The following is a 144179-nucleotide window of genomic DNA, read 5'->3' as shown; positions in this document are numbered from 1 at the left end:
GTGCCTACATCATCCACAGAGCAACCCGTCCGCTGACACTTCAGGTAGAGATTCAGGTGTGTTATGCTCGTAGATATGAGGAGCAGGCTACAGAGGTCTGGTAAGAACACTTCTTTCTAACTCAATATCATTTTTTTATTTTCAAATAGGAGTCTTCAGCCACAACTTCAGTCAAGTGACATCACTTGAGGCAATTTATCAGCATTCTCACAGTTCCTCTGGAGACACAAAAAGGCTGCATACAACTTAAACACATATGCAGTAGTGCTCCACAAGAGTTCCCCTTTAAAACACAGAGAAATAAAAGACACAAGTTCTAATCAACCAGCATCATGTAACTGACCTCTAAAAACTTGTGTTAGTTCTTGAGGAAGTCGAGAGAGACATAGAGAGAGGTACATGGACTAGATCAGAGGTTGGTGTCAGGTCTGCACAAAGTGCACCTGGTTGTTAGGACTTTGACAGCTTTACAGGGCTACAGATTCCAGTCTAATTACAGGTGGAACCGCTGTGAGATGGGAACATTGGGAGGAGGAAGATGACGACTGTGAGAATACAGAGCCGGGGAGAGCAGGGAGACGGGTGGGGCATCAGAAGACCTGGGAAGAATTTAATGTGTGTGAAAGAGTGGAGAAATAAAACCCAACATGTGATGGGTTGATATATCTGCCCTGCCTGCCACCAAAGTGCTTCAATAAAACATCCGAGATAGCCAACCAAAGTGTGTTGCAAGCACGGGACACGTCCACACGCACACATGATGACAGACGGACACATGTGCAGGTCATCATCAGAATGTGAGAATGTGATTTAAGATGACACCTGAAAGTAGGGGGAAAAAAGTAAAGAGATAATGGCAAACACAGAAGGAAACGCGGAGGACAAGTCCCAAGGGAGAGTGGGATGTTCATCCTGAGCTCACTGTGACGACTCATCGACAGAGAGACGGATGAGAGGGAGGAAAGGAAGTAACGGAGACTGGGCTGTTGCCTTAGGAGCAAAATAGCCTGTACATCCCGTGATTTGTTTGTGAGCGTGCCCCCCCCCCCCAAGTGTCAAGTCTCCCCTATTTCCTGTATGTGCGTTTATGTACTTGATTTGGCACAATTATTCATTATCCATTGTTCCTCCAGAGCGGAGGCTGTTTTTGCAACATATCAAAATCAAGAAACGTTCAACAATTACACATGACAAACAGAATTTTCAGGGTCCTGATTGAAAGTATTGTTTAACATTCAAACCAGTCTAGACATAGCTAGAGAAGCCTGGAAACAAGCATACTGGCTTGATATAATTAGCCTCATTGCCATGTATATGAATGGCGGTATGTAACAGGTACATACCACGAGACAACAGGGAGCATGATAGGCCTAATTTACCAGCATTGGGTCAGTGCATCTTCAGCTCACATCCAGAAGGTGACAGAATGTGATTAGCCTCTGAACCAAGGTCTTCCTGTACTTATCCAACTGTGGGGTAATTTCCATAAAATATCAGTCTCTCAGAGACTCTCAGACAAATGTTGATTTGTTAAAGGCCAAAATAGATCAAATTGAAAGAAGTTCATTCTGAAGAGAATGCTGCGAGTAAATGCGGAAACACCCAACTAGAGAAAGCTAAGTTGAAGTATGTGTTGTTGTTCAATTATCGGCTTTCTATTAAAAGCAGAAGGTTTATAAACTGTTCACCAACCACCCAAGTGAAAGTTATAGTTTTTCAAACTATTTTCAGAGGGAGAAGTTTCTTTAAAGGAGTCCCTTATGTATCCAATAACAATAACAAAAAGAATTTACAGGGCACAAAAGAAAATCATTTTCTTCTCCAGTTTTCTCTTGATCTGAGCAACTCCGGACTGACAGCTGATCTGACCTAAATACAAATCACATTAGGGCTTCTGCCATCTCCCTGGTGTCCCACCAAAAACCCTTTTCTCTAAACCTGATGTTTTTGGCATGTTGACAGTAAGTAGCCGCACTTGCCACGGCAGCTGCCCTGCTTTAGAGATGCGGTCTTAGAGCAAGAATTTTGTCACAAATCCAGTTCCCCAGAGGGAGCCCAGAACTCATGCAGACTGCTGCTCTGAGCTCTTTATGTCTGGGATAGAAGAGGCAGGTTTCCGGGTCACTGTACATCAAGTCCCTGGGCAGAGCCTCCCAGGTCAGTTCCACTTTCCTGTTCCTAAAATAAAGAAGAGCTTTGGTCTTTGACACCAGCTAACTTTACTTTGTCTTGTCAATTTTGGGTTTCAAAACAACACTGCTTGTCACAGACTGTCAGCTTTACCATCAAATTACTTACAAAATGACTTTATCATGATGAAATGTTGTATGAATTTTGATTCAGAGACCTTCTTCTGACCACAGCAGGAAAAACCTTGTGCCAGTTTGAAATACTTCTGCTAAAGGCTATTTTCTGAACTTTCACAAAAAAGGGAACAAGATATTTTCAATGTAAGCTACGGAGAACAGCAGGTTTCCTATACAATATACAGGTATTTTACAAATCAAGAGAATATATGAAATAATTTCTTATGGCATTGAGCAAGTATAAATATATAAATGACAACAATACATTTAGATTCTGTCTTATCAAAAGAGAGACAGTATATTTGGACAGGCTAGATGTTATAAAGTATGTCTGTATGTACACTGTGGGCATGTTAACATCTCGCTGAAGTGACAGGCATGTCACTACATGTAGGTATCTTTGCGTAATATCAATACCATCTATGATTCTTATCAGCATGAGAGTGATACACTCCTGGTTCGCGCTGGGATACAAGCCAAGGTGAACAGACTGCGGTTAAGTGGTCCGTTCCTCCTATGCTCTCGTCCATCTTTCATGGCTTTCTCATTTCGGAGTCCTTTATCACTATGCCAAACAGGCTCCCGCATTTTTAATTAAAATCTAAAATGTGCAATAACTCTGGAGACTCTGGGTTAGCTGGGAAACAGGTCCATTGGTCTCGTTTCTCCCTTCAAGCCTTTGTTGCTTATTTCATCAAAGCCTTCTATCAAGCCTTTCTATTTGTCCAATTCTGTTCACTTCACTGCATAAATGCTTTAACATAAGCCACACAGGGGACGCAGATTTACCAAGGGCACACCTTTGTGGAAAAGCTCTACACCAAGCAAATGAACTCTCACTCTTAGACTATAGCCTAATCCATTCAAGGACCCTGAGAAAAATCCAATCCTTAAAGTCAGTCTTCTTGACTTCTCCTTCCTGAAGACAAAAGGCTGCTTGTGTAGACATGGACTGGATAAAGACCCCTTAGTTCAGTCACCTGTCTGTGTAGTGTTCTGACACACGTTCCAGAGCCACAATAAAATAAACTCCATCTCCCATAGTCGGAATTACCCAAAAGCCTTATGTTTGGGACCTGGGAAAGTCACATAAGTAGTACGTTGTCATGTCTCACTGTGCAGTACTTTGAATCTGTCTCTAGAATGTCTTGGTAAGATTAAAACATGAGCAGGTGGTAGTGGTGCCTGATATTTAAATTATAGGGCAACAAACTCGCTGCAAGATTTCCCAGTGTTTTATAGCGGAAATGCCTCCACTAAACTCAGTGGAAATCATTACACTTATGAAATAGACCTTCTGGGAAAACAAGCAGAGACACCACATCAGATACATCAGAATATATAGACATATGTTTAATTAGAGAGACTACTGTTAAGACCATTATATAGTAGCATAAGACACATTGGATCTCAGCTCAGATGGCCACCTGCTTCAGAAGAATCCTGGGAATAAACCTGGGCTGGTGTATCAACATACTTTCAACATTGCATGAGTGTCTTCGAGGGCATTGAGTCACTGATTAACTACATCTGTGAAGTGACCCCTGCATTTTTCCGTAAGACTATAATTGTTCTTGAAACACGGGAGTCAACTGCCCTGTGGATGATTGGCATCGACGTTATGAAAAAGTAGATAGCAGGGCTGGAAATCGCAGCGTTCACTCCTCTCCATGTTGCCCTTATCATTCTATCATTATCTTCTCCCATATCAAGAAGGTGAGGAGGGAGGAGACAGCCAGGTAGGAGCTTGTGCAGGTTAGGAATTCCTGCAGATTCCGGGCCTCCTCCTTGCACAAACAATCGGGAAAAAAGCTAGAAGTTTTCCGTGAGGCCGAGGCTCATTCACTGAAGGAGCGCTGGAGAAGGGGAGGGCGGGGGCTTGAACAGTCATCCCACATCCCACCCACCCCGAAGAGCATTCCACAGGACTGTCTGCTCGCCCATCATTAAGCAAGACCACCTGCTGGCAAATCAGGACCCCCATCATGTTCTCAGCAAGCCTGGCTAACCCCATTACCAGTGAGCCTCTGGACTGCTGTACACATAGATCATAAAGAGTCAGTGGTATGTTGAGCAGTAAAACGCTGCTCATTAACATCCCACAAGGACTTTTGATTGTCCAACCAGACGAGCACACGGGCTGCACTCAGTATTACGTATTTAAATAGATGCAGCACAAAGAAACAAAGAAAAGATCTTTGATGCAGCTGTTGCATGACTATGCACCGACTTCTGACTGGCTCAACTCTGCTCTTCTAAAAAAGAGACGGATAAAAAAAGGGAAGGAGAGGAATAGATGAAGACAGAAGGAAGAAACAGCCCTTTGTTGCTGTTCTTCGTCTGGGCCTTGAGGGGAAAACTCTGGCATCAAGTCATCAGGGGCTGAAACAAAAGCAGCGGGTAAACAGACCAAGACAGATAAGATCTCCCTGTACACTCAACACTTCTCCATCAAGAGGGCTTCCTCTCTTTCCAACCCACAACACCTCCGCCTTCTCTCTTTGTTGCTATTAACACAGCACTGGGGAAAATGGAAATTATAATAAACACAGTACATACTTTTCAAGCACTTATTACCTCTTTGGAAAATTTGGAGGACAAGCCGATTGGTTGAGCCTTCGAATGCCCCTGCACTTTTACAAAACCATGACTTCATTCGTGTTTCCAAAGACATAGCATATGCCTGCATTTGATTATGACACACTATCTGTCAACTTTCTGCACATCACAATTGACTTTGATAACAATTCACTGAATGGAAGCTGGAGGACCAAACAAAGGAAGATATTCTGTGTCACATGCCATCTGCTTATCGGCCATGACAAGGTTCAACAATGCAGATGTGACACTTTATTGCTATTTCAGTTTTGTATTCCAACCAAGTAACAAAAGTGACCAAGTAAGGGCGTCAGTAAGTCACCAGAAAAGAAAAACAGGGCATTCTTATGGTGCACAACATTTTTAAGAGCTGGTTGGCACTGCAAGTGTTTACTGAGATCTTGTAAACACTCCTGTGGGGAGGGCCGCTCTGTGGCAGATGAAAGCCTGCAGCCAAGTGATCGCACACGTGAACTGAGTGGCCCTGAAGTGCCACCGCCCAGTGCGGAAAGCACAGCAGTCAAAAGAGTGTGAAACATAATGCCTGAAGGCATCTATCTTCACGCGGCGCTGATCCAAACTCTAACAAACATGCCACAGCAAACAAAACATCCCTCACATTCCGCGTCCTCTTACGTACAAAATAATCCCCCGTTTTTCCTTCGTTCTACATCACTCATCTCATTTTCTTTCGTGTCTGTGTCCTTCTCAAAACTCTTGGTGGCAAGGAGCTCACACAAAGCCTTTTTTCTTCCACCTCAGACAATGTGCCTCCCCACCTAGCTCTCTGCCAGGCATTCCTGAGTCTATCCTAGCTATCGAAAATGTCAAGAATGAGGAGAAAGCAGAGGTACAATGAGTGCTGCGGCAGGTAGAGTCTTGTCCCGCTGCACTGACATCCCTTTTCTCCCGGGGTAGTGGTTGCACAGAACGTATGGGATCTTACTTGACTCTCTTAATTAAAACTCTTGCCTGGAACAAGCCTCGAAGGTCATTGTCTACTGGATGAAGGCATGCAAGTTAATTATTGGGGCAAATTTCCCTCACCAAAAAACAAATACAGATTCCATGGTAGGGCTGAACCTGATGCTGGTCCCAGGATATTACTTATTGGAAGGTTTGTGCATAATAAACACATATGAAAATGTTCAGTTCTTTCAGATTTCTTAAAACATGATTTCTGTCTACCCTTTGCCCGATGACTTCTTGAAGTATTTGCTTACCGCTATTCCTTCGACTGTAAGGTGATATGAGAAAATCAATTTATGTTAAGTAAACCCTCTTCAAGTACAAAGCCCCGAAACGAAAAGGGCACATTCTAGACAGTTTGTCAGAGCCAAGAAACTCCCCTTTCCACAACATGAGTCCAAAAAGAAGAAAAGGGGGGTGAATAAAAAGGTTAGCAGTGCAGTGTTTCGTGCTTGGACAGACAAACAGAAGAAGTTTTATGTGTGTGCCAAATGCAACTTAACACTGCAAACAACCTCCATCCATTGGAACATCCTGCCACCCAGAAATGTTCAGAGAAAAGTACCAAGAATATAGACCCTGCTACTCTGAAACAGTGATTGCCCCAGAAAGTCTTCAGCAAGGTGATTCGTGCTCTGATTCTTTTCCCCCTGGTGCTCCCGGCCGCTCTAAGTGTTGGATTCAAACTTTGAACAGCTGCCAACATTGTCAAGCACCAGTAAAAGTTAAACAGCAGCAAGCTCACTGCTCGCTGGCAATGGGGGCAGAGGCTGTTACAGTCTTACAGTCACGGTAGATGCTGACATTTATTAGTCATGGCTGTATGGCTCGTCTCATAAGAGCCTGACAAATTACCTCTCAACCAAAAAAGGACTCAAAGGAATAAACGTTTTAAATGAATTATTTTCATGTTGAAATTCTGGAACGCAAATCAATGGAATAAACAACATTTAAAACACGTCACTCATCTCCATTTTCAAAGGCACCTTAAAACTTTTTTAAAAGCATTTTTCGTGTGTGGGCAAGTTTGATCCGTCCATTCATCGACTGTTTCTGCTGTCTTTGTCTCTGTGTAGTTAAAGAGTCATTTTGAGTTCATTTTATAGTGAAGTTAAAATGGTGGGAACCTGTGAGTCCATTGGAAAAGAAGAAAAAAAAAGTGTGTGGGAACCCGTGTGGCTCCGTAAAGCTCCCATGTCATGTGTTATGTGTATGTTAGTGTTTCAGTTTCACCTCTGACTTAATAAAATGGCTCAGCTACAGGGTGCAAAGGTCGGGAATCATCCCTTAACCACTCAACCCGTGTCATTAAGGTGTTAATCAGACACAGCCACCTCAAGGCTACGCTGGGAAAGGCTGGAGCTTCACCATGGCAACAAAGCTCCTAGAAATGACTCAGGTGTCCTTGTTTCAGGGAGTTCTGGGAAACTTTGACAGCTTTGAACCTGAGGCTATGTAATTTCAGTAGTCACCGGCGTATGAAATCCTTGCTGCTTTAAGTCATTTACAATTACTGTGAGAAGCTACAGCATGGATCCTACACTGAATTTCTCACAGGAATCAAAAAATATCCATATACCACAACAATTTATCAAGTAGCAATGATAAGACCTGATGAACTCATTAACTCCTATAAATGTTTTACATTCTTAGAATTGCTTTATTAGTCTCCTAACAAACATGCCAGCTCTATAATCCATCCCATAAAAGATATGTCTTATTCCACAGCTGCTTACCTTCCACACAGTGCTCCACATCCTCCAGGTTGCGCAGGGTAATCCTCATCAGACTTGAGTTGAGCATGAGTTCGTTCTTGTGTTCAGGCCCCATGGCCTCCAGGGCAGGGTTGAGAAAGAATATGCGAGTGTCGCCTGTGGCTACTTGGTTGTCGCAGATCCCGGGGTTGCCAAAGCCGCCGATCATCAACTTGTTGCCGCCATCCAGGAGAATTTCGCGGTTGACGCTGGTTTTCCCTTTCAAGTAACGCCACACCCTGACCTTTGGTGACGACAGATAGACAGAACACTTTTTAGCATTTTGTCAAAGAAATACATCATATTTTCATTTAGAAAATAGCGGTGCTGTTTGACACTTGGGGCCCCTGTCTAGCTCTGGGATATCTTAATCAGGATTCCTGCCCTGAGCATGCATTTTTGTGGGATGACACATCTTTTACAGAGAATTATATTTTCACTTATGCAACAAAAACATTTTATGCAACAACAGTGATTATTTCTACTGGAATAAATCTCATACAAAAGACACTTGAAAACGTATCTAAAACACTGCATGCATGATGCATCCATAGCTCCATAGTGCATCACAGGAAGTGCAGAAAAAAGTCTGCTTTATGCACAGTCATGAGAAAGCTCGGCCCTTCCACTACATGTTAGAGGCCTTGTCTCATGTCAGCGCATGGTGGTGATTTCTGTTTCCAGAGGGAGAGCCGTGTGCCTCTAATCTACTCCGCTGATTCACCGGGAGACGGGAAGCGCGTGGGTGCAGAGGAAAAGAGCAGCGAGAGAGCTGACCAAGCACCACTTGTTCATTTTCACAGATTATAGAGTGGTCTACCACAAGTCCATGATGATGCAAAAGTTAGTTTTAAGAATGGCTGTGGAATGAGGACGGAGGAAGACTGAAAATGTCCTTATTTGTGGAACAGAATTGTGGATGGGGTTTTTTTCCAGCATGCGCTACTATGTGGTCTATTAGTCAGAGACATAATGCTCCTGTGACATTAAGAGAATGGGGGGATGTGCAGTTCTATCACACACAGGTTTCACATGAGTTACTAATGACACTCTAAGGCACGACTATACATCTGTATTGCTTTGGGCACACCTTGCAGCACTTGTCAGCGCTCTCTCCACTGAGAAAAGAAAACATGTTATTGTCTCTTATAATCTCAAATCACTGTACTGCGTGCTTTAAATGTTTCTGTGGTACTTCACAGTCATCTTATTACATGTTATGGACTTTTCTTTATCCCAAGGGACATAACTGTTATAGCCACAAGTCACACATCTCTAGTTAGGGATTGTACTTGTCAGCAACACCACAGGATAAATCATGATTCAGAATATCACATTTGCAGCTGCTGGCAAATGAATGCATGTTTTCAACATGTATGACTAGAAATCAAGTGAGAGCTGCTATAGTGAGGGGCCAGTTTCCTACTGCAGCATGTTTTGGATGATTACAAGGTCAGTTAGTCCTCCCATGTAGCTATGTAATTGATAAGTGGAAATAAAAAAAAACACCATCAATCTATTTCTGCAGGCAAAGTGGGTTCGCTGTGAGTGTTCATGTAACCGCTGCCAAACGCTTCTGGATGAATGAGTTTGTAAAATGTTTTTCAGGCAAGCTGTTGATGCCTTTCAGAGAGTTGGACTAGAAACTTGCTGGTAATGGCTTCCACCGGCTACACGTGAGTTAAAGGTATTAAGTGATAATGCAACTTCTAATAGTCCACTTAAAACCCTATTAGTAGTAGTTCTCGTGCAAGAAGCAGGTGTCTCTCCCCTGGAGCAATGCACTGCTGCGGTTACTTCACTTGATCGTTACAGAAACCACATAAAAGCACGTACCTTGCAAGAATATGTATTATGCACCGGGTCCATGTTTATTATTTCGTCCACGGTTCCGGTCAAAACTATGTTGGCCTCCTCTTCCCTGTCCTCCAAGTCTCTCTCCGGGCAACTTGCGGCGCAGCGGTGCCACAGAGCCACGAGCAGCCCCGCCAGAAGCAGCGCTGTCCGGCCGCCACCGAGTGTCCGCTGGGAACCCATAACCACCGCACGGATGTAACCGAAAAAAAGTAAACTTTCTTCAAATTTAATTTCACCGCCCGGAGCGCCCGAGAACAAACTCCAAACTCTTTCGAATGCGTTTTAAAATTCGCTCCTTTCCACAACTTCCCTACGGACTACCAGCGTCTCTTTCACTCTGCAGCCCTGTTCCCCGCATCTGCAGCCCGGGTTGAAAATCCCTCTCTGCCGCCGCCGGCTGGGAGACCAGGATGGAAGAGAGTAAGGAGGAGGAAGGAGGAGGAAGGGGCAGGGATCTCTCTCGCTCTCTCTTCAGGAATGCAACTGCACTTCTCTCTCCCCCTCTCTTTTCCTCTCTCTCACACATACACTCACACACACACACACACACACATTCACCGTGACGCTCCTGGATTTGCATGCGATCTGAATTGCTGATCCCGCAAGTGAGGGTGAGGTGGATGGTGGATGGTGGCGGTGGTTGTGGTAGGGGGGATGCCTGCAGAGAGTGGCTGTCCAACGCCGCCCCCAGTCGGACAGACGGTGTCTTTACCTCCGGTTCCCATCAGCGGCAACCCCCAGATCTTGCAGATACACTACGCAGGAGCAGGCACCGATCCACTGTGATAGATGGGTCATCAGTGTGCAGGTAATATTATGCAGTAGGGTACATCTAGCCTCCAAATAATCTATTTTATAACAGAGAAATGATGAAGCACTGTTAGAGATTTATGACATCAATTTAAGAAACACAACAAGCATTTGAGCTCAAAGTTCATTCAGAATGGTATGCTGTAATTTGTCACATTAAATAAATTGCAATTTATTAGTCGGCTAGTGATCACTCATTGCCCCACTTTTTCGAATTTTCGTAGTTTTATTTCAAAGTCATATTAGATGCCACTGACACCCCTCGGCCCAGCAAAGCAGGAGGAAGCAGCAGAGCTCAGAATCTTAAAGGCTTACGGTGCAACTTTATCACCACATGAGTGAAACATTTATATAAGGAAAGTGGGTATGCCTTCCACGTTCTTCCAAGCTCTGCGTTTCAGAATATGTTAAAGTCCTGTAAGAGGTTTTTCAATGTTCATTGTTATCCATCACACATTATATTGTTAGAGAATAGATTATGTCTTGTAAATTTGCCTGCACTGCATCAGTGTAATCACTTATGAGATGCCGCTCTCCAGGCTGTCAGTTTTAAAAGAGCATTGGACCTGAATACTCTCCTAAAGAAGACTGTCAAGTTGAAACATTGGTAAATTATTATAATTCTTTTTGGCTACGACAAGTGTGCGACTATTTCCCATCACACACACTATAGGATTTTACATGAAAATAAGAAAGAAAAGGCATCACTCATTTAGTTACTACCATAACGCATAAGCTGCACTGATCAATATTTGCTGCTGTTGCTAAAGATGCTAGATGCTTAAACACTCCATACAGCTGAGGGGGCTGTATGGAGTGTTTTAGTGTCTTTCAGCTGATTGTTTTGGTTGTACAGGCCACCTCTTTACAGTTTTGGTTGACTCTCACGGCTATCGTCAACCTTGTTTCCAGCAGAAGCTGAAAGCTGTTTTAAGAGCTGTGATAAGGACAAAGCAGGGGACAGTTTGCAGATAGATGTTGAACATAGTAGAACTCTTCAGAGCTAAAGACGCAGCTGTTTTCTAAGGAGTTGGATACCAAAATAGAGATAAAACAATGCAGTGTGAATATTGGACTAGAAACATGACTCCAAATTAACATTACTGCGTCTCTGATGGATGTGTAAAAGGGCAACTGTTTGCTGCCATGACAATAAGGCAATATTTATAAGGCAATAATATGTTAATGTTAAATTTACAGCTTGTTTCAATCGCAGCTTTCAATCTGTATTGCATACTGTAACATTTGATCTTGGACCGTACTGACATCTGAAGTTTTCCAAGGGCCTAAATTTGAATTATCCAATGTGCTGCCATTTGAAAACTTGGGCTTTAGCTCCCAAACTTAGATTGAGGAACTCAATTGGATCCTTGAAAGTGTTATTAAATGTGACAAGACTGTTAATAACCCTATATTATCACCACACTATGATTTATTGGAGGATGGCACTGATATAGAACAACCAGGTATACTCTGATCCACAGTTTGACTCTCTTCAAACTTTGATCAAATGTGGATCTCTCATTCTAAGTATTATAATAACTGTAAAACTGAACTCTACAACCGAATAGGCAGATGCTAAACTCACGCAATGTCATATGTCATTAAAGATTCCCCTTATATCGTAAAACTTCCCATGTTTAAATCTGTAAATGCTACCATATGGCTATTTTGTTAGAGCTCCTATTTAAGAACAGACAGTGCATAAATTTCCACTCCTCAAAAGCTGTAATTTTAACTACCCTTCTATTCCTGGGAAAATGACAGGCTTGGTTATGCACAGTTGCTAGAGAGGATATTTGAAGAAATTTGTAGTAAGCCCTCGGCTCTGACAGCTGAGTTAACACAAATAAACAACGAAAAATTATATTTGTGTTTTTCATGTGCTTTATGCAGATAAGGCGAGAATCAAATGTGTTGCTTTTATTACAGGAGAACACCATCGTTACACACTATTCCTGTGGGCAGGTACAGTGAAATCAATATGATTCAAACACAGAAAATCCCTTAAAATAACAATTGACATAATCTGAAATATCATCTGGCTGTACGACTCAAAGTAAACGGCAAACCGACTTTGTGGTTTTAAATAACATTTCCATTGGCTTCCACATCTGAATGAGCTTCATTTTATAGAAGTAATGACTAGTTTGAACAAGAGCACACCCAAACAGCAAAACATTTCCACTGCATGTTATTATGTTTATAAAGTATTCTTAATGTAGCTATCTGTTGGTGTCAGACATGAATTGCTGTTGTCATTTTTGGAGAAAACCAGCTTTGTTTGCTTGTGGTTTTAGTAAACAGTAATGTTTTGGGGTACAAAAAAAATCAGTAATAGCTCATTTCCTTCGTCTTACATCTTTACATTTCCAATATACAAAGATAAAATGGATGTTCTTGTTAAGTGAAAGTATTGAACCGAAGACCTATTATTTACACCTAAAATCTCTACAGCTCCACTAATCAATAGTTTTATATTGGCCTATTTTCGGTAGCGTAAAATGTGTTCCTTGTAGTGGCACACCTACTGGCTATGCTACTTTAGCGTTTTAGCATCTTTTCAGCTCATTGTTTCATTTTTCCGTCATGGACATTTGCTTTAGTTTATCTCATCAGCCATGTTCCTTGTTGCTGCAGGCAGCTGTTTTTAGCCAAAAAGCTATTTTAACAGCCGTCGTTAACCAGCTGCCCAGCTCGCCAAATGGCAGACAGACAAAGCTAGGGGCTAGCTGGTGAACTTTAGCAGTTAGCAGCTAGCAGCTAAAGAACCAGACATTTCCCTCACGAGTTGTTGGGAACAAAAAACAGAGCAAAAAGTGGATAATGGACTGTTACTATTGAATACTAATGTTGTTACATGAGTTGCTACATGTGTAAGTTTAGCTTGTTCCAGTGTCCCCCAGTGGCAAAAAAAAAAGAAAAGCACGTTCCAGCAGTTACATGATGAAGAAGCTGAATATGAAGTCTGTTGTTGGTCCCATTAAACTATTTCATATCACCTCTAAATTAAGAATATGTTTTTACGGCTTGGCATTTTGAGAAGCACTTTCTATGCACTTTTCCATGTCTATATTGCATTATAAACATACTTATAATGCATTATAATCTGCTTATGGCGCTGTATTCTTATAGTAATAAGTACTCAGAAATACTTAGAATGCTTTAAAACTGTAATCATAACACTTTATAAAGCATTTTATATTGACTTATAAGGTCAAGGATCATAATACTTCATAATTGCTGGTCATATACTGACTTTTATTTAGCAAAGATCATAGTGTATTTTAATTCTCATAGTTGTAATACATTACAATAATTTTATAATGCATAATAATCACTGTTATAATGCATTATAATGTGATTAAAAGTCATAATTTGCTTTCAGTGAATTTATGAAATTCCTGAGAAATAGAAAATATATAATACATTACAAGCTGGTTAAAAAGGCACTGTAAGTATTATTAAAACGTTGCAAGAGCAACACACAAGTCATTAAATCATTAGTTTAACGGGTCATAACTGAAATTGCTTTGATGATTTGAATGTTTTTGAGTGCTTATAACTATAATTATACATATATGTTTATAATGCATTATGGGCATGGTCTTGCAAAAAATGTCAGTGAGTCACCAGCAATTATGAATTATAATGAGACTCCATCATTTTCTGTATCAGGAAAACATCCTTGAAACAAAAATAAAGCCGCAGAATTTTGTAACATGTCATGATGTTAAACTTGCCAGAGCACATGAATGAGAGCGTCCCCCTCACTTCCAGTTATCTCCCAACAGCCCTCCTCCTCCTGCCACAACTATTTCAACACAAAAGCTGCAAAGAGTAAACAAGCTTTAACAAGTGTTTGAGTGAAAGAAGACTTCATAGGCTCTTTTGTGAATCAAAGTGTAGGCAGATGCAATTACAACAGGAGATAAAGAGGAGCTGAGGAGGAAAGACATCAACCTTCAGTCCCTCAGAGGGGATTTACTGCCTGGCAAGGAGAAAATGTATTAACAAGATTGTGTATTATTTTTCTTGGACTATTTTCTCTTTTCACATCAATTTTACACTCTACAGTTGTGTTCACACCAAACTCGGAACAGATTTGTCTAGCGGTGACTTTACATTTAAAATCAATGTAAAGACACGAATATTCGCAAATTTGAGATGGCCGACCCAATTAGACGCAAACGTCAAGACTGTACCGAGACAGAACATAAAGGGATAGGGCTCTGATAAAAGTGAGCAATGCCACAGGGGTCGGGAACCTTTTTGGCTGGGAGAGCCATAAAAGCAAAATATTTGTTTATGTATTTCCTTGAGAGCCATATATTTAATAAATTTGAACGCAACTTTATGCGTGCATTTTTTAAGAATAACACGTCTCTGAGTACTACTAGCGGTATCAGTGTTGCATTGAACAGGTGCTCTTTTATTAAATAAACTAAACGCTTACGTTATTTATCTCATCGTTCAGTGTTTACTGCACGGGTGTCAAACTCAAGGCAATTATGACCTATTTAACCTCTTATGTCTGTTGTTGTTGGTGTTGTTTTTGTTGTTGTCCTGCATTTTAGCGCCTTGAGATTATTATTATATTATATATATTATAATATATTATTATTATTATCATTATCATTATTATTATTATTATTATTATTATTATTATTATTATTATTATTATTATTATTATTATTATTATTATTATTATATCCGGCCCGCGAGAAAATATCATATATCTGTCATAACTGGCCCGCCGGTTTTGGTAATTAAATCAATGCATGGCACAACCACGGGGAAAGACATTTGAGGAAGTATCTAAATATGTGAATGAAATGAAAGTTTTTGGAAAGCAAAGGGAAACACAGCACAGATCTCTGGGACGATGTGAGCTGGACTGTTTGTGCGACATAACGAAGCATCTCACTGTTAAACCAGCAGCTTCAGGGCCGTGTGATCACAGACATGTATGATGCCAAGCTGCCTGTGGGAGACTCTGATGCAGAAGGAAACTTTGCTCACTACGTGTTTCCAAACACTGACAAACATCTCCACCGCTGTGTTCCCGACAGCATTCTGCTGATCAACTGAGACCATTTGCCGACTTTGCAGCTCAGAAATGAAAATTGAACTGCTCAGCAATCCGTCTGCAGTTGACTTAAATATGTTCCATATCTTTTTACACTTTATCCAATATGTGTATCCTGTTCAATAAATGTGGACCGTGTTTGGCCCTCGACGTAGTCCCAGTTTTTAATGTTGGCCCTCTCTGTGATTGAGTTTGACCCCCCCGGTCTACTGCTTGCTTTGCGCAGTTTCTCCTCAGCTGTTTCGCAAAGGGCAGGGCTCCGCCCCCTACACACACACACAAACACACACACACACACACACACACACACACACACACACACACACACACACACACACACACAAAGCGAGTTGGTCTATTTTAAATAATATTTGACAATAGAAAAGTCAAATTAAAAAATTTCAAATGAATGAAATACTGGCTCTCAGCAGTGTCATACAAATCTTTGCCTCAAAAAACCCACAGCGGCCAATCTGTACTTTTCACAGTTATGACAGTGATGGATACGGATGGAGCCTTTTATTATAATCTATTTTGATAAGTTATACTTATGTTGATGGCTTACACGGAGGGACCCATCCTAGCTGGAAAGAGTTGACTGTGTATTCAGACGTGTGTCATTGAAAAAGAAAGATGTGTAACCCGAGATGGGACGATTAGCAGCCAAATTGTATGCAAAGCCCGGGGGCTGCGTTTCACCTAGAAGCAGCTGCATTGCTGCACCCCTGTGTATCACTGCATCACGATCAGTCAGAGAATCACAGTGCGCCACGGTATCGAAAACCAATCCAACCTTTGGGCTTGTGTTCGAGTCGTGTAAGTGATACCATACACTGCGTGCCACATAAATAATGCACCACTCCTGCTAAAGTTATTCAGAGTCTTGGCATTCAACTTTGTGCTCTGTTTCAACATCCTTTATCCCCATAGTGTCAATATGTTATGTTTTACATTGCTAACATAGATAATGTGCTGGCACACTCCCACTTTGCGTTGCCCAATATGCAACACACACATACTCTAAGACATTCCAGCATTACAAGGCTGCTGTGGCTCTTTTATTTTTCCAGAGGACAGGACCAGTCCCCTTTTATCAGGTATCAGCATGAGAACAGAGGAGCGAGCCTTGCCTGCCTGCCATCTCTCTGCCTCAGACCACGGTGTCCAGTTTCCTATGTTACAGTACAGCCTGCCCTCTCTCTATGCAGACCTGGGTGTTGGGGATGCAAGTAACTGTGGCTGTGTTTGTTTTCTGCATGCATCAATCCATACGCAGATCTCTGTGGGAGTAATATCAGAATGATGCAAGAGATTAAACAAAACAGGGAACTTCTCCTCGCAGCCTAGACCAGGTTGTTTCCAAAGGTGCCTTGTTTTTGTGAAGTTTGACATGTCCCCTTGTCTTTTGCTTAATTGTATTAAGGGTGGAGCATCTAATTTCATGTCTGGATTTAGTATCTGAACATCCTCCATACTCATACTATTATATCTAAGTCAATAAACTAACAAACTATAACAAATAATCATTCATGCAAAATCACATGCATTTACATTGTCATAAGCATAAATAGTAGAGACACACTTATTAAGGGAAAGTTACTTTTACTTCACTGAAAAGAAACATGGCTTTATTATCGTATGTCAAAAATACATTAGTTAAATACATTGTGATCACATTAACCCTCTTAAGGACCCCATGCAGGCTCCAGGACCCCTCCAGTGAGCTGATAAAATAACCTAAAGTCAATACTCGACCTGGTTTACTTCAATCTATCACCCAAGGACCAGGGACAACATGCTTTCTACTGGTTTGAATGTGTCAACACAGGATACCTGGCATGGCTTCACAACCAGTGCTTCTCACGTTGGTCTCAACTCTAATGCCTATGATTATACCATACCCAGGTTTTAACCCCGTATTTTATAGAACTAAGCAGTCTGAAAAGGGAAGTCAATGTGGAAGTGCCATAAACTTGCATTCTTTTTAATGGCCAGCAGGGGGCGGTTCCACCATTGTATAGAAGTCTATGAGAAAATGAGCCTACTTCTCTCTAGTACCTCAGTAAGCATTTTCCTAATGACTTTCTGGTTTCTATTTTCTATTTTCAAGTCTTATTTACTACAGCATAATGTTCATTTAGTAAATTATAATCCCATTAAGAGTAAAATACGCGATGAAGGGTATGTTTTGTGTCGTGGGTACCTTGTGCTGTCTGTATTTTCATCTTACAACTTTAACCCTTTTCAGTTCATAAAAGTTAATTGTAACATTTTGGTCCCCTAAAAATGTTTTGTTCAGCATTGGCTTGTAATTGGTTCCATCCTCTCATGTCACTTCTGGTTGCAAAAAAAACAAGATGGCAACGGCCGAAAATCAAGATGGTGACAGCCAAAATACTTAACTCGAAGATTCAAAACGGTAGTCCACAAACCAATGGGTGGCGTTACGGTGACTACATCCACTACATTCATATATAGAGTCTATGAAACCCATCGTTCTCATATGCAAAGATACTAAGTTTAGGTTGAATCAGAACAGACACCAGAAGTAAACAATAATGGAGAATCATGGAGTTATTTGCTATTGATAATACAGATCGATTTACAGGTGTAGAGCCCTTTTAATACCAATCGAAGATCCCCTTAGGGAGTCACAGACAGGCCTTGCAGACAAGGATTTTTCCTAATACTGACAAGTCGGACATGAACAATCAAACACTGTCTGAACACATGTTCACTGACAGGCATCATACACACAGTTTGTGTGCGAAAGAGGAGCAGGAAGGTCTGTGCATGCCAAGCAAAACGTAAATATACAGGACTTGAAGCCTTCCTCTGTTTTTATGAAACAGAGCAGCCAGAGTACCTTGTGAGTAGCATTAGAGACTGTATATATTGTTTATACGTATCGTCTTGCAGCCAGTAACTATTGTCAGATGGTTTTACTTCTGCCTTTATTATTCTTGCCATAAGTGCAGACTTTTACATTTGCTTATGTGTCTGTGGGAATTTCATCAGGTCCTTGTTGAACTGCCATAAAAGAAATACCGAAAGCAACTCTCACTGCATTTGCATAAGAAAATTGCTTTTTCACTTTTGTTTCTGCACATTTCAAATCTATTTGGGAGCTATTATACTGCCTGGTAGAAGGTTAATTCAATGTTGATTGGTTTTAAAAACAAGGTACGGTGTGTCATTCACAACATTCGATTGTTTTAGGCGTTGCACTTTGTTTGCTGGACTTATTCATTGCAGACATGTTAAATTCTGCTGTTCAGGATGTATTGATGCAACTAGTGCTAAGCTAGTTTTGTAGAGACTTTAAGTTTTAAGATAGACGTCTTTATCTTGTGGAAAACAAAGGTCTAAAGTACAGAAAATATAGAACATTTTATTTCCAGATGACATCTACTGTCATTCTCCATGCCGTATGCTTACAGACTAACTGGCTAGAAAGCTTAGGGGTGAATTATTTTCTCATGCCACATTATATTCCTCCAATTACAGCGCCACTTTCCCAAGACAAACAGTAGAGGTAGAAGAGCTGCAGCAAACAGACTGTGTTGAGCGGTCTGACAGCTTTCCAGATGGCCCTCTGCTTTGTGGCGTCAAGTCCAAACAGGAGATCTGCTTTCACACCTGGTTTCATCCCTGTGCATTTAACTGGAATGTCAGATAGTTCAAATCCCTGTGGAGCCTCTCCCACTTACTTTTTTCTCTCTCCAGCTTTCTCTGCAGAGAAGGTCTGCAGTATGAGCAAAGCTGAAATGTGTCTTGATGTCAACAGTATGACAAACTAGTAAACATCTGGATGAATTGCGGTGGACTCGTGTAGATCACCTTGTTCAATGCTTTTCTGTGTTCATTTCCAATAAAACGGCCAGCCTTATGGTCCTTGAGGGGTTTCCACCGTCCTCAGTATCTGTCTTATCTGAAAGGATTGCCATAGATAAGGTTGAGTGGAGACAAGATAAGGGAGTGTCGGTGAGGAACACCATGTAGACTGCTTCGTTATAGATAGGGACCCAGATCATGTCCCCTCACTTCCTCGTGCCACACACGGTGACTGTATTGCCTCCCGGAGTGGATTTAGAGTGTAGAGCACATAATGAGATAAAAGTAGAATCCAGGTCATATCAGATTTTCCCAAACCCCAAAACATCTCAAGAATTGGGGTTACAAAATGTTAATGTCATATGCAATATGTCAGGATGAGTTTCTTGTAAATCACTATGTTTAAAACCAGCTGTGAGCTGTTTACTGGCCATATTGACGGCAGGGCGGCGGAGAATGATGGCGGGCCAGCTTCCATTACTATTAGTTGGTTACAAAAACCTCTCCATCCATCTGCTCCCGCTCCCGCCCAGCTACTGCTCATTTATGCAGAGTGGCTGCAATTTACAGACGGCCATTTTTTCTAATGGATACCATTCATCCGTTCCCAGCTTGCTCTCTGGCAGGCGCTCGCCAGAATCCATTAGGAAATGAGTCCACTGCGAACGCCCACAGCCACGCCTCCACAGATGGATGGCAAGATCAAAACCTGTCTGACTCCAAGTGATTTAGTCGCCACTGTTTGGCTGATTTTGTATTCCATACCTGTTGGCTACTTCTGTTTTTAGATGTGTACTAAGTTACATTTTCATGTGAAATTTGCTATATCAATTCACCATTAAAGCACTATGTCATCTCCTCTCTGTTTGACATGTTGAATCTCACCATGATGACATGATTACCTATAGGAAGGCATCGGCCTGTGTAGAACGATGAGGTGAAAATAGAAGTAGAAATAATGACTAATGTCTCCATGGAAACACCAACACCATTGTAGACCAGTTGCACCAGTGTTTACTGTTATGCTCCCTGATTAAGGACTTTTGGATGTACAGAAACTCAGTGTCAGAGAGAATCCTCATTACCATAAGCTGGCCTTAGGTTTCCCTGCGCTGGGATTTATTGATTAGTGTTTGATCTATATGTCTCAGCAAGGGACGGGAACGCGATCAATTGGCTGAATCTGTGTGTGTGTGTGTGTGTGTGTGTGTGTGTGTGTGTGTGTGTGTGTGTGTAACTGCCCTTCCTAAGTCAGGGAACTGAGCACTGTGCCAGAAGACAAACCACGCAGTGTGACAAGAAAGTGCAGCATCATCATGGCTTCCTATTCTGCAGACTTAGTTCGACACAAAATGGCTGTCAAGTTGCATTAGCTAATTGCACACTCGGTTGTCTCTGTGCCACTTTGCGCATTTTCATCTGACCAGCTGTGCTGATTCAATTCCTGATGATATATTCATTTAAGGCCTCCACACGTACACAGGTCATTTTTAAAACAGGGTTTAAATTGCACAGATTCACAGATCAATGATACTTTGTGCACAGACTGCTGTTGGTACCATTCTTGACTACCATGGTACTACCGTAACTCTCCCTGTGCATCATGTTCTGGTTGGGCTTTATGGTGCATTTGTGCAATGTGCAGAGTGGGAGGAATGAGAAACCTCATTCATGTATTATTCCAAGATGGTTACCCACATTGTAATCTGTAGTCACACCAGACGGTAACAGACTAAATGAGTTATTTTAGGGATGTTACATAGGCTATACTTGCAAAACAAACAAATAGTAGATGGCTCCTTAACTATTAAACTGTATTTGTGTTAATATTGGATTTTATTTGGATGCAAGTGCCAGCCATGGTGGCTGAAACTACTTTGCCATAGGTTTATTAACACTTATGTAGTTTGGTGGAAAATATCCTAGCTACGAGGAATTCTTAAAGGTTTTCCCCACCACTCGACTGCTCATAATAACAGTCTCAACTAGGTCCATATGACATGAATGCAGATCAAGCATGGATGTAAAATATTATATTTGCCATAGCTGATTGAGGATGAGATCTGTTGGCATAATCCTTGAAAAATAATCTACTTGACTACATTTTTCCGTTTTTGTTGTGGACCTAGCTCGTAATTACATTAAGCTTGCTGCACTAGTAGAACTAAGATATCACATTATCTACAGTATGACCACCACTAGTGGAAAGCAATATTATGTTTAGTTATGACTATAACTATTGTTGTAAGTGAATATCCTTCAAACTAAATTCAGCGTTCCCTTCAAACTAAAATAAACAATCAGAACAAGATATATGACAGTTAAAGCTATAGTACACATAAATAGTATCCAACACAAAGTGGTTACCAACTTTTACTTACAAAGTAATTTTTTACAGCAATATGTTTATCGAGTTTTCAACACTTTATATGAAGAAAAAAAAAATACGCATGCAAACAGATATCCAGTATTATAATAATATAAACATATGTATGATATATACATACATATTAATGACCAAATAATATCAAAATGATACAAAATAAAACTCCCATTACATAAATGTTAAAATAATAATTACATTAATTGTAAAAAGCAAACAATACAATACAATAGGCACATCTACAATATCTAAATATTGAACACTTATAACAACAACAGTTTGTCCTAAATAACCTCCATTGTTGCAGATACTATAATTATCCTTCCTCAGACTCCTTCAACATATGGGATAAATCCCTTCCCTAAAATCATTTATAAATGGGGCCCCAGATACTTTGAAGCTTTTCTTCATTGTCTTTGAGATTTATTTTTACAAAGGTAAACACGGAGACATTTCCTGAAGCCACATGCCAATACTTGGTCTGCCGGTACTTCTCCATGTTAATGCTGTAGATTGTTTTGCTTGTAAAAGCGACGTTCGTTTTCTGCATTTTATATTATGTCCCTCCGGATAGATGCCAAGATCAAAAAACTTCCACGGCTATTTGGATTGATAAAATCCAGTGCACTATTCCAATTTCTTCCTAAAAATCCTTAATTCTAGGACATTTCCTTAAACAATAGAAATGCAAAGTAGATTTATTGTAAGTGCCATACGGAGCCCATCCACAGGCCCCTGCAGGTGGGTAGATACATTCAGGCCAGGCAGGATACAGTGCTGGGCTGTGGCCAGGTAGGGGATGAGAGCCACCCCGGCATCTGGAAGCAGATGTTACCTTATGAATCCTTGCTGAGGAATCTGTGACTCATACTAAATCCCTCCAGCTCAAGAAAAAACCCTGAGAACCTGTGGAGGAATGAAATGGGGAAAGAGAAAAAATAATTGGGTGTTGGAGGGTAAATCATGGTGTGCGTGACAGAGGGAGGGGAGGAAGAAGGTGGGAAGGATTAACGGATGGATGGGCGATAGATGAATAAACTGGGTGGAGGAAGTAAGTGCAGGAGTAAGCTCACTTTTTAAGAACTCCCCTCTCTCTCCTCCCTCAATCTCACTAGAATGACTGCCTCTATCATATGGGAAATATTTCAAAAGCAGGGCTGAGTGAAGAGGCATAGCAGAAAATAAACAGGAGCGATGGCAGAGGAATCAAAGCCTTGGACTGATGAAAGCGCTCACAACATCCTGTCTGTCACTTAGCAAAGGAGGCCGGCTGCCTGTTAGGACAAGAGCCCTTTGTGGCTGTGAGTGTGCATGCATTTGTGGTACTCAAGTGGTTTTATGTGTGTTGAAGTCAAGGCATGTGTGCTTCATCTCACTAAAGCACCCTCCTCCCGTACTCTTTCTTTCCCTCTCACACACACAAACTCTCCAGTGAAAGCACATGTCTTAAAAAAGGGTGAGTTGTGGATTGAGTGAATCGATGTCTCATCAGTGAAATATGTCTGAGGAGAGGGAGAGGGAGAGGGGCCCGTGGGTGCAAAGGTAGGGATCTGCACACCTTCCTTGTGTTGTTACACTTTGTTTCCCACCCTCTCACTTCCCCACCCTCTAATTTTCTCCATGTAAAGCTGCCGGGCTCTCTTTTAGCTTCTCCTCCCTCTGCAAAACCACATCACACACACACGCACACGCACACGCACACGCACGCGCACACGCACACACACACGCACATGCACACACACACACACACACACACACACACACACACACACACACACATTTGATTTGCACATGTGTGATGCTCACACACGTTCGCACACTGCTGCACTGCTGTTAAAGTATCAACCTGATTTGGGTTTAATTAACTTTATGTAAATATGCAAGGTAATTGACAAATCACACGGCAATTAAATCTTCAATAACAAAAAAAAAGTGGAATCACGACATTTGCCATAATGTTCCCAATTTCTTGGGATCATAATGAGCTTATACTTGGAGAAAAAAAAAACAGCTTTATACAATATACAAGCCTACACAAAATAGTGATAAAATATAAAACATTATATTTATTCAGCTGCAATTTTATCCAAAGCGACTTACAATGAGTTCATTCAACTGTGTGGATACAACCCCAATCGTTAATTATTCAGACATTGTATTCAAAAGCACAAAAAGAATCCTATGGGAAATATTTTGATTATACTGTCTTTTAAGTCTATGAATGCATTATTTCACGAGAGTACAGGGGTCACCAGAATAAAAGCCTAAAGGTTTTATCATTTCATTAACACGTTCATTGCCAAAAGTCAGTTTTACTGTGTTAAGGTGATTTAAGTTTGCCATTCACTAAGAGCAGCAACTACTACTAACACTATTCAAACGTCAAATCCAGGTTATTTCAAGACTACTTTAAACCAGATGCCCGTGCGTGGTATTATCCTTCATATTAAGTGGTGGTCCTTTCTATGGAAGCTTGTAAATAGCAAGTTTAGTTCAGCTGCAGTTTTAGTTCTCTAAATTAAAGGCTCATCAGACTTAAATGCTACTGCTGCTTATTATAGTAAATGTGAACAAATCTGAGTTAAATTCAGCATTAAAAAAAAAGAGTGTTTTTGACAGGGTCACAGTAAGAATGTCGCCCACTCGACTCAAATTCGGATGATTCTTTCAGGGAGGAAGCTAATGCGTTCAGTGATGCGTTCATAATACAGTGCAATACATCCATTATAGCTTACATTTGATCTATCCTGAAATATGGGGATTGCATGGGACCTCCTGGAGCTTCCTCAAGGTCGGACCACTCATGTTCACCAGACCCCAGGCTGGGAACCACTGGTGTACCTGAGTCGTTAAATCCGTGAGTAAAATGTTTGCTTTCCAGAGGAAACACCTCTTATATCACGACCTCAACCCTAATCATGGCAGGAATGTAGATGATGATGGTAATTATGGTTATTTTGATGATGAAAATGCATTTGACATTTAGGGTCCAATTTCCTACAACTGAAAATTAAAAGGGTGTGGGTCTAATTGGTGTGTTGCACTGAAGTAAATGTCACCGACATGGAGCTACATGCAGTCAGATATGTTTCTCTCAGTAATAAAAGCGGGTGGTTTACCTGTACAATGTCTCCCCCCTGAGGCTAAATTATATACAGAATATTTACACAGTGAAGAAAGTTTAATGACTTGTGCAGAAGCTCAATGCCATTTAATTCATTTCAACACGTTGGACACGTTGCTTTTGATATGGTCATATTGTCATTACATATAATGGTCGACAGGTGTGCATATAATCGTTTCGATTAATTTTTATCCTGGTTAACATATTCATTTTTGTTAACCAGGTAAGCTGCCTTTGAACATTACAGTTTTGCTATTTTTTATATTCATTCTTTTTTATGATAGTCTAATTATTATTTTCTCTGCATGTTGTATTAGTTTTGTTTTACTTTCAAGCATTTTTTATAAATAACAATCACAGAAGACAAATAAAAAAATGCATCGCTCCAAGTCAATCATTTCCCATACAAATTAATGTAAATCTTTTGACTTGGACTATATTGTGATATATATGTGATCTTCTCATCTATCATCTTATTTTTCCAAGTTTTGGTTTTCCTCCAGATGCAACATAGCCTCTTGGTAAAGACGTATTAGCAGGGCCAAATAACCAGCTGTGGGTCCTTGGGCTCTATTCATCCTACTCTCTCAAGAGTAGAAGTTTAAAAGACAAAGATTGAGAAAGCCTTAAATAGTTCATATTTTAAGAAGAAGAAGTTGTATTCATCCCTCTTTGGGAAATTTAAATAGTTTTAGTCTGTATGTTTATTTTATTTTGTTGTTATAGGATACGCACGCACGCACACACACACACACGCAAACATACAAACCTACAATATTTATCTTTGAAAAGGTTTTCCCTCACTGGAAAGCAGAGGAATAGAACAGTGTCTCAAAACTGTACTCAATGACACCTGAGCTACATGCGTTCCGCTCTGCGCAGGTTACACAACGCAGTACGACGCGTGTGAAGTTTACTGTACGTAGCCTGCTGGAGAAGGTCCAATTCAACATAGCGACACCATAGCTAGCTAACATTCCCCTGTGCTAGCAAGATAGTTGGACAATGAGAGATATTCTGCAAGAGCCGAATAGCAATTAAGTGGCCGACATAATAATTGAAACACGTAAGTGGTACAAAGCGACTTTAATATGTTGCTAATGCTTTGTTACAGTGGATAGCTTAACGTTAGCAATAGATACCATAAGCTACACAACCAGCATGATATACTTGCGAGGTTCTGAATTAGTCTGTACCTGAGATGGACGTTTTTTAACTCGGGATGTAGAGGATATTATTCTTCTGTTTTAGTGTAAAGTCTATGTTTGATATGTTGCTAATTAGCAAGGTTAACAATATGTTACACAAGCTAACCAGACACTCAAGCTAACTTTAACGTCAGCTAACAACAACATTGAACCGTGTAAACAACTCAGACAAATGTACTTTCTTTCCAAGTATGGTCTTTATACTTGTTAATATTTTTCTTTGTTGTATTTCTTTAGATAAAACAGAACGTTTTTCCTCAAGGCATATCCATTTTATTTGTCTCTTTGCAGAATAAGGCCATCGAAATGGTGATCATGTCAGGCACAGCCACTGTGCTGCAGCAGTTTGTCAGTGGGCTGAAGAGTCGAAGTGAAGACACCAGAGCAAAATCTGCCAAAGATCTGCAGCACTATGTGACTACAGAGCTCAGAGAGGTAATGGCAAAAGTAAACATGGATGTAACAGAAACCTGTCATGAGGATATCATTCCAATCTAATGCAAACTATATGCGTGTGGTGTTGCCCATAAAAGCTGTAAGTGATCAGGTGGTTGCACTGCTTCAGGAGTGGATATAAAGGCTTTTTATACTTGGTCATCGTTGGTACCGTACAGGTCGCATTCACCAATTTTGCTTTTCCTATACATTTTTTGTGATACTGGTTTTGTGTCTTTTACAGTTAAGCCAAGATGAAGCCACTACATTCTACGATGAGTTAAACCACCACATATTTGAGCTGGTATCCAGCTCTGATGTGAATGAGAAGAAAGGAGGGATCCTCGCCATTGGTAAACCGTAAACATAGACATGCCAGATTTACTTAATTAAGTTAACTTTCAACCTTTGGTTTACTTAAAGTTTGGTGTAATTAGCTTGAGATAAGTCTCTGCCCTGGATGTATGTCACATGAAAATACATGTATGTGTGATACAGTATATCACTTTGACTCAATCATTTGTTCCAGTGAGTCTGATTGGAGTCGAGGGAGGAAATGCCACGAGGATCAGCCGCTTTGCCAACTATCTGCGCAACCTGCTCCCCTCCAGCGACCCTGTGGTGATGGAGATGGCCTCTAAAGCCATGGGCCACCTCTCTATGGCAGGGGACACCTTTACTGCTGAGTATGTGGAGTTTGAGGTGAAGAGGGCCCTGGAGTGGCTGGGAGCAGACAGAAATGAAGGCAGACGCCATGCTGCAGTAAGTGACTAGAAGACAGTAGGGGCTGTGTTGTTTGCTGTTGAAACACTAACACTCGCTGGTGGTGGAGATGAGGGTGAAGGACAGTTTGACTCATTATTGTCTCATTGCAACTTTTTTGTTTTTACTTTGTAAAGCAGCACAGACTCATTCGTGGCAGGTCTAGCTTTCCTTGGATGGAGAGCTCAGCCAGCTGTTCAGGAGACAATGTTGAATGTAGCTAGTAAAGGAGAAATACCCCCTTACTTACCTTCCAAACATATTTTTGAATACACGTTTTTTGCAGAAAGGTTTTTCTTCTTCAGTAAAAGTAACTCTTTCAAACCTAGCTTAAAATAAACTTTTTTCTCGGCTAACACAATTTGAATAAGTAGATATAGATGGGTTTGAGATGTCAGTTGTTGAACAGTAGATGTGAGTGATTTAGTAAAGGTTTCTGTGACACACTTACACTCTGGCCTTGTTCATCTTATCTGTAATTACTCTGTGATGCAGTGGAATCTGTTATAAAAACCCAAGACGCAGGGAAGTAATGCTGAAAAAGAAACACTGATCAAATGTAGGCTTTGTTTTGTGATGGGTTTTCTAGCTTGGGCAATTTTTTTCAAATATGTGGACTCAGTTTTCAGATGACTGTCAGAACCTGCACCCTTTTAAAGGAAAATGATTGCAGATGTTTTTGTGGAGAGCTATTCAAGCTGACTCTGATGTCTGCAGGAAGAATAAAAACGTCTGAGGCCACCTCAATAATTGCCTTGAATGCTGCTCTTAACCAAGTTTTGATGTGTTTTTTGCAACAACAATAAACCAGGGCAAACCTATAGTTTCTCTTCTCGGTTAATTGAGTTTAGATGTTGTTCTGTTTGGCAGCCAGATTGTGTGGCTTAAGTTGATAAAACATGTATTTTCTATACAGTTAAATACTAATTACTAACAACTAATTAGAAGTCATAATGTGATACAAATGTGATTTAGGTGGAGCCCATGTAAAAAGCATAAACTTCTGTTTTGTTAATACATTTATGCTCATCATAGGAGTAATCATAATCACAGAAAGATTTCTTCATTTAAGGGGCACAATTGTATCCGCACACATTAATCTCTCACAATCCTTTCACCCCATTTTCCTCGACTTGATTGTTTGAATAGAAACGGAATTTTAGCAACTCAGTATAACGTTGTTTTGGTAAACAAATTCAAGATGTTTGATCAGCATGTAGAGAAAGAGATAACGGTTGCCAAGCGTACTTTAAATAAGTTGTGAGCTGTTGAAGTTGAAGGTCACACAAACACAGTTGCACAGTTTTTTTTATTCTAAGGGTGGAACTTTAGATCTCTGGAATAATATAATAACTGCCGAGTGATGTCTGAAAGCACAATGTTGACATGTATTTACACTGGAAAGAAATAAACCCAAGAAGAGCAAATAATGAGCTGATTCTCTGTCTTCTCCAGGTGTTGGTGTTGAGGGAGCTCGCTGTGAGCGCGCCCACCTTCTTCTTCCAGCAGGTGCAGCCCTTCTTTGACAACATCTTTTACGCAGTGTGGGACCCCAAGCAGGCCATCCGTGAAGGGGCTGTATCTGCACTGCGAGCCTGTCTCATCCTCACCACACAAAGGGAGACCAAGGAAATGCAGAAACCACAGTGGTACAAAGTACGACGTTCCACTGTATCGTGGCAAATCCCATTTTAAGAAGTATCTTTCCTATCTTACCCAAACGTATGTCCTCGTTATAGGCCTCATGAGTGTTTGTCTCTTTTGTAACAGCAAACCTTTGAGGAGGCAGAGAAAGGCTTCGATGAGACTTTGGCCAAAGAGAAAGGGATGAATCGCGAGGACAGGGTCCACGGTGCTCTCCTGATCCTGAACGAGCTGGTTCGCATCAGCAGCATGGAGGGAGAGGTGAGTGCAGGATTCACTCTGAAGTCAACACTCTCACAGCCACGATCGAAACGTTCCCCTCACTGTCTTGTCTCTGTGACAGCGCATGCGCGAGGAGATGGAGGAGATCACGCAGCAGCAGCTGGTCCATGATAAGTACTGCAAGGAGATGATGGGATTTGGAACCAAGCCCCGACACATCACACCCTTCACCAGCTTCCAGTCGGTGCAGCCCCAGCAGTCAAACGCCCTCCTGGGCCTGCTGGGCTACAGCACGCCTCAGGGCTTCCTCAGCTTCGGAGCCACGCCGGCTCCTGCCAAGAGCTCGTTGGTGGAGAGTCGATACTGCCGGGAGCTGATGGAGGAGCATTTCGACCAGGTAGGGCTAGTAAGCTGTAAATTATCTTACAATCGAAAGTCACATTTTGGGAAGAAATACCATTTTTCAAGAAGTTAAAACTTGGCTCCCACAACACTGCAGCAGGCTCGTGGAGAGAATTTGAAAGTATGTGTATAAGGTCAACAACAAAAGGCCCGTGCTGTTTTGAGCAGCAGATAAATCAGTGTTGACCCAAGCTTTTATTATGTGCTTTGTCCAGGTGTGTCGGTGGGTGCTGAAATACAAGCCCAGTAAAAACCCTCTGATCCAGATGACCATCCTCAACCTGCTTCCCCGCCTGGCTGCCTTCCAGCCCAACACCTTTACAGGTGGGACTAGTTCATGTTTAAATCCAGTGGAATCCACCTCTTAATACAGTAACATACAGCCATGTATTCTCGCCCAGTATTATATCCACATTGCTTTTTTTGGTGGATATGGACAAGAAATGAAAAGAGACCCTGACCCTGTGTCCTGTAATAACTGGGGTTTGCCGTAATAAATTACCTCTAGTTTCTCCCAGTCAGTTGATTTATGCGTCGCAGCCTATACAAATCCCTACATCTGTGTTTAACCGTTTCCCTTTGTGGTTGTTCCCTCCACTGTGCAGACCAGTACCTGTCAGACACTATGGGCTACCTGCTGGGCTGTCTGAAGAAGGAGAAGGAGAGGACGGCAGCTTTCCAGGCTCTGGGGCTGCTGGTGGTGGCTGTCAGGACAGAAATCCAGCCGTACCTCACAAAGATCCTTGAGATCATCAAGGCTGCTCTGCCACCCAAGGACTTTGCACACAAGTCAGTAATTAAATACATGACATTGGCTCTTTGTAGTTTCTGTATACCATAAATGAAATGTCTTCATATTCAGATATTATTATCTTTGATCAGTCATTTAATATGTCGTTGTATTTGAATGGTTATTGTTTTACTACACTATTTGTATTCACTTTTCTTTTCTCACTATGCTCTTATTTCTTTTCCTGTTTCAAGGGTCATTATAGTTTTGTAGCTTTTGTTTGTGCTATATTTAGAGCTGCACCGATCGCAATCTTCTTTCTTTCTAAGAACTCTAATTGACAGCGTACACAAACATCTTTTCTTTCATGGAGAAATTTCAATTATTTGTATGTTCATTCTAAAACATTGACTATTAAATAAGTTTTTCTCCAAAACGGCACAAAGTTACAGGACCTTCTTGTATTTTTAAGGTTGTTCCTCCACGGCTTATTTAGCACTTGCAGCTGCTTCAAATTGTGAACTTTGTTTTCTTCACTCACACTGAAGAACTTTCTCACCAACGATGTGACATGTGTGTGGCTGTACGATGTGTCACAACGTAAAGCCACCATGCGGCATATATGTGTAAAATAAAATGAGACTGACCGGTCACTGGTCATGGCTGACGACCGGCCGGTATAGACCGGTGACTATTGCTGCATCTCTTGCTACATTGGATGAGACCATCCTCAATCTCCAAGTGCTTGTTTAATTTCCTCAGTGGTAGACCTGTTTTTAAAAATCCATCATGAGCGCATGTTTTCTTTCCTCATTCCCGGTCTTCCATGTGTGCAGGAGACAGAAGACCATGCAGGTGGACGCCACAGTGTTTACCTGTATCAGCATGCTTTCCAGAGCCATGGGGCCCAGCATCCAGCCAGACATCAAGGAGCTGCTGGAGCCCATGCTGGCTGTGGGCCTCAGGTAGGACAATACTTCAACCAACAAGGTTTTACCATAGCCTGGTTTGGATTTTTAGATTTCTGCGTCAACAATGGGTTGTCTGTCCTTTCTGTCCTGGTCATGTAGTCCTGCGCTGACAGCAGTGCTGTACGACCTGAGCCGTCAAATCCCCCAGTTGAAGAAGGACATCCAGGACGGCCTGCTGAAGATGCTTTCCCTGGTGTTGATGCACAAGCCTCTGCGTCACCCCGGCATGCCCAAAGGCCTGGCACACCAGCTGGCCTCGCCAAGCCTCACAAACATCCCCGAGGCCAGTGACGTAGGCAGCATCACGCTGGCCCTACGCACACTGGGCAGCTTTGAGTTTGAAGGCAAGAACCTGGCAAAGGGCAAAGCTTTAAAGCAGGATCATCATATTTCGTTTTTATGTTTACTTCTTAAGAAACACAGAGGGGGGGAAATCAACATATTGAAAAACATGTGCAGACCCCGAGTTCATTGATCTTCAGTTTGGTTGCATCAGTAGAGAAATTCTGATTTTTTAAAGGGGGGAATTGCAGCCCTATAAAAACCCCATGAAGCGTGAAAAGAAATAACTGATGGAGTTAATGCCTCGGTTGCTGCGCACTGCACATTCAGTGAAGTTGGGAAAAGTTTGTGGATTAAATTGAAGGCATAAACCATCAGGTATAAGATTGGAGTCACAAGGGTGGGGGGGGGGGAGCACATGGTGTGTATGGAATGAGTAAGTGAAGTGCAGAAATAGCTGGAGTGGTTGTATTGATGGGTATGGCCAGCTGATTTCTGGACTGGACCCATGAGGCTTGAACAACAGAAGCATACAGCGGGCCGCGGTGAAACAATTGCTTCTCAAAGTCTTATGTTATCCTGCAGTGGACGGTGGGGGTGGGTGTGTTGCAAAATCAAACTGTGGTCACATTGCACAACTGGACTTCTTCAAAGTTTATTCTTGAAATCCTAAACCAATTGATACTTTATACACGCAAAGAATACACGTAACATGCTTTATGATTATCTGTATTCCTGCCCTAATGTACAGCTATCTAAAAGGTCGTGGTCATGGTTTGTTTTACTCACCAGGACACTCCCTCACCCAGTTTGTGCGCCACTGTGCGGATCACTTCCTGAACAGTGAACACAAGGAAATCCGGATGGAAGCAGCTCGGACCTGCTCGCGCCTCCTCACACCCTCCATCCACCTGATCAGTGGCCATGTGGTCAGCCAGACCACTGTGCAGGTTGTTGCTGATGTGCTCAGCAAGCTGCTAGTTGTTGGCATCACCGACCCAGGTAACTCTAAAATTTAGCAAGTACTAGTAATTTATTACAAGAAATGTTGCATTTGCGACACCTGCCGATAAAGGTAATAAGGGTGGTAAGAGTCAAAATGTTTGTTTTTCTTAATCTCGTCCCTGTTCTCCTGCAGATCCAGACATTCGGTACTGTGTGCTGGCATCTCTCGATGAACGTTTCGACGCTCACCTCGCCCAGGCCGAGAACTTACAGGCGCTGTTTGTTGCACTGAACGATGAGGTGTTTGAGATCAGAGAGCTTGCCATCTGCACAATCGGACGGCTCAGCAGCATGAACCCTGCCTTTGTCATGCCCTTCCTACGCAAGATGCTAATCCAGGTAGGAGAGGCACAACAGATGGCACACTATGAGTTTAATGGTTTATTGTTTTGGAGGATCTATATAGATTATTTTTGTTTTACCTCTTAAGGAGAAGTTTGGTGTTAAACTGTTCAAATGAAAACATTGAAACATTGTCTCTCACCTCCTTATTGGCACTTTATGGCATTGCTTTTGGCGATTTGGTGCACTGACATGCCCACTGAGTTCAGCGCCGGATCTTTAATAGCTATAGTACAAATGACATATTTTCCTTATTAAAGCTCAGGTCGGGGTTACAGTCTGTCCAGTCAGCTTTTATGCAGGCAACATGGGAATGGAGGAAAAAAGCTTTCTTTCCTAAAAAGAAAAGAAATGTTCCATACTCGCGTTTCATATTTTTATATATAATTAACTTTTTACTTTTTAGAGATAATGAGAAAACTTCTGTCCAAGATATTTGTGAAATTCGAATTTTTTTAAATCCATAAATAAACAGTGGTTCCGTGTTTATCGCTGTAAATAAAGAGGATGTTATCTCAAGATACAATATTGCGATTTTTACCATCATACACATTTATCAATACATATTACATATACATATTTGTTCTGTTGTTTCAATTGGACACCTTTAGATGGCAGCAAAGGCTGTGATATTATGCACAGCTTAAAGATCCAAAGTATTCCTCTATAAGACCTCATGAAGACCGTGCCCCTGTAACACCGTCATTAACCCTTTAAGATTTCCCAGATAGAGAAGAGTGGCTGCGTTATACTTAACTCTGTTGTGAATTTTGTTGCAGATCTTAACAGAGTTGGAGCACAGTGGTGTCGGCAGAAACAAAGAGCAGAGTGCTCGTATGCTCGGTCATCTAGTCTCCAACGCCCCCCGCCTCATACGGCCATATATGGAGCCCATCCTCAAGGTACAAGTCCAGTGTGAAGGTGTATAAGTGCATGATGGTAAACCAGGCTGCTACTTGAGAGGAGCATGTTTACTCCATAGACTTTCTCTGAATACGTTAAAAGAGAAGTCGGATTTGTTTACAGGTGTTGGAGTTGTATAAACTCCTTTTGTTCCTTCAGAGGGAGATGTGTGAAGTTGGATAAATTGCCTCAAGTAATGTCACTTGTGTTGTGGACTTAGAAAGAAGTGAGTTTACCGGACCTCTGCAGCCCGGCCCTCATCTTTGTTTGAGCTTACATTAGCTGCTACTAGCATAATGCACCTAAAATCTTCCCAAACTGTTGGTGGATGAGTTGCATTGTGGGTCATGTAGGCGCCAAGATTTAACAAGGAAGAAGCAATGTGTGAAATGCAAACTTTCTTTTAAGTGCATTCCAATTTAAATTTCCTGAAGCTCTTTAAATATTCTTTTCCCCCTGATTATTCAAATATTGTGGCGCACTGGGGTTCAATGGGTTAAGTGACCCTGTTACCTTTTCCTTTTGCAGGCTCTCATCCTCAAGCTGAAAGACCCAGACCCCAACCCCGGAGTGGTCATCAGTGTACTTGCGACCATCGGCGAGTTGGCCCAGGTAAGGCTGAGGACAGTATTGGCCTGTGTGTCATAAGGATTCTCTATCTGCTGATGATGGAAACTTTAATAAATCTGAGCAGAGTTGTTTGCACTGTGCACATAATGGCTCCACCCCGTCCAGGTGGTTCGATGTTCCCCACAGAGGAGTCAGGAAAGCACAGTTAAAGGCAGGCGGACTCTGCAGTTCAGACAGAGTGCAGGCGATGCTCAGGTAGACCGAGTGTTCACAGTTGACTCAGTGCAGGAAGGGACAGAAGGCCAGCTGCTCAGGAACCAGATCAGGAACCAGCGCAGGAAGAAACAAGAACACGTAGGGAACACAGACGAGAAACATTACATGCCATGTCAACTTGCTTGCTTTTAAACATAAATAAACAAATAGAAATAAAGATGTATACAAGTTTGAAGCCACTATGTGTAGAATTTGTACGATTTTGTAACCCGTAGCGGTAAAATAAAAAAAGACACTGTAGTCAATGTTGCAGCAAAGCACCCTAATGGATCGGACCCAAATGTCAAGGTAAACGCAGCACATGGACAAAACAAAACAAAAGTTTTTCATCAGAATAAATAAAATAATGCTCTCTATAACATCAGAGTTCTACACATAAGGACTACGGTTTGGTCAGATTGAAAGTAATTATTCAATCCCTTTTTAGATTTTAGAAGATCTTTTGGAGATGCTACAATTGGAGTGTGAGATTTTCCTTGTTTTTCATTGCTGCATCTACCCTGTCAGGTGAGCGGCCTGGAGATGAGAAAGTGGATGGACGAGCTTTTTCCAATCATCATGGACATGCTGCAGGACTCCTCCTCATTGGCCAAACGACAGGTACGCCAAGAAAATGAACCACATGTCTGCGTCATGTGGTTCTAATGTTCTATTCCCATTTCTCCCCAGCAATACTCCCAAGTTCTGAAACAACATTTAGTTTTTGGGTATATATATATATATATATATATATATATATATATATATATATATATATATATATATATATATATATATATATATACATGATTTTTGAGAGCATTGTGCTTCTGGTATTTTCTGTTTGAACAGTGTTGTGTGCCAGGAGCTAACACGGAGAGAAGACTGAATTGATGGCTGTCATTTGTTAAGATTAAGAGTATAACGAAATCTAAATAAAATAACATGTTTGTGAAGTAGGTACATTTACAATGCAAAGAAAAGTGCATCCCAAACATTATGCTTCATGCTTCTCCATCAGTGGAATCTGCCTCTGACTTTCCACCAGGTGGCGCTGTGGACTCTGGGCCAGCAGGTGGCGAGTACAGGTTATGTGGTGGAGCCCTACCGCAAGTACCCCTCCCTCCTGGAGGTGCTGCTCAACTTCCTCAAGACGGAACAAAACCAGGGCATCAGGAGAGAGGTATGCACCCTTCTTCTCAAAGTGAACCCAGCTCTGTCGTTGAGCGGCTCATTATGATGCCAGAAACCCTGCCGGTCAACATGCACTACACAGATGAAGGTCTGTTTAGCTGTATTGACTTTGACTGGTGAATTACAATCACACAAATACATACAGTATGAGGCTATGCACATTTTCCATAGTTATGTTAACCTTTTTCCAAAGTCTTGAGCCGTGATGCAAGTGATAATTGTCAAAGTTTCTTCCCTCACCTATTACATTCTGCGAGTCTCAGAGAGTGCATTGTCACCGTGTGTGCTTTGTGGTATGCGGACATTGATTCTGGCATCTCTCGCCCTTGGATCCCAGCGGGGACAATTATCCTTGAAGAAACAAACTACAAAAAGTTTTACAGCAGATAAATGGACTGCATTTATATATCCCTTTTCTAGTCTACCGACCTCTCAAAACGCTTTAAAACATAACATAATATACACACACACACACACACACACACACACACACTCATACACTGATGGCCATGCAAGGGGGCAACTGATGCTTAGGTTAGGCGTTCAGGGTCTTGCTCAATGACACTTTGTCAGTCTTTCTGGAGGAGCCGGGGCTCAAACCGGACCTGATTGTCACTTCAAACTCATTTTAGTAGCTTACTTTTTTGTGTGTTTTAAAGAAATACCCCTCTGAAAATGTCTTTTTAAATATCAAATACTCTCAGACCTGTAAGCCCGAGAGACGGCTCTGCTTCCTGCTTTACAGAGGACGTGTGTGTGTGTGTGTGTGTGTGTGTGTGTGTGTGTGTGTGTGTGTGTGTGTGTGTGTGTGTGTGTGTGTGTGTGTGTGTGTGTGTGTGTGTGTGTGTGTGTGTGTGTGTGTGTGTGTGTCCAACAGGCTATCCGTGTACTGGGCCTACTCGGAGCTCTGGACCCCTACAAGCACAAGGTGAACATCGGCATGATCGACCAATCACGAGACGCCTCTGCTGTCAGTCTCTCTGAGTCCAAGTCCAGTCAGGACTCAGGTAGGACACTGTTACTAATCACAGCTCAGATCCAATTCTGGTTGCACATTTTCACCTAGAGAATAGAATACGGATGAGTTGAAGCTTTTATTTGTGTTGCAGCAGTTTTACATTCTCAACTCTTGCAATTGTGCAACAGCTGGAAAATCTGTAAATCAACATGAACCTTTTTAAAGTCTCATTGTGTGGGTGTGTCTCCATCGGGGACTTCCAGGTTGTTGTTGCTGTGATTACAGTGTGTCTGTGTCTAAAGTTTGTATTTAGAGGACTTGGTGTCCATGTGATGATTCTTCAGTCAGACAGATTGTAAACCACAAGGCAGAGGTTTTTTATTCACGTTTTATAGCCATTAAAGTTTTAAATGTAATTAGTTGCAGCACTTTAGAGGATTCATGTCATTTAGAAAAGCCATCTGAGCTGTAAAACAAGGCATTTGGAGTTTGTCATCATTGCCTTTGTCAGTTCTTGTGCACCACTTGTATTTATAAAATACCAGCGAAAGATTGAATTGCCTCCATTTTTGTTCCTCACGTCTGATGTAGTGATGCAACACAGATGATGTGAAAAGGAAGGAGGGTCACAGATGACACATTTGATAAAGCAGCTGTTCGTAGTGATGGAGATGTTTTGTGCTTCACCGAATTGAGCAAAATTGAATAGTGGAAAAATAAAAGTTTAAAATCCATGATTTTTTTTCACACACATTTGCATGTTTGAACATGAACGCACACACAGAATCCCCTCCGTTAGTTACGAGTAAAAACACATCTTTGCAATCTTGCGGCACAATTTCTCTTTGGTCAGAATATGATCACTCTGGAGAAGAACTGATTTAATCTGCACTTACTTTAGTTGCTGAATCTGACTCGCAAAACCAACGTCTGGCCGAAAACACTTACGATTATCTACAGCTCATTAGAAATGGAGCGCAGTGAAGTGATACGTCTACGAACTCGAGACAAAACACCATTTTCGGAGGTCTTGCCCCTGCATCTGAAAAGCCAACAGCAACTATGGCTTTAGGTTTGAGATTCGTTGGAGCCTCCGTTCTTTGGGATTTAATTTATGGCTTTTGTCTGATCTACACCCAACTAAACGTCCTCGAAAGAGAGGGTCTGCCAATTCAGAGGGAAATGTAACCACGACAACGGGAGTGGGATTTTTCAGAGTGGAGATATTTGATTTAAAGTGACCCACTTTAGACAGACATCTCCTCAAGCATCTGTTTAATAGACTAATAATTATCTCTGCCAAGCGTGTGTGTGTGTGTGTGTGTGTCTGTGTGTCTGTGTGTGTGTGTGTGTGTGTGTGTGTGTGTGTGTGTGTGTGTGTGTGTGTGTGTGTGTGTGTGTGTGATCTCACACACTACTGGACACATCAGCCTGATATGTTTTGTGCTTATTTATGACTATGCTTAAGGATCTCTCGTGGTTGCAGTGATTGACCGTCATTGTCTGCTGACTCCTCAACACTCTTAACTGAGCGCAGGGGGCCGCGAGTGATAAACAACTGTTCTGGTAGCAAAAGACATTTCTCGAAATCGGCCAGACTAAAAACAAGCCTTAGCGAGTCTGTTGGCGGCCACATTTTGGTCTTTGTCGGAGCTCAAAAAACTGCCATTCGTAGAAAAGTTTGGTCTCATTCTGAACCGAAGCATCTGTGGATTAATTCCATACCCGATATGTTAGGATCCACTAAAATTAGCCACGATACGAGAAAAGTAAATCCCTGTTTTTGTTATCTTTGCCGCCATCTTGACTGTAGAAAGCGGGGAGGAACAGTTGAGTTTGAACTCTTCTTTGTTTGGGAAAGGAGAGGGAGACGCACCTGGTGGAGATCTACTTTCCTAAACGTAAATGATTTACATCACTTTTTTTATGTGTGAGATTTTATACTGATGCGGTCCACTTATAATAAAATGTATAACGACATGGGCTGAATCATTCATCGTCGTCGTCGTCGTCACGCATGGATGGAGAATATCTTGTGCTTTCTAACTGTGTTTTGTCAAAATGTTTGTCACAAACCAAGAGAGGCCGGAAGTATCTCTATGAAAAGATACATTCATGATTACTTGGTTACACCAGGTTACAGATCGGGGTCATATTCTCTTCCACCCTCGGCTTGTTGTAGTGTGTAGTGTAAGCGAGGCTATCCATAAGTGTATCCATTGTAGCTAATAGCTGAATTCATATTCTATTGTGTCTGTATGTTGCACTTTTGTTTGGCTTATTTGAAGCTAGTGTTGCACTTGTAAGATCCTTGCTGTTCGGAGTTGTATCCTCATGATTGTTTGCACTTATTGTAAGTCGCTTTGGACAAAAGTGTCAGCTAGATGAACTGTAATGTGATGTAATGCAATAAGAAGTGCTAACAGTCTTAAGCCAGGAGCCCAATAGGCTGCGTTGTTCTTTACTTTCCACAACATGAAAGAAATAACACACTGATGGTTTGAGTATTTTTAGAGCCTTACCAGTAACGGGGTAAAAACTGTTGCGTTTATCCTGCGAATGACTTATGGAAAGGACATTTTGTCACCAAAAACATTATGATTCATCCATTTTTGAATTCACGAGGTGTTGACGTGTCTTGTTATGAATGGAAAATGATGACATTTAAGATGGTGCAAAAATGAAAGGTCATGCTGTCACTTAAAGGCCGTCATCCTCTGGAGATGTTGACAATTCAGAACAATGACACTAAAATAAAATAAAAACCGGTCTCCGCAGTTCTCCACTCGTCTGACCCAGTCATGTGTCTCAGAGTGTGATCTTGGACAACAATATGCTAATAGTTTTACCAGTTTGTTCTCTGAGTAAATAGAGTGTGACTGCAGTTGGAGGCTGCACATCTGTTGGCAGACTTGTCAGGGTCAGTGTCTGGAGCACTTGCACTATTTGACAGCATGTATTTGTTACGTGGGAGGTCATTGGCTCGGCCCATCTCCTCACCTGACTTCACACATCGCGTCACCGTAGAACGTCAGGGTCATGAAACTGATGCGCTTCAGGCGTATTCCCTCTCAGTGAGTTGCTGTATTAAATCTGTTATTATGGCAAGGAAAGTTTTTCTCTCGACAAAGCTGAAGGCTGAGTTACTACAGTACTGCTGCCTCACTTAGCTACACTGATGCCTGTTTGTTGGTCGTAAAGATACAGATGCGTAGCGATCTATCACCGTCATTAATCTAGACTTGGTGAAGGCCGGAATAATAAAATATCAAGAGCTAGCCTGCAAGCTCTTTAGCCATCAAGCTCCGTGCCAATGTGTTTTGTCTTCAGTCCAGAGTCTTGAGGGGGACAACTGGAGCAGCTGAAACTGTACTCCTGCAGAAGGCCAGTGAAACGCTGAATACCAGACGTCTGTATTCTCAGATCCCTTGTAAAACTTAATAGCTCCGCATAGATAAATGGACAGACTGACCCCATTTGCATTGCCCGTCACAAAACACATTAATAAAACTACTTTAAAAAAAGCAAAGCAAATGCGTTCTACACGTTAAAACAGACCACCGCTGTTGCTCGGTTTTATTTTAAGAAATGCATAAAATTGTGCTCTCTAATTCTGGGCACGACTGTGGCTATTAAGATTCTCCTGTACTTAAAGGTGATTCTGAAGTGGCTTATTGCAGATGGTAGCAATCACACCAATATGCTCAATTTTAGGCTAAAAAGTGAGAATTAGTGGGTGTTCAGACCAAAAATGGCGCCGTTTAATGTGGGTGAAAAAGGATCCAGGAAGGCCGGTTTGAGTGGTGCACATACCCATGAGTTTACCAGTCACCAAGAACGCTCCACAGCCTTTTCAAATTCTATGGGACAGGATCTTTACAACTCATATCATCTTATCTTCCACTTTGACGATTGCAAGGCGAACAGAAGTTTTACTCTTCATGTTCCAACAATCAGGAATGTGAGATTTTAACGATGTTGCGACAAAAGTTGACCCAACTTCGATGTTTCAGTTGGATGACCCGCTTTTTTGTTTTTGCTGCGTCAGGTTAATCTTTTCCTCGCAGTGCTGATTGATCATGTAGTTCTCTTTACCTTATTAGTAATGCTCATGCATATCGTGTGCTTAGTGTAACGAAATGTGTGCTCGGCCACGTATCCGACCGTAACTTATATAACGTGCATTACCTCATAATGCCCAAACGAGAGTGAAAGTACCACAAAAGAGAAACAGTACGACAATATTATGTTTGCCGACCCAAGTTATTTAGTTGTTTTTCTTGTGGTTTTAATGAGACTAAACAAACCTGCGCACGGTCGACTGCTGCGCTTCAGCAGTCCTGCTTCTCCGCATTAAGAAAACATAATACAATCCTTCATTTGATTTGTTGTCCACTGCTATAATACAGGTCGCTGCCAGCAGCAACAAGCCAACAATACAATTTCTCTTTTCCCATCAGACTATTATTGTTGTCAAAGTTTACAGCCAGCACTTTCAGCTGTATTTAGTGCGAAGGAGGAGGTGGTGATTTGGATGGTTAGGAGGGTGTTTGGGATGCCATAAATCACAGTTAATATACTCAAACTAACACACTGGATAATTATTGCCTGACTAATGTTCTCTGAGTGTCATGACGGCATAGCCTTCTGTCCTACATAGTCACAAGGTTTGGGCTGATTAAGTTAGAGTTGGAATTGGATTTGTAGATGGTATAATCACATTTGGAAACTTCACATAGTAAGTTAAAAACAAAATCTGTGATCCAAAACAGTTTTACCCCACCACCAAACTCTTAAGTCATTTATGTTAATATTTCTCAAATGTGTATATAGTGGGAAACATACGGATTGGGCTTCTAATCAAGGAAGCCTTTGTTTGATATTATTAGATGTTGTCGGAGCTCCGTGAGGGGGAGTGCAAAGTGGCCCTCTGGCAGTGGGAGAGGACACACTTTTTGTGGCCCTCCCTATCCTCAAAGTTGCCCATCCCTGATTTAGATTATGCAGTGGCTCGAGATGAGCTCTGTTGCCTCATCCAGGGAAGATCTTGGTCAACTTGTATCGCAGTCAAAAAGCTTCCCCCAGTTGACCGACAAAGTAGGAAATACCCTGTTGAGAGTGACCAAAGGCTTCCATTGTGTTCAGCTTGTGTCCGTACATTTCATCTTTTTACCTTTTTCAACAAAACTTGGTCATATTCACATCTTATACCAGTTTACAAGGAAAGCCTGAATGCATCTTTTCTGAATCTGTCCGGAGTATGATTGCTTGTGGAATACTGAGAGTTTCAAAGGTCAGTTGTGCCCTTTAAAATCTGAGCAAAAGAAACTCTCAGCTGAATTTGGAGCAAACGCTTGGAACAAGAGTTCTTAAACTGTTACTATGTATGTTTTTGTGAAGAAAGCAGCTCCTGAATTGGGACACATCATACATGTTGTTCTACTGCTGTAATAAACTGGCGATCTGTTAAGGTGTACCGTGCTCCCATCCAATCTGGGATCGGCTTTGAGGATTGACACATTTTTTAATCTGGTCTGGACTAGCACGTGGCAAGGTTATAAAATGTATTCAAATTATGTAAATAAAAACGTGACTGATGATTGAATGTGCTAAGGGGTGCGACTTGTTTCAGTTTGAGACCCATAACAATGATTTTCTCAGGGTAAAGTGATTCTGTTTTCAGCAGTTCCTCTCTATTTTCTCTTCCTTACAGCGGACTACAGCACCAGTGAAATGCTAGTGAACATGGGCAACCTGCCCCTGGATGAGTTTTACCCCGCCGTGGCAATCGTCACTCTGATGCGCATCCTGAGAGACCCTTCCCTCTCCAACCACCACACCATGGTGGTCCAGGCCGTCACCTTCATCTTTAAGTCTCTCGGCCTCAAGTGCGTCCAGTTCCTGCCGCAGGTCATGCCAACTTTCCTCAATGTCATCCGGGTCTGCGATGCCAGTATCCGAGAGGTACGCAGCACCACAGAATAAGAGGAAAGAGGCTGTCGGGATGATTTGTTATCTGTTTACCTCCCGGTTACAAATGTCAGTTATTCCCAAAGCAAGTCTCTTACTCTTTTGTTCCCTTTCTGTGCTCTCTTTGTTCTCCAGTTCCTCTTCCAGCAGATGGGAATGGTCGTGTGCTTTGTGAAGATCCACATCCGCCCCTACATGGACGACATCTTCACCCTCATCAGAGTGAGTAACTGTGTCAACACCCGACCCCAATCCCTACACACTGATCATCCCGCCCTCCTTTTTCCCCTCTGTGAGTCAGACAAACAGCTGCAAACTCTTAATTGCACTCAGTTGTGCGCTCTCACTTCCCTCATTAGGAGTACGGTGTCCTGGACGCCCTGGATGAAGTCTGGCTAGTTTGGCTCATTTTTCCGAATAACACTTTCTAACAGCAGATCAGCTCAAGTTCTCTCCGATTTGAGAGAAAACTGGTGAGGACTCATCGTCATCGCATGATGTGGAACAACTGCTAAAGCCATAGCCCTTGCACTTGCACAAACAAACTTGTCTAGCTCATAATCATATAGCAAGGCACAACATATCATATGACTGTCCTCTTGTCGGAATCGTGGTAACACCGTTGGCGTCACTTTTGCAACGGCGGCAACTCCTCCTGAAGAAAAGTAATTGAGAGAACTGAACCACTGCGCCTCAAGTCCCTCTGAGTTAATAAATGGCGAGTGAAACAAAGAATCTATTCATTTCTTTTTGCTCCAGCTCGGCTCCTGCATCCAGATGAGGGGGCTGGAATAGCCATTCAGGATGTACACTCACTTGCTCTCTAGTCAGCTGCCACAGGGAGGGAAAGCAGGAAGTTGGGGGCTGCTGGAGACCTCTGGCCACTGACAAAACACCTCGGCCAGATCTCACAGCTGAAGCCCATTGACGTATTGCGTGACTTCAAGTCTTCCACCTCATCTCCAATTGCTATTATCTGCAATGTACACAGTTGCCTAGCCTAGATTTTCCAAAACGGTGTCACAAGCCACACAGACGTGATGTCAGTCTCAGTTGACAGGAAATTGTCTCCATTCCTCGGAGTAGTGTCGTGACACTCTCTCTCTGCCTCTGGCACGTGACGGCTTAGTCCGTCCAAACGTCTCTCGTTGATGGAAAGATGTTTTGACCAAGGTCTTCAGACTCACACAAACGCTACACGAGAGCAAGATGGATGAGGTAGTGCTTGGTACTAAGTGCTTTGGAAGCACCCTGTCAATATAAAAAGTTTATATTCAGAAATTGGACTTATTTAGGACGAACTCATAACTTACTGCAACAGTCACATATGTCTGGTATAATTTATTAGTATTGTGCATTTCTTAGCTCACACTGTACATCTGAGGGGGATTTTGGCAGTGGGATTCTTTCCATAGTCCAACCTACAAATATCATTTAATTGTTATTGTTCAATAAGGTGGAAGACTGATCAGTTTTCGGGAGAGTGAATAATCTTAATCTGAAATTTGTTTTGCGTGATATTATTGAAATACATTTTTAGAGCCGTTTAGTAGCAGAATGTGTTCCTTAGTTTATTGTTTTTTGAAGTAATCCTCCACATGATGGTGTTCTAATTCATGTCCACATCTTGTGTTCTGTCCCGTAGGAGTACTGGACGCCAAACAACCCCATGCAGAACACCATCATCCTTCTGATTGAGCAGATTGTGGTGGCTCTGGGTGGAGAGTTCAAGCTCTACCTGCCTCAGCTCATCCCACACATGTTGCGTGTCTTCATGCACGACAACAGCACCGGGCGCAGCGTTACCATCAAGGTGAGTGCGACGTGGTGCAGTTTTCAGATGACGGCATCACCAAACCTGCTGTGCGATTTATAGCCCTGCAGCTGGCTGGAGTATTGGTATCTCATTACTTTCCATGGATTTAAAAGTACAACTTGTCATCTGATGTGTATCCCAACCACCAGAATTCAAAGAAAAGCTGCTGAAGTAAAGCTGCGGTCACTCCTAAATGGATTCACAGGACTTTTACTGCACTAAATAATACAAGATAACAAGTCATTCTAGGCTAGTATTATTGATTTATTTTTAGTAGTTAAACATGTTTATGATGAAATGAGAAGAAAAACAAAATCTATTTTTCTTAGCAAATCTACAAGTTGAGCCTTTAACTGTGACACATGGATGTTTTACATGTCAGAGTTACAGATCAGATAAGAAATGAATGGAGTTCATACAGGAAAACATACAGTAATTCTTCAGGCAAGAAGAAACATAAATAAAGAAAATCCAACTGAAAGATTTGACAAATTGAGTGGAAATGAATCCAGTAAGGCTGTGGTCGCAGAGCTGGAAGTGCTTTTACAAACCTCAACAGAGGCTCAACAAATAAGACAATTGCTCAGAAACGGGTTAGTGCTACTGTGAATGCTTATTCCACAGAGTACCGAGCATTAGCTGAAATAAAGAAGAAGTAGATTCATTTGAAAAAGACCCGTAATAACAGAGCAAACTGCCTGCTGCGCCCAATGCACAGGCAGTGTCATCATCATCAAAGAGACCTCAGTGTGTGTACTTTCTAATGATGCACTCCCTGCAAATTGCATTCTGTTCCAAATCCTCGAGCAATGCCACATTTTCCATTTGGAACAGTCACTGTCAATTTCTTAGTTTTGCCTTTTAATATAATTGAACTGTTGGCCTTATTTCTAACTCTCGCTTTCCAGTTGACATGGATTGCAATTATTTAGTCCTGCCTACATACCTAGAGTAGCCTAAGCGTCTGTATCATAAATAATAACGCACACTGACAGCATATTGTCACGCTTACTTCTTTAGATGGAGGCAAATCTGGTGGATTATGTCAGTTCTGTCTCTATTTGGTGGATCATATTTTATACATTATTCTTTCCTTGTTTTCCACAAAGTGCTATGTGCAGTACAGACCTGATAAATTCCCCATAATGCATCATGTGTACCTCAGAGGGCAGCAGAAGTTTGAGTCCTGAGAAGGAGGTTTGAGAAGTGTTGATGTAGAACAGGTAAATATAAAGGTTGATGGAATGATCTTAATTCTTAGTAGCAAGTAGCTTAATTGCATTTGACAATCTGATCAATCTTCCTGTCACTCCATCAACAGAACGGAAAACGTTTGATTGCTGATTTGAGATACAAACGTACCCTGTGGACTTTTTAACCACGGGCAGCACTTTGGAGCAATATTTTTTTTACGAGTGTGTCCCCGTACGAGCATGAGCACGCAAGCTACATGATTCACATTCCTGATGACCGTGTCACGCTCTGCCTCTCATCAGCTTGTGGCAGTAAAGCAACAAGAAAATGTAGCAATGCAGCAGTAAAGGAAAGGAAGAAGAAGACAAAACCAGCTAGCCAGCAAACATTTGATGTGAACAAAGCAGGGTTTAAAAGTATTTAGAAAATCATTAAAATAAAAGGAAACAGTTTGTGAGGAAGGAAATGCATTCAGCACGCATGCTATGCATCAAGGCTATACAATGTGCTTTGATGAGTAAGCTTAAATAATCATAAACATAATCTTTTTGTTCGTATACAACAAAACTCCATAGGGTGCCTTTTTTTAAATACCAATAACAAAGAGAATTTCCCCAAAATGGATTAATAAAGTTCCTCTTTTTGATAAAACACAACGTAACACGTGTATACTGCTGTTGTTAGCATGCTAGCTCCAGCAGTTTTATTTTTACAATTAGAGCAACGATTCTTTCCTGTTTTTGGCCGCCCACACCTCGTGAATACATGTTGCCGGGCGGATTTCGTTCTAACTGGGCCTTTAAGAATTTTCCAGGCAGGACAAACCCTGCGCAAGACAAAGATGTCTCGGAAAGAGTAAAGATTACTGACGCATTCAGATATGCTTTTAGTCCACTTCACACTGAAGTATAAGCTGTAAAGAGAAGAGTTAAAGTTTAGTGCCCTTGATAATGGCAGTGAAACAATAATATGTATGTCCCAGCACAGCACGATCCTGGGAAATGTGTTAAGACTCACTATGACTCTGGACTGATTAATGGAAATAAGTGACACACATGTCATAAATCTGGTGGAGAACTAAAAGATCAAATGTCAGATTTGAGTCGATAACTTAATTTTGCTAGCAAGAGGTGTGCGTTGGTGTGCGTGTGTATGTTTTTAAAAGTCCCATCACTCCACACTCTTTCGGAGCTCAGCCCACAGTTGACTTATTGGGGTGCTGCTTTCTGTTCGCGGTTTCCGTCCCTATCCATCAAAACCTTTCAGGTTTAAGCCATTCACTTGTAATACAGCAGAGACCTGTAGCTAACACACTCTCCTGTTTCAGCAGCTGCTGCCAGTAGTCGTCTGGGTTTTCCCTCTAACTCTAAATCATGGTTTGGGCACAGACCACAAAGAGAGAATCATAAGAAGCACGGTCATCTAGTGCTCTCTCCTCTCGTGCTGCTTTGTCTCAGAGTCTTCAGTATTAGATAACCCCGCAGCCCGCACGGTCTGGATAGTCTATAACTCAGGCCTGGGTCTGGAGCTTAATCTTTAGCAGAGGATGGGGTCACAAAATGGGGGAGCTGGGAATTGGGTAACCCTCTAGTCCAAAGGAGAAGAAAAGAAAAACATACATCCATCAGGAGCTGTTCAGTCCGACCACACACGCACACACACTTGTACACCACCAGCTCAGCTTCCTGCTGTCTCGCCGTGCACAATTTAGACGAGGGGGTGGAGGTGTGGGGAAAGAGAGGAAGTGGTAATGCTGCGGGGGGTTTGTCCACTGCAACTAACGTCATCCTTTTAAGACACCACCTAGACAGGCTCCCCACACATGCTCCCCACAACACGACGTCACCATCAGACACCTCTATGGATCTTGAGCTAATGCGCTGCATGGATGTAGAACTTTATATTCAGACATGAAGTGTTTGGGATTAGAGCCATTAGAAACTGACACAGGGTCCACATATGAATACCCGTTGATTGACATGTGCTCTCCAACAATGAAACCATTTAGAATCCCAATTATCTTTTTGCACTTCGTAACAATATAAGCTCCCAGTTGATTTCCATCTCAGCCACTCTGCTAATGTCAATCATGGTGCTGACATGAATGCATTATGCCTAATTATAACTGGCAAGCACCACCACCAGATTCTTATGAAAACGATAATGAGTTAGGTTCCACACGATGTCCATTAACAGCAATCTACTTGGGTATATTGTAATCTTGGCTGCAAATTGTATCGAGCTGTGTAATATCCAGATTCTGCGATGAACGGTGAATCTTGATGCTATGCTGTGTATAGGAACAATAACTGCACGCAGAGGCTCCTCGTCAACTTGCATTACCAGTCTGATCTCAGGTTCTTGCAGGTAAGCTAAATGTATTGCAGCGGTTTGAAGATGTAGGTCGTAGCAGCAGTCGCGCTGTAAGAATGTAGTTCTAAAGTTTTGACGCTTGTGACTTTCATGAGACCCCCGTTTTGGGTAGATGACCACACTGTGCTTCTCTCACAATTGGCTTGGTTTAAGTGGCCTTAATGTAAAACTGTATTTTCAATTTGTCTAAAGTGGCTCTCAAACATTTTCTATTTGTTTTATTGTGACCATATGTTTTTCCTTTCTTCTCCCACCCCCCCCCCCCCATTACAATTTGTTTGCATTTTTGCTAAAGAAAAGCTCAAATGTACTCTAAATATCTCCAGTGGGAATCAAAGCAGGAACATCAAAGTTACATAGTAAAACATCTTGTCGTATAATACACGACACGCCCCACATTGTGTGTTTCTGTTTGGAGTTTTGGACTTGAAATATGCCATATGTGTAGCTCTGCATTATGTTTTATGTCCAAGTGCTGTAAACTGATACATGCATAAATATGATATTCGCTCATACTTTCACTTATAGCAATGCAGAATTTTCCTGGAAGGCTAGCATGTGTGCCAGCACCTTCCTGAAATAAAAACGCCATCCAGCGTTTCTTGAAAAAAAAATGCAATTTTTTCCATAACAAGCTCATTAAAATGAACTGCTCATGTTAAGTGGCGCAGTATGTGAGACTGAGCCGCGTGTGCTCTCCTTTTGCAGATGCTCAACGCCATCCAGCTGTTCGGTGCCAACCTCGACGACTACCTTCACTTGCTGCTGCCTCCCATTGTCAAGCTGTTCGACGCCTCCGATGTGCCCCTGCAGGCCCGCAAGTCAGTACTCCACACGGCTGACCCTGTGCGCACGTAGTCGTACTTTTGAATTTAGCGACGGGTTAAAAAGCATTCTCATCGGATCCCTCACAACAGTGGATTTCATTGATTTAACATTATTGTATTATCTCCTGAATCTGATTAGCTTGTTTATACCCTGGCACCACAGAAGTATAAAAGTACTTATGATACCGGAAAGAGGAACAGGGTTCCACCGGTAGGGTTTTTTACAGCATGACATTTTTATGTGCACTTTTACGTGCTTTGGAGCAGGTTGTGTCCCGCTGTCCGACTACTGTTTAAGTGAAGCCGAGCGTTTAGTGTTTGTCTGTGTGGCTCAGGGTTGCCTTGGAGACACTGGACCGGCTGACGGAGTCCCTGGACTTCACCGACTACGCTTCACGCATTATCCACCCGATTGTTCGGACGCTTGACAGCACGCCTGAGCTGCGCTCCACCTCTATGGACACCCTGTCCTCGCTGGTGTTCCAGTTGGGGAAAAAGGTAGCTATAAGTGTCCCCGGGGCTCCCTTTAGATGTAGCTATTACTCAAAGGACGACTTCCAGCCTCCCTACAGCTGGCTTCACATGAACAGCATTTCAGTAACCCTCCACCCCCCAGTGTTTATTACTTCCTGCCAGACTGCTGATGTCATTGACCATTTTGCGGCGTGGGGGGGGTGATGTTTATGAGAGTGGATGAGGTCACATTTACCCCGAGCCGACCCCTCCCTTTTACCCCCTAAAAGCATCCTATCGTTTTCAGGCCGAACCTCAGAACCACCAGCCCACGTGCAGCCTCGTCTGGCAACAAGCGTGCAGCGTTTGATCTGAGGCTCGTAGTGTTTAGAGACAAGTGCAGGATAGTTATTTGGCCTCTGGCGTGTGGAAAGAGGTAGCCAGACTACACCACATAAAACACGTGCGCACCCTTTTATTTACTTTCTTTCCCTTCCTCCTTTATTCTCAGTACCAGATCTTCATCCCCATGGTGAACAAAGTGATGCTGAAGCACAGGATCAACCACCAGCGCTACGACATACTCATATGTCGCATTGTTAAGGTGAGTCCCCCCCCCCCCCCCCCCCCCAATAATACTTTCCAACACGTCTCCTGAATTCATAAGCCTATGTTGATTGTGTCTCATTCACCTTCCGTTACGCACCTACGCACATTTAGTGCTGACATGTTAAATGTTGTGCAAAATACTTAGTTATCATGCTTTCTTTTATTTCTACAGTTAATAATAATAATATATGATTGAAATAGGATTGATTTTTGTTAACTATAATATTTTTACAAAGCATTATGGTCTTTTAAAACAAATAGACACTACACCAACTCTTCAACACTGAACGAGTCATAGCATCACTGGCGCTGACACTAAATATGAAGTTATTTTTAATGTTCTGGAGTCTTGTGATCCACGCCCTTTAGACTTTTTAGAATTCTTGAATTAATTCTCTCAATTTTCTTTTACATTTCTGTGGGCACACGGCTGTGCAGTCTCGTAAAACTATCAATTTACGAGGACAATGAGATTCATCGTTATAAGAATTCAGCTACTGAGAATTTTGTGATCATGAATGTGACTTTTCTTACAACCTCTCACACATTTCAGAAAGAACTTAAAGATGTTGGTGAATTGCCTCAGTCAGACCCAAATATTATAACCATTCATGACACAGAGCAACTGCACATGCTCAAGCAATGCATTACATAATAACACATAAACACCACTTTTTTATGTTCAGTGCATCATAACCAAGTCATTTCCATGCTGTGTTTATCAACTGGTTTCCCTCGGGAAGGAAATGCCCTTCGACATTCTAAAAACATGTTTTGAGGCCGAACTCAACAGTTTGTCTGTGGGTGGGCTGTGTGTGTGTGGCCCGTGTGTGTGTGTGTGTGTGTGTGTGGCCCGTGTGTGTGTGTGTGTGTGTGTGGCCGTGTGTGTGTGTGTGTGTGTGGCCATTTTAGGGCTATACTCTGGCCGAGGAGGAAGAGGACCCTCTAATCTTCCAACATCGCCATCTTCGTGGTAACCAAGGTGATGCTCTGGTCAGCGGGCCGGTGGAGGCGGGGCCTATGAAGAAGCTTCACGTCAGCACTACTGCACTTCAGAAGGTCAGAGGGGATGATTGACGTTCTACTTTTGAAACTGGTTTCTCACGTGTACTTCCACAGTGAAAGGAAACACACACACAGGTCCAGTGTTTCAGCGACTGCTTCGTGCTTGTGCACAGTAAACAGCTCTGTGTACAACCCCATAGTTTACATGTAGTGATGACATGCGGACCAACAGAGTGCTGATGAATTAACGGAAAAAACCTGAACAAATGAGCGGAGAAACACAACGACTGCAGATGCTTCCTTTCATCATAAGCTATGGCCAGTTGAATACATACCGGAGATTGATGTGTTCTTCACCACCATCGTCAAAAAAATAGCACATGAGGCAATCTTTTGGAAGAAAGCTGAACATTTGTGCATCTCAGCAAAATCATCCCACTCTCATTACCTGGGGAAACTGTGTTGCTCCCACGCAGTTCCCAGTGACTTCTAAGAAGGATGATTTATTTTCTGCTCATAGGCTTGGGGTGCCGCCAGGAAGGTGTCCAAAGACGACTGGCTGGAGTGGCTGAGGCGCTTGAGTGTCGTCCTGCTGAAGGAGTCGTCCTCCCCAGCCCTGCGATCATGCTGGTCTCTGGCCCAAACCTACATCCCTCTGGCCAGGTACACCACTTATTTTGGGTCTACCACTCTTTCTCACTTCCTCCTTCCTCCATTCCACCTTTTTATTATTGTTCTTGTCTCCGTTCTTTAATCTGCCACAGCCATGATAAACCACAACAGTTCAAAAGATATTCACGTAATCGCCATGTTAATGCAGACACATAAAAGAGGATCTGTCTTTCTGCTTTGCACCTCTATTGTTAGTGTTGGTGGACAGCCACTGTTGAGCAGAGCAGAGAGATATCAGCTGTTGTTGTGGAGCTGCTCAGTTACCAGCAGCACATGACCGGTTGCATTAGCTGCCATACATGACTTTGTAAATGTGCAGTAGATTGTTACTGAAAAATACTATAAGCTCTGATCAAAGCTATAAAACAACATGACGCCTGCATTATAGAATGCTCTGTTTTACAACCTACAGAATAATCTTAATTATTTTAAAGCTTGTTTCTGCAAAACATCAAACATGTAATGTTGTGTCTCACATTATGTATCTTTTGTGTGGTTTGTGTGTTCCTCAGGGACTTGTTCAACGCGGCCTTCCTGTCTTGTTGGTCTGAGCTGAGCGAGGATCAGCAGGATGAGCTCATCCGCAGCATTGAGTTGGCTCTCACCTCACAGGACATCGCTGAGGTCACACAGACTCTGCTCAACCTGGCGGAGTTCATGGAGCACAGTGACAAGGTGAGCATTGAACTGCAGCAGCCACGTTAAAGCACAGAATCACTCGGATACAATTACGACTGAAGGACTACGCAAGCTTTATCAAGGCGCCTGCAGGTCCAAGCAGAATATTCTAAATTCAAGGTTTGATATCAGTTAGTGCATTTTAAAGGGGTGATAAATAAAGCTCTTCCTGCCTTGTATAATGTAATGCCCATCATAAATCTACAAGTGTTAGATGTGATTCATTACTGCCAATGACTCAACTATAATGTGAGGTTGAGTAATGTTAACAAACTGTCCGGCCACTTTGTGGGACGAAAGGTACATGCCAACTTGATGTGCATGACATTACATTCACCGCATGATGTTGAAATAACAAGTGAAAATAGGCTGCACTGTCATTGGCGTACAGCTGGCAGCGCAGCAGCATTCAAACCTCCTCTGTTTTAACGTTGTCTTTGTGGAAACAACGATGACTTGGCTCGGTTCATTTTAAGGTTTTTCTTTGTCATCGACGTATCTTCACACTTAGTTGTGCGTGAAAGCATTCAGTGTTATGACAATTCTGCATCTGCTGTAAATTCAAACGGTGAACCAGATGCTAAACAGAGTTTATGACCACTAGTGACAGCTAAACCTACATAGAGGCACTCCAAAACAAGAGAAATCACCCAAGTCTCCTCATTTGCCCCCTTATTTTCTGGGATACATCTGTGATGATGGCACAGTCCATGTGGTGAGTAAAGTGTAAATGTAAATTAAAGGTGTCGTTTGAATTGATTTTGTGTTGTGGGTTTGACGTTTGCCCAAACTGCAGTACATTATAGTCTTCAACAGCTAAGTCATAGAGATGATCAGAACACATTGTGGTTGCTATCATGTCAACAAGAACAGGAATGCAGCAGATAACACTTAAAGGGGACATATCAAGAACAACTTGTTTAATGCCTGTGGACACACACAGTCAGTTGTTTGTGCGGCGCTTTGGTCAGAAAACATGGGATTCAACAAGACTTTCAGATTTGGCTCCCCTTCCTACGTCACATGCAGGCTCATTAGAATATACGGCCCCCCATCTGAGTGTCTACACCAAAGGGTTTAGAACTATTTATCTCGCAAGCCAATCATAGCAGACTTGTTTTTTTTTAGGTAGAGAAGCTTAAAGAGACCGGCACTAAAGCAGAGTGCTTCAGACAGAGGGTGAATTCAGATATATTCAGACTTGGCTACAACTAAATATTATTTTCATTCATCGCATCGAACGTCAGAAAATAGTGAAAAATGTCCATCGCAATTACTCAAAGTGCAAGGGGATGTCTTTAAAAGTCTTGCTTTGTCAGTCCAAAACCCAAAGATATTCACTTTAATATGATATAAAACAGAAAAGCAGGACATGTCCACATTCAAGAGACTGAAAATGTTTTTCCCCAACATTTTTTTTGCATGACAAATTACAATAATCGATTATCAAAATAGCTGACGATTATTTTTCCCCTGATTGAATTAGAGCTGCAATAATTAGCCAAACAGTATGGAAAATGTGTTTTTTTGTACATTATAGTATGTAAACATGTTCTAGATACAAGTATGAACCCCAAATGATAATTAAGGCTCTTTTAAAACCACAGCAATGCTTGTTGCAAGACTACTATAAAGTTACCAGAGAAAGACACTTTCTCCCTCGTCCACAGTTTGACCACACATGTTGAGCTAATTAGTGACAACACTGTTAGGTTAAGGGCAGGGACCGTCACAGCTGGGTTATAAGACAGCCTTTCAGCAAGGGTTACCCCCTGCTGAAAGGCTGCAGTAGAAACACATATAATGTGACCTATTCCGAGCCAGTGGAAAGCAGAGCACCAGGCTACCGGACTCCCTTTGCACGTCAACTCAATGGCTACATAAAAGCACTTATTTCAGTCACTACACACAGTCAGTGAGACTCTAGCAGAATCACGGACAGTAGAGGTTACAGACGACTGACATTTTATTTTGGAAATAACATATTCTCACTTGGCAAATTGGTTGTTTTGTACTATTTGTTTCTTTTTCCAGGGTCCTCTGCCCCTCAGAGATGATAATGGGATTGTGCTCCTTGGCGAGAGAGCTGCCAAGTGTCGTGCCTACGCCAAGGCGCTGCACTACAAAGAGCTGGAGTTTCAGAAAGGTCCTTCTCCTCTCATCCTGGAGGCACTTATCAGGTAGGCGGTCTAATACCTCAGAAGCAAATGAGAAAAACAACTCCATGGCCTTTTATAAACTGTGAGCTGAAGTTCAGAGTAAGTTGAACTCTGTCTTCATCACAGGATTTGACTTTTTTCTTTACATGTATGAACAAATGAACTGTATTTAACAGTCCACCTAACGTATTGTTTGGTTGTGTATTTCCTCCATTGGTCCAGTTTGTTTTACAAGTTATAGTCAAATGAATATGCAGCTTCATACAAAGCTGTATGTCGCTTCTTCAAAGTGGAGACTTCTTGTGACTTTGAGATCTTAACATAATTGAGTGTCAGCGAGCGGTCTCTTCCTGCTGGTGTAGATTCATCCTTGTCACAAAAACTCGGTTTGACAGGTGCCTCTGTGATAAGCAGTTATTGCATTAGAAGTTATTGTTTCAAGACAAACATGAAAATATTCTCCCAAAGTCAATTTTTATTCTAATACACACGCAAAAAAATGATATTACACATATCCTCGCATAAGCCTTTGATATCTTCTGTCATCTTTTCCATCCTCTTTTCTCATCCTTCTTTATTTCTTTGCCTTTGGCATGGCGTGGAGAAATCTGTTTTCCAGGCATCTAATTGGACGCTTGCCTCCTTTTCATCTATGAGTGTCTGGGCTTGTGTTTCTCAGGGGCCTGTTTTCAATTTCTCAGGAGCCTTGATGATGATGAATGATGGGAGCCAGCACTCTGGTGTTTTCAATATCCCCATCTGGTTCTCACCTCTCCAGGATTTCCCATAAAAGATCCAGAGGCTGGTGTGCAAAAAAGCACTACTTTAACCTCGCACTACTGAGTCGCCGTGAATTTACAAAAAAAAACATATCTGATGCACACTTTTTGATGACGAGGAGACATCGTCACTGCTATTCAAGCACCCGATGAGTCATGGTGTTTTTTTAGATGAGTTTGCAAATATTTCAGGGATTGTTTTGTTTTTTGTATTCCCTTAAATGGATCTTCAGTTGAAGTTCAGTGTATTCATTCTGAATAGGTGACATCGCTTTCACACATTTTACGAGTCGTAGCTGGTATAAATAATGAGAGAGCGGTTTGAAGAAAATCAAAATAATTAGTTTGTGGTCTGACTATGTTTGCTGGCCCCATAGCGTTGGATGGAGCCAGGGCTTTGGTCACATTTTCCCCAACAACAGAGGAACATTGTTAATTGAGCATTTGGACTGGTGTTATTGGTACATCATGCAGTGTCTTAAAATTGACATTTGGTTCTGTTTTTTATTTAATTGAATTTGACAGTCTCTGGTAGAATGTGATGATGAGATGAAAGCTGTGTGAAAGATATTATTAAGGTCTGTTAAAGTAAAGTGCGCCGCCATTTACAGAGTAACTATGAATTTGGTGGTTCCATCGCCACTGTAGCGACTGCAGCCGGGCATTAGTGCATCTGGACAATGTGTTAATAATAAATGTGTAGCCATAATGTTACTGAGCACTATGGAAATGCTTGGAAATGGAATTTTAGTATAAAGTTGAGTGTGTTCAGATGTAAAGAGGGCTGCAAACTATTAAGCCAAATCTCATCTTATGCTAGCCATATAGAGAGGCTTTAGGGCATTATTTTTTATTTCATTTTACTTAACTGCTCAAATGGACTTAATGTATGAGTAGACACAATAGCAGGAACACTTGTACAATTTAATGCAATCCAGTAGCCACACAATGCTCTACCTTTGTTAACCATAGGATGTTCTAATTTGGTTATGACTGCATCAGATGTGTATCTATATAGATCTAGATATATATCTCCAGATCTAGAATGCAAGCATAACAACTTTCAAAAGGTTGAATTTGTTGCAGAGCTGTTGCAGTGGATTGCTTTACCATTTAGTAAACCCCGGCTCAGCAGATGCTTAGGATTCTCGTTGTATATGAAATCTGCGTTCCAGGTGGAAGTAAGATACTGTAGTCACATGACCAATTTATAAATACCCAGAGTAAAATGTAAATATTTGGATCACCTTTAGCTATTTTCACACCATAGTTTCTATGACTCTTTGGCTTTAATGACCCCTAAAGGAGCCCAGAAGTCATATTCACCTTTCCACAATATATGTTTGACCTTATTCACTAAAGTTTAACTCTCCAGAAAAATAACTATGAATTTAATTAGCTGCAGCTGGGTTTCCTTAGTGAAGCATGCTAGTCATTAGAATCAGTCATCGTCAATAGTAGCCTCCTATAGATGCACTCATCCATCAATGTTCAAGGTCCACTTTTGTTGTTGGGGGGCACAAGTTTGAATACTTTTAAACCTTAGAATAGAAAGACCTGGTCATTTATCACCATCCTAATGTCCCCTTTGGGTGTCCTTTATTCCACCGCGGGCATTTCTTCTAAAGGGTAAGGGACACATATCCGGCTTTAGTTAGATGTTTACTCTGACTCAATGTGTCGCCTTGTAAAAGGAAGAGAATTTCGCTAAGCCGACCACTGAGCCTGTATAGGCAGCGCTCCCTGTCTGTAGGTATTTGAATGCTCTTAGGAATTCTTTGACGTTTCAAAGCGAAGCAAAACAGTGTTATTGTTTGTTAGGTTGTAAACCTAGAGGTATTTAACTCAGCAGCAGAATGGGGCGTGTGTGGTCTTCATTCCTGCGCTTGTCTTATGTGCTCTGGGACCTCTGGGCCAGGATGTCAGTAGATGACCCCAAGAGCCAGAGGTCGGTGGCTCAAGGCAAACATGTTGCTATTATTGGACATGTATGGACACCTCGGATTGCTTTTAGACTTCCAGTGAGTTGGTCACATCTAAACTGTGCTATTTAGCCAGTGAAGTGAAGAGGATCATGTTGAATCACCTACTTATGCACATTGTTTCTTTTAAAAATATGTTTATTTTCTATCACATAACACAACATAATTACAGAGCTGTACACATTTTACAAATGACTCATTTCCGTCATCAATGGTTAGGGTTTTACAATAAAATGCAGAGTAATTCATAGGAAATACCTTTGGTGGTTGATCCCATTCCAGCAACTCACAAAGATCCTTATTAATTAGTTCCTACCAGTCCTTAATGATTTATATCTGAACCAGACCACTCTGGACTGATTCTTGCTACTACCCATAAATGGCTTGTGTTAACTAAAAAATACATCCTAGTGCTTTCAAGACAAGTGAGAGAAGGAATCAAAATCCAGTCACCCATACGGGACAGTGGTAAAAGAGCATCTATCAAAGCTTTTTGAAAAATATAATATATTTACTGATAAATACACAAAATGAACTACAATTTACAATCAAACACGGCAAAAACATTACACATTCATCTGACTGAAACTCAACCAGACCATCACAAACTACATTTTCATTCCTTTCGCAGTCTAGGGGAAAGCCACAATTTGGTTGAAGATGTATTAGTGAGATCTCTCAGCATTCATGCGTATGATCTTGGTCCAGGACACCCAGCTGAAGCACTTATGGTTGAAAATCCACTGGCCGGACCTTCATCTCCACTTTCTTGAGGGAGTAGTTGGACCCATGCCAGCCGTACCAATTGATCCCATCTGGGTTCTTTGTTATGTGCTGACCGTAGCGGTAAAAAACTCCATTCAAGTTTGAGTCAGTGCAGCAGTTGTACCAGTAACCACCTGGAAGGAGAAGAGGGAAAAATAATTAGACTTAATGTCAATCGGAGGGAAGCATGTACCTGTAACATCTGCTGTAAGTGACTTTCAGTAAAACGATTGTTTTCAGTGCGTTCGCTCTCATAATTTACCTTTGCGCAGGGAAGCACAGTCATCCACACATTTGTCATTGTCCTTGCTCATGGTGCTGAAGTTGGTGTTGTTGTGGTAGCGCAGGGAGTCTCCAGCGTTCCCACTGTAGTTGGCAAGGAAGAGCTTGTAGCTGTTGAGCTCATTACTCACAGTGAAAAAGCCATAGTCAGCATAGCGTGTCTGTCCTTCCCAGTCCTGCATTGGAAAACACATAACATGATTTAGAGACGATTGAGAATATTGGCTCTCATGATCTGCCTAACATCTCCTAATGTTAGTTTGATTTATTAATAATTATGTTAGGCTCAGTACCCTTGGGAACAAATTGGTTCTGTGTTTATGCACTTTTACTTTTGACTATGAAATAGTTTATGCATGGTTAATGCATTCTTGCTCTTAAGGGCTTCGTCCCAAGCCTTCACGAGTGCCATGTGTTCCAACACGTACCTCCATCTCAATCCTGAGCACACTGGGCTGCCTTGTTAGACGGAAGATGTGGTCATTGCCTAGCCAGAAGTCTCCGCGGATGGATCCAAATCCACTTTTATACTGCTTCCAGTCACGGTTGAATGATGTCAGGCCGACTTTGCGCCTTTGGATCAGAGTCCAACCACCTCCATTTGTATCCATATCACAGAAGACCTGAAAGTATTTACCATAATGTAATAGAATGCAGATGCCTCACTATGCTCCACCAAAACGTACTCAAAAAAGACCTGCTATACACAACACTGAAGTGAAACTTACGCTCAGCTCAGGTGTACCCAGAAACTCATCTTTAGGCAGTTTGTACTCTCCAGAGATCTTGTAGTTCTTGCTGTACAGGGATGCGCAGTCATATGTGGCATCTGGAAGAAAAAAAAGAACCTTCAGTTATGATAAAACCATATGCAGTTTCATAAGAAAGTGAAAGTCATAAATTCTAACAGTTTTATGATATGAATGATTGGGCAGATGAAAAAGTGACCTTTACCCCACCAAAAGCAAAATCGATCAAAACAGAGGGCTCAGATTTTTGCATAGTTCTCTTAGCTCGTTTTACTCCTGTCGCAGTATGGTGATGCCATTAAATGGGCTATGAGATCACTATGGAGCATTGAGCGCAATACTTTAAAAAATAAATAAATGGAAACCTTCCACTTCTTCTAATCTTTGCATCCCTTCCTGTTCTGCCCTCCTGTCTCTAATTTACTGCGAGTTTTAAAAAGGACCTCTATGTTCCCTTTGCCAGTGACATAAACGTGGCCCTGCTAGACCACACAGTTAAGGTTTTGAAATAATAAACTATGTCATGCCTGGTTAAGCTCCCGGCAGCAGCCAGCGCTGATTAGTGGTGTGTTAAAGTTGAGTTGAAAGTCGGAGATGATTTGGCTTTGATGGAGCTCTTTATTGACAGCCCTGCAGATGGGACTCCAGCTTCAAATGAATGCTTTTGACTGCTGCCGGGCAGCTCAGATAACTGTGTGCACTGTAATCTTATCACAAAGCAGTTTTCTGAGACCCACCAAGCAATGGACACAGCTGGTTATAGTTTTACACAGCTTAAATAAATATATATTGTCTTGTGGGCAAAATATTTGGGAAATGTAGGTACTCGCATTCCAGGGAAATGATGGCTTGTGATTTTTCTCAGCTTATTATTTACTTGAGTTTATCTTTTCAATTAAAAGCTGTGTGTTAGCACTCTTCCCAATGCAAAGCGCTTGTATTTTATTCAAGCGAAAATTGGCAGACAAAGGGTACATTTTGAAGTTCAGCCATATCTAAAGTCTTTGCCCTTGTGTGGAAATCATTTTAACACCAAGTGTGAAATTGACAGCAACTGCTCAACAGGTTAAAGAGAGAAAGACTCTGGTTACTCAAATATGCGCTGGAGTCACTGAAGGGTCAGTTTTACCATGTGTGAACATTTTACAAACTGTCTCCAGGAATATTTTGTCGACTGTAAATTGCTTACATGCGAATACAATTACCGCTGAAAGAGTTTTGAGATGTTTTGACATCAACCAGAAGCACACAAAACTCTGACCAGCATACCATTTAAATCCTCCTCTATTAGCAGCTTCTACAACGTACTGATGCTCACCTGATGAAGTCTGAGTGGCAGACTGCAGGGTTTGGAGCTGCATGATCTCCACACGGTTGTTGATCTCTGAGTACTTGCTCTCTGCCTCCGTGACCCTGGCTTCTTGCTGCCGGTTCTGCTTGTCCAGCTCCATTACTTGCCTCACAACGCTCATCAAGTCGGTCTCCTGCTTGCGACTCATCTCCTCGAGGAGACTGGTCAGATTGGCCACCTGGACCTTGAGAGAGCGCACCTCATCGCAGCACTGAGCCTTGGGAGGCTTCGGAGGTGCCAGTCTCTTCCTGGGATTCTGGGCCCATGTCTCTGCCAACAGGAGCAGTGTGAGCCCAAAAACCACTACGCTCAAATTCACTTTTGCCATTTTCTATACAAAAGTTCTTGTTTTCACAAAGCTTTTGATTGCGTGTTCAAAAGTAGTCTTTCCCTGTAGAAGGTCTTTGCTGGGAATATCAAACGGACAAAAGCTTTGGCTGACCAGTTGAGTTGGAGCTCCTCTTTGACCAGCGGCTCACCCAGACTCTGTCTTGTTTCCTAAGTGAAGCCCTCCTCTGCCTGAACATCTTAAATATTTTGTATGTGGGTCCTCCCCCTCTCTCCCGGTGACCCTCTCCAACCTTCAGGGTGGAGGACCTTTCTCATACCTCCTCCCCCTGTACACCCCCTCCTCTCCCCTCATCTTACTTTCACCCATTCCTCGGAGGTTTTGCCCACGTTTCTGCTTTTTTTTTCTCAGGTGTTGAAGGTTTCCTGGCAGTCAGATTTTTTTTGCGTCTGCTTGGAAGGGGCAACATAAGGAGCTGAGGGAAACCAAGCAAAGGCTACTGTCTGAACTCAATGCACTTCCACTTACAAGCCACTTGGTATAGTGTGTAAATTCGAACACTTGAATACTTGAGCTGTATTTATTAGTTTGATTATATAAGTTCTAAGTTATTTAGCTAAAAATAAACATTTTTACAACATTACTTTTCTTCCCTGTCTTCACACTTAAATGACCTTGTTAATGACAGATTTGACTTTACCCGTGGGGTTAACCATTTCTTCAGTTCAGATGTGTGAAGTCCCTACTCTTAATTGTAGGTTAAGTGTTTTGTTGATGCTACCCTTTTTGCAGAAGTTGAAACACATGTTTTTCCGCAATGACTTTCAGCACCAAATTTAAAAAAGGTGTTGATAAAAGGAGAAAGGCTCGGTGAGGACAGACACAGCCTGAAGATGCTGTCTACATGTGTAAAGGCTTAACATTTTGCCACCACACATGCACTGTAAGTTGCTACAGTGGTATAATGTTACCCACTAGAGAACCACAGGACAACAGAATGAAGTAATAGGCTTAAGATTTAATAGAAGTTGGTATGGTACAGCGCAAGAAACACTGTTATTGGACAAATATATTAATATTCCGTCTATCAGCAAATATGAGCAGCATTTATTTATTTATATATATATATATATATATATATATATATATATATGTTCCAGGCGTAAAAGGTGACACAATGTGGAAAAAATAAAATAAAGAATGGTGCATTTAGGCTCAAGGAGCATTGTCAACCCAACTTAAAGACCCTTGTAATTCTACAGACATAAATAAGCTACCAGACTAATAAAGAACCACAATATACACTGCGAGTCTTGAGCTCTGTGTGTGTGTGTGTGTGTGTGTGTGTGTATATTCATATATATAATAAATAAATAAATTCAAATTAAATTGACCCGTTATAATAGACCATGAATGCGGGTTTGACCCGGGTCACTGTGCACTATGCCTGTCTGAACTGGATATAAAGGAGCTCTGTACAATGGTTAATAGCAGGTTACATGGACCAATACTCAGTGTTTTTTGTAACACTGTACACTGTTGGAAGGAAACATTCATATGCACATAAAATGGTCATTGCGTTTGGAGCCAGATTTTTAACTCCCACAATTGTGAAGCGTACAAAGCAGCTTTATACCAGGGAAAGTGTTCGCTGGTGGTTTGAGTCACTATTTTACCATCTGCTGCCGAATGTGGTGCGTTGGTGAGGCTTAATGACAATGATTGCAAATTTCCTTCTTTTTTTGGTCATCTTCTCTTTTAAAGTTTATAACACGCCAGTCACTGGCCGGGGTGTGAATATTACACTGTTGCAATGTGAGACATCAGAGCGGCTTTCTTGAATCTCCATTCTGTGGAATTTCTATCTCATCCCAGCTTCCCCAAGGAGCTGCCAGCCCTGACAACTTAAAGGAGCTGCCTTTGGAGATTAGGCCAAAGGGCTGGTTGTGGGTTGTGTTGGGGGGGGTGAGGGGTGTGTGCCTTGGGCATTGAGACAACAGATCATGCATGATTTTTATGATACTCGGCTATGTGTGATCATTGCCATGCAAAATAGATGAACTGCCGTGATGAGGTGCCAGAGTGTGCTGTAAATATAGGGAGTTGTGCATAACAGTACTAACTGAGACATGGCTGTACCAGGACATTCCTGTCAGTTTTTACTTACACTTTATGGCTTTTCCCTTCTCCACTTGGACAGGAATGGAGTGTCTGGAAAAGGTAGGGATTAAGGTGTTTGCACATTCATAGTCAAGAAAATAAATGTCAGTACAATGTATGTGTGTACTGTAAGAAACCACACAAGTAAACTACTCTGTATTTAAAGACTAATATATTTCCCTCAAATGTACCTTGTGGGGTTTTTGAACACTTGTAGCACTATGGTGCAATGTTTTTAGGACTGGGTCCGTATCTCGTGCATGATGTGATTAAGGCTGCAGCTGTCAATTATTTTAGTAATCAAGTATTCTACCCAAATATCTCATCGAGCAATCAGAGAAGAAGTACTTTTGCTTTGGTCAAGAGCGATGGTAAATATGCAAAAGAGAAAATAAGACGGGTCTCTTAAAATGAACAACTAACTGGTTTCCTTATTATAAAAATCCACATTTTTATTGCTTAAATTGCATAAAATATTATCTGTCTGTTTTACATTTTAGCCTTAGATCCAATACACATTCCTGCTGGGACTAAAACTAAACTCATAAGTGAGAATATTTCAGGCTCGGCAGCACACATTTTGAAACATTGATAATTCTCTTTTTAACTTTTTTGTTTTGTGCAATTTTCATAATCAAAATATGGAAGTGCAGTACTAAGTAAGTGGAGTACCCCTTTAAACACTATTTGCAATTCCAGACACGTGATAATTCCCAGACATTTGTCCAGGGATTGCATTTAAATGTCTTGTCTCTAAATAAATGTAAATATACACCATTATAAACCGTACAGGACAGCATGGATGCATTGATTTAATAATCCTCAGTTTATTCAGTTATATGAATAAATGTAACCCATGGATGAGCACAAGCTGGGAGCTGAGGGGCAGGTAGAGTTGACGGAATCGCAAAAATACAATTTCCCATCTTACTACATAACCTCGCATGACCTTGTGTCCCTCCTGCCAAATATTTGGCATCAAACAAATAAGGAAACGGTCTTTGATCGTTCTGCTCAGCATCATCTTTGGAACTGCGGTCTGGAGCACAAATTCCAAATTATTACATAGTTATGAAATGGTCTGTTATTGGTTTGATGTCTCCCTGTATCAAAGCTAAACATTTGGATGTGTGTAGCTCTTCCTTTTCCCAGGTATTTTGCTCCTTTAATGTGGCTGGCCACTTTTTGTTTTACAACTAGTCACCGCTTTGCAATTTCCTATTTACTCTTTGTTTTGTTTTTTTTGTGTTTAAATGTTGACATGTGCTTTTAGTTTCCTGTATTTGTTTGATTTGTAAGACGCATATGGGAGTAATAAGCCTTTTGTCGTCTCTATCAAACATAATAGGTTGCCTTCATGTTCAGTTTGCTGCAATGTTTTTTAATTGCCAGACAAATTCTGCACTCTGATTAGATCATCAACATGATATTCCTCTCGGGTTTCCCCCATTTAGTTCAAAAATAGTGACAACAACTCTCCATAATGTTATGGTCTGCCCCAATATTAATGTGGCTTAGTCACATGAACCTGCTGGTGCTTTTAGCAGAAAACCACAAACCAATGTGATGATTACAGGGTAAGTTCAGTGAGTCACCACATAATGGTCTCCTGGATATTCAGTCTTACCTTTCCATTATGTTTATAAATCTTGCGATGATATCTACCAGAGAGAAACAATTAAAAGGTAATTCAGTTAGGATAAGTGTCTTTGCTATGATATGTTAAATATAATTGAGTTACATAAGAAACTAGTTCCAGCGCTGCTGCCAACAGCAGAAAGTGTACCGGTCTTACATAAAAAAAAGAATCTGAATGTTCGCTTTATTTCTTATCATTTTGACCTTAGCTCCTATTTCTTCATTTGGCAGATGTTTCTAACTAATAATTGTACGTAATAATGTAATGTTTGATGGTGCGTAGTGCCTGTTGACCTCCCTGTAAAACGTTACTCTCAAGTCATTGATGTGCGTCATTCTTTTTCTTTTAAAAATGTGGATAATTTGCCTTCCTGGACTTTCTCACTGGCCTAACTGCTCTGAGTCACATCTCACTCTCCAGAAATGCATCCCAGCGGCATCACTTTCCTCTGCTCCTGGACTCTGTCATTCAGTGCGAGTACAGGAAAGTTCATATGGATGCTGTTTTATATGTTTAGCATCACGCTGTTTTCCCCTTCAAAACAGCTTCTTTAAACACCATGTGCCCTCTAACTATGTCTCACCAGGCTCTGTGTGAAGAATGCATGGCTCCTCTTAACATTGGAGGTATTTACTAAACTTTAACCAAAGCCCCCTTTTTTATATGACTTCCTCGGGAAGCCCACATATTTCATTGAACAGGTTTTTTTCCTTTGACCTGTGAGACAAGTTGGACACCCTGCTGCGCTAATTGCAGCAGTCATCTATCTTTGATAATGCGAGCTGACAAAACACGGAGTTTTTAGTCCGAATATTCTCACAGACGGCTTTTGTGTCCCTAAATACACTGGAAAAACGTTTTGTAATCAAAGAGTGACCACCGGGGCCAAACTGTCAGTGGAGCACTCATGGGTTCAATTACAGGAAAGGCAGGAGGTGAAAGCAGGAGCCAGTGGATTCCAGGGCTTCTATCTCCAAACTTTGAATTACGTAATCTTTATTAGCAGTAACCTCTTCCACCTGTCAGCTCTGTCCGCACAGAAGGTCCTCAGTTTGAATTGTACACATTGTAACGCTTTGGCTTATTTGTAAGCAGCATGTATCCTTGAGGTGTATGCTTGCTTAGAAACAAACAAAACATATCCATTAAAGATGGAAAATTGGATATGGATTTACGGTGATTCACTTTCTGATACATTTTAAGTACCATTTTTGTTTCTAATAAGAAAGCAGTTTTGCAGGATTCATTTTCCATTGCAAATCAGATATTTCTGGTAGTTATTTATTCAGTCTAACTTGATTATTAGCACAGTTTTAATTGATAATACATGCCTGACAGGCCCCCTTAGCTGTTATAAAATCACCATGAGGTGGATATTACCTTGATTTTGGACACCTCAGGCAAATAATTAAGTTTCCATGGATGGATTTCAAAATGACACAATGGATAATAACTTGCTTAACTCGGTTAAACCTGGTCACGTATAGGGGTTAAATAAACTGTTCCATATTTGCCATAATGAAGGAGACTGTATGCACCGGAGTATCCAGCTCTTAGAGTGGCAGACTCCATGCCCTGGCAGACCATCAAGTGGTCTGGTGGCTTAAGCTGGTGATAGCTACCAGGTGGCGTCCGTTGTCGCACAACGTATGCAGGTCGGGCGGCGGCCATCTGCTCGCCACCCTACAAACCAGTGACCGGGACAAACGGTACTGCAGGAGAAGAAGGATGGATCAGCCTTCATCCCTTTTGGGATAATTCCCCCAGCTTTTGTGTAAGCACAGTTGGCCATGTGGCACTTCTTCAGAGAGACCTTTCGTGACACTGGGATATAAAAATTGTTGTGTCATGGGACAGAGAAACAACTTGTGCCACCTTTTAGACATTCCATTGTTTTTTTGCTTTTAGCTCTGTGGGTATGAGTGTATTCTCAGGCATTTAAGTAGGTTTAACCATTAATAGATTGTATTATAAGGCTGTATAAGCTTGGACTACTTCTGTGTCTATCTCAATGCATTTAGAAGGGATTCTTCAATACATTTGAACACAATATTAGTATAAATATACGTATAAATAGTTTTTGCCTCTCTGACCAACAGCTGGCATTTTGCGGCTTTATGACTGATGTAATCCTTTTGTTTAAATGAGACAACGGCACACACTGCTTGTTTCCATTGTTTAGAAGAAAAAAACAATTATAGCATGAGTCAATTTCAATAGAACAAAGTAAAATAAATGTATCACAGAACTGGCATCTTTCATTGGAAATATTTAATAGGATAATCTCACTGGAAATGTAGTCAATATGTCGCCTGCGGAAACTCAAGTCTTTCCAAAAACGTAGTTCACTGATCTTTTTGTCCACATAGCAACAGCAGCATTCCAATGAGTTAGCTGTCAGGATTTTTGGGCCACTAGAGACACTTTGTTCTGTTGACCTCTTGACTTGAAGGTGAGGAGCCCGGGAGACATTGGTAAACATTGGTGGAATGGTTTCTCCGGCTGATGTCTCAATGGCCCCCTAACACGCCTAACTTCCTTGAGAAAATTTGAAAAAACAAAGTAATGGGAAATTATGCCATAGATGATGGACCCATTTTCTCTATGTAAACCTTTTCAACAGGGACATTGTAAAAAGTACACATTTATATTGTCTTATTTGCTCTTTTTCGACGTGTAATGCCACATTCCAAAGTACTAAGCTTCATGATAAGCTTCACTGAGAGAGCTCATTTCGGTCATTTCGAAGAAATTGTCAAGGGATGCTAAGTGTTTCCCCATGCATCTGCTCGGTGATGAAACAACCACCTTTTTGTCTTGACGTTTTCAGAGAAATGAGAGACAAAGAGCTAGTCAGATGGTGTCAGAGATGAATTCAACCGTTCTTTAGCCACACACATCCCAGGGCAATCTGGAAGGAAGCGGGTGAGGTAACCTCTTCTTATGCCTCCATGCTTATCTCATGCAGCTTATGAGACACGGAGGCCAAGATCTGTATTCGATAATGACAACATGTTGCTCATTATTTCCATAGAAGTTGTGCGCATGCCAGCCTTGAAGATTTATGTTGTGTTCAAGCATTACAAGTTTGAGATTTCATTCCTCATTTTAGATTCTGTCGAGTGACACTGTTCAGATATAATGTCGTCTGTTGAGATATTATGTTGGTTATGTTACAACATCTTTCAAAGCACCGTATCTCTGGGCTTCAAACGGTTTGAGATCATTTGGTAGTTTGGCCTTTTAAGTTTTAGACCATGTAAGATGTCGGTGTCAAGCAGTAGTATTTTTCTTCTATTTCTTTTCAGATGTTTAAATGTATTACTTATGAATTACAGCCTTAGTATTTATCTCTGTGTTTGAAAGGTTCTAAAGAAATAAATCTGCCTGATCTTACCCTGCCTTCATACATCATGTGATTCACATGTCAACAGTCAGTAGTACGGTATCATTTCCTTTCAAAGCCTGTCATGCTGCTTAAAAAAAAATAACCAGCTGAAAAAATAGGAATCTTTGGGGCCCATTAATGTCAATCATTTTCTAATAGCCCATAACCGATGTCTGAGTGGGTTTGTCTGTGCAACTTTTTCTGGACAGAGAAGGAAAACAAAGCTAGTTCATGCTACACTGCTCACTGTGATACAATGAACAAAGGAGGATTATTTGAAAGTAACCATTTCCCAAAATAAAAGAGTTTTAGGAAAAGGGCCATCTTTTTCTTGGGTGACCAGCTATCATGTAAAAATGAAGCTGTTGCTTTAGTATCTACAGCAGTGTTCAGTTAAAATCTTAGATTTTGGAGGATCTACTTGTCGCCACCTGTTTGCACAGTGCCACATGTTTTCAAAGAATAAAATAATTGTTTAACTGTTAATTGTGAAACAGGTTCTCCATCTAGGCTCTCCGTAGCTGCATGAGGTCATCTTGGATGGATGTTTTTTTTACTTTTAATTTCTCAAAATGGCCTTCCGGTGCCTTGTTGCTTTGGGAAATGTTTGTGATAGAGACATTGGTCGGTTGAAGCTGACTCCACACGTTTCTCATCGGTAGTCTGCTTGGACAAAGCCTGTGCAATGGAAATAAGTCCCCCAAGGTGCTAGACAGTTGGGTTCATTCTGCCTGGGAAAATTGTTGATTGCATTTTGGCTGCCCCACGAATGAACGATTCTATAGGCACAAAGTCCAAAGAAGTGTCAGGCTGCAAGTTTCACTTTTCCTGCAGTTGAGCAAACTAAGGAGGTCTGCCACTGTAATGGACCAGCTGAGCAGTTGTTTTTCCAGCTAGTCCTGTAAGGACTCGAGCTACTTGACGGTGTCTAAATTCATGCCTCCAGCAACCTTGAACTAAATCAAACAATGAACCAAATAATGTATATGGTGCAGCTTTTTCTCTATTTTTAAAGTGACTAAATTGACATCTTGCCAAACTTCAGTCGATCAGCTCCAAGCTTCCTTCATAGCCATTTCATCAACTTTGTCCTTACATGTAATTCTTTCTGAGTTATATGTGGTCTGCGTTTGGGACATTTGAATTGAACCTTTTTCTTTGACAATGTAGTACAGCTAGGGCAATTTGCAACTCTCCTAATGAGAGACCTGCTGTCAGTTGACAGTTATCAGTCTTCCATTGTAGGCCAATTGATAACTTTTGCCAACATTATATAAGATGTTTTTAATAAATATCCAAACTTTCAAATTAAAAGTAGAAAAAACAACAACATCAGTTCAATGGACCTCGATTCAGATTTTCCTTGAACAGTGTTTAGATAGCCATTCCCATTTTGAAGTTATTATGTTCAACATTAGGGAATGGAGTCAGCACTTGGTAAGCAAAAGACCCACAAATCAGTAAGGATCAAGTGGATATCTTCCTGATTAGATTAGATTAGGTCCAGTAGTGAGGCCCGGTTTTTCCTCTCTGTGAGATTCACGTACATCTTCCCTCTCTGGTGATAAATATCTACAATTTCCTCAGGGATCATGCTCTCCTCTCAATGAAAAAGCCAAAGCACTTCAGAATAGTTGACATGGGGATTATGGATTATTTCATTGGAATAGAGGGGATTTTCTTTCTAGAGAAAAAATACATTTCTACTCCCTCTTGGGGTTTTCTGACCCAAGGTAATTGGGGTTTAATATATTATATTAATCAGAATCTAATCTCCACATGCTGGTTTAGAGTTTGCAGAGTGATAAATCATTTGTGTTACGCTGTTGAGCGACAAGAGTAGAGTGTAAGGGATTTATTTCTCTCTGTGTTGAAAATGTGACTGCATGCATCGACCTAGAAAGATTCAGTCAACATTTCTAATTTAAATATGCCAACAACATATGCCATCACTGTCAGTATTGTATAGTTAAAAGCCAAATACAAGGTATGAAGCTGTTAAAGGTGATTGCTTTTCTTTCTCCCCTGGTCATAGATGTTTGAATAGCAATGGTGCAGTGGTCTGTTTTTGTAATAGAAGGGGCAGTAAAAACGTGCAGTCATAAAGTAAGGTGAAAGACAAGCTGTTCTCTCTGTATTTGGTAGGTATAGGGTCTGCAGTTGTCTTGTAAAATATTTTTATTTTATTCACTCTTAGGCTGTTTTGTTTACATTATAGTATGGTCTTGTGCATTTAAAAAGTGGTACCAAGGATCTATTCTCCTGAACTTCAGTGGAAAAGAGCGGCATGCTAACCTCATTCAGGGGTTTAGGATTAAACCTCAAGGAAATCTGATGTACGACACACAGCATATTATCTCATTTTCATGGCATGATATAATAAATCATGACAGTTTTTACAGTTGATAGGACTTAAGATCGAGCTCTTTTTCAATGACTTCTGTTCTGAGAAAAGTTCCAGTTCGGAAGTGATACTTGTGGCCCTGCACAAGAGCGAGGCTTGACGGCGGTTTCAAGAAGTTTTCTGCATGCTAATAGTTTGATGGAGCTTTTACTTGAGGAGAACGTTACGTGAGCCTCGTCATCTGGATGTGTTTAGACTGTGTGTGCTTGGAGCTGGCAGCCAGATGGCTTCAGCTGAGGGACAATGAAATCTCCAGGGTCCGCAGGAGAGAAAGCCCTTATTCTGATTTGTCTCTTCAGATGAAACCACATCTGGGCAGCTTTAGCATACCTCTGCAGCTTTTGTGTGTGATGGGACATGGATGGGCCCTGCAGTTCTCTGTTCACTTTGTTGCTGAGTTGATTATTTGACCACAAATAGTAATTTGCTTGTCCAATTTGAATACAAAAAGTATACACAACATACCTGTGTGTGATCGTCAGTGTAAGTCAGAATACTGGATGGTAGTTGTGTTTATGGAAGACTGTGGGATAGTTTTTTAATTGGTTACTGAAAGAGAGCATGGCACCTTATCAAGCCCTCACAGACAAATGCTTATTTACTAAAATGAGCTCACTTTCTCATGTTATGCAATCACATGCTGTCTAGTTTGATTTCCTTCATATACTTAAGTCTCGCGCCCTCCGTCATCTGTTTACACCGCCGTCTTTTGAAGAATCACTTCAAATACTGCAGTGTGTGTGTGTGTGTGTGTGTGTGTGTGTGTGTGTGTGTGTGTGTGTGTGTGTGTGAAAAGACGGTATTCATTGTCACGCAAGACTGAAATATATATAAAGGATGTCTTGCGTCACTGTTTAGTTAGCGATGGATCTTTTGCGTGATATCGGACAGGATTGTCAACTCGAGAATCAAATGTCTGGACCAATGCATCTTAGAACTGTATAAATTCTGAAGATCTGTAATGAAGTTTCATTTGAGAGCACTTCAACACTTCAATCAGCTTTTTATTTACCAATAACTTTAGTTTAGAAACATAATGTTTCACGTCGAGCGGCTCAGTGGTGCAGCAATTGGCACTTACAGTATAGCTAAAGGGAAACGCTCATAGCCAATGGATGGATTGATATTCTATGTGGTATGCTCATACAATAATCTCTCATTTAAAAAAAAAAAGGCTTACAAGGACATCTCTATTTTGACGTTGAGAACGTTTCTGTAGCATACATGCATAATTGAAGCTTCCCCACACGGCTGAAAATGTTCTTGTTGCATGCAGGCACCAACCTTATACACCGGATCCGTATGTCGCTGTGTATTAAAAAGCGTCTTGGTTATTGAATGTTGTAGTATGAACACTTCAGTTTAAAATGATGGAGTTGTTGCCTTCAAATGGAACCTGTAAGCTCGGGGATACGACTTGGGAAGTTGTGTACACGATATGCTTGGCGTTGAAGTGGGAAAACACCGCTGCTAGGCAACGGCAATATATTAACGTTCCTGACGCTGTCTAAAAGTTTAGCAAGCTAGCGAATGGGTAACGTTAAGCAGGAAATGCAAAGGCATAATGACGGTGGAATAAGATGAGGCCATTGGGAATATCAACATTTTCCTCAGACTTATTATAAAATGACAAAGAAAAACAAATGCCAATATTTTAGGTTATTAACTTCTACGGCCTCAGCCATATCTGACAGCAGCAAACACGGCACAACTCGTGAACTCTAATTCTTCAGGAAATTCCAATGTGGATACCACGTTAGGAGGGCGTTCATATGGAATCTTCTCGTGAACACGGTAAACACAACCCCATTTGAAGGCAGCATGTGTTACGCATAGAAGATTTATCCCAATCAGTTCCACAATGATAATAACGTAAAAGTATAAACAGCGTTGGTATTGGTATCATCACTGGTATCAGCACTGTGTGCCTGTCAAAACTCTGAATTTGGTTAGCAGAATCAGTATCAGGAGAAATCAGTGGGATCGGTGCATCCTCAGTTGGGTTAAGTCTTTGTTGGGACACATAAAAGGAGCACGATTGGCAACTCGGAGCTTTGGATCCCTGAAGTCATCGAGTGCTTTTTGAAAGTTCTAGCGGTTAGATTGTCTTCTGTTTCCAACTATGTACACGATAGCTCCTGTTGTGATTTCTGTTATCTTACCCGTTGTCATGCAGGCCTGCACCGGCAGCTCCCTAAGCTTTGGCATGGCCACTTGCTGTGCCATTTCATCACATTTCTTGGCCTTTACCCTATGTCAAATCAGGTTTCTGACATATATGCTCAAGTATTCTTCATCAACTTTCGGCTGCTGTCCTCAGGAACTCCACTGCATACCAGCACTCTTCAAACGCTACATTTTACAGATGTATTGGCCGTGGCTGCACACAGGTTTTGCAGTTGAGGAAATATAATAGACCTGCGGTTCATATGAGTGTTTCCAGATGTGGTGGCGGTGCGGGTGAGTGGAGGGTGTACAAACGGGAGTTGTGGTAACATCAGATAACGCATCATTTGTCATATAAGCGTGACAAATGTCAATAGGTGCATTAAGTTTTCACAATAAACACCTTGCTGAAAGAGGAAACATTTGTTCTACATTGGTAAAATGCACTGAAGCAGGTTTCTTATGCCGTGTTTTCACTGCATGGTTCGGCTCAACTCACCTCACTTTTATTTTTTACCAGGCCCTTTTCTCCATTTCTTTTGCCACTGCAGATAGTACCCCCTCAGTGTAGGCGTGATTCTCTGCTGATCGCCATAGTGGCGCCGCGTGAAACTGTCCACCATCTTCAAAGCAAGACTCAATGAATTATTTAATCGGCAACCAAACGGTGGAACGTCTGAACTTTGTCAATTGTACGATGTAGTTTTGCAGGCTGACATTTTTTTTATATCTGGGTTGAGTGAATAAATTGTGGTCGCTGTTGATGGTAGCTTGGCTATTTAAAGTATCGACTCAGCTCGCTTGGAAGGTGGAGGTGGTACTAAAAAAGCACCAGGTGCTATCCACTACTTTTGCTAATGGAAAACCAAAAAAGAGCAGGTTGAGCTGAGTAGAACCGTGCCGTACCATGCACTGGACATGCAGCATTAGTTGACTTAATCGCCAATGGTGAGACGGCCTCATTGTTAGGTTGAAGGCACATTGGCGGTTCAGGGACACAATTCTCACTCGCCCTCGGAGATTACCTGGGGTTCAATGTCAGGTAGTGGTTCTACTGGCAACCCCCACAGGTCAACTGTTAGCAGCGACACAGACTTCAGGCCAAGGCAACTACATAACAAATTGGGAGGGGAAGAAATATTTTCTTGTAATTAATGTTAGCTTTAGCCTTGTCAACACACTTTGAGAGTTTGTTCCCAGAAAAAGTCAGTTAGATATTTAACATGCCATCAACCTCCACTTGATTATCCACCTGTGTAATCACTCACGAGGATGCACAGTTCTACCATAACATTTGGTAATTACTTATTTGGACATTTTCAGCTTGAACGGTAAGTTGGCTAACATATATGTATGATGAGGCAGCTGGATCTAAACAAATGGCTTTTTTCTAATAACAAAAGTACCTGCATCTGCACATTTCCCACATATTGAAGCAGAGATGTTTAGCATTCCAAGGTTTGTCTTCAAATTGGTCTAAAAGCTTGTCTTTTCTTTTCGTCATATCTTGCAGCATCAACAATAAACTTCAGCAGCCAGAAGCCGCATCTGGGGTGCTGGAGTACGCCATGAAGCATTTCGGAGAACTGGTGAGTCTTTCTTTTTGGGTCATATTTTTTGCCTTCAATCAAAAAAGGGAAACCTTCTCTTCAGTTGTACTTAGACCGACAAAGGGGCAAAAACCTGGCTTCCTCTTTCCTTTCAATCGTACTGCTACATTGGCACAGCAGCGGCGCCTAGTAACTATAGCAACAGCCCTCACAAACTCAGACCTTTGCTTTTCTTGATGCATTTTCAGTCTGAATACGTTTTTGGTGAGCTGTGGTGTATTATCAACATACACTTCTCCCCGGCATATCCTTTGAGACACATACCCCCAGAACACCATGTGCTTAATGTGCAGCACGTGGAACAACCATCTGCTACGCTGATCAGCAGTCGGGGGCAAGGAGCTGAATTATGGACTTTTTGTCCAATGGACAGGATGTTTGGATTTTCTTGCATATTTGCACACCTGTTATGTGTCTCTGCTCTGGATTTCTGAAAGACTACTCTCTTACTTTGTGCTTTCCACCTTTCGAGTGTTAAAATGTGTTGGTGTTAGTTTTATAAAAAATAAATACAAACTGTAATTATTTCTTAATAATGTTTGCAAGTTCCCTAAATAACTTAATTTACTGCGTCTCTTTATGTGACTTCTGATGGGCCCAGCATATAATTTGTTTGTGTTCATGTACAGGAATACTCCTCCTCCCTAATATTACTGGAAACTCCTCAGTGTTTCATCTTCTGTGTAGATGGATCTGGTCCACATATGAAATAACTGTCAAACTGTGTACATGCTTTGAACATCATCCCACAGATTTTCCACATCAATCACATAAGTTGTTGTTCTGATTATTTCCCCTCCCTGTTACCAAAATTGCATCATGTAGTAACTGTGTTTTTTTGTTTGCTTTGTTTGGATGTACAGGACAGTCTTTGTAGAACTAGTCATGAACGTAATGATGACAGAACAGAGTAAACAAATCTCTCTCTATTGTCACCAAAAGCAAGTAAGATAGTTTCATGTTCCAGCACGGGGATATGTGTGATTACTTCCTGACAATGAACTTTACCAGTGTAATTTAGTCTTTTCAACCAAACAAAACAAAGCTTGATGTGACACACTTACAAAATAGATAAAATTTATGTCATGAGGTTCATTTTATGGGAAAGTGAGCAGCGACGGACTCAAATTATAACTCTGTTACGTACATTTTAGTTTAAATGCGAGATTGTAACCTTTTATGTCAATTTATGGCCCTACAATTCACAGTAGCAACACATTTGAATTTAAGAGTTCAGCTGGTGTTGATGAGCAACTCAATGCAGGCAGTAGACGGTGGGAAGACGACCCAACCATGTAGAGGGCATTCATTTGATTTTATGAAGTGGTTATTTTTAGACTAAAGTCAAGTCAAATGTTTTTTCCCAATCATCAGAACCCCTTATGGCAAATGTATTTGTGAACTGCATTCATGCTTCTCTGTAAAAGCATGTGAGAAGTGAAAAGACTCAGTAAAAACAGCTTCACCGTGCACTTCCAGGAATCTTGTTTATGAGGTAACCAGTTGGAACGCTTCACTGTGGGAGGATGTACGGGTTCCCTGTTTAGTATGCCAGTCAGGAATCATCAGTAAAGCAAAGATTGAAAGAGATCTATCTATGTAATCATTGGTCCCAAAAGAAGTCGATACCTGGAAGTCATTTATACAGGACGCCAACGTTAAGATATAACCAGGGTTGAATCACTAAGTTGGGAAAATCTAATCAGTCATGCAATATTACGGTAAGTGCTGGAAGTCTTGGCTTGACTGTGAAAGGACAGGTGTTGTTCCAAAACCCTTTGCTTACACTGAAAAAAACAAATGTATTAAAGGGTCGAATGGTCTGGGCAACAAACACGTTTTGGCTACGTGTTAAAACTCATTGTGTGGATTCTTATCGTTGCATGGTTTCAGTTTCATGCGATTCTCTTCTGCTTTTATCTAATAGGAAATCCAAGCCACTTGGTATGAGAAGCTGCATGAGTGGGAGGATGCCCTGGTAGCATACGACAAGAAGATTGACATGAACAAAGAGGATCCAGAGCTCATCCTGGGCAGAATGCGCTGCTTAGAGGCCCTGGGAGAATGGTATGTCAGTAGTCCTATCTGTTGGGAGTTTAGTAGGGCTGCAACAATTCCTTCAAATCAGTGTTCCCTGCCTTCTGGTCTCAGATTCATTGACACGTAATCTCCTGCAGATAAACTCAGTGAGTCAGTATTAACGTTTACTGACCATATTCAATTTAGCATAAGTCCGCTTTCTGAAACATACGGCCGTAGGCTTTTAAGTATGAAGGTTTCGTATGATTCGCTATAGTGATAAAATAGAGAAGAAATTGGTTTCTTCAGTTTTTAACCTCGGCTCTAATGGATAAAGTCAGTGCCTGAGGTAGTATACTTGATTTAAAGCTATTCCATCTCCCATTTTTATTTGCGTTGGCAGCCTATTCTCACTAAGTCCTGACATTAGGCTTTTGATGACTGGGCGAAAAGAGAGAGAAAAGTTCTTCTGAGTTGACCAAAGTAATTTTTAGCGGGAAATGCATGAACAGGCATCCAACGTAAGAGGCGCCGCCACTTTAATTAAAGCTCACCACAGCTGAGGCTCAACTCCGAAACCACCGCCCACGTTCAAAGATTTGTTTTTTTTTAGGGAAAAGGAAAGTCACAAGATGTGCGAGGGATCCAAATATGTGGATCGTCACAGAGCCCATGACACTGAGCAGATGTTAATTTACTTATGTAACCTGCCTGCCTATGCCATTGTTGTGCACACTGCGAGTCATTTCACTAGAAAATGATTCAGCAATTTAACGAGAATATGATTGAGCTGAAGGTAGGCAATGTGTTTGTGTGTGGATGGGGGATGAGATAACAGTAGACCGGGTCATTAGTCAAAGGAGATCAGATTTAAGAGAACACATTGTTCCCTTTTACTCTGTCATAATCCTAAACCGCTGAGGGAGATTTAAAAAAGTGTTCTTGACAGTTGAATGTAATCATTAGTTGAATGTTGGACAGCTTTGAGGAACCTTTTTAGACAAAAATGTCCACCTACAATTTTGATCAAGGGGATTTACAAAAAGAAATGGAACACACGTCTCTTGGTTCTGTTCAACCTCACTTATCAATCTGCCAATTACAAGAGCTGTTTTATATCTGACAAATGCCGTGTCGCTATTTTGGAATGTTGTGCTCTGGGGATGGAGGCCTGTGTGTCTGATTAAGCCGCTCTTTTTTTTAACAATGTGGAAGGTTCTATTTTCCCCACAACAACAGATACAATAGTGGTGGTGATGGCCTAGCGATCTAGTGGTACGCCTTCAAAAACACTAGAAGGTCGGGAGTTCACTAGAAAAACACTAGAGTTCAATACCAGGGCTGCCACCAGTGTACCCCTGAGCAAGGCACTTAACCCTGAGCTGCTCCAGGGAGACGTGTCTTGTTGTACTTAGTTCAATGTAAGTCGCTCTGGATAACAGCGTCTGCTAAATGACCTGTAATGTAATAATAATAATGTAATGTAATACCATCAAATACAAACAGCATCAGTTCTGCCTCCACCATGCAAAAAAAAAAATATATATATATATATATATATAATGATAAATAAAATCAGATAAGTACATGTACAAGAGCTAGACATATTTTCCAGAACATATAATAGTCGTTTCTTTGAGTAGAATATACTGCAAAATAACCAATTCCCTGTATTCAGCACTAGTGGTGTTCTCTTAGTATGTTGCTTGTATGTTACTTAAAATGCCGTGCACATCCACAACGGTCTTCCCACTGATTGTATTCTGGCTGATTAGGTTCTGTTCAGGTGGAAGTTGGGCGGAGATATGCTTGGAATTACGTTAAGTCACCAACATATGTAATCGACCTTATTCAGACATTTTGGCACGTCGTTGCAGGAAAAGCACAGGTGTAATTGATGACATTAGAAAAAGACTGCATTCCATTTTGATGAGCTAGTCCTGGTATTGTGCATGCTGGCTCACTGTCATGGCTGACTGGAAGACTTCATGGAACTGAGTCATCGTTAATGCGTCCCGTCCAAACAGGCACCAGGACACTAACAAGAGAGTGAGGGAGTGAAACCCCCCTGTGGACCAATGGTTTGTAGTATAGGGCCTTTAAAAGACATTGTTATATTAATGTCTCCTTTTAAGATTTATTTGATCAACTTTTCTAATTAAATTCCAAGGACGTGAATAATGGTCTGCTGAGTAAAATTAATAACTCTCGCTCTTCTGGACTCGTGTTTGTCCGCTGTAGACACGTACGCTCAGTGTACTCAAGTTTTTTCTACTTGTTGCTTTCATGTTATACGATACGTCAGGCAGCTGGAGAACGGCTTCACTTTGCTGACCCCCATCCAAACCTGTCTCTCTCTTTTTACTCTGTCTGTGCCTCCCTCTATCTCTCCCTCGTCTAAGCTGGCTCCAGCATCCTGCCTGTTAAACACATGCGGTGGGTTTGATCTCCTCTTGGACAATGCCGCACTGATTGTTGTTAATGAGGAATTAGTTTTGGTTAGATGCACCTGACCGCAACGGGAACATCCATCTGTTTGCTGGGATTTTATCAGACTGTCATGGGACAGTACACTGATTTTTAAGATGTTCAACTTTTAGAATAAATGAAGAAATAAATAATGGCAGATGTGAAAGGAGTCTTATCTCCTTCTCATCCTTGGCTGGAAGGGCTTGGCTATTCTTGTGAATTATTTCTTCATTTGTTGTTTGCGGCAGGAAGAGTACATTTAGTGTCTTGACATGTGTTATCATTAGAGTTTGGACTTTAGGAGAGCAATTTGATCTGTTTAGGAGAAAGGCTAGACCAGTACAGTATAGCATCACTTTACACAAGTTTTTGCAATTTCACTTTGAGAGCTGTGTGAAGACATTTGATGGCCAGTCAACATGCAAAATCACAGAGCATAATTATAGGATTTTGAGAATTCTTTTTAGTACTGCTTGATCAAGGGTCTTGTTAGCTGTCATGTAGCCATACTGCAGTGTATACAATAATACTCTGCACCTGATTAGTTTCTAAATAACTGATGTCATCACTTCTTTCTACCATCTGAAGCCTGTGGTTGCTGTTTTCCAGGGGCCAGTTGCACCAGCAGTGCTGCGAAGAATGGACGCTGGTGAGCGAGGAAACCCAGGCCAAGATGGCTCGTATGGCCGCTGCTGCCGCCTGGGGTCTAGGTAACCACTCGTATATGAACTTACAATTTAAAGTATCGCTAAGAAAAGATTAACAATGTAGTAAAAGTCAGCTGAGTTTTAAAAGAAGACTTGTGTGTGGAGCATTTAGGTCTGACTCAGTGCAACAATGCAATCAGACAGAGTAGCAATGAAAACGGTAACGGCTCTTGCCAAGTCCCCCTCTCTCATAACCAGATGGGAATGGCATCCAGTCATAACATTGACATATCATAACGTGCAATGGTGGAGAAGAGCCGGGACCACGCTGCAGAAGCATGCTTTGAGGTTTGCGGTCCGTGTCCTTGACTTTCTAAAGTCAATCGTAAACCCTGAGACGAAACCCAACCTGCATCTGAAGACTCGGACCATCTTTTATTGTTGTCGTAGGGAAGCAAAATGTTGAGGTTGCAATCATTTATTGCATCAATACTACTCCGACTACAAACGGAAACCCTATAAACAGATATCTGCATTCATATGCAGATATCTGTTTATAAAGATTAGGTTTCAAGACATCCACTAATTCATTATTATTATTCATTATTGTTAAAAGCTTCCTGCTTAAACATGTTTTTGTGCTTTTTCCGTAACTTCATTGTTGTTTCTCCAGGACACTGGGACAGCATGGAGGAGTACACGTGTATGATCCCAAGAGACACACATGATGGTGCTTTTTATAGAGCAGTGCTAGCCCTGCATCAGGACCTCTTCTCATTGGCCCAGCAGGTGGGTTACATCACCACTCACAAATACACCCAATGACATTCACCCCCATTCGAGGTACATCAAAAGTATACTTTTAGAAAACATCTCATAAAGCCATGCCACGAGGGGAATTCGCCTACTCTCATGGTTTCTGGAATTTTCATTAATCTTTATAGCAATGCATGAAAAGTTCAAATCATTAGAAACCAACGCTGTAGAGAAACATAAAAAAGGCTTTACAGCTGCTCCAGACATAATCAAATTCCACCATCAGCTCAGGCTTTTAATTAAAACAAATCAAACACACCAGGCTTGTCTTGGTTTTCCATTTACAACATGGTACCACTTTAGTGTGGAAATGTTCTGTAACTCATGAAATTATCACAGCATTCAGCCTCAAACAAATACAGAGCTGGGTACTCCTGCTGTCCGCCTGTCAACAACGTCTGGGGATGGTCAGGGTGGTGTTTTCCTCATGTGATGAAGGTTGGGATGTTAGATGAGCTCATATTCTCTGGAGATGGATTTGTTCAAGTGGGATGCTAGCACATCTATTGAACACAAGCTGCAGCACTGACGCCAGTAAACACCTGCTCCTCCAATTTCCCCGGGCTCATTCTCTAAGTTGCTTCTTCGCCCAGGAGACCTGCTCTCTGTGCCCTCACATCCCTCCACAGCCACCCAACTTTGGAGATTAGATCCAGGTGTGGTCGATAGGATTCTACATCAGCTGAATAGGGAAAGCAGATTTCTGACTCTTGGCGACAATAAGGCGTTCACAATGAATGAAGAGGAATGAAAAGCAGATGGAGCGAGGGCGAAAGCTTAAATGTCAACATGAGCTCAGTCTAGTCTTCCGGATGTGGTTAGTAATCCTCGTACTTAAAGTCCTTTTGATTCCATAGGGCTGTTCCTTTCCTCCCTCTATACCCCCCAACAACCAGACCATGCTCCAGGAGTTTTGGCGTGCGCCTTTTGTGAAAGGGTTCAGGTTACTTTATAAATCTCCCCCAGTAAAGCAGTCATTGGCTGTGACCAGCTTCGTGATATTTTCAGTTCTCAAGTGTGCGTTTGATTCGTAAATTGTCTTGTGTTTTTTTTTTTTTTTTTTTTACAAACTTCAAGTTACCTAAAGCAGTTGATTCGGCCCCAACCATTCACATAGTGGCCATCATATCACACTGTAATGACAAAGGAATCTCATTGGATTCAAACCTATGTAAGTGCAACCTTTATGTAAGAGAATGGAGGATCGGATCACAGTTTGTTTGTGCTGCCAGAAGCCAGACACTGCATTTATCAGGAGTCGTCTGGACTGCACATTTCCAATGAGGCCCCAGCGCAGTAATTCAGGAGGTAAACAGGACCATAACTGAGGGGAGGCTGTAAAGAAGCAGCCTCATTGTCACCTCGTCCCAACCACCCTCCCATAACCCCTCCTCTTGTTGTGCATGCCTGAAGAGGTGTTTAGGCACGCCATTCCTCCTTTCCCTCCCCGCAAAAATAAATAATTGGTGGGAGTCGGTCTGAAACAGCTGTGTGTCCTGGCCTCAGAGAACTTCCTCAGTCACCCTCCCTCATTTTACGTTCCCACTAATAACAGTTCCCAAAAACATTGGCTGTAGAAGCTCGAGAAATCGGCACATTTTCAGCAACAGTACTTGTGTCCTTGTTTGTCCCTTTTGCTGCTCTGGATCAGGTCTTAATGTTTTCCAGCCCTCATGCTTCTCACTGGTGATAGAATGTCTGCAGTGTCCTTGAAGTGTAGTCCTGTTATAAAAAGTCAGGGAACTGGAAGTTTATAAATGAGTCAGTAATATACAGTCATACACCCAAAAAAACTGGAATTTGGGAAAAACATTTTTAGGGCATGAACGTACTCTGACAGTTGGTTAAAGTTCATGAAAACATTTTGGGAATTCGCATCACGGTCATGTCAGGAACAATGACTAACAGCCTCTATTTTGAATAATTGTTTATAACTTTGATCTAATCTTCTCCCTTTCTCGGAATGTATGTTCATGGAAAATAAGGCTGTTTTTAGTGATTTTGTTTTAATTGTGTTTATTAAAGTTATGCTGTTTTTTAAATCACAAAATCAACATGAAATAATTCCAGTATTAACCCCGTCCCTCCCCTGCTCCCAAAGATGGGATGACTCAAGAAACAGTGACATCAAGCACGACCTCGTTTAGACACAAACGAGAATAAATAAAAAATCAAGAATATAACTCTTAGTTGGAATGCTACAATGTGTAGGCTGTTTTAAAAATATATATATTCATTTGACATTCACAACCATGGTTACAAAACTTTCACACCGTTGCTCTCAACAGTTAATTTCCCTCTCATAAAACACTTGGCACTCAGCAGTACATCCAAACATTTTACTATAAGCATGCGTTCTAGTTGCATTAATGTGTCACTGTTGGCTGCACTTAAGTGAAAAAGGGTATGAGCAGCAAGCAATAACATTTCTCGGTTCATTTGTACAAAGTGTTTTTATTCCCTGGATTTAGTCCAATACCGGCTGGTCCTGATGCAAGAAGTTTTGAGGATGGTGTGACGTGATACATTCTTGTGCTTGTCTAAGTGTCATGCTTTGTTTATTAATAATAATAATAATAATGATAACATATTATTATTTGTTGGCTTTACTGAATAGGTAAAGCTTATAGGGAAGCGAATAAGTTAAATCATGGATTAAACCTGTGTTTCTTATGGAGAGGATTTGGTGCGATTTACGAAGCTTACTAACAATTGCAATCATCGCACCATTCAGGCAGACACGCATCTCATTAAAGATCTAAAGGGTTTTTTTTTGTAACATTTGTGTATGTGTTTTTTCTCATGCAGTGTATTGACAAAGCGAGAGACCTCCTGGATGCTGAGCTGACGGCCATGGCTGGAGAGAGCTACAGTCGAGCCTACGGGGTAAGTGTTCTGCTGAGTCAGACAAAATATTATGATATATAATGATTTCAACCGCTTAATTTTTCACAGCATTTGCGTGCAGAAGGATTATACCACGGCAACAATATTTTATTTAAGTGATGATTTATAAAAGATTAGGTCTGGAAAAAGCATACATATTTACAGTTTCTCCACAGCCCCATGCCCCTATTTTATTATCTATATACAGTTATTTTTCTAACTTCGTTCGGTGTTTCACTATGGGAATCGCCTTGGCATGGCCAACTAAGGAAGCTCCAATGACACAGTCAAACTGTGCTAGGGGCCACGCCGCCTCACAAAATAACTTATTTTTTCTGCTACAGTTCATAGACGGCCCTTTAAGGAATACGTTGCCGAACGCAGTTCCCGGCTTCAGTGTGGATTTGCTGATTAAGTACTTTGCAAGAAGTGTATTTATTGCTGTTACACAGGATAAGTCAGAGCAGTGTCCGCATCAAGGCGGATGATGAAAATGAGTAGGTACTGGTCCAGTCCGTATATGAGTTAGCTTCCCACCAAGGGCTACTCAAAGCTTGAGAACGCAAAGTGTGTGAGTGACTTTCAGGCTTTTACCATCTGCACTTCCTGCTTGCAGTTTGCCCCAGGGCTCACCAAAGCCTGCCTGCGGCCCAATCTAGTTTTTGTGTCGCCTACAGATGTCCCAGAGTGGAGCTTTCGGCTTTTCACCCACCGCCATTCTCCTCAGTTGAGGAACAGAGGCTTAACACATTATGCCCGGTGCGGGCGCTGCATGAGTAAATCAGCAGCTTTCAGGAAAGAGGATCAGCTGTTTGTGTCCTGGGCCACTACCCACAAGGGTAAACCATTGTCTCGCCAGAGGCTGTCCCACTGGATTATGGTGGCCATTTCTCTGGTTTATAGCTGTAACGGTTTGCAGCCCCCCCAGGGTTTAAGGGCTCATTCCATGGGGAGTATGGCCACTTCATGGGCCCTGTGCAAGGGTGTTTCAGTGCAGGACATTTGTGCTGCTTCGCCTCACACTTTTGTAAGATTTTACAGGCTGGATGTCTCTGAGCCATCCTTAGCACAAGCAGTGCTAGAGTCAAATGCGCCAGGATCCCTGTGATTATCACTTCTTGGCTGGACGTTATTTATGGCTTCGGGAGAGTTTATGCAATTCGGGAGTGGTCTATATCTCCCATAGTAAAACACCGAACGAAGTTAGCAGAAGAACTTTGGGTTACTTATCTTAACCTCGGTTCTTTGACAACAGAGTGAGGTGTTTCACCATCACTTCCCTCCATAGACACAGAAAGAAACCGGTCTGTAATGATTTGTGAGGGGTCGGTCGACTGTGGTAATATGAAGGGGCAAGCAGAGTTCGTCCTGTCTGTCACTCACTGACGTGTATTTAGAGCTTCCTTAGTTGGTCACGCCAAGGCCATTCTCATAGTGAAGCACCTCACTCTGTTATCAAAGAACGTTAAGTAACCCAAAGTTTTATTAATTATCCAAGCAACATTTAAAATCTGAATAAAGCAGTGTTCCTCTCATACAGATTGTCAGGTATCATCATGGAAGCCATTTGATTCTTGTTGATTTAAGGAGTGTAGACTCTGGATGGTGTAAACAAAGCCATCGTATGGAGATGACAGTTGCCACATAAGAAGGCCCAGTGGGTTGCTTAATGCATTCAATCGTAGATTCTGATCAATTTCCAAGTTTTAATGATCCTTTTTAATTTTGCACAGAAGGGGATTTTGCCACTACAACAACACCAGTGTGGATACAATCAATTGTGTGTGTTTTGTTTCCCAGGCCATGGTGTCTTGCCAGATGCTGTCAGAGCTTGAGGAGGTGATCCAGTACAAGCTGGTGCCAGAGAGGAGGGACATCATTAGGGAAACATGGTGGGAGAGGCTTCAGGTAACTGCAGTGCATGATATATGGGCACACACTCACACACACTCACACACACACACACACACACACACACACACACTATAAATGTAAAGCAGCTGTTGGAAAGGCTGCTGTTACTAATGTGAAACATTACACCATACATACACAAACCTCAGTGAGTAAGGATTCACTGTCTTGTAGATTTGTATGTTTATTTCTACATTTGAAAGTAGATTTGTAAAGGTATAATCATGTTGGGCTCAAGTCTTATTTACGATACTTGAACAAACTTCGGATGAAAGTTAGTAGTATCTAAGGCAAAGATATGTTCCACATGCAGCCAATCTGTCCAAACGAGTCTATTTGTCTACATAAATTCATTCACAACCTTCCTGCTACGTCAACAAAGAAAGGATGAGTCACATGAACTACAGCATAGTGTCAAAACAGGGAACTCTAGTTTGTTTTATAAATGTTTTTTGCACACTGTCCACTCTGCAGTGTACAAGTGACAACATATGATGACAGTGAACAGCAACAACAAACAACTGAAATCAGGTTTCTCATCATTGAGGTGATCTTATGATGTAATGGGTCTAATTTTACCCATTCACCTTTTATGGTATTTGTGTTTCTAGTCACATAGCAGGTGCTAATATTAGACAACACCAGTGCAGAGGAAACTGTGTAAACTGCTTATTGATGTCATTCCTGTCTTTTGTTTGTGTTGCCTCCCACTTGAGTTGAAACTTTGAGTTCGAACACGGTGGTCAAACTTAAGTTCCTTGTCGATAAAATGATATTAGATTTGAACCTTGAAGAAACTCACCTCGACCACTTATTGTGTTTGTGGACATTAATTGAAGGTCATGTCCATAGGTGAGAGTTGGTACATATAGTAAATGAGCTTGTAAATCACGAGTTTATCCTACTATAACTGACCTCTCCTCCTAAAAATAAAAACCTAAAGAAGAAAATAAGATCATTTTTTAATAAATATGCCTTTACTTGCCATCGCCGCCATAGATATTTAAACAAATATTTGTGGCTCATTTTTGTGTAACCCCATCCTAACTCTTCCTACTTCCTGACACTGATTATGATTACTGTTATTATTACAACATTAATTGTTAATTAGAGTGTTGTACGTGCTGTCAAATGAGACAGCAGGACGTGTGGTAGGACCACAAATTCACAAGCAGTTGGGAAAGTTTGTGCCGCCCGCCAAGTCTTTGGAATATGAGACAAATGCCATCCGATCTAAGATAATACCGTTCAAATTCAGTGGGATTGTATGAGCATGTTGAGGGAAGAATTTAAGCAAGGTGGAACAACGGATAAGCCATTGGTCTGTGATGCATCCAAACTGCTCGGTTTAATACAGTATTTATAAAGCTGCTTAGTCGCAGTTGGCATTCATGTCCCTCATCTGCTTAGATGTTACTGGCATCTTGAAAAATCCCAAAAACCTGCGTCATCCTTTACTTTCATTCCTAGTAGCCTAGTTCATTTGTATTTGTCTGAAAAGTCCATGTGCCTGCCCAGAGGGCTCCGGTATACTTATTTCAAAATCAAATTCTAAGTAAGGCGTATTCTGAAAGGCCGTTTAATACCGCACTGAGGGCAAATGCCAGAACACTCACTGAGTCCAGAGGTCTGTCCACGTCAGAGGGTCACATTGAAGGAGATAATGCTTGAAATGATCCAACACAAAGACAGCACTTGCTTTGAATGCATGAACTATGACTACTTATAATACAGGAGTATTGGCTGTGGCTCATTTTTATAGCAACAAAAAACACTGAAAATTAAATTGAATGTATAATTGGAGAGATTGCTGTTTTTTAGGCACAGATGCGGAGCATGAATGTGGATGTGAATGTATGCCAAATTGATGATCCTCAAAAACTATCCATCGTTTGCATTTTTAATAGCATTAGCCACAAAATATTAAAATCAGGGGCGATAAAAGAGAAACATTGTGCAAAGGTTGAACTGTTGGTCGATGTTGCTTTAGATAAAGGCTTAGCATTAGTCGGCGCCAAGAACTTAGAAAAATCCAAACATTATTTTTTTTCCCCTGTTGGTTGGTATTAACCAGCTGTTTTAGAAATGCAACTGTTACTAATTTCCTTGTAACATTTCAAAAGTTTCTATAAAATTAGCTTCACCATTGAATGGAAACCGTTACACACTCAAATCCTTGTGCAGTAAAATGAAGATACTCTTGAACATCTTGACTTTTTCCATTCATAACAGATGGAGGTTGGTTGGAGGGGGTATTTAGGTTCCAGAGGGGTCTTCTTGAGCAAACAGACAAGGCCCATAATGGCACCAGAGCTGCAATGCCTGACAGGTTTCTTCTCTCTATAGTGATTTATTGGAGGCTGACCTCACACATGTGTCAGTGAGTCACTGTCCCGCTCCTTTCTATACCAGTCTCTCCCTCATCAAAGGATTAAAGGTATGGTAACGAGAGTATGAAAACACTGCACCCCACCGCGTGTCGGTAAATGTGTCAGAGTGAGTTCTCGCACCTCTATTCCTGTGAGATGAGTTTGAATGTTTGACCCTCAGCTGTAAATTGCTGTTCAAAACTATTGATCTTCTTTTGTTCACTAATGCAAATCGTGAGACTTTCTTCTTAGAAAAAGTAAAAAAACCAAACATTGGTTCTAACTTCTCCTCTTCCTTTACTCCATGTGCTCCTCTACACACGCATTTTTCAACAATTTACCTCACACTTATTGGGCCTATTCCATTTATTAACCCAGCATCCAGCGCGTCACACATGAATAGTTTGCAGAAGATTGACCGTAACGCCGATGCAAAGCTGTGGCCGTTTGATCCTCAAAGTGCAGCCAAACTAAAAGTTGGTAATAGTTTAACTTTTAGCGGTGAATTGCGGACAAAGAGTGCCTGCAGCCCTGACCCCTGTGACCTATGTTACAAAGAATTTCTTTGCGCCTGAAATACATGAACATTATTGCGGTGAGTGCGTGAGCCTGGTGTGTGTAAAGTTGTGACATTCCTACTCATCGACGGCAGGCGGTTTGGTATTTAGAATACCAACTATACACAGTGTTTAGTTTGTTTGTTCTTTACCCTTAGTCGATGCTACACATTGAAGAGGCAGACCTACGTACGTTGCGGTTACACGTTTTAGACCACCTGTCCACCATGACGCCCCCAATGATACACAGTTGTTCCTTTCGCTCTGAGGAAAGGAACAACTGTGTGAACTGGATAATTTAGCACTTCCTTGTAGCTTCTCAGCAGAAGGATCAGTAATCTCTTGCAGTTAAACCCAGACTAAACTTCTAATCACTGAACATAGCTTCTGCCTGATTCTACCTGCACTCAGCACCTTATCCCATCATGTTAAGCCTACTTCAGGAATTGCAGTATTTGATTCTACACTCAACCTTTGCTTACTAGAGAAGGCCTGACATACTTTAACCATATATGGAATAGAGCAAACAGGTGTCAGATAAGGTCAACAGCTAAAGGGGCAGAGTGTAGGATTTAGGGGGATATAGTCACAAAAGTGGGATACAATATTCATTATAATGGTTTCATTAGTGTATAATCAGTATTATTGTGTTTTCGGTAGCTTAATATTTTTTACAGGTCATTTAGCAGACGCTCTTATGCAGAGCGACTTGCAGTGAACTAACTACAGTCTCCCTGGAGCAGGGTTAAGTACCTTGCCCAGGTGGCAGCCTGAACCTTCCGGTTTGGTAGGCGTACCACCAGACCACTAGGCCATCACCACCCTATGAGCCCTTAATGTCTAAATAAGGATTGGGTCCTCTTGCAGGAACATGTTGTACCGCCATGTTTCTTTCTACAGTAGCCTAGAACGGACAAACCAAACTCTGGCTCTAGAGAGGGCCTTTTGAATCTTTACGTTATCTGCAGCCAGCTTAGGCTCTCTACACGCTTGTAAAAGGAGGGGTGAGCGGTGGGCTTTTGAGTTAGTTGCAATCTGCAAACCTCACTGCCAGTAAATCATTTCAATTCAGACTTTATTAAGAACACAACTCACAGGGGGGGGGGGGGGACAATAAAATACAAAGGAAAGGAGAAGAAAAGAAGAAAACAAAAATCTTACGAACTGGTCCCTTAATTAAAAGGACTTCAAACTAATTCCCCACCTCAGACAGAAAGATGTGTTGTGTTATCTTTGAAAGTCTTTGTTAGTGGTGTTGTGCTAGTTGCCATGCAACCTAATGCGGCACCTCCCCGTAGCAGTGTTTGTAATTAGAATCAAGTTACATGATGAAATGTTTATATTACATTGTCTACCCCCTGTAGATTTGTCTTCAATTCAGATCCTACAGAGAGGATTACACAGCACATGCTCATTTATATTTTTCCATCAGTCAGATTTCTCCGCAGTCGTCTTCTGTTTTATATCACAACAATGAGGTCGAGGTTGCAGTTAGGAGAATAGTGAATAGAGAAAGTCACCTAATGGTACTTACTTACATACTTATGAATACATACCTGTGTTTGTGGGGTTGTTCTGGCACATGAACTTGTACTCGCGTGTGAACATATTTAAGACAGGGACCTCTTGTAGTAATAGCTGCCCCCCCGGGTTTCAACTGCACCCTCTCTCACGTGTGTTCATTCTCTTGAGTTTAACGAGTAGGTTCCTCTCTTTGAAGGGAGTAACAAAGGCGGAATGCGTTTAACAGTCTGTCCCTTGTGATTTTTGTGTTTTTCTCCAGGGTTGTCAGCGGATCGTAGAGGACTGGCAAAGGATCCTGATGGTCAGATCGCTTGTCATCAGCCCCCATGAGGACATGAGGACTTGGTTGAAGTATGCCAGCCTCTGTGGCAAGAGCGGACGCCTGGTCAGTACATTGATATATTTGTACAAAGCCCCTCAGTATTCTCTAATCTGACCCCTGATCAAGCATGATTAATTATAATCCCATAACAGTCAGGAGGAATAAATCAGAGTTGATTAAATCAGTCTATGTCAAACGGAAAAGGGAAGTCGAGCTCTGACGCAGTTAAGTGCAACCATGAACTCCAGCCATGAAATTCAAACTTCATTTCAACCTGTTTTAAATTGGCCCTAATGAACGTAACGCAGCACTCTCAATCACACTGTTTAGAAACCTGAGCCTGCATATCTGCACAATTAAAGTGGTGCAATTTTCCATCCTTTACCTCACTGTTGTTCTAATTGATTGCAAGGGACTGCAGACAATCGGCCAGATTTTCTTTCTGCACACTTTTATGGCATTTAAACACACACACACACACACACACACACACACACACACACACACACACACACACACACACACACACACACACACACACACACACACACACACATGGAATGCCAGAATCCCCAACTCAAAAACAAGATGTGATTGGCCAACGTCAAACGTAGCAGGAAATGTAATTACGAGGTGTTGGAAAAAATGACACCATTAAGATTTTCTTTCTTTTCAAATGTTCCTTATTCACACCATCTTTAGCACTTACTCATGCACTGACCTATTTGCTTTTTTAAGCAGTAATACATTTATAGAAATGTGCAGTATACTTAGAAGTTTGTTAACAAGTTGAGATGCATTACAATGAAATCCATGACGTGTTATAAATCTTTCCTAATTAAAGTCGTTTGTTGAACAACTTTGTAGATTGTAGTGATGGAAGTAGGTTGTTCCAAAGAGATGGTCCTCTGTATTTCAATGAATATGGGTTAAGGGAAGTCCGAAAAAATGTCCTCGTAGTGTCTTGCAGAATAATCTTAATCGTATCAAGGTAGAAATTAAATCAAGCTTGTATTGCCTTGGGCTCCCTAAAAACCTCTTATTGAACTGTAAACCCTCTGTTGATTAATTTGCTCCCTCCAGGCACTGGCCCATAAGACCCTGGTGCTCCTTCTGGGTGTCGACCCCTCCAAGCAGCTTGATCACCCGCTGCCCACAGCCCACCCGCACGTCACCTACGCGTATATGAAGTACATGTGGAAAAGTGCCCGCAAGGTAGGAGCAAACAAACGTGTTGAGTTGAGTCGATGGTTTATAATTAACATTTTGTACATTTGTGTTTGTTGCTTTTCGACGAACAACAAAGGGCAACATGTCAGCTTTTGAAGAGTTCTGATAGTTATTACTTTTATATGGACATTTTTAGAGCAACATGAAGCAACAATCTGAGTTTTAAATATGCCAGATGCAGACGGCTTAAATTACTGGAACATTAGTGACATGTAAACATGTCATTAATTTTGCATTGTAAGGGAAACGGCCTGAGAAACATTAACACCAACAAATTGCATCTGTAAAAAGGAAAATTGAAATTGCAACCAGCCTCGGCATTGGACAGTTAAGTTAAGTCCCACCAGGTGTTCTGTGATTATTAAAAATGACTGAGTAACCATTATAAAATAGTTCCTGGAAGAAAACATGTATATTTATTGTAGCTTGTTCTTTTTACATAACAATACACTTAAAAAGCCTCTGAAAAACAAACATAAAAATAATAAAACGACAGTAATTACAGCTACGAATAGCATACCAAATAAAAAACAAAAATAGAAGATATTAAAAATAAATTGTATTTGTATGACATCCACAGTAAACTTTAAGCATACAATTAAACTAAGTTTAATTCGACAATTTGAAGCGCACTGTTATATTAAGTGCATTGCTGTATAGTTATGTTGTGTAACTTTGCTTTCAGAAAGGCCTGTCAGGATCTGATGTTAAAGTCGACATTAAGAATTGAAACAGCTGCCCAACTAAAGTTAACCCAAACTATTAACATATGAGTATAGAAGTTAGTTCATTACTGTTGAAGTTTTCTTTTTCTTTTGGGCTCCTAACAGCAGTTCTGGATTGTAAAAATGTAATATCAGGCAACGATTAGTGAGTTACAGTATTTCAGAAATATTGCAGGTTGACTGAATTTGCATTCATTACCTTGAAGTCTTATGTAACTTCTGAGAGGTTTGAATCTTCCTTTATAAAAGCCTGTTACATTAAGGTTAATGTTGTTATTATTAATCTTTTGTATCCATGGCAAAAGTGGATGAAGTAAGCCTCACTTAATACCGGCACTAATAAATGTTTTTTCAGAACGATTTGTGCTTTCTGTTGCTGAGCGTCCAGCACAAACTTCCCACTGCCGGCAGTGGTTACCTAACATCCCACTGCAGGTTTCACCAGAGCAGACTAGGATTGAAGCGCTCTGCCCTGTGCCATTTGTCTACCACACACCCTTTGACATACAGTATACAACCCTCCAAACACACATAAACACACCCATATTTATTGCCAGGTGTTGAATAGTGTTTGTGGCTCCAGAGTTCAGGTCTCATTAGGGGATTTAGGTAAGTGTGAGATTAAGCTTTTCAGGAGCCAGCTGCATTGCTCACCAGTCAAATTGGAATACACACACACACACAGCTGGAAAGGATGCATCCATTGGTCACTCATCACACTTGCTATGAGTGGGGTGCTGCTATGTGAAAACCATGCAAAGTGGGTCATCTATCAGGGGAAATGGATTATATGTAAAGGCAAGATTTATAAATCGGAGTTGAACCGTTTCTGAAACAAATTCTTCAGTCATCTTTCAAATTAAAGTGGAAACAGACAACTTTGGTAACTGGCTACCCGGTGGAACACATCATTGAAACTTGTTGAAAGCAAAGTTTACAGGGAACCAATCAAAACGGCAACTGTGTCATTATTCTACGGCCATCACAAAGTGAGAGCAACTTCAAAGATTCAAAACAAAACACTCGTCTATCGCTACCTTAGTTACCTGATGTATCATTTTGAAGTTAGTCATACATTTGAAATCATGTGAAGAAGATACAATATGCTGACCATAGCAAATATTCCATCTGGATCTCCTCTCACACATATCTGTCCCTCATTTTGTCCACTGTGGATAACTTCCCTAAACTGCAGTGCATGTAGTACAGGCTGCGTCTCCCTTGTTCAGATCAGACATGTCACACTTGTCCAAACTGTCAATTCAAGTAACAAAAACAGTGTAACCATGACAGCAGAGGATTTTCTCCAGTGAGTCCAGCAACACTGATATATATATACACATATACGTAGAAAATAATGGCAATTGTTGTTGGACTGTCCTGCATTAGACTGACTTCTGGTAGATAACAACAAGCGCATTAGTGACTTTAACACCGTCCGCTCACCCCTAATCACATGCTTGTATTTAGTTTAAAGGGATCACAGAACGGACCAGAACCCCAAACAAGCGCGTATTTCTCTCAATGACACGGAGTCTTTACATGCCGTTGGTATTTGTTTTGTGTCTCTCCAGATTGATGCCTTCCAGCACATGCAGCACTTTGTGCAAGGGATGCAGCAGCAAGCGCAGCACGCCATCGCAGCCGAGGACCAGCAGCACAAGCAGGAGCTGCACAAGCTGATGGCCAGGTCTGCACAGTAACAGCAGCTCAGCACCGCAGGAGCCTTTTGCACAGAAAGCTCGTTCACATGTCACAGAAGGAAAAGCACAGGTTTAAATAATACAATGAAAGATGGCTCAGTTTTTAGGGTCCTGTTGTTGTCGTCTATGTTGTCTCACTGGCTTACTGGGACACTTACATAGAACTGAGACATTGTTAATGTTATTAGTTACACTCGTGCTTTTCTTACTCTGACAAGTCAAAGTGTCTGCTGTGAAAAAGGCCTATGGTGGATATCAAATGTCTAGCAATGCAGAGATAATCCCTGACATTTTTCACTCTCATTTGATCCATCAAAGGCTCTTCAGTCGACTGTTATGGAGAGAGATGATGGACTCAATCTGAAATCTTGACACTTTAAGTTTCACATTACTACAAAGTAGTTTTGACATTTTCTTGATTTCTTATCCAGGCGACCCCGACACTGAATCAGTACAACCTGCGAATCCTTGTGACCAAATCCATTTTAACATCATCTCTAAAATATGTTGCAATTAATTTGAGATCAGTCATGTAGAGCAAGTGAATGTAGACAAGTAATGGAGAAACTCCTCTTTTATTTAGGAGTATTTCTTTGTGAGACAGTGAACAGTTCTCAGACACAGTTATGTTACAATACAGCAAGTTGTAGTTCTCACTACTAAAGGACAGGAGGAGGGGAGCAAACATGAAATGCTGAAACCTTCTGGTTTTTACTCAAAAACAACTTTATTGTCAATTGTGCCATATCTGCAGGACATGTAGAGGATCAGGATGGCGTTTCTCTCGGACCACGTTGTTGGTATATACAAGTATTAAAAACAAAAACACAACAAGGGTTTAAAAACAGCACAATAACAGTAATAGTGTAGCTCCTGAGGGAAAGTAAAATTCTCCCAAAGTAATGCCAATGTGTCATTAAGCATTTAGATGTGGCTCAGTAGTATTGAATCTCAGAAGTACCTCTGTGCCAACCTACTTACACCCGCTCAGGCTCAACGGAGAAAACACAAGGCAACATGCTGAAGAAAGGGAAAAAGTGGCCTCGTGTTGTAAACACTCAGGGTCGTGCACAGTACCTTCTGCTTTCTTTTCCATGAGCATGACCCAATCTAGCATAGCACCTTTTCACCAGTCCATTGGCGTCCTGTGGTCTTTTTTCAAAGCTGGCCAGATTCTCTGAATTTCCCACCTCAAACTACTCAATAAAAATGGTCCCTTCTGGCAGTTTGTCCCACACAGCCACTTATCACTAACCAAACATGGCACAGTGCCTACAGGTATCACAGACCAGGTGTGTCTCCTCCACAGTGCTGCTGGTTTGCACACACACACCTCTCCTAATGGGTGTGCTCTTCAGCTAACAGCCCTGGCACAGCTTTGGCACCTTTCCACTATCATCCTCTCGCCTCCCAGACTATGTTTACATGCACAAAATATCCCTTATTTCTAAAAAGACCATAGTCCTACTAATGAAAGTGAATATTCCAATGAACATGCATTGTACATGTGTACATGCAGCCGTTCATACTCTGATTAACGTGTAACACCATGTCCTGTGGCTACCTTCGGCCTTTATAAAACCTACATTTCCTTCCTTTTCCAACTGCAGTCATGTTGCTCCCATGGTGAACCCATGTTGTCACCGCTGTGCAAGTTTTGGGGGGAAAAACAAACGTGTTAACGGCTATGTCTGAGAACAGACCGGTTTTCGGTACAACGCACAGAGCTGGTCGTAAACGGGCCAGACGTTGTGTCTCGCAAACTGCGTTTAAAAACCCAAAATGAAAAGCTTATTCTAGATGCGCTGTAAATATATACTATGGGCATATCCAACACGTCTTAATCTGAAACCACATCTGGAATATCCAAATGGGATATTCTGTTTGCATGATCCAAATCAAATTCAGAATATTGTCACATTTGGAATAGTAGTGTGCCTGAAGATGCAGTTTGGATTCTGTTTCAAGCAGTTGTCAACACACCAGATTCCCGAAGATGTGACATTTAAATAACTCTCAGATGTGTGCAGATGCTGGTTTAGGGTATTAGAGAATGGAAAGTTTTGTATTGCCCAAAATAGCTGGGCGTGACTTCAAAGAAGTTGTTTGCATGCTCTTGTGGGCTCATGAAAATATTTGAGGAGGATATCAAACACTGTCTAATTTAGATTTGAGTGTTTGTGCAGGAGAGAGCGAGTACTTGTTTAGTGTGACTGCTCTGCATTGTGTTGGTCGAATGACTCAAAAACAAGCCAGAGGTGCGCCTTGTGAGCAGACGGGTATAATCCTATGTACAGTAAATCACACAGCAGTCTCATCTGTGCACAAACACACAGCAGTCATGTGCAACCCTCCCATCTCATAAATCACACATGACCTCACAAAAGCCTAACAACAGGCAGAAAGGGCTTTTAATTTTTTTTCACTTTTGCATCTTCCAGACTCTGTCTGTCTGAGGAATGCATGTTGGGGGATAAACACCTGTATGATGTCTGTCAGGACGAGTCCTCTCCAGACGCACTGACACACTTTCATGAATACAGGTCAGCTGTGTGGTATGGAGCACACCTGGACCGCTCAGTCAGACACTCGCATCCCCACAATCACGTGGACGCCTCCAATCTCTGCTTTCACTGCTAGTTCAGATCAATCACCCTGGCGTCTCCTTTCTGAATAAACATGTTGTTCCAACGTCTACAATCACCACATCCTCCTCTTGCTACTTCCCCACAAGATCAACCTGTTACCAGTTTACGGAAACAGTTTGGCATCGCGTGCTGAACCCAAACTGTATGCTCGCATGGAAAAGCACTCAGAAGAAATTGCGTAATCCCGAAAGAGACTGCTGGTGGATGGGTCGACAATACAGAGCTTGCCAGTTGCTCAGTTGAGTGTAGTTGTATGTGAATTATATGTCTTGGCCGCGCCAAACGCAACTAGTTTGGCTATTTTCCTGTAAGGATTTGTGTTTGTAAGGATGAAGGATGGAGCTAAGTCCTCCTCGGGGATGCCACAGAGCTCACTGTCAGGTTAAATGAAAGGAAAAGTGGTTCAGATAATTGAAAATCTCCGGATGTGATCCCAGAACCTTTCAGAGGATAAACGCACTGCTGCATTCAGTAGCAATACTTTTGATAAATGCGTGTGTGGTATCCAAGTCGTGTATCAATATCTCACTTATTTTTAATGGACTGCCATTGAGATGCTGAATGCCACTGCCAACTCTCTATTAGCATTGACAACATAAGCACAGTGCTAAACTCATGGTGAGCTTTCTTTGTGAATTGTGCCTTTATGTCCTCGTCGCTAACGCTGTCATGCGGCCGTTGAATTGTTTGTTGCTGCAGAGCTTCTATTAACAACATTGCCCTCTGACCTCAGCAACTTTTACGGTCTCAAAACAGTTTAGATGGGTTTTAATGCCTCCCCGCAGGCGACAGCATAATATTTTAGTTTTGTCTCTCCGTCGTCCCATTCTCGTAAACGCAATATCTCAGGAACGCCTTCAGGGAATTTCTCAAGGATGAACTAATGATTATATTTTGGTGGTTAAAGGTCAAGGTTATAAGCTGATTTAAGCGATGATATTTTGAACATGGAATTAAAGTGTGTTTATTGTTGCATTATATTATTCAGCTCCATAAATGTAGGTGGAGACACATAATCTATGCCTCACAAGGTTGGGCATGTCTTCCTTAAGTAAAGTGGAGATATAATATATTTTTGATGGGAAGAAAAGCAGGCAGAATTGTCATCTTCTCCCCTTTCTCTCTGTAGATGTTTCCTGAAGCTCGGAGAGTGGCAGCTCAGTCTGCAGGGCATCAACGAGAGCACCATCCCCAAAGTTCTGCAGTATTACAGCCATTCCACTGAGCATGACCGCAACTGGTACAAGGTCAGTATCTCCCTTTTAAGTCTAACCTTTTACTTTTGACTCTGTGGCCGCAGTAAAATCCCAGCTGTGTCAGCAGGAGGTTGCCCTGACACTGACGTGTCACCATGAGAAACCATTTTATTGCCCCAAACAGGTCATAACATCATTTATTTAGCTTCTGTCTGTGCGCGGCTCATTTATTTTCATATTCAGATTGTGCCTCTTCTGATGCATCAAAGATATGAGCTGATGGAAGAGCTGACATCGCTGCCTTTTCTAGTCCATGCCCGTACTGCAGGCTACAAAGATGTCACTACACAAACATAACCCTCTCCCCATCCATCCTCTCCAACTCCACCTCATGTGTTTGGATCAGAATAATTACAGCCCCGCAGGACGTATCTGTCCCTCAGTACACTAGAAAAAGACATCATGAACAAACCTGCGTCATTTCCAGTTACCACTTCTTATAAATCCCTCAGTTTGTTTCATCTTTCCGCAGGCCTGGCATGCCTGGGCGGTGATGAACTTTGAGGCGGTGCTGCACTACAAACACCAGAACCATGGACGTGATGAGAAGAAGAAGCTGCGACACGCCAGCGGCGCCAGCGCTAATAGCGAAGCCAGCAACAGCGACAGCGAGGTGGACAGCACTGACCACAGTCCTGTTCCCTCACCGGGCCAGAAAAAGGCCAGTGAGGTGAGAGTCTCACCCATCCACATAAATCATTCAGTGTTCTCCTCTTCTTCCAGTCCAACCAAGGTAGGAATCATTTCTCCTAAATCATCATTTTAAAGATATGAGTTTAAAGATTTGCTGACTTGCTTTACCTTTGCTGTCCCAGTTATGTTAACAGTATGCATGTTGTAGAGCTGTTTTTGGCACATTTTATCGACTAATCGGTTGTTTGATTTAATCGACAGATCTGTAAAACTCAATTTCTCCACAAATAATCATAGTGAAGCACCACTCATAAGTTTCTTGGAAATAAGTCATTCAACATGAAAAAAGGTTGAATCTGCTAAAGAAATCCTACTCGGCTAACACCAAAACAACCAATTAGTCGACTAATTGACTAAGGGAGGCCAGCCATAGAATGTTGAACTCTAAATGATAGTGTCTCCAGATCTTGCCATCCCCACGTTTAGTAAACAGTATTGTGTGTTTTCTATTATAGCTTTGTTTTTTTTTCTTGCATGAAAAAGCATCTGTTGTGTTCTGTCCCTCCACAGGACCTCTCGAAGACGTTGCTCCTCTACACAGTTCCTGCTGTTCAAGGTTTCTTCCGCTCCATTTCCCTGTCCAGAGGCAATAACCTGCAGGATACACTCAGGTGAGAGACATGACCTTAACACACACTGGGCAAAGCAGTCCAAGTAAACACACGGCACCCATATACATGGGCACCCTGCAGATGTGGCGTGTGGAAGTAGGAGGACCTCTGGTGGTTGTTTGTGATTGCACTGTGTCATTGTTCTTAATAATTAGGCAAGAAGATCTCATTTCCTGCTTTTGTTTTTTGTGCTGTTCAGGGTTCTGACTCTGTGGTTTGACTACGGTCATTGGCCTGAAGTGAACGAAGGCCTGGTGGAGGGTATCAAGACCATTCAAATAGACACCTGGCTACAGGTAAAACACACACACACACACACACACACACACACACACACACACACACACACAAGGAGCTAGCCTAGTGTGTTAAATGAGTCCCCATTAAAGTAAGAGGGTTTGAGCTGGTGGAAAGGGTAAAAATAGGATTTCCATATCGTCAGTTCTTGTTGATTTGAGCACTTATGGCGACGATGCTATATTTTGAATTTAACAAGCTACCGAGTTTTTATTCCCAACGTTTCTCTCCCTGTGCAGGTGATCCCTCAGCTCATAGCTCGAATTGACACTCCTCGAGCCCTGGTGGGCCGCCTCATCCACCAGCTGCTGACAGACATCGGACGGTATCATCCCCAAGTACGTCTGCCCACACTACTGCGAGTGCACATTCACGACAGAACCATGAACACAGTTCCCATGGTAACTTAAAGCAGTGCGGTCAGTGATAGTTCTCTGTTCCCCTCCAGGCGTTGATCTACCCGCTGACTGTGGCCTCCAAGTCCACCACCACAGCCCGCCACAACGCTGCTAACAAGATCTTGAAGAACATGTGTGAACACTGCAACACGCTGGTTCAGCAGGCCATCATGGTACAGAGACTTCATCATTTCTATTCATTGTTACTCTCTTCTTCCTCTAATTAGAAAAGATTATTCAGGGGGAAATGCAACCTTCTGTTTTGTCTTTTATTTCTCAGCAGAGAAGTTTTTTCGGTTGCTTCTTCTCCATACGACTCTAAATCAGATAACTTAAAATGTTTTGATTTGAACTATTCTGACATGAATTATCAACTTCAGAACAAAAGATCCTTCTACTTGTGTTTTTTTCACGTCTCACGTCTTTGGTCCCATAAAAAAAGAAAGTTGCAGCATTAAAAATGTGCATGAATCAAATCAAAACAATTGAACTTCTTCTTCTACACTACTGTATACTGTAGTGTAGAAGTCTTTATGAGAAGAATGAATGTTCTGCCTCTGTTGCAAAGCAGGTATTTGTGCTTCGTATGTTCCTCTCTGGGTTGAACTGCTCTAAACAGTAAATGTATTTAATATTTCTAAAATGTAGATCTTATCCATGAAGCTCAGATGCCTGAGATCTCATAACTCTGAGTTTTGAGGGGGCAGTATGAGAGCACTGTCTGACCTTTTCATCTTTGTTTGTCTTCATCCAGGTGAGTGAGGAGCTTATCCGAGTGGCCATCTTGTGGCACGAGATGTGGCACGAGGGCCTTGAAGAGGCGTCGCGTCTTTACTTTGGCGAGCGCAACGTCAAGGGCATGTTTGCTGTGCTGGAGCCTCTACATGCCATGATGGAGAGGGGGCCGCAGACCCTCAAAGAGACCTCTTTTAACCAGGTGCGTGCCATCTCGGGTTGTTGGGTTGAATATAGTTTAGTCTTCAAACTCACACACGTCACAAACTAAAGCCTCTGCATGTCTCCTATCGCAGGACAGTCTTAAACGCCACGTATTAAACTAAAGTTTCTTTAATCTGTGCAAACTCAAATACACATGCACTAAAGGAACACTGAGTTCCTGATTCAGGTCCTACTTGTAGTTCCCGAGAGGTGAGGAAATGTAAATAATGTGCTTTATGTATGTACTTTGTATTTATGTATTAAATGAGTTTGTTTTCCCTTCCACAGTCTTTTTGTGTTGTGTTGAAAAAGCTTCATTAGCACACAGTAAATTAAAACTGTAAAACAATGGGTGAATGTTTTTATAGACATTGTAAGAATGATCTATATTTAATCACCACAGATGAAGTGTGAGTTTGTACACAGGACTATTTATGCCACAGCCATAAGTCATAGCGGTGACCCTACGGGGCTCTCTGTGCAAGCAGCATCAGATGTTTCCATTCAGGCTGCCTTTGCAGATGTACGCTATAAAAAAACAAAATACTTACTGAAATCCTAGATTAATCAAGTTGGAACAGTGTTTTTTTAATGCCTTGACATTCAGTTTTATGGTCCTGCTTTGGCAAAGCATTTTCCTTTAATTGAATGAGTCATTGCACAGAGACAGAGTGTGTTTGTCTCACTTGGTGCTGCAGGCTTACGGCAGGGACTTGATGGAGGCTCAGGACTGGTGCAGGAAGTACATGCGCTCTGGAAACGTCAAAGACCTGACCCAGGCCTGGGACCTCTACTACCACGTGTTCAGACGCATCTCCAAACAGCTGCCACAGGTGAGTGGCACTGTGGAGTCACTGCACTGAATCTGTTCTTCTAATGAACCTCATTCTAGGGTTACTGTATGTACATGGATGTAAAAACTCTAAGGCTCCTGGGAATATTAGAGCCGGCATCCCACACATTCCCCTACGTCCATTCCAATCTTTCGTCAGATGCGATGAGATGTGTTTTGCCTTTCATGTCCTGACTCGTTCTTTGATCTCATGACGGGTAAATCCGTGCTTACTGTGTCATGTAACGTGGTATCACATTGGAAGAGGATGAGAGACAAACAAGAGACTTCTTTCATTCTTCCCCGTCCGGGTGAAGTCCTTAAACAAGATGCCAAAACTGGTGTTGAAAGATGGCAGCGTGGGATGAGACAAAGGGAGTCAAAGAGGAATGTCAGAACCTCATCGCTCCTTTTAATATCACACACTCAGGAGCAGAATATATCTTCACTAATAGAGATCTCCATGAAACTTCCCCAGTTGATAACACTCATTAAGAAAACAGTTTATTGTATTTCAAGTTTTCTGAAATTGTATTTTTTAAATATGCTATTGCGACCTTATTAAATATGTTTCTACAGTAATATTTCCAGAAGAGAAATCTGAACATAAAAAAAAGCCAGGTTCAAAATTCTTGTTTCCTTTTGTCGACATATTGGAGTCAAACATTTGTATTTTTGGATATCTCTTTGTATCACTATGAATCAGAAAATATGTTAAATAAAATAGATTTTCGCCATGTTTTCAGGAATAAAATGTTAAATATAGATCAGGCTTCGATTTGATATATTAAGAAACCTCTCAGTAAAAACCTTTAGACTAGAGAGAGGAATGAAACTGGAAAGTGTGTTAGGGTTAGGGTTAGTGCTGCTGAAGTGGAGATTTCTGCCTCTGTTTGAGAAAACGCTCTTTAAAGATCTGTACTGTAAAAGGCCAGACACTACAGGGGAACAGGGGAACAAGTAACTAATAGATATGAGATTTCCCCTGTTGATTATTTACTCTAAGACCATTTCTTTCATTACATGTTATGCAAATGAGGCATTATGTAACGCTAACCTTTGGTACATTTAGGAGAAATGTCCAGACGCAAATAGACGACGTTAGTGAAATAAACACCTAAACGTGTGTTTTGGATGTTTTCTTTCCACGAGTCTGAAACGAGACAAACTCTCAAAAAATGAACGATGCGTGAAGATCTGATGTGTTTGCCTGTAGTGCCTGAAACCTTTTCCTTCACTAAAGATTACAACATACTTAGTAGTTTTATACTCTTACAGACACCCTCTTGTATACCCGACCATATGGATATGATAATATGCACATTAATATTCCCATAATGTTTTGTTTACACGAGTCTTTATGCGCTCGCACACTGTATCCATATACAGATGCACACATGCTGTTTGGTTAGTCATGAGTAAAAGGCTTTAACTTGTTTACAACAGGCCTAGTTGCTTCTGGAGTGAAGATGAAATTGAATCGCAGCCATCGTTGCGGTGTTGAAAAATGACATTTCAGGAGCTCTAACGTCACACAGCAAATAGAGACGGCAATACTGTTTGACATTGTGCCGATGTGGCACGGTCATGCTGTCGGGGATGCTCCCCTGCTGTGACATTACAGTAAGCAGCACGACATACAAAGCAGCTAATAATAACATGCTGGGAGTATAATTCTTTTATTCCCCCTCTGTGCATTGACATAGAAACAAACCCTCTGCTGGATGCATCCAGAGCGGGTCGACGCAGTGATGAAGTAACCATACTTTCAGAATGTCCCTGTCAGAGCATTTACATGGATTTAATCCTCTTTAAATCACTGATGGTCGAATGCAGACAGTGTGAAGTGTTCAAGGGTGATTCATTAAAGGTTGTGTATACACAACGTCTTGCACATAAGATCTTAACTTGGATACGAGCCAGAGTCTGTAACGCTGGACATATTGGTTGATGCGATGTTGGCAAGAGCTGGTTTATTTTACACATCAGATTTAACAACCAATTGTCTCTTCTTGTGATTGCCGCCCCCCCCCCCCCCCTCATTAACTTTCCACGCAGCTGACCTCCCTGGAGCTACAATATGTGTCTCCAAAGCTGCTGATGTGCCGGGACCTGGAGCTCGCTGTACCAGGCACTTATGACCCCAACCAGCCTATCATCCGCATCCAGTCCATCGCCGCCTCCCTGCAGGTCATCACCTCCAAGCAGCGCCCACGCAAGCTCACCATCATGGGTAAGATAAGGAGAAAATTGCACAGGCCCTGTGCCGCTGAACCCATTACATTAGGAAAATAGATTAAAGACTATCTGTAGTCAGTCGTCTGCTTCCAGCAGGCGTGGGCCCCCTCGCATTAGAGAAAACTCTATATGAATTTAATTTTTTACCCAAACAGCTCCAAGGCCATGGCAACGTTCTGTGTGTGGGTAATACACCAGAATAAAAGTCTTCTGCGAGATTAAACCTTAAACATTCAGACAAACACATGTTACATTATGCTCATCAGGCTCATACTTTGTATTTTGGTATTTCATGCTTTACTCAAAACAACCTGTGTTGGTGTTGTTGGAGAAAGGGGATATTCTGATGAGCATGCACGTTACATAGGAAGGGCAAACGAACCTGAATGTCTTTTTGAATTGTATTATTGGTTGCTAGGCACTCCAGATACCCAAATGTTTGTACACAAGCATTGAAAAAGTGAGCAGAAAAAGACTCCATGGCAAAGCAGCTCACGCCATGAGTCACGTTTGTTGTCGTTGTGTATCCTGAGAGAAATGTTGCTTGCAGGTCAAAATCGATTTGTCAGAAATCCTCTCAACGCCGTCCACTGGCATTCATTTGAATACAGAAATAAATAATTCTGACATTTTATCCCCCCACTCTGCTTTGTGATATGATATATGGCTCTGGAGTGCTTCTAAAATGCCACGGCACTATAAAGTCACCTTGTGTTGAAGCCAAATCCTGCGATTATCAATCACAAAATGTTCGCTCTACTTCCCTCTTTTCCACTGCGCGGCGTGATACCTTGCGTCGATGTGTCCCGTCGCTTTTACACAACATACTCTGTTAAAGATGAGAGCCAATAAATCAACTGACCTCTGGAGCAAGGCTTCAGATTAAGACCTGTCACCCACTACAGGCCGCTTAGATTTACTGTCAGCGCTCTGTCCTCCTGGCGACACACAATACGTCGCTCACTGGGATTGTCATTAGGAGCAGACTGAGGATAAAGCAGGGGCCCTGTCCAACTCGTTCCACTGGAAGTATCACTTAACTCCATTAATGATAGTATGGTAATTGCATTGTCGGTGAAATCATTGTAATGTGGTCTCTGTGAGAACACTGAGGACAGTATAAGATAGTGGGACAATTAGATGAGTCACATCACCTGTAATTAAGATAAGTTAAATACATTTTCCTCACTGTCGTGCACAAACGTTCCTTCTGCTTTAGAGAGTTGACGTCACTGTTCATCCAGTTCATAGATACATATTTTCCATGCGAGTTGATCAAGAAAATGCCTTCAGCCAACAGAACTTCACGTGAACTTCACAAGGTGCTTTGAATCGTGTGTTTGTTCTGCTGCACAAATCACATCTGGGCTTCTTTTCCATGGCAGCGTTATTTTACCATTTCTGTCGTTTCGCAGTGCCATTCCAAACCGGGGGTGACCATTAAGTGAGGGATTATTGCGATCGAGTTTACTGTAGGAGTGACGGGGTTCATATGAAATCATTTATCGCCCTAGACATTGCTGCAGGCGAAGGTAATGGAGATGCAGCTGCAGAGCAGCAGGGGAGCACCCTGGAGAAAACAGCCAGTCCGGCCAAATCCAACCATATAACGATTTCTTATATAATGCTTTTAACCCCGTTAAAGAGCCGTGCGTCAATGTTGTGTTTTGTGGCGCCCTCTGCAGGCAGCAATGGCCACGAGTTCATGTTCCTGTTGAAGGGCCATGAGGACCTGAGGCAGGACGAGAGAGTCATGCAGCTGTTTGGTCTGGTCAACACACTGCTGGCCAACGACCCTGCGTCCTTGCGCAAGAACCTCAGGTAGACACACACACACACACACACACACACACACACACACACACACACACACACACACACACACACACACACACTGCACTACACTACATTTTACTTTGTTGTCAAAAATCTAGATTTTAGTTTTTTAATTAGGGCTGCTTGCTTATGGCAAAGATTATCATCGTGATTTTTTGGGTCAATATTGAAAATAATTTGACACGATTATTTAGTACTTTATTATTTAATTACTCATTGACTTTGGAAACATCATACATTTATTAACGGTGGATTACATATAATTCAACTGAAAAATAAAGTTAAAAAGAGATGTATATATATATAATAAAACAGATTTTATTTTTTCGCTTTTCTTTGTACTTGCACCTCTAAATGTGCGACAATCTCAGTGGTTTTTAAATAAGTGCAATACCTCAAGAAGAATATTGTTTTAAAATAATCTGTTCAGAAAAAATGTTCTGCCCTCAATCGTCTTGAGCACACACGCCTTCATACTCTCACACTCACGATGATGGAAACCTTGACGATGAACTCTGCGTTTGTTTGTGTTTTATCAGCATTCAGCGTTACGCAGTGATCCCGCTGTCCACCAACTCAGGCCTGATTGGCTGGGTGCCTCACTGCGACACCCTGCACGCCCTCATCAGAGACTACAGAGAGAAGAAGAAGATTTTGCTCAACATTGAACATCGCATCATGCTCAGGGTGAGGAGCATGCAGCATTATAGCTTTCAGTAACATTATTAGAGCTTTCAGTGTCACTTTCCGCCGCTGGCAACGTTGAGACGTTATAAACGTTTACAGTACATTCCCAGGACGGATTTAAATGATGCTACGTAAAAAGTCATTTATGTGTAAATGAGCTCATGTCCTTGCATGTTATTCACTGTTTAGTGCCATCGGTTGTCTCAATCATACCATGTTTGATACATCTATTTAGTATGGATGCTTTGTATGAAAATATCCCATTTACAAAGCAGAGGAAGCGTCTGCTGTCAGTGATTTATATAGATTCTAATGATTCTTTAATGACGACGCATTCACAGGTCCTTAATTGGCATGAATCAACTCAATATCGCCGCCTCAGAAATGCCCAATAAGGCGTAGAGAACACACACGTGCGTAATCTTCCCTCCCTTCAATGTCAGTAAATGAAGTGAAAGAGCCTCGGATGACGCATGAGAGCGTAGACGGAGCGTTAGCTCCTCTGTCAGCCGTCCTTTAGTCACAGAATACAATAACAGCGATCATAAACTGAAAATGAAAAGCAATCCCCTTCGTCTGGGATTTAATCAATAACAGTGAAAATTGAACCAAAACATGTCCTGTGGCGTTTTGGACATGCAGGGTCTAAATGCTGTGATGATATGTGAGGACAGCTTCACACTCAGAAACCCTTTAATTGTCCCACGACGGGGAGATTTACATTGTTACAGCAAAGAGAGTACACAATTAAATAGAATAGAAATACAGTAACAGTAATATAATATAAGTACAGTCGCACATGACAGTGTAATTGCAAAAGTTATAAAAGAGAATATTGCACAGGCATTGATGATTGCACACGGTGTTGGAATAGACTTTTGAGGCGACTAAACCTCTAGTGGAAAACACAACTTTCTTCTTTCCGCTGGCATTTTTGAACAAGACTGGTTTTATGTTCTATGGTGTTATTAATGATGTGCTGCGTTGAGTTAAAGAGTCAGCCAGGCCATTAATCAGCTCTGCATGAAGCACGAGGGAGACGGGAGAGTGAGACAATGACAGATTGGAGTCTTTTGGAGTGTCACCGTCCCAAAAACTTTAACTTTATTAAATATAAAGCGTCATTCAAGTTATTTTCAAGTTTACAGAGAACTCTGATATCCTATAAACCTTCGGGGCAAACGCAGTCTGAGAGCTTAACGAAGCTTTTTCTTTCTAAACAATGAACTCTGTAATGGATCTGCTTCCACCTCCTTTCTAATTCCCCATGACCTGAAACAAGTTTATGTTTCAGTATTAACACAGCCTTCTAGTTGTAGTGACATTAACATGTTGGATGCAGTAAACATTGTCTTGAAGTAGTAATGATAATCCAGGTATGTGCAGGTGTTTGATCATTAAAAATGGATTCTAACAAACACATTCTGAACATAATGTTTCATTTCAATTAGTTTTTGTAATTGGCCTTGTGTGTTTCAGATGGCCCCAGACTACGACCACCTGACGCTGATGGAGAAGGTGGAGGTGTTTGAGCACGCCGTCAACAACACGGCCGGAGACGACTTGGCCAAGCTCTTGTGGCTGAAGAGCCCCAGCTCTGAGGTGAGCGGCTCTGCTCCTTTACTCCGTCAGCACAGCGGAGGAGGGTCGAGTGCACTCGAGCCTCTCACCGTCCATCCTCACATTTCAGTGCTTCCGCGGTGAAATGTCAAGAGTGTTCAGTTGTAGAAAAGATAACACACAGATCTATGAATGAACATTTCTCCAAGAGGCTGGACTGACAGTTCCTTTTGGAGAGGTTTTCATTTGATCCAGAGGAAACAGTGAGGAGAGGAAAACCTTTTTACGTGTCTCCAGTCAAGTAAATATATATTTATACTTCACCCCCAAAATGTGTCAATTATTGACCCTTTAAATTCTTGAAGAAAACTTTATTTTCCAAGAATCCAAAAATGGAGAAACTTCTTGATGAATTGGGGGCCGTGTCTAACAACATCAAAATGATATCAAATCACACGTTTAAAAACTCTCACGCAACTCGTGCGGTATTATCCAACTCTCGTTTCCCAAGCAAAGGTGCACGTGCTCTCTTCAAGAACCCAAGGTAACACGGGAGAGGAGTAATGGATATACAAAGGATGATTTTGTGGGGGAAGTATTCCTTTAAATAAAACTGTTGTTTTCCCCAAAGAATGAGTTTTCTGGGTTGTGTGTCCTACTTTGAAAGCACTGACTTAGCAGGACTTAACTCAGCACACCTTCCACTTGAATCCATTTTTAGGAACATTAGTACGTGTTGTGTTCATGATGTTCTGCAAGTGTCTGGAAAGATATAGCGAGCAGCCTGCCAGAGACTTCTGTGCCACACCGATCCGCTCTAATGCTGTGAACCAGAAGAGCTCTCATAATGCACACGCCATCTCTCCTGCAGGTGTGGTTCGACAGAAGGACCAACTACACCCGCTCCCTGGCCGTGATGTCCATGGTGGGCTACATCCTTGGACTGGGTGACCGGTGAGTGTTGAAAAGTCTTGCTTGATCTCGGACACGTCGTTATTGTAATAATGTCAGTTATCAGAAGACATTAATAAGGAGATGGTGTTTCTGTTCCCCAGGCATCCGTCCAACTTGATGTTGGACCGGTTAAGCGGGAAGATCCTCCATATTGACTTTGGAGACTGTTTTGAGGTGCGAGGAGATTTTCTTTCAATTCCACTGATTTATTTGTTTCATTTATCGGAGATTGACTCTCATTACGACCTTCAACAGGTCGCCATGACCAGAGAGAAGTTCCCGGAGAAGATCCCCTTCAGGCTGACGAGGATGCTGACCAACGCCATGGAGGTACGCAGCTCTGCAGCTTCTTGTTACAGTTGCAAAGTGTTGGAGCGTGTAGGCTAGCTTAAAGCAGCCGGAAAGTCCAACTCTCTGTTGCAGAAAAGTATTTTTAATGAGTTCTTATTTCTTGCCAAGTGTTAAAAGTCCCCCACATTAAACACCCCTCCACTGGAATCCTGCCTGAGCCTCTTCTCCCGTATCTTCTGTCTTTTAGTGCGAGTAATCATTGAGAAGTTGTATCAGAAGTCACGGCTCACTGTGCCTTGTACTGATGAGCGAAGAGGCAAAAGCATTACAAATGAGTTGCATCATCTCTTCAACAACTGGAAATGTTTTAAAAGCTTTTTAAAGCACATTTCAAGGATCTAAATAAAAAGTTAGCACTTCCACTAAATCTCAAACCCTGAATGGATCCCGCTCTTCACTACCACGTACACTGACCCAGAGCTGCAGTGATTATCGACAGAAATTATTTTTATCCTTAAGGTCATTTTTCATGGAAAAATGAAAAATGAGATGCTGTTTAAGCATGATCCTCTATTTAATGTCCAAACAGCAGGCAGGAACGTCCCCTGCTGATGCCGTTTCATCCATCAGTAACGTTGTTTATGTCTGATTGTGTGCAGGTGACAGGCTTGGACGGTAACTACCGGATCACCTGCCACACGGTGATGGAGGTGCTGAGGGAGCACCGGGACAGCGTCATGGCCGTGCTGGAGGCCTTCGTGTACGACCCGCTGCTCAACTGGAGGCTCATGGACAGTAAGAGATGCTCAGCTGTTCACTGTCAGTACACTCAGCGAGGTCAAAGCTCCTGGACAGGAACACACACGACACACGTCACATGACTATAAGAAAGGGAAGTTTACATTTCTCCACTATAGTAAAAAAAAAGAATAGGTTGTTGGTTAAATTCAAGTGAATGATTATCTCTGGTACTCCCTCAACTAATGCTGCCACGGTTGCCTTAAGCAAGACCTTCATCTGCAGCAGGAGAATTGATCACATTCACTGAGAATGACGGTCAGTGTTTTCAGTTCTTATTAGAAGGAATCCAGGAATTCGTAGGTGAGTGTTTTATTTAAAGCGGTCGTAAAATGAGTTTGAAAATGACACAGTTACAGCACAAATGGTGTATTTATGGTTTCTGACTTACTCACAGGGACTGCAGGGTGCATGACTTAGAAGCCCATTAGTGTAACCTCACAGTGGGATACTCAACATTTTCTTATGAACTTTTTCTTCTTGCAGCAGGAAATAAGACGAGTTTATATTTGAACCAGCTGTGTTTTTAACTGAACATCAGAGCCTACTTGTACATTTTAAAAGGTTAGAAAAGAGCTTAATTCTTCTGCATTTAAGAAAAGGTCAGAACAATGCTGCTGCTTCCTGTGTGACGGATGAGAAGCAGAATATAGTAATCGTCACGTCAAAGGGGAAAAGAAAGCCTCGCTCACACACCTAACCCGTTTCCCCCCCACAGCAAACACCAAAGGCAACAAGCGTTCCCGCACCAGGACCGACTCGTACACCGCCGAGCAGTCAGTGGGTGAGTCTCCAGCACAAACTGCATGCCCTGTTTTCTCCTTCATTACGTAAGAACATGTTTAAACCTAGCGACTGCGTGTCCTCTGCAGAGGCTCTTGATGGAATAGACCTGGGCGAGACGACACACAAGAAAGCAGGGACCACGGTGCCTGAATCCATCCACTCCTTCAGTGAGTTAGCAGCTCGATCTGTCAGCCAACTGCTTTCTTCCACAATACCCGGCGCTCTTGCTGTCATAAATGATGGGCGCACCTGCTGTGCTTTTGAGCTGCAAATCCAAGAGAGCACTTGCTTTTTCTTTTCTTTTCTCCCTGTTAGTAGTTGATGATGCCAGCATGTCTGTTTTTTGTTTTTTTAGTTGGAGAAGGCTTGGTACAACCTGAGGCACTTAACAAGAAAGCCATTCAGATTATCAACAGAGTGAGAGACAAACTTACAGGTGAGTTCTGCAGCACTCAACGAGCACTACCAGCCGACACGCAGGAGTTCAGAAAGCTGATATTTGTCTGGAGTTGTGACCTTCTGTGTTTCCCACACATCTATTTAATATAGTTAAACGGTCAAATGTAAATCAGCATGTAAACAAATGTGGAATTGTTTGTGAAACGAGGAAACAGGTTTATTACATTTATTTTTCATGTCCTTGAAAAGGTTGGAAAATGTTTTTGTGCAGAACAATGTGGCGTAGTCAGATGTTTGATTTGATCCACGTTACTGTACTGTAGGCTAACACACCATCTTCCTTGAAACGGAGGCCACGCCAGATTACATTTTCTGTTAAAGGTTTCGTGCTTTGACGAGAGTTTGTTGCCGGCAGGTCGAGACTTTTCTCACGATGAGACGCTGGACGTGCCCACGCAGGTGGAGCTCCTCATCAAGCAAGCCACATCACATGAAAACCTGTGCCAGTGCTACATCGGATGGTCAGTACTGCCGCTCGAGCTCACAGACAGTTGTTTGGGTATTGGGTATAATTGAGTTAGTATAATAACAAGTAGAACATGCATTTGGTTGTTTATATGATGCTTCTCGGTGCACAGATCAGGCTGTAGTTTCCCCACATTGTTTACATGTATTGCCACATCACTAGTGTGCTGTATGTGAAGCAGAATGAGACCACCGTCGAGGCTTTTCAGGACTTAAGTGAATCTTTACTTTCTCTACTTCAGGTGTCCATTTTGGTGAAGAACTGTCTCCGGCAGACGAGGTTAAACCCGACATTCTATTCTCACCGGTGAACAAAGAAGAAGCACTCAACTCAAATGGGTATCCACTTGTAAAATATACTTAAGGCACAGAGCAGAGCCTTTGAGAGAGACTGTTGTTGTTGTAGAATTATCCGATTTTTCAGCGGCACGTTTTAAGCTTAAAGAGCTCAGTTTTTACCTGATGATCATAATTTAACTCAAACTGTCGTCATCGCTTCAAATGACTTCCGTCGCTTTTAACATCAGAATAAGAGCTTCACACTGTGGCCATATTGTAATAAGTTATGACGTTTCTTACTTCACACACTGTATTAAATGCCCACCAGTGCGTTGTATCATTGTGTATTAATGTGACAAAGTTCAATAACATGGTATGCCTTTAACTGACTCTCTTTATTAAGGTTTACTCGTGACGAGAGAGAAGTCAGTTTGATTCAAGGTGATCGTAATGTACTGTATGGGCATGTGTGTGCCATTAAACCCTGTACAGACACCACTGTGACTGCACTGTGTTCATTTGGCTGAGCTCGTCATCATCTGTATCTTTTCGCCTCTTTTCTATCATAAGGCAAGTGGTGTAGCTCTCCCCTTGTTTTTCTTCTGGTGCCCACAGAGGGCACTCTGACTCCTAATAAGATCCTTCTCCATCTTTCCAGGATATACTTTGAGGGAGAATGTCCTCGTCAGACTAGATTCTCATCTAAAACCTGAACAAAAAACCCCACAAATACTTAAAATGTTGAACATTTGCTCGCAAAACAGCAACTTTGCAGCGTATTTATCCTCATCTTCCTCACATCCTCAGCAGAGCACCGGGGGATGCAGTCGTTCACAGAGAATGCTGTCCCTGAAAGAAATAAAACCGAATCAGATGAAACAAATTGCAGAGGCAGCAGAATCAACTATTCATTTGGTTTCCTGTGCCATTATCTGGTCAATGCAAGCAAGCTTTTGTTTTTACTTGTGCTCATTGCTATTCCCCCTCTCATTTCTCCATTTATTTCTTCCCTGCGTTCTCCTGTGAAGGTTAATTACTTATAGATAGTTAAGGATTATGGATCAACAAAAAGCAGCCCATTGATCTCTTCCCTGCCGCGTGCCCACCTCTGCAATGTCACACTCCTTACACATTGGGACAAAGGCCTGGTGATTATCTTTTCATATCGATCCATTCCTCCTGTGTTTTCCCCCCCACCTCGCTCCTCTCCCCTCCCCTGCTTCCTTTACCTCCGCTCTGTCACTTTCTTCTCTCCTACCGCAAAAGAGCTCATTATTGAAAATGAGACTTTTCATAGCCGGCGCCGCCATTTCTGTTCTTTATCACTCGTCTAATTTATTTGTATTTTTTCAGCCTCTCGTCTGTTGAGCGCCAGGCGAGTCGATAGCTCAAGTTAAATAGGCTGCATTGATCGTGAGAGGGATTTAGCTGTTTACCAACTGTGGAAATGGGCCTCAGAAAAACAGCTTGGGTGTCTGCATGGAGCAAGTCAGTATTGACAAATGATACTCATTGGGAGACAATGCCCCTAAATGAGGGGAGGTGAAGGGCTTGGCGGCAGATTCTGAGGGAAGCAGCAAGCCGTGCTCCATCAGCCTTTAAGGTGATGAGGCCGTCCAGATCTGGCACCTTGAGCCAAGACATGAGGAATGATTGGAAACGGCAACACATTCACAAGTATTCGCTCCCCCCGCTGGGAGCCAGGCCTGTTTCTGATTCCTGTTAGCATTTCCTCCATCCTTGAGCTTGTATTCCGGCGTTAAGAGCTCCCCTCTGGATGTTATTCCACTTCCTTGCACCGTCTTTAGCTTCTCATGACCTCCAGAGGTTCCATAAGAGCACTATCAAGCACTCCTCTTGTCTGGAGTGTAGTTACACAAACCAAAGCACACTCTAAAGATTTATTCTGGTAAAAGAATCTAATTACCTTTTATATTTCTCATCATTAAAGGAATACTTCACCCTCAAAATTACCATTTTATATATCAATAAATCAGCCAGTGTTACTTTGAATTCGTCAAAATAACTTTGTTCTTCTCACATGCTTCCTCGGCGAACGTAGAATCGCTCCGTGTGAGTCCAGACGACTCTGAAGTGTTTTAAATAATTTGAGAGATAATGCATGTGTTTGGGAGTAGTGAGCGTACGCCTGGATACATGAGACTCGGATTCTTCTACACGAGTTGTGTGAGAGTCGATCTGTAGAATCACTGGACTTCCCTCTTTTGGCCGAGGGTTTAAAGCAAATTGAAAGTAACAGTCCCTGAATGAGGGACACTATTCATTTTGTCTTCAGGGATCACAGGCGATGTGGGATGGAGCACAGGCCTTTGCGTCAGCCCGACTGCTGCACACCGGATCTAATTAAGGTGTCATGATAATGTATAGCTCTCGTAAAGGTGTGTAGATCAGGAGGACAGCTGGACGGGGGAAACTCGCGGGAGTTAAGTTCAGTTAGAATCTAGCACAAGTGAAGAACATCTGCTGAGAGCTAGCTGGATACTGTCTCCTTCCTGACTTATTCACCAAGACATTCTCTGAAACAAAATAGTCCTGTGCCTCCCTATGGTTATGAGAACACTTTGTCTCTCAAACTACACAACCCCCCTCTAACTCTTTCTCTCTGGCATGGCTAACAGCTGTGAAGAGAAAGATCGAGACAGAGGCGATCCTGACGGCCGACCAGAGGAGTTCGATAGCAGGCTCTGGAGTTGTTTAAAGCAGCAGCCTGCGGCCAGGACTCAGGCTGTCTTTGTGCACTGTTGTGTAAAGGCGGTATCGATGAACTTGACAGCAGTTTAGCCCGCCGGAGATCTGCTGCTCTCTAAGGATGCTTCTAACACGTTCTCCCAGCAGCTTTAGCCTTGTTTACCCCGCCTGTCTGTGTTCCCTGTTTGGACGTCAGAAATGTACTTAGAAAAGATTTTCTCTTCATGTAATCGTCTGTGAAGTGCCAACAAAGAGTGGGACAATATAAGTAGCAGGGTGACCTAAAGGAATACGTCACCTACAAAATGGGTGCATACATTACTCATCCGGTGTTTCCTTGAATTCTTGAAGAAAACATATCCAACAAATATATTTAAGTATTTTTAATAGTAATGTTTTAGCAATAATGCGTGTGTTTGGAAGTAGTGAGCGTACGACTGGATACATGCCACTTGGAGTTGTGTGAGTTTGTAAATGGATGTGTTGATATAGTTTTGCTGTCGTTAAACGCTCAATTCATCAAGACTTTTCTCCAGTTCTTTTGATTCTTCGTTCAACCGTGGAGCCATGCGAGGAAAACTATTTTCTTCAAGAACTCAAGGGAACACGGGGTGAGTAATTCAGATACAAATGGTCATTTTGTGGGTGACCCTTCAACACTGCTGCACAAAATACAGAATCTTATTGGGATTAGAATAAATAAATAAAGTGTTGTAGTTAACTGTGCTGAAATCACAAATAGAAGCAGGCCAAGGAGGGACGAGATGAAAAACTGGGCCAGTTCAAACTCAGAGCTGCACATGGCATCTTGCATGTTCGCCGCTCTAAGTGGCACCATTAAGTAGTTATGCGTCTGAAAAATGACATCTTTAATACCCAGCGACATCAGCAAATGGCGCACAGTATGCTTGTGTTTGTGATGTTCTCTACTGAAAGACACAGAGGCACGAAGCAAGAAGCAGATCTAACCAGTGAGTGCAGCTTTCTGTTTCACTTCCCCATATCCAACTGAGCATGTTCACTAAATGCTACGCTTAATCTCTGACATTCTTAGTAAAGGGGACACTTGTCTCTACTGCATTGTGTGTGTTTATATTTGCACACAATATATTGTCGGTACTTTACTCTGTAATTAAGTTTCACTGTGAAACAGATTAAAGTGTTGTGTTGCTAACACTCAGTATGTACTACCTGTAGTTAAGGATGTGCACAAGCAATGGGTCTGCTCGAAAATACCAATAAACTGCTTTTTCATTTATTAATTAATTACACTGTGTATTTAAAATAAAGATCATCCTTAACCCCTTAAAGAGCCAGTGTCGAAATGGAATATAATCATAACTATTCTTTATTTGGTGTGAAGCTCAGAATGAGCCCTTCATATCTACAGAGGGAGCGGCTCCTCTTCACGGAGTCCGCTACAATACTGATCCGCCATGTTCTACAGTAGTCACGTATTTACCAAGCGGACTGCATAGTTAATGCAGTCTGTGGTTTTCACATTAAGGCCTGAAGGCCACTGTAGTTTCTCCGACACCCTTGAAAAAAGGGAGGGGTGAGCGTCCTCTCCGCTAGAGGCCACTTCATGCTACACACTGGACCTTTAAGTTCCACGGACTTAAAATCCTTGCTTGGCCTTCGATGCCCTGGCATTTGGCCTTTTGTGCCGGTGGCTCAAAGATGACAAAATTCCAAGCGTGGTCTCCCAGCAGCATGTATTCCCACTGTCTATCCCCCCAGAGATGTGAGGCCGGTCATGAGGTAAAGGTCTCCCACAGCCGTGAGCCAGTTGAGTCATCATGTATTTACAGTAACACTGCACTAACAGTGTTGTTGGGCAGTCCAAAGATCGCGCTGTAGGGCTGATGATATTATTCCAAAGTTGATGCACTTATTAGATTGTCTGACCAGAACAGAATCGTATTAGGTTCAGCTCAGCAGCTGGAGCCGCAGTTGTGTGTGACAGCTCCCAGGTGTGAGTGTATGCGACTGTATGAATGTGCTCAGAGAGAGCTGCACGCTCAGCAAAATCCTTCCCTGGATAAATAAAGATTGTTAAAATGTTGTTTGTCTCAGTACTTACTGTAGATGCACTTGCGGAGCCGGTCGCAGCGACTGACGCTATTCAATTTGACATTGCTATTGCATTTCAGCTTTATTGGATTGCAGAGAGAGATAGCAGACAGATGCCTCAGACACACTTTCACACACAGTCTAAAAAGTAAACATCAGCAGCTCAGAATCAGATCAGAAAGCTCAACCTTACAGTAAGTGCACATTCACAGCCTAACTGATTATTGACTTTAACAATAATGTTTTCAATCGTGTGTGTGTGTGTGTGTGTGTGTGTGTGTGTGTGTGTGTGTGTGTGTGTGTGACCCATTCAGTTTGCGAATCACAATTTTCGAGGCTCAAGGATCCTTGGAAGGCTGAATTACACGTAAGAGGGGTTTAAGTTTCCTTCACTTGCTTTTCTCTCCTTATTTCTCCCGTTGGAGACTTCGTGAGGAGAATGGAGGAAAATCAAAGCTCAAAGCTCTCTGGTGAAAAAAGTCAGTGGATGGAGCTTAAATGGTTAAATCCTCTGTTTTAAATACGACATGAAGTCTTTGTGGTTTTAAAATGTCTTCTTTACAAAGGTTGCGCAGCTCGGTGGAGTGGACTAAAGCCTGTCGATGCTTCCTGATGTTGGACAGAAGTGGTTGCACCCGATCAGCAGCGAGGCTCAGGTACACTGGCATCCCAGTGATTCTATTAATGGGCATCATGTGTGCCAGCAAAGCACTGCCCACACCATTACTCTCTGGCTGTCTAGCAGCATAGACCTCTGACACGGAGCCACCAGCCCGCTGCAACACAACTAATTGAGAATTGTTGGGTCGTGCAAAAACATTTTCATTCTTCTTTTCATTTTCTTTGTACCCATGAGGTTTCACTGAGACTCTACTGAGCAGCTATGGGGCAGCAGGGGATTAACTGCCTTGCTTACAGGAACCTAAGCAGTATGGAGGGAGGGGCGGGCTCTGCTCCGTCTCTCTCCCCACCCGTTAGTTAGTTAGTTAGCAAGTTAGGATGATTCTAAGAGCCCTAAAAACATTATTAACCTATCATCATTGATGTAATATTTTATTTACAATGTGCCAATAAAACAAACTGTTTCTTTTGCTTTTCTTGTTTTTGACAAAGTAAATATCCAGATAGCCTGTCAGTTGGTAGTAACTGACATTTTGGTTATGATGTTGGTACTCATGGTATTATGTAAGTATGTATATTGAATTAAAAACAATGACAATAACAACTGTTATTGATAATTGGGTTAAATTTCACTGAACACACCCAGGCATGATCACTGCCAGCCCTGTTGAAGCTAAACACTGAAATAGAACCGGTCTATCAATGTGAAGTTGGCCAAGAAGTCTCAAAAAGAAGCACATGATGCCGTGATCTAAAGAAATTCAAGAACAGATGAGAAACAAAGTTATTGACATGTATCAGTCCGGAAAGGGTTTCAAATCCATTTCTAAGGCTCTGGGACTCCAGCGCACCGCAGTGAGAGACATTATTCACAAATGGACTAAACTTGGAACAGTGGTGAACCTTCCCAGGAGGAAGAGCACATCAGCGACTCATCCAGGAGGTCACAAAAGAACCCAGACTAACATCTGAGGAGCTGCAGGCCTCACTGGCCTCAGTGGCCTCAGTTAAGGTCAGTGTTCATGATTCCACAATAACAAAGAAACTGGGCAAAAATGGCATCCATGGGAGAGTTGCAAGGCGAAAACCACTGCTGACCAAAAATAACACAAATGCTCGTCTTAAAAAAACATCTTGATGACCCCCAAGACTTTTGGAATAATATTCTGTTGACCGATGAGTCAAAGGTGGGACTTTTTGAAAGACGTGGGTCCTGTTACATCTGGCGTAAAGCTAAGCTAACGCAACATTCCACAATAAGAACATCGTACCAATAGTCCAACACAGTGGTGGTAGTGCGATGGTCTGAGGCGGCTTTGCTGCTTCAGGACCTGGGCGACTTGCCATAATTGATGGAACCATGAATTCTGCTCTCTACCAGAAAATCCTGAAGGAGAATGTCCGGCCATCAGTTTGTGACCTAAAGCTCAAGCGCAGTTGGGTTATGCAGCAGGACAATGATCCGAAGCAAACGAGCAAGTCCACCTCTGAATGGCTCAAAAGAAACTAAATGAAGGTTTTGGAGTGGCCTAGTCAAAGTCCTGATTGGAATCCGATTGAGATGCTGTGGAATGACCTTAAACAGGCAGTTCATGCTCGAAAACCTTCCAATGTGGAGGAATTAAAACAGTTCTGCAAAGAAGAGTGGGCCAAAACTGCTCCACAGGGATGTAAAAGACTCATTGCTAGTTACCCCAAACGTTATTAGGTTTAGGGGGGCAATTACTTTTTCACAAGAAGGATGTAGGTTTTAAATAACTCTTTACCTTCAATAACTGAAATGATCATTTAAAAGCTGCATTCTGTGTTTGCTCATGTCGTCTTTGTCTTATATAAACATTAGTTGGATCATCTGAAACATTTAAATGTCACAAATAAGGAAAAAATAGAAGAAATCGTGAAGCGATCACATACTTGTTCACACCACTGTATATATGATAATTGATGTTAATGTATATTGAGTTATATTTATTTTAAGTACATTAATGTTAGAATTTTACCATTAAAATGACATTTAAACTGTAAAAGATGGACTCCAGCACATTTCTTCCACTGTGTGCACACTGCTATATTTTCATAGATCACTGTTAGGAAATATCGTACGGTAAGTAAGTATTGGAATATAAGAGGGTTGCAAGCCTGCACAGGTTGACTTATTGAAAGCTTTGACAGGGTCCATTGGGTTCTAGAGTTGTGGTTACAGCCATTGCTCAGGGTTACCATTGCCTATAATGGTGTGGCCCAATGTAATATCATTTCATGGAGCCCAAATCCTGTGTGCAGTGTCCTTCGGCTGTGGTTGGATTAGTTTGTGGCACAATAGATATGAAGGGGACAGGAGCTCTGTAGGGAGACCAAGTCCTGACGTCACGTCCAGGCTAGCCTCTGGTTTATTAGCCTCTGAGACTAAATGCAACCTGCAAATGCAATCTTCTTTTTGAAAAGATATATATTCCTAGGGTTTACGTTAACCTTGACAATCGAATCCACAGCATTCTACTGAAAGGAATTGGTTGTAGCCTGGTGCAACCAAAGCCCTAACCTTCAGCTCAGCACTCCGTTCATCATGAAACCATTATAGCTTCATCTTCTTGTACTTAGTTCGAGCTGGTTGGTCCCCTGCTTCCTATTTGCCTCTTCCCTGTAGGGAAGGCGTGACTGATTCGTCATTTACAGATATCCCTCTGCATACCAGTACGTATGTGTGAACAGCTCAGGTTGGCTCAACAACAACACCAGCCCACGTGCACGCACTTCGATCACCTGTCTTTGCCCATGTGTGGTCAAATATCAACTTGGAAGCGTCCACACGCTTTACTGCATTAAGTCGCAGTCATGTGGCAGTGTGGCGGCAGCGCGGAGTGCTGAGGTGCACCTGATAAAGTAGCCTCTGAGTGTAGATTAGTAGCTGGCCACTCTGCAGTATTGTCATCACTTTAAGAACCGAAAGCTCCGGTTGGATGCCAGCGATCTCAGAAACGGCCATCACGTCTGATTGTTGAATTGCCCCGAGCCCTTCAGACCCATGTACCCAATCATTCAGCCTAAGTAACTTGTTGACGTGGGACTGTCCTCCAGCTGTCCGGGCGGGCCATCCTCTTGTCTCCCTGCTCAGATTTACTCACCAGGGGGAATAGCTATTACATCTCCTGTTATTATTTGCCATAAAAATGCACTGAATGGCAACCAACTCAGAGGTGCTATAAAAAGCAGCGGGGTGTGAGATGGCGTCTGCACATCATCAATCAGACACAGTGGTGAAACATTGGGCCTCTCCACTGGGTAGTGGAAATTGATTTTTCTGTAAGTCTCAACGATTAGGGTGTGAAAGAGGGAGTGAGCGGGGGATGGTGATGGGAGGAATGGGATGAGATGGGATGCGACACTGTGAGAAAATGAAGGAAAAGGTAATGTTTTCAAGAAGCCGGTTCATAACTGTTGATGTGCCCTTTGCTTGTTTTTCTGAAATCTCAAATGACTGTGGACTGTCCCAATCAGTGTCTCTTCCAAAGCAGCACTGAACATGTGAACTAAAACATTCAATACTAAGGATCGAACTCAATGACGAGACCTTTTTCACGGCAGACATTTTTACGTCCTAGCAGGAAAAGCACAGGTGTAATTAATAACCTTAATAAAGACTTCATTCCAGTTAAGTGCTCCATTTCCAAGGTCATTTTTATTGTGCGTGCTGGATCACTGGCATGACTCATTGCAACTCCCACCTACACCTGAGCTTTTACTGCTCGTCGTTCAAGTCAGAGAGTAACAAAAGTCTATCGTGGCCTTCAGAGCAGCAACCTACAAGAAATATTAAATGTTTGTTGATTTACAGAATATTAAGTACTAACTTTGTTGTGTGTTGTGATACATTTTGAGATATTCTATACTTTTCTTACTGTCAACAAGTCCTATGAAAAGACCATAACCAACAATGTATTAGCCCTACTAACAAGTCTGTGTGGCCTTATTCCCCTTATTCCCCTGTGTCATAGAGCTCAATGTTGTTCAAAAACTATCCTGGCCGTAGACTGTTTGGCTGTTCTCTGTGACGTCACCCATAGGGTTCAGGATAACCAAGCACAATGTGGGTGGCTCCGTCCGTCGCCATATTGACTATGCCAACTCTTGGCTAATGCAAAAATGGGCATCGTCAGTGGATCTGATACGGGCCGGGGCGACACTGAAGAGCAGAAATTGCCAAACATTTTCTGGTTCAAGCTTTTAGTTCATATATATATTACAATTTCTGCTTTTCTAGTGCTCTGGGAACTGCTACTTGGCATTTTTCACAATTTCCTGACAATTCCTAAACAATGCACTTGGTTGATTCAGCTCCATCCACTGACACTTTTCACTAGAGAGCTTTGAGCTTTGATTTACCTCCATTCTCCTCACGAAGTCTCGAACAGGAGAAATAAGGAGAGAAAAGCAAGTGAAGGAAACTTAAAGCCCTCTTACGTGTAATTCAGCCTTCCAAGGATCCTTGAGCCTTGAAAATTGGACACACACACACACACACACACACACACACACACACACACACACTGCATCGAGGAGAAGTGTAGCTGTGTCCAGCCCCTCCAGTTTCCTGGCCTTATCTTCAACTCATTCACCACGCATCATCCGTGCACATAACTGCACTGTAAGCTATGATTCAGTGCACTATTCTTATCATAGTCCAGGCGCGATGATGTTCCGAGGCATGCTGGTGCAGTGACCCCCCTCGCCTGTGTCTCCAATAAGCATAACCATATCTGACAAGGCCAGAGCTATTGAAGGAGGGGGGGGATTCTCGCCTCCTTTAACTTGCTTTTCACCCTTCTGTTCTCTTGGCTTATTTCCACCGGCGCTCTGTGCCCTAAACCTCCTCCTTCTTTGAAATGTAGCTGATTTCTTTTTCCATATTGTTTCCTCGACCATTTGGTTTTACCCCTCTCATTGGCAACCCGGGGAATTTAGCATTAACAGGCAGATGAGTAAACAATATGGCTGTAAACTCCTCCAGTAGCTTTAGTAAAGAAGGATTGGATCCAGATGAGTTGAGATATGGAGTAGTGAAGCAATTGGGATGCATGTTACAGGATATAGACCCACCAATCATTCTCTGCATTCCTGTGAGAATACTTAGGAATGCTTGGATACAGGAGCCACACACACACACACACACACACACACACACACACACACACACACACACACACACACACACACACACACACACACACACACTTGAATGAATTTCACTTACTACCCACACACTGCGTTTTTTTGAGTCAATCTTGTGTCTACTGAAATAATGTGCATGGGCCCATTATCTCAAGAAGGGGCCGCCAGAGCGTGAGGGGCATCTTTCGCTTGACTGACTTTCATTTACAAAGTGGCGATGTTACTTTTGTGTGGGGAAATGAGATAGCACTGCAGCAGACAGTGGGCTACATTATCCCGAGCCGGGCGCACATCCTGCTCTCTCTTTTTCCCCCTTTATCGGCGGCTTTTTCTCACATTGTTCATCAGCCCCCGAGACACAAAAAAGCCCGTCTCCCAGGATCAATTAGTCACTTCCAGGGAGTCGTGGAGCGGAGAGGGAGCGGAGGAGACAAAAGCCACGGCCATGTTGGCGTCGCGATGAGGTGATAAAGTGACATGGTCTTCCTTCCAGGCCATTAACGTGACAAGCAGTCCTTGTCCGGGGAAGGTGGACCTGACAGCAAAGTGGTGCCCCGTCAGGATATAAGGAGAGCTCTCAAAAGAGAAGTCACTTTATTTGACACACTTTTTTTCCCCTCTGTGTCCTCTCCCTTCTCTCTCTCCAGCTGTTTTCATTCAATCGGCCTGTTCTCTCTCTTTGTGTCTTTTTTGAAACTCCATCTCTGTCCTCTCCCCGGAGCCTTTTTCCCTCTCAATCTCTCCCTCCATCCCCCTCACTTTCTCTTTCTAAAGCTCCAAAGTCTTCCCCTCACCCCTCCGAATGTCTCTTTTTTCATCTTTGACTCTGCTGCAGTCTCCTCTCCCCTTCCCTCTAGTCTTGCCTCTTTCTTTCTTTTTTTCCCTATCTTTGAATCCAAAGTCCACCTTTTCCTCTGCAACAACAGCTCATCTGCTGTCTCTCTTATTAAGGCGATCGAAGGTGACACTGGCAATGCAAAAACAGTGAGCTGGCACAGAGTCGCAGCAGGACAGAGGCCCAACAAAACACAGGAGGGTAAACAAGGACTATTTTTAGGAAGCTGTCCTTAAGAAGCCAAAAGCAATGTGGGTTCTGTGTGCGACTGTAAAATCAAGATATCGGAGGGCCACATTCGTTATGCTGTGGTTGGTAATGAGACTCGAAAGAGCAGACTTATACACACACTGGCATTGTTCTTTAAGCATTTCTCCTTTTTTTCAGTGACCTTTTCTTCTTCAAGTCATATGACATCATAACATGTAGTCTACCCTATAAATAATGGCATAAGGCCAACAAATAACTTAGTATACGTGCTTTTATATGCTTAAATCAAACTCAACGCATACAGGGAAAACCATTCAAACTGTTTTTTGTACACAACATCATAAGTTTTGCCCACTGAATTGTTGAGTTGGAGCTGTTTGGATGCATGGTGTTTATCCATCTCTAACTGTGACTTTGGTCACTGAGTCATTTTTTTTATCTTTTCTGCTTGGCTGTCGTTTGCTTCCCAAAGTAAAAAAGAAAGGTTATCCACTCTTTTAAATGTGCTTAATGTGTGTTACATCAGTGGTTCTGAAACTTTGACGGCTGTGAAGTATGCATGGACAGGCTTTATTTGTGATAGCACATCACAAACTTATTCCCAATTGGTGAAATTGGTTGAGCAAGGGAAGGAAATCTTGCAACTTGTTAATTCTGCCTGGCGTGTTCACCTCGGTGAGAAAAACTCAGTTATTTCTGCTTTCATGGGGTTTATTTGGCGCGTAACTATTCCACGCCCGCGGCGTTGGTCTTCACAACGTGTGAAGTGAAGTGAACGGAAGGAAGAAGGAGTGACACGCGAACGCTGCCCCCACCCTCTCTGTCTCCTCCTGTCAGACTCACTTCCTGGAGTCCACTGTTGAGTTTGACCCCGCCGCACTTCCTCCCCGAAAAGAAGAAGCCCACGGCATGACCTGCTAAAGGTACATTACATCACTACTACCGTCAGCTGTTGGTGGGGATATGGAGGTTTGTTTATTTGGTTTATTCTGACAGCACATGTGCTGCGGTTCAGTGATAGCCTTTGGTGGGAAAGATTTTGTTTATCTATTTTTTTCACTTCAATTCAGAGTGGAACACTTAAAGGGTTTGCACACCCAAATTACACAAGAAGTAGCTAATCTGACAACGGCAATAGACCAACACAACATGTCCCGGTGGCCCAATATCACAAAATATATAGAACTTTAACAGCTGATAAGGCGTAGTGGCAATACACACATTGCTGTCAAATACCAGCATGTAACATTTGCACTAGCATCTCAGAATAATAAATGATCTGACTTGAGTTTAGCCTTTTCCCAAGCCACATGAAGGTGACTGGTGGAGTTCACGTCAGGTTGATGAACTCTTTTTCGGCTCGGCGTTCTGAATGTGGCTTTTGTCTTGATTAAATGTAATAATTCACCGCTTTCAGCAGCACAGACACTTTCTCTTTAACCAAAAATGTATCAGGATAAAGGCAGACATTTCTCAATGTCTCAAAACCCGGGTGAATACAACAGAAACTATCTGTATAGCTAGATAAGAAGGGGTAAGTGAGAAAATGTATTTTTTTGCCATTTGAATGAACTGAACCTTTTAATGAGCGATTCAGCTCAGCCTTAGCCATATTAAGCTTTGGGTCTTGAGGCGCTGATGTCAAGCTGTTCAGCTGCAGTAGGAATGAACACATACTGTAGATGCCGACACTTCCTGACACTTCCTCCAAACTGCTCCACAGGGCAACCCAAGCCTGTGTAAGCTGCTTACATTTGTAGCTGTTCATTGGCTGATGTAGAAAAAACTCTTTTATTGTTGGTATTATGAAACTCCTGAGAACTTCATGCTTTTCACTGACAGCAAATTCACAGCTGAAGGTGGTTTGCCACTCCGGCACAATGGTGCACACAAGAGCAGAGACGGCAAATTCCTCTGCTAACTTCTTCTCACCATTACCCGACACAGTGCACACACAGTGTACACTCTGTCTCCTCCGCCCCCTTTACGCTGCTGTGACAGCTTTGTCACAAAGATGAATTCATCGTCAGCACTGCAGCCAAAACAAGTAATTTGATTGCCCCGACCACAAATTAAGTTAGTGTGATTCAATTTTCGATTTGGGCTTCTCCTGCAGCCATACATCAATGGAGACATATTTCATTACACAGCGAAACCACAGGCGGGCAGGCAGCAGTGGCCGCTCGCGCCATAGGAAGACATCATGGGAGCATTATGGCATTTACTCGATACCGCCGCCGGTCCGGTAAGGCCGCTGGTGGCATCGGTGCCATCAGGCTTGTTATCCTCGGGGCAACACAGCTGCGTAGTGTACAGCCAACATATTTAGCTTGTTTAGTTAGCTGCAGGCCAAGCTGTGACAACATGCTGGCAGGCTGAGGTTTTCCTTCAACTGATGTCCCTGAGAAGCTCCTCCGTCACCTTTTAGCAGGTGAGTGGAATCGCCTGAAGACCTCCACACTCGTGCTGTACAGGAAGTGTTCTTATCTTCTCCCTTGTTGGGATTCTGGTACAATCGCACCATCTCCTACTTTGTGACCCTCCTCTGCCTCTCTTCCTCCTCCTCCTGAAGGTTTCTCCGTGTGTTCTTGTCGACTAACTGGGTTTGAAGACAGAGTGCTCAATCAGCGACCGCTACCACCTCCTCTTTCCCCGCCTCACAATGCAGCCAAGAGCTTTCTAATTAAACTGCAGGCTGTTCTTCTGTGTAACCAGATTCTGAAAGCCGTTAAGTGAATGTGCACCACTTGGCCATTAATTTAAATGAATATCACTGAATGGCGCAAAAAACATGCCCCCAGTTTAGCTTTTTTTTCAAACGTTATTGAAAGCAGACATTGTCCCCGTGCATATTGTTGTTGTACTTTACAAATGACCTGTCTGCTGTATTCATGCAGTACAAGAGACACATGTGATTGGCTCAGCAGGTTAGAACTTAAAGCAGTTGATCGCGGTGTTGTCCAGTACAAATATTTGCTCTGTGTGAAATGGCGTTGTTGTCGGGGGCAAGAGAAACCTTCCTGGAACATAACTTTATTATGTAGTTCAGCCCTTTTTCATTTAATTTGAAACTTTCTTTACCAAAAAAAAAAAAGGTGACTGATTCTTGTTTTTCTGTTCTGTTGCAGAAATATAACTGGCAAGTCTGAAGTAAATCCAAACGGTGTGTTGCATTTGAAATGCAAACGATTGTCAACTACAGAGACCTTTTGTGATATATTTCAGCTGCAACTGTCTGCAGACACAGTATAGTAAGGCCATGTTAACACGTGCATTGTAGATCAATCAAAGAAGTTTACCTTGGACAGTTAGAGGTATTTTCCTGGATTATCAAGGTAAGAAGGAGCTGAAATGTTACCAGTCAATTGAATTCACGAGCTTCTGGTAGTGACCACAAATGTGATATTGCAGCTTTATACATTTAAAATGTGTTTCCTTTGCAGGATGGGTGTTTGGACTTTTACAGAATATCTTAAAAGGCTGTTTTCCAGCTGCATTTCTTTAGTTTCAATCTATACAGTTGTCTACACCAGCTGCATAACAATTTGCTTCACAGGAGTAGGTGCGACCTGAAGCTGAACTCCTTTTCATTAAGCCTTTTCTTCTGACTTAAGCATGACATATGATTATGTATAGGCAGACCACACAGTAGTACTGTGGCTGAACGCATCCAATGTAGACACCTATGGAGGATTGAAGCTGCTGCTTGCTCCTGTCGCTACAAGGCTAGTGTTAGCTGGTGTTCAAACGAGGGGCTACCTCTGTGGGGTTTCTTCAGGTGAAATACGAGGCAGGAAAGTTCAGTTTGAAAAACACATCCACAAGTTTGAAGGCTTATAAATCCCCCAAACACAGTGCACTGCGGTTTATAATACTCCCACCTATGATGGTGCTGCTCTGGAAAGTTGTCACAGCAAAAATGATCTTAGATTCTTTTACGACAATTGTGGGGTACTAATACTGCATTGACATTACAAAGTGCTCTACCGGGGATGGGCGCTTGCATGTATTTGATTGGCCAACGCAATGCTTTGCCAGAACACGTCGGATTGCGAACCGAACAAAAAAAGCTGATCCTTGTTCGACTTTTTTGCCAAAGCACTCTACGTCTCACTGTCTTAACAAAGGTGGTTGCTATTTTTCACGCAGGGCTAAAGTTGGTCTTCACGCGACCTTAGGGACATAGTGTTAGAGCCATATAGCATGCGGGTTCTCTGAGCAGAATCGCTCCATAATGTTGAAAAGAGCTGAGGTGGTATAGCCATCTAAAGGTGGATCCACAGGATTCCTCCCTTTGTGATATTCTGTGAATGTCCAGGAGAGCCCAGGTGCAAGCAGAACTCACTGGAGGAATCCATACGTCTCATCTGACCTGGGAAGCCTATAGGATGTCTCGGGAGGACCTTTTTAGACCTGTGCAAGCGGATGAAAATGTATGACTGGATCATTTTGATGGAGTACAGGTAAATGTCATCGGTTAAGAGAGTTCATTAGCCAATTCAATTTGTACATACATGTAGTAGATGGACTTTATCTCTTTTTGGTTTCTGCAGTGCTCTTCTGGGAAATTAAATAGTAGAATAAATTGCCACCGTGGTCCCTGCCTGCAGAGACGCTGCTAGTAAGTCTGGGTCAAATGGAAACTGCTCTCTTGGGGCCGTGAAATAGTGCATATCTATAATCCCTGGCAACTCCATCCACATGTAGGGCCCCTGGAAATGGGTAAAAATATCCCCTGGAGAACATGTGCATGTTAGGTGAATATAAAGATGTCACAAATTGTTAGTAAATCTAAAATGGCACAGAAGTGAAACGCGTCGTCCTCTTTGTCTGCTGAGTATATCAATTCACGTTTTGGCTTTTTGCCCTCCACAATTGAAATGATCCCTCATGGTGTTGCGTCTTCAAGGCTGGCTGCTCAGGTATAGTGGAGATATGCTGCCTGTCTTGTGACGCAGGTTTCATTTGTGCTCCGTGCAGGATGGATAAGCACTCCAGAGAGATAAAGGGAGAGGGAAGCAGTGACAGAAACGCCCACCAAGCGTGGACTGATTTTGGCAAATGGGAATCTGTTGTGCCTCCCTCTTCATCCAGATGCCAGGGCTGTGGGATTCCAAATTACGGCTGTAAATTTTGCACAAAATGCTTCATGCTTGATTATCCCTGATCTGAGTTTTCTCTCTGCCTTTGTCATGGCTGCTCTTTGTACCTCTTTTCATTGTGTCTCTTTCTCTTCTGGCTGCTCATTCTCTCTCTGTGCATTTATGGCCTTGTTCTCATTTTTCATTTACTTTCATTTGTGTGATCTTTATGATTTTCTCTTGATTTAATTATTGATCACTTTTAGTAATCATGTAGTTATTCTTTGCACGTCCACCTTCAATTTATTTGAAATAACACAGTATACTATGTCTTCTTTTTTCTCCGGCCTATACATTTCTGCTGAGTAGCATCGTGCTTTCATCGTGCTCCTAAACTGCAAATAGTTTGTCCACTTTCTGTTCCTTCATCGCCTCTGATGGGGGATGAAGGCCGGGCATTTCTCGTTGTGTCCTCAACTCGAAACTCTCATCCTCTCTCATCTGTGTCTAGACAGCGGCAACATCTTGTGGCTTACTTCCTCATCTGGTCTTAATGCTTTAATATTTCATGCAGTTCAAGGCCTTCTTTGTAATATGCAAGCACAGCACTTTTCTGGACAGTATTTGAAATATGTGGCTGCTGGCTATTCTCTGATTCCAGCAGCAAGCAGTCGTTTCCATGAAAAGAAATAGGGGTCACTTGTCATAATGGTGGAACACTTCTCTGCTAAATGGATGCTAAGATTAGCTCTTCTGTAAGAGGATGAGTCATTATAATCACTATGCAAAGTAAAGGGAGCAGCCATTCGACATTTAAGTGGACAGCGCTGTGATTCCAGCAACAATGGAGCAGGGGCTCCTGAGGGATGTGAAATGAGCAAGAATGGCAAATGTCAGGAAGGCCAAATCTTACACAGCAAATTCCAATTAAATGTTTTTTTTGGCAGAAGCATTGGCTGCTCCTCCATAAAATGTTAATGTGTGCTACTGAGAGCGAGACAACATGAGTGGAAGCTGCAGAGACAAGACTGCTGTTCCAGGACCGTGGAGTTACTTTGCCTCCAACTGCTTGACAAGCAAACACAAACTTCCTCCTGTGGCTGTGTGCCTGGCTGGCTGCCACACTACAGTTTAACTCCATGGCTGAAAATAAACAAAACAACTACAGTGGCTAAAAGTGCACTTTTAGAGAAATATGTTTGTTTTACTATCATAAACTTCACATATATAGAAACCCCACTTTTAAAAAGATATGTTCACCCAAACTAGAACAACACCGCCATCGCAAGAGCCATGCTGCTAGTGTGGCTAAATATTCAACAACAATGTGTCTTTCCTATGGAGCCTGGGCAGGAGTCTTAATAAATATATATATATATATATATATATATATATATATATATATATATATATATATATATATTATTTATTAAGACTCCTGCCCAGGCTCCATAGGAAAGACACATTGTTGTTGAATATATATATATTTTGATTATTGTCTAAATCAACTAACAGCGGGCACTCCAGTAGGAGACTCGCCAGGGGCTAGCTTTACCACTAGCGAGCTAATGTGCTAGCATGCTTGCTGCTGTTAGCCAGCTTGCATGTTTACTGCCCTGAGACTGTTGTCTATATTAATATATAGTATAACAAAAATGTTTTATTAGGTTTTTAAATGATATATTATTATTTAACAAACATCCAACAACATAATATACAGTGGGACAAACAAAAAATAATTGCGTTCAAAATAAGAATTTATACGCTTGGATGATATAACATACTGTATTTGTGTTACCTTCAGAGAGAAAGCACAGATAAGGAAAATAAAGTAAATATACATATCATATTCAATTTGCAATGTTGTTTTATGAGTTCTTTAAAAACATTTTTACAATGGATACATTTCAGTAGGAAATTAATAACGGAAGAATTACATTTTGTTACTTGGCACTGAGCTGTGCTACTTTCATTATTGGACAGAGTTGTTCAAAATCTTTTTCTCTGCGACAAATCCACACAATAAAGAATTTTAAGGGAGAATTGGTAGTGATAGTAGAACTAATACATACAGTGAAAGGTTACTTATATTCAAGGGAGTGTGACATGTTGTTTTGATTTGTAGTTTTTATGAATGTTATGATGTCAATCTTGGCTTGATCACCGTTAGTTTTGTTTCTCTTCTACTGAACAGTGTTCCTGTTCCTACTGTATGTAAACTGTGAGGTCTGTGGATTATCCACAATAACCAGAACACTCCCTCTGAAGAAAAATGTTGCTGTTTTAATTTTTTTAAATGTTCCTTCATTTTTCAAAGCTGTGAGCAAATTCCATTCACCTCCATTGTATTGTATCTCTCAATATTTTCAAAAATAAACTAAAAACATATCTCTTCACTTTAGCCTTTTAATGGTGATATTTTATACAATCTTTAATGCTGCTACTCTATGCCACTTTAAACTCCTTTAAATGCTTTCATTCTGTACTGTTCATTGTTACTATAACTGGTTTAACATTGAATGTGTAAACATTTCAGAGTGTGTATTTTTGAAAAACCTGAGATCAAATAGACTGTGTTACCACGGGGAAAAGAGGACGTTTCTCTGATAAATGTGTAATATTATTGGCTTTAACTGCTATGTTTTAAACGTTTATAGGTCAATAAAGAGGTTGACACTGTAAACGTAAAAAGTACGAAGACTACCAAGAATGGGTAGCAAAGGGAGTAAACCAGTTGAAGGCCATTGTTGATCTCATGCTTCCAAATTATGGCTCTGATAGTTTAAAACATTTACAAGAATGGTGTGATGAATGTGGTTTCCCGGAAGGTGGGCCGTTAAGTACTGCACAGATTGGAAATCATGCCTAGTTTCCCTATGTTATTTTACACTATTTTAATTCTGCTATTTTTATCTGCTATTTTATACTATTTTAATTCTGCTATTTTTATAATGGTACTTCAGACTCATTGACATCTACACTGTGATTATTGTACTGTAAATGCTCTTATTCTGTCCTTGTACTAATTATTAGGTTTTTGCTGTGAAGCACTTTGGGCTGCAATTCTTGTATGAAAGGTGCTATACAAATAAAGCTTATTATTAGTATTATTATAGATCAAAGGAGAAAATATGATTTTTATCATTTGGGTGAACACACCCTCTTCTCCACTGTTTTGAGCACAATCCTTAGCTTTACTGAGTTCAGTGCTGCAGGGTGTTGAACAGTGCAGATTCCCTCCTTCCTTATTTTATGACGTTAATATTTGACTACAACAAGCTAGAGTTATGGGTTTGGCAGCTTTGATTCTTGTGTCCACCCAAAAAGATGACACATGAGGCGATCTTGCTCTATGCTTCTCCCCACCCCGTCTCAAAGTGCAGTTTCAGGAGCTCAGATTAAATTACTGCCTATCATTTCAACAGCTCTTACATAGACAGATAGCTTTTAAATTGCTGTGGAAAATCAGAAAGATCATCAAAAGTGTTCCCTGCAATTCACACTTTTACTGGAGAAATGATTCAGTGTAGCCAATAAATTTAGCTTGTTACTAAAGTCTGAAGGAGTGAGAGCTTACCTGCTGGCTGCTCCCGCTGTGGAGGAAATATGGTCTTGTCTTTAGCTGAAAGATATTTAAATTGAATTTCTGCGCGACAGAGGTGACTTTAGCATACTGAGTGACTTCTGAAACAGTGATGACACAGGCATTGTCATTTTTTCCCAATACAACCATCTTGAAGGATAATTCTGGTTTATTACATATTGGCTCTTCAGAGTGAACGATTATTCTTGACCTTGGAAATAGTAGACAAAGAAATGACAAAATAAACTCAACTCAAGGTCCACATACTGCCTTTCCATTAGCTTTCCCCCATGTCTCACCGTCTGCATGTGAGCCATCTTCAAGACAACTGAACAAACTCATCTGTTGATAAAGAACATGAGAAATGGGTGAAAGCTCAGTTAGTTCATCAGACAAGTTAACCAAGTGAACCTTAGAACTTACTGTCCGATGTAAACATCCATTACAGCCTACAGACTGAAATTATTCTTACATGGTGTCTCACATTAACACCCACCAAATGCGGATAAATTGTTGGCAGTGGCGGGTGAAATCGCCTGGCCATCCGCCACTTGGCAGACAGTAAAGATGCACAACACATACATACCCACCCAGTTGTGACATTATCAACTTCACTACCTCACATATCAATTTTCGTCTGAAGGGATAACTCAGCTGCGTCACGAGCGTGTGGTTCAGAGAGAGAGAGTGACGCTGGATCCCTGAGAGAAGACAGGTGTTGGCGATCGGAGCAGAGAAGAAATTAGCTGTAAAGTTGTATAGTGGTAGAAAATGTACAGGCTATAATGAATTAACACTGCAGCTCCTCAAGACCCAGGTAAAGTTTTGTCTGTGTCTTGCTTCAAAACATTACAAAGGTGAATCGTTTCTCTGTTATGTTGCAAAATGTTCTTTGTATGAAATGAAATGCACTGATAGTGTATTTGTGCATTAATGTATGCCTCCGAAAGCCCTGGTGTGATTCAAACCCTGGTATTAAAAATGCATGTAATGTTTGACACCATTCTTTACATAAATGATGTCTAAATGATCTACATGTTATTCCTTCATTAAGCTCATAGTTTAGTAGTAGACAATTTAAGTTAATTTTAGGTCATGTTTTAATTACTGTACGAATCCCTCATTTCATATTTCTCCTAGTGACATTTAGGTACATTTAATAATGATAATAATGTGATTTAATCTGCTTGTTTACAACCTGTCTGATAGTTCCACTGCTTGTGTTTCTTTCTGCATTGAATTTATAGCGATGTTCTCAGATCTCAGCAATTACTTTGGTGAGTACAATGTATGCACAATAGCCGATAGGAGTGATGGTCAGAGCTACAGAAATAAGACCCAAGCTGTAATAAACCGGATTTATATATCTTTTAACATTCAGAAACTTAACAATAAGTTCACAGTCATTCATATTCCATTCGTTCAAAGACGTCACAACTTCTAAATCCTCTGCAGAGAAAGTTCGTTGATAGCTTTTGAAGCTGCAACTTAACCATGCAAGCCTCTTTCCTCGTCTGCCCTACATTCTGCAGCCATATTGTTTGCATTCAAAGGCAGTGCCCACACAGCTGGAGGATAAGCCAAGTCTCTCAGCAGATAAAGTACAGCGCCATTGGCTGCTGCACCCTCTTTTCATTTCCCTCTGTCTGCTGGGGTGTCAGAGGCTCCTGGCCACAGCTGGAAGATGAATAGTGCTGCACCACTCCACTTTGTCATGGTGTCCAAGAAGGCTCTAAATGGCATTGAGAGACTCAGGCTCTCACAAATGGGATCTCTACAGCTCTGTGTAACCTTGTATGTACAGAACAGCCTGATTCTTTAAAGTTGTCTTATTCAAACATTCCCCAGAGATTTCAAATCTCTTGTGAGTACCGTTTTCAAGGCACGCTTGTATGCAGCATACCAGAATCAATTCCCTCTCCTTGTGTATGTGTGTGAGACCAGGTGTGTTCTGTACTCATCTGTGTAAGGGCACATGTGTGCACAATTAAAGCCTTGCCTTGCAGTGCTTGTGCTGGACAGACACGCACAGCACTCTGTTCAGTTTGGTTGTTCCAACACCAGGGGCAACGGCATCACCTGCTAAGTCTTACTGTTCTCATGGAAACGCATCAAAGGAAACTGAAAGACAGACGGAAACCGAAGGAAAGAGAGACGGGGAGGAAGAACAACAAGCCGCAGATACTTTGTTACTGTACTGTTGCTTTTCTCGGCGGAGACAGTGAGCCCTGTCGCCCCTTCTGCTGGAGGTGAAGACCAAAGTGGAACACAGCGTGGCGGTGCTGCTGCGCTGTGTTGAAATTCAAGGCACCCAAGTCACCCACTCAACCGACACAAACTGCACACTTATTGTCGGTTTCAGGGTGCACCTATGCATATTTCAGTGGTTTTGAAGGTATTCCTCCATGTTGAGTTTTGATGAAAGCAGGGCTGACACATGAGAGAGCCCGGGGCCGGGAGAGTTTGGAACCAAGATTAAACCAGAGACGCCTGTTGGCCTACAGGCTGTGATTATAATATCTCCCATTAAAAGCAGCCTTGATGGAAATCTAAAGAGTCACGTCTCTATGGGGAAGAGACGAGTGGAGGATGTGTTCACGGCTGCCTTGTAGACATAAGGCAGCAAATGTTGTAGCGTTGAGCATCAGTGATAGTGGGGCATATAGAGTAGCAACTACTGCTGACTGTCACAGCTCCTCCACCAAACAGCATACAAGAGCAAGACGGCAGCTGGTAGGACGAACGTTAACGTGTGTACATTTTACATTTTACATTTTAGTCACTTTCTTGATTGACGGCCATGGAAATTCCAAAGCACAAAGGAAACCTGCCGTTTCCAACATTTGCAAGAGCAATGTTGATGTGTGGATACTTTGCCTCCAGTAATATGACGCTTAACAAGTGTCCTCTGTCATAAGCAGATATACAGTATGGCCTAATATTACTCAAATATATTTAAAGTGAGGTTATGTAACTTTTCAAAAGATGAACCCAATCTTCCCTTGTACAAATGAAAAACGCATAAGCAATACAAAACACATTTGTTCAATTCAATTCAATTCAATTACCAGTTATACACCCGCATGTTCTCAAGTATTTATCTGAACAGTTCTTTACTGTATTGAAATGAAAGATTCCTGCAAAGTCTGCTGTCTAACGTTGTATAAGCAAGATAGATAATGGTTGATGTGCGCTGTAAAAACCTTCCCTGTACATGAGCATTAACTAATATTAATACTCACTGTTGGACAATAACAATAACAATTCAACACTTTCTCTTAGTTTAATTAGAACCAACCTTTGGCTTTCTTCGTCTTCGTCTTATTCCTTTCTTTTGACGTCACATCCATGTTGCTTTGAGTTATGGGTAGTCATCTCAGCAAAGTGTCGTGAAGTCCCCACCAGAATGGGCCTCTTTAGAAGTCAGCAGGCAGTTCATTGGAGGCTTACCGACTTGGACTGATTGTGAATTTGAACAGCCCTCCGTGCTTGAGGATTTCCTGGGAACATGGCCGTAAAGTCCAGACATGTAGGCTCAGTTCCAATGTCCCCAGTAATGAACTCACAGACTTTGATGTGTGCTTCTGCTACATCAGCCCAGTATCCCCAGGAATTACGTCCAAATGGGATGATTCGAAATGTACGTCCAATGCCAATGCTCAGTGCTAGCCGAGCATGTAATGTGCCCTATATGTGGTGAGGTGAGTATGTAAGGGTGTGGAAGCAGAGGTGGTGAATGAGCGTGTAACATAACATAAGTGGTTTTGCAGAATTGTCCAATATTGTGTATATGTTCCTGTCTGGTGTTAGGATTGGTTAGGTCCATGAGAGCTCAGGACTGTACTACCGCTCGACATGTTTTAGAGCCCTGACACTATCCTGCATGTGCACACTAACAGTGATGTCACTGATGACATCGGTTAAAGTCTGTGAGGGTTCATGGACCCGGGCCTTGGATTCAGCATCAGTCAGGTGGATAATGTCTTTAAGCAACCATTCAAGAGAGACTTAGGATAGGAAGGCAAATTCAATGCGGCATTTTACTGTAATTGTCACTTGTGGACAATGGAGTCCACAAGTACTCTAGTTTTTATTTTATTTACTTACTTAATTTACCTATAACTTTTATCTTTTGCTCTAATTATTGTCAATTGTTGTCTCATGTGAAGCTCTTTGTGACTTTACAAATAAATGAAACCTATAATGAATATTTAGCTAAAGACTAAACTGTAGAAACAGAATACTTTGTGTCCAATTCATCAAACAAAACACTTAGCATCTCTTAGATACCATACTTCTACACATTTCTAAATGGACAGAGGGGCTTCCAATTTGGGAATTTATGGAATCAAAATGAACGAGCACAGAAAGAGAATTGAAAATGACTCAGGGAAAAAAATATTTTTATTCCTTGCCATACAATAGTATGAAGCTGCTGGTGTATCATAGCAGAAAGGCAAATTAGGGTAGGAAGCCACAAGGTGTGAAAGAAAACTCCCTGTTCTTCGCTGACATTTCCGAGAGAATTAATTCTGACAAAAACTTTTAACAAGTACCCATGTGAATCCTGTCCTCCCAGTGCTGGTGGGAGAGCTTAAACCAAGAGGCCCAGGACAGGAACAATAGATGCTTGGCAGCGTGCCCGGTTCAGCCTTTGAAAGTCTTTAACTGCACGGCTCCTCTCAGCACTGACGATATGCTCTACGAGGACGTGAAGGCTATCATTTGATTCAGACTATAGAGGAAAGTGTTCCATCAAGAGGAGGTCCTTCAGTTTCTTTGGCAGCGGCTTCATTAATTCCACTTAGTATGAAGAGAACTCCCATGACTGCAAAAAAAGAAGCTGAAAATATTTCTCAAGCATTTATTATACTCCATGCAGCGTTCAACAAAAAGAACCACAAGCGGGAGAATGTTTTGACATGAATATCGATTTCCATCAGAGAAGGTTTCGCTCCACATGGCTTCACTTTGAGCCTTGATAGAGTAAGTGAAAATAAATACTTGTGTATCGGAGGTAGTTTGGATGTGTATGCCTCAATGACATACGGAAAACAGAGAACATCAAATAGCTTTTTCAGCTCAACCAGCAGCAGCAGCTCAAAGAACTATTTAGACAGCGAGTCCAGATGCTTATGTTTTTTTCACTATCGGTTATTTTTAGGCATACTATCCCTAGAAGTGGTACTTAGTAAAATGCGGGCAAAGTTTCTAGTGCGATTGAAAGTCCCACCTAGGAGGATTTAATTAGTGCTTTGAATGAATAACATTTCACCCATTTTTCTCTCTGTCCTTGGTAATCAGTTCTGGGCCATTAATGAGAGGATGACTATCGACTGGCGGAGCAGGCTGCTGATAATTGAATGTGTAGAGGCCATTAAACATTCCTAATCAAAAACAAACACTCCAAAGCCACAGTTTCTGCAGAACAATAAGATGCAACAACAAAGAAAGCATATTTGTTTAAAACAAAAGAAATAAAACAGGCTCTGTATCTATCCTCGTCTGCAGGGTCGGTCTTTGTTTTTCGATTGGACTATCAGCGCCAACCGTTCAGAATTTGACAGGCTAGAAAATAGGCTGAATTTCTCGGGGCATGGCACCATATTGAATTTCCCAAGCTAATGTTTTGATCCAAACAGCTGAGAGGGGACTGACAAGAAAAACAATTTGTAATTGAAACGTACTCAGAGGCTCCATTCCACATGCAAACAGGCCAGTAAATCACTAATAGTGGCTCTGGTGTGGTGTTGGAAGCCACTGTCCTTCTATTGACTCGGCACTATTGATCTGACTTCAGCACCACCACAACTCATAAGAAGTTAGTAGGTCAAAATGACTAGTTAGCAAACCCAACCTTGTGAGACCTCTGCTTGAGCCTTGTAGACTGATGTGTATAATAATAATAATAATAATAATAATAATAATAATAATAATAATATAGTTTACGACGAGTTGAAGTGGAAGCTGTGAAATTACGTTTTTTGTTAATTACGTGTATATTCAAGCCCTAATTGTTGGGATTTTAACATATTTAAGGGTTCTTTACTGTTAGGTTGATGGTACTCCCAGAGATCAAACTATATGGATATATCACTCAAATAGTTTTGATGATGAGCCGAGAGTTTTTTCATTGTTGATCGCTCTTACATGACTTGGTTTTTGTTAACCATCATATCTGATTGATTCATCACATGAGCATGCATAATTAATGATCCAGTGTTCCTTATTCTTATTCCCACATTACTCGTGAGACAATAAATATTTTAGTGCATGCAAATGTTATTATATGCAAATCTATGGAGACCAATTAGGTTTTTATGGTGTTGAGAAGATTATTGGCCTTGGGTGTTTGGAAGAGGAAATGCTAACGTGCTCACAAACTGGCTACGCTGAATCATTGAAATGTATTTATGTGAAAATGCCATTGTTAATTTATCCTTGTGTCTCATTAGGTATGTGCAGACACATGCACACTGCAGCAGATTGGTGTTTATCTTGAAGTCAACCATAGGAAGAAGTCATAAAGAAGTAAAAATCTTCAGTCTGAAATCATTATGAGCAGCACGTTGCATCTTCAGTAATTGCGTGAGGGACCTTGCTGTTGCACTCAAATTTGTTTGTGTTGTTCTTTTAAGGTCCACTGCACTTCAAAAGGACAGACACTCCTTTGCCTTTCTGCAGAGTCTTGTCAACATGACTCTGTCCAGCGAAGCAGAAAAAGGGGTCCAGTCCATGTCCCGTCTGACTGACATGTCGGTCACATTCTCTGGATGGAAGAGGTGAGAAGGGAGTAAAGCTTGTAAGAACCAAGCAGACATCCGTGTGGAACATGGAGAGTTATTTCAGAAGCTGACGGTTGCTGCGACCATCCGAAGGTCAAGCCTGTATAATGCTGCGGAGGTTCTGAGGGCTCATCTGCTCTGGAAATTTAGATCTTTTTGAAATATGGAAACGCAGCTGGAAGCTATTTATGCTTGTGTATTTTGCTACAGTGCATAGTGATTTTGTCATGTCTCTCTGTGTGTTTGTATTATGCATATTTAACCTCTTCTGTTGATGGGTGGACATTAGCTTTTACTCCGTACCTTTTGTATGAATTTTGTATGTGATCGATGTGTGCACAACGTTCTTGGCCAGATCGCCATTGCAAAAGAGATTTTTTATCTCAATTGATTTCATCTGGTTAAATAAACCAAATAGAAATGCAGGTGATACACCATGAGCACTGATTTTAGTTAGTATCCTGATTTTTCTCTTGTCATGCTTAGGTTCATAAATCTTGATAGAAAATACCATCTATTGTACAAGTCAACATAGCTTTGCTGAGTTTCATGAAGACTTTTTATTGCCAACTATGCGGTTGTTGAATCTTACTGTGATCAGAAAGAACGTGGGGTGATTTTAAAGGTGGTGTGACTGCATACAAAGTCAATGGAGAGATGCGATGACTCATGAAATGTATCTGCTTATACCGGGGCTTTATGGATCTGCAACATAGACATACAGAGACGAGAGGGAAAAGGTGAGAGACTTGAGGGAAATTGCAGAAAGAGCCAATTTCAGTTGAGTTCTGAGTTCAATCAGAGGATGAGCTGAGCACAAACACACAGTCACACTCCAACAACAGTGGGTCAGATGCCAGCTAGCTTAAACCTAGAATGTCTTGCACAGTCGGTACATTGGCCATTTGGCACATCAACATGGATCGCACAAATGTTTTAGTAGTCAAAGTTTTATGTCAAATGGTGTGAGGCGAAAATGTGCTTTGCTTTCTGTCTGAGCGTGCCTTCATATATTCTTTAAATTTGCTTAAAATACTCCAGCAAAAATCTGTGGTACAAGAATTGTAGGCTGTAGGCTTATAAAGTGTCTCTAAAAGGTTTCTAGCTTAACATTACTTCATGACAACAGTTACATTGGATTCCAAAAGCAAGCCCGTTTAATAGCAATAAAAAAAACATTCTAAAATCATGATTACATTCAGTTGTTTGAATGTATTCTCTGTGCTTTCCAAATACTCTGACTAATGCTAAATGTAGCTGTTTGATGTTTGCATGGTTATCTTACGTTTACACTACTTTGGTTGTTAATGACAATGAAAACAGTTGACCATGCGAGCTACAAAGCTGTGTATTTAACCCTAACCCAAACTATGGCAAAACATCGGTGTGTGTTGTAGTGTCAGCAGTGAGCATTCAGCAGCACAATAGATAAGTAGATAATGCTGCAGTAGTGGGTTGAAATGATTCTATGACATTTTGATCATTTGGGTAAACATTGGAAATAAAACATCTGGTAATCTAAGCTGAAAACAGCTGTAGTCCTCCACAAATGATTTTTGCAAACTTTTCACAACCACCTTCCAACTCTACTGGTGGTGAGTGCTTGTTAAAATCTATCTTTTAAGTTTCTAAACTCAAACTTCTGAGTGATGACTACACAGTAGGTACAGTGTTGGCAGTATCTGCCCACTTCTTCAATATTTTGCCAAAGAAAAGTCCATTTGAACAGATGCTTTGAGGCGCCATATGCTCCTCTCCAGCACGTAGGCAAAGCCTGCGAACAGGCGGTGGCTTGAAAAGGAGGATTGGAGTTGGGTCCACATCGCTGTGGCCTGTCTTGTTTGATACAAACTAACAAATCACAGTCCTGAAATGCATGCGAATCCTAAGGCTCAGACTCATACATTTGGGGTGTCCTAATTTGCCTTTGTTTCCCCCCCAATGATTTGACAAATGATGCAAATTAACTGTAACAAATTCTCCACCTGTTCCAGTAAAACCAGGCTCTTGTGAAAATTTTGTGAACTGGCATAATTAACAAAACAGCAAATAAGCAGCAATAAGCAAAGATAGCTTTTGGACAGTGAACATATGAGATAGATTTGTACTTTGAGTTTGTTTCCTAAATTCTCAGTCTTGTGTTCAAACCACTGTGTTTGAAGTGCCTTTTAGCAAGACTCTGAATCCCACCAGACCAATGGCTGATGTTTTGTAGTTGACCTGGACCTCTGGCGTCCCTCTCTAGAATCCACATAGCTAAACTTGAGTTACAAACCCACACATACCAGCTCTGCCTACAACAGCAAATGTTTCTGCTTACCTGTGAAATGTGGAAGCACGTTGGACATTTTATGTTCTGGAAGACACAGCAGCTGAAAAGGCTGTGTGGTGGAAAGGTCTTACGCAAAACAATGAACTTAATTTTTATTCGCTTGTCATGTACTGTTAAGCTGTGCTACCTGCACTTAACATTCACATACTGTGTGACCAAAACAACTAATAAAACATAAATGTGGGGTTATATGCAGGTTTTCAAACATAAACTTTCTTTTCTCTGCTGGGAGTTTGTGTGCGAGTGAGAAGCTGAGCGTGTGCTTTTCGATTCTTCTTTTTGATTCTTTTGTTAATAATGGGTGTTAACTTAACTTAATTAACTGGTGATAGCTTGATTTAGTCGACTTTCTGTACGTTTGGGTGTGGTGTTTGAGGTGTGTGGGGATTTCTCTTGCCGGTGTGACGCTGGTCGGCGTCTGACGCCATGGTAAATGGGGAATTTGCCAAGCTTACGAGAAAACATGGCCTTAAGATTTCTGCCGGTTTCCCATGTAGCGTAGAGGATATTGGTTTAGCTGTGGGGGAAAAGGTCAGACACAGCAGTATTAAGTCACTGGCGCGGATGAACGGCGCTGTCGTCATTTTCCTGGATCAGCTGGAGAAGGTGAACCGCGTCATCGAGACAGGTATGGTGGTGAATGATTTGTTTGTGCAGGTAATGCCTCTCACGCAACCCGCAACTAAAGTTTTTATTTCTAATGTCCCTCCCTTCATAACTGATGAGTTTCTCAGCAGAGAGCTGCCCAGACACGGGAAAGTTGTTTCCCCGGTGAAAAAGATCCTGTCTGTCCTGTCAGTTACTTAAACATGTGTCTCACCGTAGACAGTTATGATTCTTGTCATGTGGATGTGGAGCTCAACCTCCGCGTCCATATTAAAGTAGATGATTATGATTACATGATTTTTGCCACCTCATCGGGTATGAAATGTTTTTGTTGCGGGGAGGAGGGACACACCGCAAGAGCCTGTCCGAGGCGCTGGGTACCAGCTCCCTCTGGTCCAGGAGGGGATGTGGCTGCTTCGGCGGGGGGCTCTTCGCCGAGGGTGGGGGGGGCTGAAAGTTTAAAAGTTTTCCTCCAACAAACTAAAAACCAACATGGTGTAAAGGTGGAGGATTACTTTCCAGATTTGGTAGTTTTTAATACCTCAGCCAGACGCCATATGAGTCAAAGAGAGGAGTCTGGCCTCACTGACCAGGAGTATTATTGTCAAGTTATTTTATAAATGTGCAGCTTCCTTGAAAGGGATGGAAACATCTACCCAAAGTTTAACTGGATTTCACTCCAAAAGACCAAACTGCTCTTTTCCTTTTTTCTTCCTTTTATTTTTTGCAATTTCAGCAAAAGTCAGACAAGGTATTTAGATTAGGTATTTAGATTAGGTATTTAGATTAGGTATTTAGAGGTGAAAAACCTTTTGAATAGAAACAAACATAAAAGAGAATTAATACATATTACAAGGCAACTCAAATAAATGTAAATATTAAGATGCACACATTTGTAATTTCCAACTATTTCTATTTCAACCTTAAATTAATTTACAAATGCACTCCCACTAAATAAACATAACACATGCACAGCTGCTGTCATCATATTAACAGGAAATGCATTTAATTTTACCGAGTAAATATATACTTCTAACGGCATTTTAACTTTAAGTACTACTAATTTTTAATTAAATACAATTATGCAGTCAGTTTTTAAATCACAAACGATATAAGAAATTAAACAAGCCGTTCTACAAACATGTACACAATCAGCTCACCGAGCCACACACACACACACGCGCGCTACCGATCATGACATAAATCCACCGTCAATCAAACGAGTAGCGGCAGCGATCTCCAGCAGGTAACAGTCTCTCAAGCTAAAAAGTTGAGCGTCTTACCGGCTGCCTCTTTGGTCTCGATAGATATTTGGGCCCTGCACAATCTTGGTCCGGATTTCGACGTAGTCACGAACACATCCTCTCTGCGCTCCCATAACGCCAAGCGGCGCTCTTTTAAATGGGAAACACTCAGGCAGATTGGTCACATCCGGTTTGTCCCATTACTATCTGGACAGCTCCAGCTTGACTTGACAGCTTCAGTTTGATTTGACAATTATAGATTAAAGAAACTTGTGGTAAAAGTAAAAAACAAATACATGTTGATGATGCGTGTCTTAATTAATATGTTTGTTTGTTTTTTTGCTTTTAACATCTCAGTAGTGATGGATACTTTCAGAGTGGGTGTTTTAAATGTGAAAGAGGACGAATATTTGAAACTGCTAATTTTTTTACAAGAAACGCACAGTGACAGTTTTAATGATATATACTGGAGGAGAGAGTGGGAAGGGGGAATTCATTTTAAGCCACAACACTTCTCTCAGTGGAGGAGTGGGCTTCCTCTTCTCCGTGTCTTTTACTCCAGTCTCACTGGAGGTCGAGCATTTTATCGAGGGGAGGTTGCTTTTAGTTAAAGCAAGGTTTTACCTTTTTACAGCTGTTTTTATAAATGTGTACACTGCAACAAATGGTGCAGAGAGGAAGCTGTTTTTACAAAAAGTTAATGATGTTTTTAAATGGCTGTGCCTCGGAGGATTTTTTATTCTTGGGAGGGGATTTTAAATGCATCTTTAGATCGCAACCACGCAGAGCCTCATCCAGCGTCCCAGAATGCTCTGAGGCAGCTGGTCCACTCCCATGGCCTGGTGGATGTATGGTGAAGGATACACGCAGATGATCGACAATATACATGGTCTCACATTAGGGAGAATAGGATTTCCTCAGCCAATATTTTAAAAACATGCAACATTATCCCGGTTGGTTTTAAAGATCATTCCTTGCTTGTATGTAATATTTTTTATTAGACTCGTTAAGCCAAAAAGTGCATATTGGCATTTTAACTCAGTTTTGACTTTTGATAAACATTTTAGACAGGTCCTTATTTATTTCTGGAGTGTTTTTAGACAGAGGAAGGGTGATTTTAGCAGTCTTAGGCAGTGGTGGGACCATGGTAAGACTGAAATAAAAATGCTTTGTCAACAGCACACCCTCAATGTCAAACAAGACATCATCAGATCTATGAAAGACCTGGAGGGTGATATAGTTGAACTATAAAAAATCATTGAGTCCACAGGAGATCGAGGATATATTGAAATCCTCAAAGTTAAGAAAATGGCTTTAGCCAACCTGCTAGACGTTAAAGTACAGGGTGCACTGGTTCGGTCCCGGTTTCAAAACGGCACCGAGATGGATGCTCCTTCTAGCTTCTTCTTTCGGCCTGGAGAAAAATAACGGACAGAAGAGGGTACTCCACTCACTTATCTCAGACACAGGGCATGAAATAACTGAACCAAGCCAGATAAGAAGGCGAGCCGTGAGTTTTTATTCTTCCCTCTACTCCAGTGAGTATGAGGGAGATGAAACACTCCTCGGAGGGTTCTGTGGTGGATTACCTCAAGTCTCAGAGGAGACCAACTCACAGTTAGAGGGGCCGTTGGCGGTGCGGGAGCTGCAGGTAGCTTTACAGGCCATGCAGGGAAGGCGAGCTCCCGGCTTCGACGGCCTCATAGTCGAGTTTTCTGGGACATTTAAGCAAATGATCTTGTAGATGTTTTTAATGAAAGCCTGGCCACTGGTTCCATGCCGATGTCCTGTCGCAGAGC

General features: G+C 41.8%; 3 protein-coding genes and 1 long non-coding RNA gene across 10 annotated transcripts in view; 1 reads left to right on the top strand and 3 right to left on the bottom strand.

Annotated features, from left to right (window-relative positions):
* agrn (agrin) overlaps positions 1 to 9872 on the bottom strand; it is a 233864-nt gene extending 223992 nt beyond the window's left edge. For all 5 annotated transcript variants that reach the window (XM_029435257.1, XM_029435259.1, XM_029435258.1 and 2 more), the window contains exons 1-2: positions 9464 to 9872; positions 7610 to 7871 (exon numbers count right to left, since the gene is read on the bottom strand). In XM_029435257.1, coding sequence (XP_029291117.1) covers positions 7610 to 7871; positions 9464 to 9664 — 463 coding nt within the window. In that variant the 5' untranslated portion in view covers positions 9665 to 9872. The remainder of the gene's footprint in view (positions 1 to 7609; positions 7872 to 9463) is intronic.
* Positions 9873 to 25648: 15776 nt separating this feature from the next.
* mtor (mechanistic target of rapamycin kinase) lies at positions 25649 to 111630 on the top strand. 3 transcript variants are annotated; one of them, XM_029435367.1, is made up of 58 exons: positions 25649 to 25790; positions 26224 to 26367; positions 26612 to 26720; positions 26897 to 27129; positions 28585 to 28785; positions 28900 to 29034; positions 29117 to 29392; positions 29613 to 29721; positions 30003 to 30186; positions 30964 to 31092; positions 31198 to 31442; positions 32173 to 32382; positions 32519 to 32724; positions 33507 to 33629; positions 34159 to 34242; positions 34984 to 35076; positions 35504 to 35638; positions 36527 to 36656; positions 42321 to 42571; positions 42713 to 42799; positions 44223 to 44390; positions 48669 to 48781; positions 49123 to 49285; positions 49752 to 49844; positions 50762 to 50908; positions 51375 to 51517; positions 52039 to 52201; positions 54239 to 54384; positions 73831 to 73906; positions 75855 to 75994; positions 79025 to 79125; positions 79736 to 79851; positions 82687 to 82764; positions 84565 to 84672; positions 89385 to 89510; positions 90531 to 90662; positions 92977 to 93092; positions 96883 to 97000; positions 97482 to 97742; positions 98213 to 98313; positions 98513 to 98609; positions 98850 to 98948; positions 99059 to 99181; positions 99763 to 99945; positions 100646 to 100780; positions 102838 to 103012; positions 104703 to 104838; positions 105393 to 105540; positions 107020 to 107142; positions 107972 to 108054; positions 108156 to 108228; positions 108310 to 108384; positions 109005 to 109140; positions 109862 to 109927; positions 110016 to 110096; positions 110285 to 110365; positions 110744 to 110849; positions 111096 to 111630. In XM_029435367.1, the coding sequence occupies exons 2-58, from the start codon at positions 26239 to 26241 to the stop codon at positions 111109 to 111111; spliced, it is 7614 nt and encodes a 2537-aa protein (XP_029291227.1). In that variant the 5' UTR covers positions 25649 to 25790; positions 26224 to 26238; the 3' UTR covers positions 111112 to 111630. The 3 variants fall into 3 exon arrangements, with proteins under 3 accessions (XP_029291227.1, XP_029291229.1, XP_029291228.1); XM_029435368.1 differs by lacking the exon at positions 25649 to 25790 and having other exon boundaries at positions 26239 to 26367; positions 97482 to 97679; XM_029435369.1 differs by lacking the exons at positions 107972 to 108054; positions 108156 to 108228; positions 108310 to 108384; ... (4 more) ...; positions 110744 to 110849; positions 111096 to 111630 and adding an exon at positions 107822 to 107965.
* On the bottom strand, positions 57272 to 60758 carry angptl7 (angiopoietin-like 7). Its single transcript, XM_029435370.1, has 5 exons — positions 60239 to 60758; positions 58900 to 59000; positions 58600 to 58794; positions 58152 to 58347; positions 57272 to 58023 (listed from the first exon to the last, which is right to left on the bottom strand). The coding sequence occupies exons 1-5, from the start codon at positions 60597 to 60599 to the stop codon at positions 57851 to 57853; spliced, it is 1026 nt and encodes a 341-aa protein (XP_029291230.1). The 5' UTR covers positions 60600 to 60758; the 3' UTR covers positions 57272 to 57850.
* A 24169-nt stretch (positions 111631 to 135799) lies between the features above and the next one.
* On the bottom strand, positions 135800 to 142503 carry LOC115011179 (uncharacterized). The gene is made up of 3 exons (XR_003832559.1): positions 142420 to 142503; positions 138791 to 138903; positions 135800 to 136241 (listed from the first exon to the last, which is right to left on the bottom strand). It is a non-coding gene; the product is annotated as an uncharacterized LOC115011179 (long non-coding RNA).
* Positions 142504 to 144179: the final 1676 nt, after the last annotated feature.

This window comes from Cottoperca gobio, chromosome 7 (genome assembly GCF_900634415.1).
Source record: "Cottoperca gobio chromosome 7, fCotGob3.1, whole genome shotgun sequence".
Taxonomy (NCBI): Eukaryota; Metazoa; Chordata; class Actinopteri; order Perciformes; family Bovichtidae; genus Cottoperca; species Cottoperca gobio.
The sequence above is the reverse complement of the archived record's forward strand: the minus strand, read 5'-3'. Positions and strand labels throughout refer to the sequence as shown.

Excerpts from the sequence above, each read along its gene's own strand:
- mtor (XM_029435367.1), top strand. The coding sequence starts at position 26,239 with ATGGTGATCATGTCAGGCACAGCCACTGTGCTGCAGCAGTTTGTCAGT. Across the intron at positions 49,286-49,751 it reads TGTTCCAGTTGGGGAAAAAG|TACCAGATCTTCATCCCCAT; the intron begins GTAGCTATAAGT and ends CTTTATTCTCAG. Across the intron at positions 108,229-108,309 it reads ACTTTGGAGACTGTTTTGAG|GTCGCCATGACCAGAGAGAA; the intron begins GTGCGAGGAGAT and ends GACCTTCAACAG.
- angptl7 (XM_029435370.1), bottom strand. The coding sequence starts at position 60,599 with ATGGCAAAAGTGAATTTGAGCGTAGTGGTTTTTGGGCTCACACTGCTC. Across the intron at positions 59,001-60,238 it reads TGCCACTCAGACTTCATCAG|ATGCCACATATGACTGCGCA; the intron begins GTGAGCATCAGT and ends TTTTTCTTCCAG. Across the intron at positions 58,024-58,151 it reads CTGTGCTTCCCTGCGCAAAG|GTGGTTACTGGTACAACTGC; the intron begins GTAAATTATGAG and ends TTCTCCTTCCAG.